Source organism: Chamaea fasciata, unplaced genomic scaffold, assembly GCF_029207755.1.
Source record: "Chamaea fasciata isolate MVZ Bird 193981 ecotype frontalis unplaced genomic scaffold, bChaFas1.0.hap1 SCAF_5, whole genome shotgun sequence".
NCBI lineage: Eukaryota > Metazoa > Chordata > Aves > Passeriformes > Sylviidae > Chamaea > Chamaea fasciata.
Genome location: NW_027094090.1, coordinates 73,289,219 through 73,400,141, shown reverse-complemented (window position 1 = coordinate 73,400,141; position 110,923 = coordinate 73,289,219). Strand labels below are relative to the sequence as shown.

Below are 110,923 nucleotides of genomic sequence, written 5' to 3'. Positions count from 1 at the left end.
AAGTTAATTTTAAGCATAGTCTGTAGTAATAAATTAGTTTTAGTGCCAATAATTTTCTCTTTGTAGCTGAGGAGGAGGGGGAGTTTCCCCATCATGATGTAATCAGAAGTTACTTGAAGCTATATCAAAACGTAGATTCATTAAATTTTTACCCAAGAGGAGATAGAACACACCATGGACACAGCCTAAACTTCTACCAACCTCTTAATTTTTTTTCCTATACTCATGCCCATCAAATCACATTGTTTATGGACAACTATAAAACCACACAGTCTTCGCAGTTCATGCTATCTTTTACCTGGAATCACAAGAGAGTCACAGTATTGAGACATCTGGATGCAGAATTTCAGCCCATCTCATCATTTTCTCAAATGTCCTTTCTAACCTGTGCCTTTACACTCATCCTAGTTACAATCCCTGACTAGATCATCTAGTCCCCTAGGATCAAAGCACTGCACTTTTGGGATGTTTTCCAGTCTCTTCTGATATTGCCCACCAAAGCCAGAAAACCTCTGCTCTGACTCTAAGCAACCCCTTACACAATTCAGCAACTTGGACCTTTTTTCTCTACTCCATCATTGTGTACTGACCACAGACCTTGAACCTGTCATTATTGATCTCCACAAATTAATGGTTTATTACAAGCAATGAGGCACATTAAAACACATGCCAAGTTAAATCTACCTAAAAAGATCAATGCAACTATGAAAAGCAAGGTAATAGCCTTTATTAGTCCAGTAATGCAATTGGGGCGGGGGGGGGGGGGCAAAGAAAAGAGAGCAAAGCTGTTTACAGGCGACCTATCAGGTCTAACAAAAAAAAGTGACATTATTTTGAAAGAAGAATCAAGAACCTAATAGTCTACAACAAGGACAAGGTGGCAGTTTTCTTAGAGTTACCCTGTTCCTTCTGAAGAATCTGCAATGCTCCCAATAGAGCATAACTTGTAATTCCTACTGCAATGAGAATAGATCACATTAAAAGTGTAGTAAAATGGTAGTGATAAGAACTATAAAATGTGGTTTGTTTTTTTCAGTGTGGGTTTTTGGTGGGGGGAGGGTTGGGGATTTTTTGGTTGGTTTTCTTTCCTTTACTTAGATTTTTAAAAATGGGCAATCAGTCTGGAGCCAGGACTGGCAGGACAGAGCTCAGGACAGTCAGAAGTGCAAGGATTTCTGGAGACCTTGGCTTAGTTACTCTCTTCAGATCCTACACGAGATTATCAAACATGACAGTTCCTTTGCTGTAGGACAAATCCCTCCCTCAATTACCTGTAGGTGAGGAAATGTACCAGTGATAGCCAGGTACTCATCAGGAGCCCTGCAAAGGCCAGTTACAAAATTATCTTCCTTTAATCAAGTCTGAACATAGAAATCAGTTTTCTAAAGGTTCCACTTCCTACAAAAACCCCCAGAAGAACCAACACAAAGCACCACTTACCCTCTATAAAGGTTTTGTTGCTAATGTTTCTTTTATTGAAGTCTATTAAAAAGTAATGCTTTCAATAATGTCTTGCAGTAATGCCCTTCTAAAAGTTAAGGGTACATAAAAAGGAAATTCTCATGCTTAAATACCTTCCGACTTTTCTAATTATCTCTCTTCCTCTGTTTTATAATTTTGGAACAAGGGTGTTTGCCCTTGATCTGATCCCAGATTCTCTTTGACTTCCTTGTATCCTCTCATTTATGCTTTTATTTGCCTTTACTAATAAGGAGCTGATTCTGCAACACAGCACATATAAGTACAGAAGTTAATTAATATTCATTGTAGGTCAAGAACAGGATTTACACCACAAACAAAAGAGTCTATCCTCAGTTTTTCTGATCATATAGAAAAACAAACACAAAATGCCTCAACCTCCCTGCAAACTGGAAAAAAACACAAAAAAAACCCCCGTCCCATAGTTATACAGATACTTTTCCTTGGTTCTGTATTGACCATTCTGCTTCTCTCTCTTATTTCCACACTATTTTTGCATGGCAATTATGATCAAAACAGAGTAACTCTAAATCAACATTGCTAGACAACAAAGTGAGCACATTAAAAATCTACACAACCAAAAGGGACTTTTGTGTATCCCATCCAGAAGAAAAAAAAATATATAAAAGCCTTTAAGTTTCCAAGAATGCCTACAATTTTGTCTTGATATCAACAAAGTATTTCAATTGTGTATGGTTTTGTTCACTGCATAGAGTCATTACCAATGCTGAACACACTGAAACATAAAATCCCTCTGAACAAACAATTCCTAATCCAATGTTTCATCATTTTAATCATGCCACCAGAATTTTTCTGGGGAAAATAAATAAAATCAGAAATCTGCTCTAACCATTTTAAACAACATTCATTACGTTGTTATTTTATGTATTCAAAGCTACATTTCAGACTTGCAATTTTGGCCATAAAATATCAATTCATGTGTATGAATGAAAAGATTAAAACCCTCCAATTGGTAAACAAATTCAAGAAAAATGTGAATAAAATGCTGTTCCTTGTAGACTGAGAGAGGCAAAGATTCCACATCTTTGCATGGAGGCATAAACTTGGGGCCAAATCATAAAACTCAAGATACGAGATTATAATGGGAAAAGCAAAATACATTCTCACTTAGTTATTATGAGGCTTAGAAAAAAATGGAGGAAGAAGCATAAGAAACTGGGGACAATCTTTTTAAGCCTGCATGAAGAAAGCAACAGTTCCCAGCCTAAGTGGAAGTTGACCTTTTCCAACTGTTTGCAGGAGATGTGACGAGGTGAGAACTCTAGAAGTGCCTCCAGTCTGTCAGGTACCCACTGCATTATTTACATTGCCCAAGTGGTGTCATTTGTCTTGAACTCCCAAACAATTTGTGCACCCTTATTAGAGTTTAATAATAAATCCAGTTTCCCCTCTGTTTGCTAGGGTGAAATAAAGACTGTTAAAATAAAGAAAGGACATACACAACAGACACATAGGGAAAAGAAGAGGGAGAAAGCTTTTGATGCACCAAAATCATACTCCAGAGGAAATATTTTCACTTCCCAGGAGGCTCAAAACACTGCTGGTAGGTGTCTTGCCATGCAAAAACACCCCCAAACATAAATCAGATACTTAATGTTGCCAACCTAGAAATAAATGTATAAAATATATCAATTGTGTCGGTGGATTACACCAAGAACATCCTGTGCTAAACTTCCTGCAAACTTCTAGGAATTGTTTTTAAAACAAGGTGGATGAAAAACCAGGCCAAAGAAGTGGTAAATGACAGCTCTTAACAAATGTTTCTAGAAGACCAAAGCTGATTTTCACAGCCCAAAAACACTGGAAATGAATATAATGGGGAAAAAAAAAAATCTGGTGATGCCTATTTGTACACAAATTTTGTTATGAGACAAGAAGAGATCAGAAAGAGCACTAAATACACTCTTCAGAATAAGAAATGGAGAGATGTTTTGTTGCTTTACAAGAGGAAATATTAGCCTGATAAAATATTAAAAACCCCTTTTCTTTTGGATTTAAATAAAAAGAAAAAAATCTCCTCTGAAACAAGAAATAACCTCAAGATGCAAAACTGACATCTGTTTTATTAAAATGCAGGACATCCTCAGGAGATTAAGTAATTCTGCATGGTCTCACACATCTAAGGGATTCCTAGAGTGGGTATTGAATGGAAGATTTAAGTCAACTTGAGAATACAAATATAAGTGGCTTCCATCTTTATCACTTTCAGCTTTTTCTCTTTTGAGTACATGTAAATATCCACCATAGAAATTTTGTTTGTAGTATTAATATTACTATTAGAGTAGCAAATCATCATCAAAACAATTTACAGGCCTTAGCACGACATGACGAGCTTTATCAAAAGAGCTTTAACCTATTGGTCTGAAAAACAATCTTCCCGTGAAGACAAAAGCCATTTTACTGAAGGTCTAACTCCAGTCCAAAAATAAGTAAGTTAAAACGTATTACAAGAATCTAATTTAAAAGTGTATTTACATTTTAACCAGCAAAAGTATCAGACTGCTTGTCTAGTGACTCTTTCAAGCTTTAAACTCTACAATGTTATCTTTTTTCCCCCTCCTATCACAGGCTTAAATTTAATTAAGATTAATTTGATCTACTGGTCCTCTAGGAATTGGACAAACATAATTAATACATTAGGCTGAAAATTCAAACTTTTATTAATGGTCTCAGGCAACTCCACAGGGACCTCGAGCCTTTTTAAAAGTTAATCCTCATGTAAGTGTTATGTCTTCAAACACTGGGCTTTTCAGTGAGAACATGCAAAATTCTTTCCCTGCCCAAAGGAAAACAAAGATGTGGTAATTCCCCACAAAGAACTAACAATAATAGCTGGACATATAGTGAAAAGGTTCTTTGTCTTCAAAGGCATAAATGCATCTCCCTGCATAAGAGATGACTGTGTTAACTGGAGCACTGCTTATTCTGTTACACTAAATATTGCCTCAGGACCTCAACAAACCATGACATGGCAAGGTCCTGTGCCAATTTATTAAGTTCCTTCAGAAGAATGACACTCAGGGCAGGATCTCAGAGTTCTAAATCTCCTCGTAGGAAATTCATGTAGACACGGTATGACTTGGAGTACAGCTGCAGAACAAAGGTAAAGAATTCAGTTTGTGCCTGTCACCTTCTGCTCCAGACTGAGGCAGCCCTTCCCTGAGAGAGGAAAAATCCCACTTACACAGCAAAAACTTGTCTGTAGTAGCTCTAAGTTTTATCACCCATAGCATACAGAAATTAACTCAGTAAATGTTTGTTTAGTTGTGATGCCTGGGCCAGTAACTTCACAAGATCCCTGTGAAAGACCCTTGTGAAAGTAAGGAGATTAACACACTCCCCAGTCTGTAAGAACAACAACATTGGAACAAATTCCCTCGGAAAAATTATGGCAGGAAGATGCTGTATTTATAGAAAGGGGAGTTAAGGTCACCTGGTCCTTTTATTTTTCAGTCACTCATTATTTATCCTGACACGAGCAATCATGGATGGCTGCAGAGGGGACAAGAAAAGAAAGTTGTCACCACAGTGCTGGCAACATGAAACTCGGGAATTTAAATACCTCCTCCTGCAGTGAGTTGCAATTCCACGGCAAAGCCCTGTCCCTAGAATGCTACAGATTTCCATGAAACTGCCAGAAATGCTGCAAGCAGTGGCAAAACCCAACAGTGGGCACAGATGGATTAGAAAAAGAAATACCTACTACCAAACTGCAGAAATGCTGCAGTAACAGGAAAATGAGAATATTATGTTTAATGTTCCTGAGAGAAGTAAAAATGTTTTGCATACAAGGCTTACTCAGAGACATAACAATTCACAGAATTAAAAACATGACATTATTTTTCAGCCTAATTCTTTTCTAGGTACTTGAAGTGCATTTTTCTTTGTGCTGCAGCCCCTCAATGCTGATACAACAAAACGCCTTTAAGTCCTGTAAATCATATCTTTAAGTTCCAGTGAGACACGATTATGTGTTATTCAGGTTACATGTGCATTCTTCTTGACAGTACGAAAGCTGGCAGTCCTCTAGCCAAGCAAGGAAATAATTACTTCCCCATATATCAATGCTTAGACAGTTCTTAAAACCCTAACTTCAGCTTGGCATATTGGGTTTTGGTTGTTTGGTTTTGGGGGTTTTTTTCAGAAATCTGCAAATCCTTTGCAATTTCACAGCTTCCAGTGCTATTTCCACAGCGAATTTCCTAGCAAAACCAGTGCTGAAAATAACATTCCTGTCACAGCCTAGAGGAGAACTTCTTGCCCCAGCTGAGCACTTCCCAGGACAAGCACTGAGACACAGAAGCAGATGCAGGAGCTCTCTGGTCAGCTTGTGCCCATCAAGAAAGAACAGATTGATATCAGAGTGTCTGTACTTATTCTTCCACACATTTCACCGCATTATGTTCCAGCTTAAGCAAAATAGTAGGACAAGGAAGGGAGTTTTGGGCAATGCTTCCCACTGTATTTGCAAATATATGTGGCCTTGCACAGTTATCCTCAATCAGTGTCCTGGGGGTATAAAATATACCTGCTCTACCAAGCTGGATGGTTATTTGCATTCCAGTCAGGACTGAGATGCAAAGCATCAACAATAGATTTCTAATTATAACTATGTAAAATGTCACCCCACTCCCAAGTATCAACATCATGAAAGAGAAGAAAAAGAAAAAAGGAATTGCAGGGTAATACATAATAGCTCTCTCCTCCACCTCCAGAACAGGCAGAAAGTTGACTACGAGTTTTGTGTTTTTAAATATTTTACACTTGCCTCCTCTTCAGGGAGACTTATAGAGGAAACAAATTACCTAGGGCTTGCAAGCCGGAAAGAGCTGCTCTGCAAAAATGTCTCAACATAAAGGTTCAGGTCACCACCCAAAATTTCTTTGTATCTCTAGCCTTCAGCAAATACAACTTGTTTACCAAAATTGACTAAAAAAAACCCCACCAAACCCAACCAAACCAAAAATAACCCACAAAATCTATAGAGGAATATTGTCCAAGGGCAAAGAAGAATTGGCAGGATTAGTGAATCCCCACCTCACGGTATCCTGGCAAATGGAAGATACAGAGTTTTCTACCTCCTGAATCAGGAAAATGGACTTCTACTTATCAAAAAGCCAAGGAAACACCACCACGAGCAGGGCCCATAGAAAGATCCATCTGGTCTTTATTTTTTACCCCAAAGGCCCCAGGAGCCATCAATCACTCAGTGCCACAAACCAACTGATGATGGGAAGTAAGCAACAGGAATCCAACTCCTGGAACTGAGTAAGCAGCAAAAAAAAGGTACCAAAAGTACCAAAAAGCCTACAAAAGTTGAGTGTAGCAAGCCAGCAGGATTTGAGAAAGACCCTCTGAAGATTTTTTGGCAGCCAGTCCAGGCACATCTCAACCACACGTGCACACAAAGTACACCAAAACCAGGGGTTGCCACCCCTCCCAGGCCCTCTTCTCTCTCACCCAAAGGTACTCCAGAACATGAGACCCACTGCTGCCTGCAAACAGCTCACAGATGGTGCTAAACCCTTCAGCCAGACTGAAAAGGAACCCAAACATAATTCAAGCCAGCTGCAAGCTCAGGGAGGCACTCAGCCTGTGCTCTGCTCCACTGAGTGCCTGGGAGGCACCAAAAGGGTTGGCTCACTGTCCTACCACAGAATGAATGATGGTAAAACATCACCCAAATTAAGAGAAAATATCTTACACAGAAGGAAAAAGAGAGAAATCATCACATTTTTGGGTGTGGGAGATGCTGGCTTCCTAAAATACCACTTTGGATTAGAGTTTGGCAAAAATAAAAGCATAAAAAAAAAATCAAAGAGGAGGGTATAATTCCCACTATATAATGTAAAAAATATTTACACAATTGTAAGAAAAGAGTAAAAAGTTAACTTGCCTTTTTTTTTAAGTGTAGTTAATTAGCAATTTCTAAGTTTTTATATAAAATTATTTTAGGAATAAAAAGTTCTTTTAACACAACTTAGTTTAAAAGTGAAAAATATATGTGCTTGTAATAATAAAGGATTTGTCTGATGAGAATTAGTAAAGAAAATATGTAAATATATAAATTTAAGAATAGATAGATTTGATAAACAAGTAGAATGTCTTTTATTAATAAAATAATGAAAAAAAGCTATTACCTAACTAAAAGTTGCCCTCAAAGTTTGTAAAAACTATACAAAAGACAGCATGCAACTATAATAAAGAGCGTTCTGAAAACTTAATACTGTGTCACTTTGTGTGTCATGACCATCTCTACAACAACACAATGGTTCCTTACTGTTCCCAAACCAAGACACTTACATTCTTCTCCATGAGGATTTCCTTCTTTCCTTTAAGTCCCTATGGAGTTCCTGCTGTATTCCTAGGAAGGGGGTGATGAAAAGAGATGTTTGAGCTGCCCTGGACAAGGTCCAGCCTCCAGAAGACTAACTCTGAAGGTCAGCCCTTACCTGTGAGGTGCTTCAGAAGGAAACAATGCCCAGGCAGGGCACAGAATGCCAGCTGCTTTATGGGTAAGAGAAAGTGATTTCCAGGAGCCCAAACCCAGCAGCAGCCCCTGCACTGTCTCTGCTGGGTGTCCTTGTGTCATGCTCAGCTCTTTAAGTGTTCCTTTCCCACAGCCAGGGCACTGATGGAGACCAAGAGCTTGGACCATGTGGGAAATGGATTCGCAGAGAATTTTTAAAGCTTAACAGAAGGCTCACATAATATGTATTTGTATGCAAACTTTGAGATAAGAAATGTTGACTTAGAAATGCCATGGAATAGGACGGACATTGTTGAGAGAGAAATGGAACTAGAAACAAGTTTTAAAGGATGGCTTTGCAAATAAGATTAGATATTTTGGAGAAATATAACTATGAAAGGTGCATGGTAATAAGACCCTTGAGGGGTAATTTTAGATGATTGGCTTTAAGGCATTAACAGCATTCTGCAGCAAAAGCTGATAGGCCAAGAAATGCTTTTAATGTATTGTAATTAGGAAATGGTTGGCTTCTGATTGTGATGGCGTGATTTGTAACATCTGTACTGCCTCTCCATTCACATGAGACTGAAAATGGAATAACAGCTTTTAAAATGCCTCTCAGCTGCCCCATCTCTGGGTCAGAAAAGGGTATTATCTGACAAAATTGGTGCCCCTATGTGAGGCAGGTAACTCTGCTAATGTGACCTATCATCAGTGCCCATCAGCATACAGGCAGCTCCAGGTAAGCATCTTCAGCTCCTCACTCAACACAGAGTGATGAGGATATCACAGACAGGCTGCAGCAAAGGAAGGCAGAGACAGAGGGAAGGATTCCTTTTCCTCTGTACATCAGAGATGATGGTTTAATGGAGTTCACAGACCCAACACATTTGCAGAGAAGTGCTAGAAAGTTAAATGAAGTGTACACACCTAACTCAAGTCCCCAGTGGGATGTACAACTTTCAAGGGGCAGGACAACAAGGTTCAAGGAACTTTCAAGGTCCAGGACAATCCAGATTTCTGATGCTCTACTACTGCAGCTGTGGGAACAACATGGACAAAGACCACTATTGATACATTGCTAATTTAAATATCTGGGGGGGGGGGGGGGGGGGGGGGGGAACCAACACCAAAAAAAAACAAAAAAAAAAACAAAAACAAAAACAAAAACAAAAAAAAAAACCAAAAAAAAAAAAAAAACCCAAAACAAAAAAACCCCACCACAAACCAAAAAAAAACACAAAAAAAAAGTAGGTAAAAATGTTTCACTTAGGATCATAAATCCAATATTTTTTCTCTAGGAGGTCAAGAGAAAACCTTGTGCACAACAGACATTCAGAAGCAAGAACACAATGAGATGTGTGGGGAAAAAAGTCATCAAGGAGAACAAGTCCCCATGAGCTTAAAACCAGACATTCAGCACACATTCATTAAATAAAGGCACATCCTCCAGAAATGTTATTTCGCGTAAGAATTGTAAAACTGTAATGCCTAGTGCAATACCTCAAAGGTTGATCAGGTAAGAGCTTTCTTTAAAACTGGGTCATTAGTTCATACAGGAAACGTGACTTTACTGGGAAGAGATCTTTCATTCACTAATTAGCACTAGTTCTTTAGTAAGAGAACATTTCAGTTTTAGTCTGAGGCAGTCTCACCACTGTGCTACAGAAATCAGTTTTGTTAACTGAAGCAGAATTCTCTTGCACAAACACTAAGCTGCAGACTAATTGTTACAATGGGAATGGCTTTCCTTAATAAGCATTTCTGCAAATGTCCAACTTCATTATTTATGTCAAGTCTTTTCGAATTTTTTCGGTTTTTTTATTCAACTGATTCCTCATTTCCTTTTATTCAATGTTCAAACCTGATGTGAAGAGTTTCTATTAATAATTCAGAAGCATCCTCATTTTACTGATGGATGAAATTGGATACTATTCCTTTAAATATGACTGCAATACTGAAGTGTAACACCAGCAAAATAGCTGGCAAAGTATGCCTTTCTTTGGGATAAATAGAAAAAAATACCTTGTTACCATCAAAGAAAACTGATGGTCCTGTAAATTATGACTCATTGAATATTTTGTTGTGCTTTTTTTTTTTTTTCCAAGGAATCTTAGCAGTAACTTTTGTCTTCAGGAAGTTTAAGGGTTGCAAAACTTCCTTTTCCTCACAATATTACACTCTGTCAAGGAAAAGCCTCCAAGCTGTTGCATGGGAGATTGAGAGAACTGTAAGCTTGCTTTAAAAATGCTGGCCTTTAGGCAAAGAGCAACAACTCTTAGTTTGTTTCAGAGAAATAAATGGGATATTCAGAGGCAGTGTGGATGTCACAAATCCATTACTAAAATCTGGTCTGTCCTAACCATTCCCATCACCTTGAAAGTCACCTTTGCACTCTCTGTCAGCTGCAGACTGCTGAATTTCCGCTGCAAACTGAACTCTACTTAAGGAAAAAGAAAAAAGCTTAATCGAGGTTCATTTATAACTACACTGTTTTGATTCTATTTATGAATTTCAGAGTGTATGAATTTCAGTGTTCTATAGTTCTCTGCAGAAATGTTACAGAAATGCTGCAGAAATGTTAACCAGTGACATAACATCGTGACAGATCAGAATCAAGACACATCTACAACTTGCTGAGAAAAGGGGAGATTTGGAAAAAAAAAGGGGGGGGGGAATGAAAATCACACTTTGTCAGGTCAGCTTTACAGTTTCTGAAATGCCAGTTGTACATTTTAGCACACCACTAGTCTCAAATGGTAAAGGCACTGCCAATCAAGGATTCATATCACAAGCAAGCTCTGGGCTTGTGTTTAGGCATGAGAATGGGAGAAGAGATAGGGGAGAATAATCTCTGCACTGGGAATATACTTAGATATAATGAAGTGAGAAAGAAAAAAAAAAAGAATTACAATATACAGGATCACCCACTACAGTCTTGTAAAACCAACAGCATCAATGATGTGTTGAGGACCAGTTACAGCTCAGGGACTCCTTTTGTGTTTCTACTCTTTTGGCTCACAGCCCTTTCAGATGAGAAAAGTGACAATGTGTCAGCAGCACTCGCTGTGTGTGCTGAAGGCTTCAGGTCCCTTTACAGATATGTCATGACCTTCATTCCCCAGGTCCGTATTTTTAAGAATCATTTGGCATCCCTTCAGTGTATGTGTGGACTCTCAGGAGCTGTTACAGAACCTTGGCTTTGAGTCAAACTTTGCACCTGCCCTCTTAAAAGTCTAATTTCTCAAATGCTCAGTCCCCCACCCCAAAAGGAGGATTCCTAACTTTAGTTCCTCTTCAAGAAAAATTTAGTGTCTTCCACAGTATAATCTTCAGCTAAAGCATTGTATGCTCCCATTAAACTTCGATCTTAAAGCACAGCATTCTCTCGAATCATCAAGAAATCCCACAATCTGCTTTCAGCAACCTGTAGGCAAAGCTCCCAAAGCCTCTTTGGGAGCCTCTCACCGCTCACTGTCCAAACTCTCCTCCCTACAGTCACCTCTTCCTTTCCTCATGGGAACCACATTTAAATTCGACTGCTGGTGCCTCATGTTTCATCCCCGGCAGATGAACCAGCATATCCATTTCCAGCACTAATAAGTTTCAATGAGTAGTGACAGCTTCCAGTCATGCAGAAACATAGGCAGACTCAGATGTCATTCTCAAAATGGTAACTGATTTTTTTTGAGAGGGAGTATCACAGTCAAATTGGCAAAAGAGACCTCTGCTTTTAAATGGCTCACTAAAATCCAGTGCAAAACAATGCTCCTGAGAGCACAAAGATTATTAGAAAAAAAAAAAAAAAAAACCCCAAACAAACTCCAAAACCACCATATTTAATGTGTTGGCTAACATGGTGGAATCCTCAAGAAAATGAAGCCATTTTTGTTTCAAGGAAAAGTACTTCTCTTTGTGAGAAATGACAACTTGTTATTAATTGAAGATAAAATCACAAGACTGGAGGCGAGACAGTTTATTGTTTCCACAAGACTTTGCAGACTGAACCAAGATAAAAGAAGAATCCTGGGGCTTTGCAAAAGAGGGATAAAAGCTACAAACTCTAATTTCCTGAGTGGCAGCACTGATATTCCCCATTCCAGACCTCTGTTTGGTACCACTTCCATAGGCTCACCAGGTATCATCACCGGGGATTGAATTATCAGAGATTTTTGGGGTAGTTTTTGCTTTCACTGTTTAGTACCTGGCAATGAGGTCTGCAGTCAGCACAAAAGATCTGGAGACCGTAAAAATATTTATGGAAAAAAGCCCTCCATCGATACAGTGGATGCCATGAAAAACACAGGGGTCATAAGGAAGAAAACTAGAGAGGCTAATTTCATTTCCCATTTAGCTCAGCCTTCACAGGGGTAAATCTAGCTAGAACTGAGTAAAAACAAACCTAAGAGCCTCATGGCCAGGAACCCTGGGATAGCCCTCAACAGTCAGATCCTGAAGATTTTAGTGGAGATGAAGTCAGTCCCCCACAACACCATCCTGCTCATTTCCCAGTCAACAGCCCCCATTTCTCCATCTCCACTTCACTCAGCACTGCTGATACACCCACTTCTACAATCCCAGTACTCAACTGTGTGACAGCTCCTTCAACAGCCTTGCAAGTGACACGACATGTGACAGATTTCTATAAAGAAGAGCCCGGGCAAGTTTACACTAAGCTTGCTTAGCTTTGTTTGAGGCAATACCAAGTAGTAAAACTGAGGATGAGCTGTCAGATTTAATTAATTAGAAAGCCCGAATAGCCAACCTTGCACACAAGAGATCTCAACTCTATGTAAAATTAATATCCCCGAGAGGAAGATGTAAGTCCTCAGGTTTACTTCACTGAGGTGCAGGAAGCATCCAAAAGATGTTATCCATCATTAAACACCCACACCAATTCTGAATTTCCCCCTCTCATCTGAAACCTGCAAACAGAGTAAAATCAGAATCAGTCTAGATCAAACAGCGTACTGCAGCACTTTCTGCCTCTCTTCACTGTACAGTCTAAAGACAGTAGCATTTTGAGATTCCTTTGTAGTACTACCCCAATGACATCCCAATGAGATAATGTAATTCCTGAGGACTGCAGAAGAACATTAAGGAACATAAAGACAGACAAAAGAGACCATTAAGTTGGTTTAGATCCCCTCTCTCTCTCTCCTTTTTCTTGAAAAAGTCCTCTCATCTCAGATAAACAGAGGATTTTTCTTAGTTTATTTGTTTTTATGTCTGGAATTAAGACATTGCCCAGCAAAGTTTTCATGAAAACATAATGCCTGTTTAAAATAGGACACACTTCAAATAAAAGATGTGTCTCACAGTAAGATGAGGGCAGAAAAAAGTAACAAAAATGGTGACAAATTCTTTTAAATTGTTCCCAAATGATCTACATTTCCTTTAACAAAACAAGCACACAAATTATCTTGGGGTTTGCTTTGTTTTTTTGTCCTGGGTATTTTTTTTTTCTTTTATTTGAGATTTTTGAGCCTCGACCTCAAAATCATTAAACAGGCAGACAGACAATTTGTTCTATTAATATCAGTGGAACAAACTACTCAGAGATCAAAGATCTGATGCTGCAGAAACCCTCTCACCCACAGCTGAACCACTCATGATCATCACTACCGATCTTTATCCCTGGGCTGAAAATTGCCTTCCAACTCATAAAGGTAAATTTTAGGCAATTGTTGGCTAGTTTTCCTGCTTTTTTCTTCCTGTCAGCGCAACAACTGAGAGCATTTCTAGAAGCTCTAGGGGGAATATGTGTCCAGAGTAAAGAGTGCACACTTGGATCAAGAATACTAATCTTTTATGGTTTCTAATCAGTGACTGCAGTATCACCATCCCAATGCCTATTAAAAAAAAAAAATAAATCTGCACAACAGAAATGACCCCAAGCTCCAGATAAGCATAATTTTTAAGGTCAGTTGGTCCCTGAAGGCACATGTCTATTACAGGGCAAGAACAGGGGAATAACTGGAAGTCTCTGTTATTTTATGTCATCGTGGCAAGAACACTGCCTCAGAACATTTCCTCATTACTGGAAGCAAGAGTCCCATGCAGGGAAAGCATAAAGAGCAAGGTCATCTGTAAAATTACCACTTTTTTTTTTTACATCCTCAAGAAGTCACTGCATTAAAACTCTACAAGGAAGGTTTGAAAACCAAGGAGGACTTCCATCACGTGTGAAACATTCCCACTGAAACCAAATTTTGGGACTCAATTTACTAAATTGCCTGTAGTGACATCTGTAAATCTTGTTTGATAGAAGCCATGAGGAAGAAATGACAATATTGAAAAAAAATGTTACTGCTGGCATTACTGGAAATACTAGCACAGCATGCGTCTGGACACCCCAGAGTCTGTACACCACCAGTTCCATGCTCTAGGAGGCAGGAAGGGCACAAATCTCCCAAAAATCAAAGTGAACCTACACAAGAACCTCCCCAAAACTCCCATGGATTCCCCACAAAGGGTAAAAAGGCCTTTAACTCTTAAAAGTTGCCGTGCAAACAAGTGCCTCGGTCTGCCACGTGAGCAAAAAAATGATTACACAGACAAGTACACAGTGGTTCAGAGAGTGATGTGAGTTTACACAATTTATCCAGTGAAGCATGAAGGATGGAAGTAGAGACTCCAGGACCACCTGCTTTTAGCCTATAAAGCTTTTGGGGAAAAGGTGTGTATCTAGAGGAAGAAACCTGGATTGCATCTGCTATGTGCCAAAATATAGATATATAGAGAGAGAGAAATATTTTTAAATATATACACACAAACAACAGCATCTAGAGGGTTGCACCACGTCCTGGCACTCACATGATTTACACACAAAGAACCACTAAAAATTCACTAAGGTACTTAGTGAAAAATGCCGGTGTTTGCCAGGGGCAGGGAGTTTAAATTACTGTGTCTATCTTCCTCTGAGAGGAAAGCCAAGGAAACTTGATTAATATTTTTCTACCAGAAATAGAAGGGCAGAAAGTCTCCTCCTTCGTACACTCTGGAGGTCAAACTAGATGATGTAATGATCTCTTGTGGTTTTAAACAGGTTTTATAGATTATCTGACTTAAAAATAGACATAATGTTTAAATAATAACATTCTCCTGAAATTGAGTGCCTGGTACAACAAGCCTCCAGTCACTGGCTAAGATCTGGAGGGACTACGACCATACAAAGATTTGTAATAAACCAAAGGGAAAATCCTGGGTCAATATTCCAAAATGGAATGCTACTGACTCTCTCCACATGAAAAGCAAGTGATACATGCTATCTTCTGTACAGCCTCCTTTAGCTAGATGCAGATTTCCACAAAAGCATGCAGGATATGTCTACAGTGCAGAACCATATCCGGGTTTGGAACATGCCACAGCAGCAATGACCTCCGTGCTCAGCCAAGAGGCACAGAAACCACCATGTCCCATGCAACTAGAGCCTGGTTCTGGCTCCATGGAATTGTTCCTTGTCAGTTACACCCCTGTTTAATTTGCCACAAGCATGAAAACCCAGCTCAGCAAACCTCACCAGCTTGCATAAACTGTCTGGAAGTCCACTGGGTATCACTTAATTCCACGAGCCACTGAGTACACGAACAATGGGAATCAGATTACTTTGCTCATATGTTTTGACAACAGCAATTTCATTCTATTTATTATGATAATTCATAAACCACCACCAAGTGAAGTGCAGAATCCCTTATGAAAATAATTACAACCTAGTAATGCAGGATCTCGTTGGAGCACACCATTAAATCCTTGACGGTTAAGGAACAAGCCAGAGACTTTGTGCAAAGACTTTGTGCAAATGAACGATTAGCAAGGTCTCAACACACACATTTCCTTGCACTTAAAATGTGTAAGGAGCAGACCTTATTAAGTCTTATTAAGCATTTCATGTGATGCTTTAAAATGATAGCCCCAGAGGCAGATTTTTTTTTTTTTTGTACTTCAAAAGATAGTTATAATGCTACTCTATGTTACAGTCTGGAATAAGAGAAAAATAAATTCCTATCTAATTGTTCTACCACTGTATACAGGGAGCACAAAATAGTGGCTCTTTCCCACAGCTGTCAAAAATCCCCAGACTTTTATTCACAGTGAAGTGTCACCAGTCTCACACAAAAAGAGAACAGCTCTAATACAATGCTGTGACTTGTCTTCCACTTGGCTACTGAAAATATTTTGAGCAGTAACCTTTTCTGAACCTAACATTCAGCATTTGGGTTGTCTCCATATGTGCCTTAGGGCTATATTGCCTGCCTCTGTGTGTTTAAAGTGCTTCTATTTCTATGCAGAACTACTTTGTGGTTATACATTTTATGGCAGTTTTTAAAGTAAGATTTGCCTAAAACTGAAAAAAAAATAAAAATAAAAGAAAGGGCTGGGGACTTTTCTCCTTGATGTTTAACAAGGTTCAAAGCTGTCTGAAAATTTGCTTACCTATAATCATAAATGACTAAGTCCCTACTTTGCATCCTCTCTGTTTTCAAAGTCCTTGCAGTACAGCCACTATGAAATCATGACACCCAAGATCCAGAGTTGTGTGCTCTCTCTAAGGCCTTAACTAACTCAGGGCTTCATAAGAGGAACTGATCCAGAAGCTGTTAGGAAACATCCCTTACAACTGAAACCAGCATTTTACTAAATATTAAAATATTATTAGACACAGATTACTTGCTACAGGTAGTTTGACAGTCCAGCTTAATAAATTAAAACCCCTAAAATGCACCAGAAATATCTGCCAATGTTAAAACCAAGATCTCATAACAAAAAACTAAGAATGCTGAAAGAACTCACAGATGTTGCATTCTTCCAAATTTTTCCATCTTATCTTAAATGTTTACAGTAAAAAGAACAGAGATGTTTTCTTCAAACCACAGTTTTTATCAATCCTCTCCAACATTCAAGCAGCACAATATTCTTCTTTTAATGCGACCAAGTAACCCCCTCTGAACCCCAGGAGATGTTTGCAAAATAATTGTTCCTCCTCACTGCTCCGTTGTTATTACTTTACTTTTTCCATACTCTTGTTACTTCAGGCAGAAATAACTTAGAGATATTATCATCAATTTACCAAAACAGAATTCCCCTGAATTCATTTTCTTTTAGGTTAGACTTTTACAATTAAATTGTACATTAGGGCTAAATCTAATGATTTTCAACCTGGCTGAAACTGATTGGCTCACTAAGTCTACAGTTTAATTCTTCCCCCTCTCTCATTTTGCTAACTAGAAGAGAAATGAATCTACCTTCAAGCCTGTTAGAATCAATCTTCTTTTCTCCTTCTCACAATTTATAAGCCAGAGGCTTAAAAAGTGTTCATATCCGCTTTTAACAAGCTGGTTATGTGAGATAAGCACAAGAACGTCAATAAAAATAGCTCAGCTTTAAGTCATGAATGTTTTACAAAAGCAGACCTTAAAAAATATAAATGGTAAAGGCTAGTTGTGATTTATACCATGTTACTTTTCCTATTCTACAAATTATCAATCATCTCTAAAAGCTCCTTCTTTTATATGCCAGAGTCATCAATGCAAATGCTGCCAGCTCATTCCTAACCAGGGAGACACTGCACCGCACTGACAACCCCCCGTTAGTTCTGGGACCTCTAAACACTGGCATACTGCTGAAGAAGGTTTATTCTTTTCCAGTTATGGACTTTTTCTTTTTTATTATCACTGTTTAATTTTTTTAAGGTCTTCACAAAGATTTCATAGCTGTCCCACACACTGTATTTCAGTATGGTCTACACCATCACTTTGCCACCATCCTCAGTCTCCCAAGTTCACAAAAACTCTGTTTAGACAAGGGCAATACAACCACTGGCACTGAAACTTTTATTACTTCAATTACAACAAAGCAGCTGGTGGTAATAATAACACTACTTAGCATTTATATGCTGCTTTATAGCTTCAAAAGCCTGTATATATATTTGTTAATTAAGCCTCACAAAACACCTGAGAGACAGATATATTTTTTGTTTACAAATAGGAAAACCGAGAAAGAGACAAAACAGCTGTTTCCAAAATCGAGTTTTTTAGATTATTTTTTTAAAAGGGACTGGAGATGTCTGGACAATAACTTCCAGCGTTATAAAAGGACAGCTTAAAATACTCAAAGAACCCAATGGGACATAAACTCTCATGCTGCAAGCACCCACCTCCTCCTCCAAAAAAAAAAAAAAAATCAGTGCTGTCCCTGGGAAGACATAGCTCCCTGCTGCCAGCTGCCCCAAGCCACTTGCATGTCAACATTCAGCTTTCATATAAAAAGTGAGAAAAACTGTAAATTCTAAGTAGAAAAGAACTCGTTCCACCACATAGCGAAGGCACTTCTGAGAATACCTTACATTCATATTCAGTAAGACTATTTATTGAAGGGCCTTTTTTGATGTGTATTAGACACCTCACTCACACAGGGAAAACAAATGCCTACACACACTCTAACACCTCCCAGTAAGGTCTCGAGCTCTAGAACAGCATGATGAGAGCTTAAAATTATTGCCTTGAAAAAGTACACAGCATTATAGGGAAGACATTACTTAACCCACAAAGACTTGGCTACCCATATAATTTCTCAGGCAATGTTTCCCACTGAGAACAGTGGATCTGAAATGCTTTAGAGAAGACACTGGAATAAAGGACACAAAAGGATAAAAAGAATTTGGGTCTGAGTATGCAAAAGCTTTACTGCAAGAAGTACCATGAAGCTGAACATGGAGCACTATGTGCAATTAAAGAGTGATGTAAAAAAAAAAAAAAAGAAAAAAAAAAAAAGAAAAAAAAAAAAAGAAAAAAGAAAAAAAAAAGGGGGCTAAGGAAATATGGGTTAAATAAAGAAACAGAAGAGGAAAAAAAAATAACAGGAGACTAAAGTTTTATCAAGACTCAACATCAGGATGGACCAGAATATGGAAGATGGTGGAGAAACACGGCTGAGGCAAGTGGAGAAGGAAGGAAAACATGAAGAGCTCATCCAGAGGCCATGCTGAGCAGGGAGAAGTGAGACCAAAGCTGAGAGCAAGGTTCTCAAGGCAGCAGCACTTTAGCAACCATGAGGAGGGACACTGTGACTGCAGTGGAGAAGCTGTGTCTGTTCCTTGGCAGAGGCAGGACATTTGTCACCCAGGGGTGACTTACCTAAGAGACAGGAAGGCATAAAGTCCAGATTCCTCATGTTCTCCTGCCCTCTCCATGTGAGATTAGCCAAGAGGCTAATTACCAGTTAGCCCAGACTGATTAGCCTTAACAAATTTTGCTGCTAAAACAGAAACAGATCCCATCCTCTACGTCCCAGCCCACTGCCCTGGACAAGACTTTATTCCTGAATACAGGAAGTGAAGGAAACAAAGATGAAACATTAGACTAAGGGTTGAGAGAGCACAGGAAGAATTGCAAACCAATAAATAATACTGGAAGTGGAGCAGAGAATAAATAATTCCACTTTGGGAAAAGCAAGTCTGAGATGAGACTGAAGGGAAAGAAGAAAACACATGTATTTAATATGCAGCCTGCCACCCAATTCTGAATGTGAAACACAGATGTATATTTTTATCTCCAGCTGAAGGCAGAACAATGCGCTCACTGCCTTCCCAAGACATGTTGTGCAAAGTTGAAAATTATTTTGCACAAGTATAAATGGTTGACTTTTCCACGCCATTTTTCAAATGGCACAGAAAATCATCAAGCTAAATTTTAATGCCACATGACATTACAAACTCCTCATGATGTAACTCAATTTCCTTGCATTATCCTTGCCAGATCATTGAGTTCTCCATGTATCTGAGTGCATAAGACAATGTACGAGACAAATGTCTCACTCGTTGTACAAAGGTCTCACATTCACATGCTCAGAGTAATAAAACAGCTCATTCAAAAATATTTTTATGATGTACACTGGGATTCTCACAGGCATTGAACTCTTAAGTGAATCCCTGCATTAGTCAGTTACCTAACACCCAGAAACACCAAGTGTCTTTCTAAACCTTTATGGAGCAGGGGGGGGAAAAAAAAAAAAAAGCTTTCTTCAGGCTAATTACTTCAAATTAGACTTTACACTGGAAACAAAAAGATCTTTGTCTCAGGAAATAGAGAAGACTACACCTCAGACACACTGTGGAAACAAAAAGATCAGTGGCTGCGGAAGAAGGAAGAGTACATTAGAAGGAGGAGCAAAGTCCTCAGTTTTCATGAAAGGAGCTTTCAGAGGGATGAATTAAGCCCTCTCAACCACCCCAGAATGAAAAAACATGCTCATTAACCAAAGTTCACATTTCAGGTGAAAGACAACTCACTAGGACCTTTACCGGAACAAAACACAGCAACGTCACAGTCTGCCTAAAGTCAAAACATTGAGAATATTGGGATAATCTTGTATCTCACCAGGTACCTGCAAGTACTGAAGAGCAAGTGAACTTCTATGTGGTCATGTACTTCTCATGTTTTTTGGAACAAGTTTGATGCAGCTGTTCTGGTGAGGCGGTGTTAAAAACCATTTCCTAATGGGTGTGGGCTTATCTAATGGACAACAAGCAGGTGCTGCTAACACCTCACTTTCAGCTCCTCTTTGCACCTGAGACAATTTTTGGAGGGTGAGGGGGAGGAGAAGGGAGTACTGAAGGGAGAAGCTGCAATCCTAGTGCCTGATTTTCTGCTTGGTCAAATCTTGAAAAATGCTTTTACATGCAGGAGCAAAAAATCAAAGTAATAAATACAAATCCGCCAGGAGTCACTTTATTTTCCAGTTACAAGCATTCCTGAGCTACAGACAATAAGAGAAACTCTTGTAGTACATTTAGTCTGAAGCATCCAGCAGCTACAGCAAACTCCAGCCCCAAGAACCAGCTCTGGCAGTTTCACAATTAACTCAACTGAATACAGTTCCCCTGCACTCATGGAAAGCTTGAAAGGAATCAGGTGTTCCCTTACCTGCAGGGGTAATCTATAAAATCCGCGAACTGTAACATTTGGGATTATTCAAAGACAAATCCTCTCTCTAATGCCAAATCAATGCATTCTTGAAAAGAAAAAGAAAACAAACAAAAAACCCAAAACAAAATCAATAATGAAACATACAACAAAAAGACCAAAACTCCCAAACAATCATGTTTTCTGTATGAAACCTTTTTTAAGTTACTGGACACTCATAACACCTACCTTCAACTCAACAGATACTGTTCTTAAAATTATTAATTTCTATTAAATATTCTGTTGAAATACTCAAAGTTTTGACAGTTTTCCAGGAGAAAGGTTTAATCGTTTTTGTGTTTATACTGGATTTTTTTCGCTATTCTTTTTTCCTTTGTAGCTTTATAGAGAACCTAACAATTTCCATGGTTGGTCAAAGTGACAACTTGAGTGAGGCTTTAAGAACAAAAGCAAGTAGAATCCCCTGTCACCACACCACGGTAATGAAGATGCCTGTCATGCATCAGAAAACTACACAACAGAAAATCCCATAGAAATGGATAACTTCATGGAAAATACTAACTCTGCACCTTTGAGGCTAGAGACATCTGCTGACTTTGTCTATTCAGGATGCACAAGGTCGCTGAAGTCTATTCATCAAAAGACAAAGGTAATAAATGCAAAGAAAGTAATTTGTAATTTGCTATTTCCATGTCAGATCTTAACCCTGTGGAGATTCACAGCATGCCTAACTTTAATTACCGAGACAGTGGCATGGAGAGGGAAGGGAAGAAAGGACTGGAAACCTTCAGCTAGGACCAATTCAAGGCCCTGAGTTGGCTAGTATTTAAAAATGTTACTAAAACTGACATTACAATCAAAGACGTGTTAGTGATTGCAGGCTCACGGCCACAGCTCAATGAAACAGGCCTTAAAAAGCCAATGCTAACATTTCCATTTCTGATTCATTTTTTATCTCTCAGTGTCAATGACACAAAATCAGGAGGGAAAAAAAAATAAAGATGTGAAGGTTGCTTCTCCCTCCCCCTCATCATGGTCTTTCCAAGAAGGCTGTGACACTCCGAGTGTCAATAGCTGTAAAAGACACCTTGTGTTAACATTAGGTTTCAGTGACTGCAGAGCATTGTTTTATAAACACTTCTGCAAATGTTTTCTACACACACCCAAAGCAGTGTCACTGACTTAGATGTAACCTTCAATGACTTTATTTTTTAATTTTTTAATATTTATTATGACCTAAATTCCTCTACAGGCACAGCAGGGAGAAACTGCCAGTGGTCGCTCAGGACTACACTAACGGCTGAAGTTCATGGCAAAACAAAGTGCAGATGCAGTCCATCACCTAAGCTGGAATTCAGGGGAGAAAACTGAAATTCCTAGCTATCAGAGTTAAATCAAAAACTGTACAAAACAATGTCACTGTTCTGGATGAATAAATTGGCCAACGAATCAGAGTCCAGTTCTGGAGTTAAGACAAAATGGCACCAGTTACAGTTCCCTCCCCAAAAGCAGGAATTCTAGTTTCTTCAGGTTTGAATAATGGAAAAACTAGAGAACTAGCACTGAAAACTAGAAATGGACCTCTTATATACTGAATTTTCACACTGAAAAATATACTTTGAATGGAGATACAAAGATCAGGCCACACACGCTGCACTGTAAAGCAACACAGCCCCAAGGTGTTAAACGTCTTTTTGGCCACCAGGCCCCACAGCAGAGAGAGGAGTCTGGAGGGGTCACACACCAAAGGGCTTCCTTTTTGTGTCTGCCATAGCCACAAGCTGTCTTTGAAAAAATCTTGTGCATTGATCAGTCATTCACTGTAGAAGAGATACAGGAATTGTAACCAGGAATAGAAGAGCAACAAGTGGTAGACACTGAAACCAAAGTTAGCAAGCACTTTATTACTGCAATCTTTGTCGTGTGGACTTCAAGACTTCTCCTATCTCCCCACAGTAACTGAAGAGTTCTTATATATTTTATCTATTTTGACCCTTGGGGCTTCAATTATTTGACTTCAGATGTTAGATTTTAATAAGCTGTCACCCACAGGGGAAAAAATGCAGTAGTTAATGTGACTGATTCACCATTTAGAGCTGGACTATGGACAGAGAAAAATCAACTATATTTCAAGAATTTAGTTGTCACCAAGTGGAAAACTTCAGTACTTTTTTCCATCTGTGCATTTCGCAGCAGAAGTAAGTAACTTCAGATTAATCTTGCCCTCTCTGTTACTGCTGTATATAACTAGCACCTAATCATTACTGGTTGTTGTTGCTCTTGGGGCGTTACCTCCCTCCAAATAAATCTAATGGGACGCTTTGTCTGCTTTCAGAATTACAGAATAACTCAGAAACATGCACTGGGAGCCATGAGAAGGCATAACTCAACACCCCAGCCTCCAGGAGTGTGTGACAGCACAAGCCAGCTGGACAACTCAAGCCCAAAGCCACTTCCACTCGCACAGCCTCCCCAGTAAAAGCAAGCAGCAGCCACAGCCTGCTCCCGTGGAGCTTTGAGCACAGTATCTTGTTACCTGAATGCTAATAACGCTACACTCCCCGTGAACTGTGAATCAGAGGAGGTATGGGGCGTCTCCCTTACGCCTTGGAAACTCCACAAGCTCTTTGCAGTTCCCGCTTGCTGAGAGGAAACCACCAACTCACGCAAGCCTGACCCAGGAGAGGTTTCTTCTCCTCAGAGGGCAGCGTTTCCATGGGTATTCCAGGGAAAGGAGACCAGGGCACACAGTGCTGATTAAGTATTTCCAGTTGCTAACAACAAAAATGGTCACTTTTATGTTCTCCCATATAAGCAACTTTTGTAGCTGACGTCTAGGCATTGCACAATCACAAAAGAGAAGAAAGACAGTCAATAGGAAGGGAGGAGGACCACATTTTTGATTATGAAGGAGAGGAGCAATTAAAACATGATCTGTGCTTCAAAGGCATGCGAGATCCATCATTTGGTTAATATTTCAGCAGGCACAATGCAGAGGAGCAATACTTTTACCTTCAGTACTTCACCTCAAGTAAACAAAGCAGACTCCACCAAAGGTCACATCACTCTGGAGGGTACAAGATTCACGAGCCAAGGCAATGCACAATTTCTGAGTGGGAGGATTGGTTCTCAAACATCCTTAAGAAAAACCTGTTCCACCCTTTCTTCTATTGCCTGCTACTCGCTGGTTTGAAATTATGCTTCAGTGAAAGCCGAAACATCTCGCTTTTCTTGGATACAATGCAAGCCCTACTGAGGTCACGGGGGAGGCAGGAGCACCTTAAATGATTCCTCAAAATGCCACGAACCTGTTTTCCAAGGTGTGCCCAGGTCACTCGCACACTGGCAGTGCGTAAGGGAGCGCGTGTCATGGCGATGAGAGGGGCAGAAGAAGCAAAGACGCCAGGGAAAGTTACCGGAGAGAATGAAAGGGCTGAACAGCGGGGAAGATAAAAGACAGCAGGGGAGAGCACCAAACAAACGCGGGCATTCAACAGGATTATCCCACCCCAAAGCTGCTCTTTGCCCGCTACCAGCAACAGAGACGGGAAAGCCAGCTGAACCACTGGAGAAAAAAAAAAATACCCCAGTAACGACTGAAAGACGAGTCATGGAGAAAAAAAAAATACCCCAGTAACGACTGAAAGACGAGTCACCTGGTAGAAGGTGAGGCAGGAGGAGGAGGAAGGCAGCGGCACGGATGGTGCCCTCCGCGGGCTCCGGCGGGGATGCCCAGCCGCGGTGCCAGCCCGGCGGGCAAGGTGCGAGCAGGTGTGGCGGTACCGCAGCGGCAGGAGAGCACAAACACACACACCTATACACACACGGAGGGCTTCGTGGCTGTACAGCCAGGCGGGAGAAAAGCTGCAGCAGCGACCACCGTCGCCGGGGGGGCCGGGAGAGACTTCTCAGCACCCTGTCCGAGCGCAGGGCGGCGGCGGCAGCGCCCACGGGAGAGGGACAGGCCGGGGGCAGCGCCCCGCAATCCGCCGTGTGGCGGCTGCCCGGGTGGCTTTTGGGGTCGCGGAACAACCCGGCGCCTCGACGCCGGGGGGAAATCCCGCCCCGCCAACCCCCTTACCTTGCCCCGAGTCCTCCTCCCGGCCCGTGGCCGGCGGTGGCCGCGGGGCTCCGGGCAGGGGCGGGCGCAGGGGCTCCGCTCCGCGCCGCCAACAAAGTGCGGGAGCGGGGCGGGCAGCGGAGCAGCCGCGGCGAGCGGAGCGGAGCCGAGCTCCCTCTGCCGGGCACCTGCCCCGCCCCGGCCCCAGCCCCAGCCCGCAGCCGGGGCGGGCCCGCGGAGGGGCAGCGCGGAGCTCCCGGGCCGGCGGAGCGGCCGCCCGGAGCTCCCTCCGCGGAACCACCTCCCTCCTCCCGCTCCCTGCACGGCTCATGCCATGCAAAGGTGCTGAGCGCAGCACCCCGGAGCTGGGCTGAACTGTGGGACTTCAGTTATCGTAAGGTTTACAAAAAAAAAAAAAATTAAATACAAGGCCACACACAAAACCTACCACGACTCCAAAGCAAACATCCTTCCCCGAAGAAGTAGGTGTAGCTAAACCACCTTTGGAGCGACTGGTCTACCAGAACAAAAGTCTCCCGTCTTCGCTTGAAATCCCGGATGAAATCTCCCAGCTGCTTATGTTGTTTCCATCTGGCACCACATTCCTCCCCACTCTGACAATTTACACGTGGTTTTCGCTGAGCGCAGGGGAATGGTCCCTATCGGCACGCTTGCAGGTAGCCAAAGTCCTCACGCTACACTGTTAGCACAGTCGGGATTGCTATAATGAGCCACTTCCCCTCCTAAAACTGGGCTGTTCCACGAGAATCTGTTTTCACTGATTTCTCTTTCAAGTAAGTTTTTTATGTGACTCGAGAGGAAAGCTAGAAAGAATAAATCTTTTAACAGCATCAGACGTATGACAAGAACCTCTATTCAGGTCGTGCATAGGAGAGGTAATCTGATTTTTGAGGTTCTGTTCCCGATTTTTGATAGGATTCAATTGCCAATCCAGAAAGATTTACACACCTGCTTAATTACGTTCCCGAGGCTCCTTCCAGGCTTCACCAAGATCCCTTAGGATGATCAGAATCATATTTGGACCAAACAGCTATTTCCACTGAGCCACGGTTATCCAAACGGAGCAACAGGTCCTTTACGCTGCAAAGTTTCTGTGATTCCAGGCCCTCTCCAAGAAACCTGCAGAGGAAAAGTATAAACTAACGAAAGGCAGCTGCTTGCTGAAATTCCCACTCAGTTCCAAGAAACGAAACTTGGCAGGTCCTTGCTTTTTATAACACTCCGTGACTCATTTGCAGAAGCAGGTGAAGTCAGAGCCATCACTGCCAGAGTCCTGCCCCTGACGGCTTCTCCAGGGAGGACATGGATTTTCCCGATTTTGATAAAACGTGGACAGGATGATATTGCTCAGCTAATATTTGCACAATTTGGTTGCTGAATCTCTTCTCAAGTGGTGCTATTCCATCCTTGACCTGGTGTTTGCCAGCAAATCTTCCTGAAATAAGGTGTGAGTTCTACAAAGAGTGTTGTTTGGCCAGGCTCTGGCAGGTTCGGGCTGAAGGCAGGGACAGCAGGCAGGCGTGAAGTTCACTGTGGGCTCCTGAGAACCAGGCAGGAGAGAGTAACCCGAGCCTGCAGATCTGGCTGGGAGAGGTGGGGCCTCACTCCACAATTGCTAGGAGTTCACCTTAACCCTGCTTAAAGGAAACAAAAGAGAGAGAGAGAGAGGGAGGGAAGCAGATGCAGTTCAGCCAACTTCCCCTTCCTGGCTCGGAGCTGGCAGAGCCCCTTGCCGTGCTGTATCTTCTACCAGTTCTGTCTTTGCTATTTTGCTATTTTTTCTGGTCCAGAAAGTCCTCCACAAAACAGGAAAGCATTAAAAAAAAAAAAAAATCCACTTCTACGGACCCAAACAAGCACTGAAATATTGAAATGTACAGATACCAAATGCTTCCCTAGTTTGTTTCCAACAAACCTTCAAATCTTGAAAGAATCTGATTATGGAGAGGCTACCTAGGTAATTGCTGTGAATAAAACTTACAGGAACACTGACATTTCCAAACTATGACAGATGCCATACACATACTCCCTAGGTAAATAATAACAGCAATTGATACTTAAAGTCCTTACCCCATGAGAAGCAGAAAGAAATATGAGAGATTCTCTTAAAGAAAAGTTGGGGACGGCTTCAGTCCTTGGCAGCGATAAACAGTGCCTCTCTTCCCCCTTTTTCCTGGATAGAAGCCCAAGTCCACCCCCTGCTCCAATTCCCCTTGACAAAGGACAGAACACAAATGCAGAAGACCACTGTGGGCTGATAATTTTGTTTGGTTTCACATCGAAAGAAAACATTTTAAAGGAACAGAGACAACAAAGAGGAAAGAAAGTGGGATGTGAGAATGAGAAAAGGGAAACCAGAAGGATAAATGGGAGAAAGATTTACGGGAAGGATAAATTCCATTTCTGTTCTCTATGACTTTTCTTTGAGATGTGTACAGCAGGTATGGACATTTACAGAATTATTTTATTTGTGTATGAAGCTAACATTGCTGCAGAAAGGAAGCCAGAACATCGTAACACAGGGGATGAAGGAGGCGTTTCACCAATATTTGTCTGCTTCGGGGAAAGACAAAACATGCCAAAGGATTTCCTTCTGTTGGAGATCAGCCTGAAGAGACTTTCTGGGCTGGGAACCTGCAGGATGGTTTGCACAAGGGTCTGGCAGGTCCATCAGAGGCTGTTTGCCGCCAGCCCCTTTCCTGCCTGGAATGCGGCCAAGGCTCCGCAATCTCCAGCCGCAATCTCCTCTGCAGGTGCACACGCCATGGAACCAACCTGCAGCTTCCTGGGGAGCACCTTTGTTCAGCCTCTGCTGGAAACACATGGGCAAGGGTTCCGTTTGTGCAGTATTAGCTGCAGCAAGCCCAGAGATTTAAGGTTAGCTGCTGATAGTGGAATTTTCACTCTCGTTGAAAACAGATGCTGCTGTATCCACAGAATTCTCAGAAGAAAAATATACAAAGCAAGCCTGAGTCTTCTATTGACTTTCAGGCACGTGCAGCTCAGTGAGAAATGGCAGAATTGTTCCTGATTTAGGTCATAAAAATTCAAGATAAACCCAGAGGAATCCACAGCAAATAAGCGAAACAAAAGAGACAGGCTTTTGGTCCATGCTACTCCATTCTTTATGCTATGAAAGACAAAACCAAAATATTTATTTGCTGCTTAAGTAAAATTATAGAATATATTTTGCATCATTGCTAAACATGGTACAACCTATAAAAATATGCAGGTAAGATATGAGGAAAAAAATAGAGATTTTTCTGTCCCAAAGTAATTTGTAGTTTGATTGAGGGGTGCTTTTGGGTGGATCTGGCTTTAAAATATTCTTCTTAAATATGTCATCCTTTGTGTCATAAATATACGTGTACATATATTTAGACCATTTTTAGAAGACAGTGATTAATTATTCTAAATTAATGTTTACTATTTGAGTATCAAATCTATGAATAACATAAGGACCTCAAAATTTGTGAGGTCCAAACATGTTCAGGACATTCTATATACTTCTGCATTAATTAAGAAGCTGGCATCTGCTACCCAAAAAATTACCTTTGGACAAATCTTCTAATGTGTTTGGGTTTGATTCCCCTGCCCAGACGAAAAAAAAGGAATATAAAAAGATTATTAAAAGACCTCCTCTCTCCTCATTAGTTGATTCCTTTATAGAAAAGCTTGTGATTAGTTGATTAATATATTATAGAAACTACTTGCAGTTTCTTGAATCACCTTTCTAAGGAAGGTTGGTTCAGCAAACAAAGTAAAGCAGACCAGAGAGCTACCGACAATCCAAATGTGAAAAAGAAGGAGGAACTCAGTGTGTCTGAAATCCTCCCATAAAACTGAACTCCAACTCAGTTCTGAAGCAGAGGGAAAATGTCTGGACTGCTCCTGGCTGACTCATACACTCTGTCCCAGGTACAGAGCCAAAGCAGCACAAAGAATTCCCAGAAGTCTCATTTCCACGCAAGAAATGACTCTTCAGAAGAGCTTGGGGATATGGCAGAGAATAAATCAGGTGAGAGTGAGGTGTGTGTCAGAGTGCATTGTGGCATGGAACTCCACGGAGGCTCCCAGTGACTGTGACAGATAAAACTGCCTCAAAGAGCTGTCGTGGCATTATAACTTTGCCCAAGTTATAATGAGGGACCACTCTGTACAGCAGAAAAGTTTGGTGTTGTTACAGAAAGGAAACACTTAACTGTTTGCTCATGGTCCTGCCATTCCCAAGTCAGGGAACATGGAGTTAACACCTCCTGGGTGTTCTGGTCTCTGTTTAATATTATTCGGAGTTTGCGTCAGTAAATGTGCACCTTCCATATTTGTCCCTTAGAGTCTAGCTGCTAGGGGTTTACAGATTTTTATTCCTTGTTCCTAATTATTGTTACAGCCGTGAGGGAGATTATTTGACTGAGCTGACTGAGATACATGAGCCAACTCTTCATCCTGAGCACAAAACTCTCCAGCCCGAAGCTGCCTCCACCGATGAGTTAAAAACTTGCCATCCAGCTGTTCCGACTACTAATGCATCAATTACAAACCGTGTAATTTATGACTAGGGCTGAAGCTGAATGTGTGATGATAAAAAGCCTTGCAGTAAGACAAGGGCTCCGTGATGTTATGAATTATCTGGCTGTTCTCTCTGCACAATCCTGGGTGGATTGCAATCAGCCGGCGAAGCAATGTAGAGGACCTTTCTCCCTCTGGAGCCATGGGGAGTACTGCCATGAATATCAGAAGGAATAGAATCAGCCCCAAACCCTTAATTTGAGCATTACTTAATCTCTGTACTGAGAGCTGGTTGGCTGACACTTGGATTTGGAAGTCAAAGACTCTCTCCTGAAAGAAACCTGAGGTGCAAGAAACCTTTGCCATAATTTGGGCAAAACTCAGCACGTTTGTGATTGCCAGAGTTTGATCTGTCACCTCTCAAGAGCTACACTGTGTTTGATGAATGAGACTCTAATTGAATTCAAGCAGATAAATTGCAGGTTACAAAGCAAACTGAAGTGTTCTTACACATTTTGATGCTTCCATCTTACAGACACAAAAAAGAAACAAGACATAGACAATCAGTCATTTTATATCCATGCTCTGCTTTTTATAGGGAAGCATGACAAGTGTGTTTTATTACAACTGGATATTTATTGATAGAGAGAGCATTAAACCTCAGATATTTCTTTTCCCTTGTATCATATTCATAAGAAAGAGGGTGGGCACAAAAAATATATGTGTAGCGACTAGAAACAAAATAATTTGTTTTGCCAGAATTTATAGAAGTTTCTGGTTTTTCGTTTCTCTTCTAGGGTTTTGAACTCCACTTCTGCGTTGGAGAGGGAACAGTCTTAACCATGTGGCTCATCCCAAAGCCTTCAGGGTTCTTGAGTCACACATTTAAGACCAATGCATTTCTTTGATAATCATGAGGTGTTGATAAAAAAGATTGTCTTGGTTTAGGAAGACAGGTATCTGCTAGGTAAAATTACAATCAGAGGCTCTTTGGCAAAGATTTGGGAAATAGGAATAGCAGTTCTTTACTAGTATGTAATACAAAGCAAACAAACACAAAAAAAAACTCCCCCCCCCACCAAACAACTACAGCATTAATGACAAACGACAACAGTACCAAGAACCTTGAGGGCTTTGTTTCACAAAACCCAGGGCAGTTTGGTTTCGGTGTCCCTGCAGGATCCTCAGAGCACCAAGCTGGAACAGTGGAAAAGTCCCGGGCTGGTAGCTGGGATGGCAGGGTGTCCCGGCAGGCAGGGGCAGGATGTCCCGGCAGCGCAGGGAGTGCAGGGTCACGCTGCAGCAAGAGGAGCAGCGCCGAAGAAGCTGAAGACGAGGCAGAATAGCGGCCCAGCTTCTGCTCGGCGGGCTTTGCGGCGGCTGAGATCCTCGAGGAGCGGCCGACACGCGTCTCCCGAACGCCGGAAGCAGAAAAGCACGCAGCCGCCTCAAGCTGTGTCTTTTACCTGCGTTATCTCCCCCTTCCACCTTTTGTCCATCTCTTTGTTTCAGCCAAGCACTCTCAAGTATCCAACACCCGGTCCCCTTGGCAACCCGTGGGGAAAAAATTCCCCAGAGAAAGAAGGAACAAACCCAACCCCCAACAAAGATGCTGAGATTTTTATTTGGATTTGGGGTTCATAGATTTCATGCTTCCTGGAAGAAATGTCAGAGGGAGAGGCTTTCTTCTTGTAACAAATAACAAGGATTGGAGGCTTTCACAAGATGAAGTTAAGCTTCTGAGAAACATATCAAATATTATTACCACAATAATAACATCATTAGATTGAACAGAATTACTTTGTAAGCTTTTTTTTTTTAAAATTTACTTTGTAAGCTTTTTTTTTTAAATTGTGCTGAGCTTTTATTTTGAAAATAGTCGTCCTGGTTTCTGTTTTTAAAGACAGAAGGGCCTTGTTCAACTGTCCAAACTGATTAGAGAATGTGCTGGTCACCTGAAATTCTGCATTTGCATATACTTGCTTAGTTCTAATTAAATAATTATTTCATTAGCTGAGGGAGCTAATTAATAATGCTGATATCCATTTTTTGGTTACACAGTTCTTGCCACAGACCTCAGAATTGCCTCACAAACTCAATCAGACTCAAGAAGAGTTTTCTTTCCTACAGAAAGTGCCCATGAGATAAATTAATTTCCATCCAGTTTTCAGATAAAAATATGTAATGTCCAAGTTCATAATTGCTTCAGTCTATGACAGATGTGGCAGGTCTACAGCTGCATTACTTGATTTTGCCTTAAGGCACCCCGGTCCCCATGGTAATATCAGCATTTGAAACACACGTATTACCAAATCAGAGGCTCTTCCCTGAGATTGTTACAAGTAAGAAACAGCTAACAAGAATTAAAAGGGAAATTAAACTCTATGGTTGTTATGATCATTAGCTGGCCAGTGATGGATTTCATATTGAGGGGGTCACAACTATTTGTTCAAATATTCTGAGGCAAGAAGTTGTCTACCACAGCATACCTTCTGCTTTCTTGAACAGAAATGGCTGGGGCATGGATAAAATACTTGGGAAAACTCCTGTCTGGAGGTCACTGCCTTTTACCAGAGCTGGATTGAGAGGTCTTTGAGAGCACTATGCTTTAAGGGCTATCTTACCATCAGCTTGTCTAGCTGAACTTAATTTTCCCTTAGTTCTGGAGCTGAGCAAAATCAAAGGGCAGAATCATATGTTACAGCCATATGGCATAGTAATTTTTATACAGATAGCAGCAACAAGCTGATAGTCTGTGTATTCTGACATCTTTATAGCCCTGATATAATGATGCAGGAGGACAGCAGTAGCCTCCAGAGTGGGGACATGAGATGCAGTCCAGTGAAGTACAGGCACAGAACGATACTAAAGAGTTCAGGGTGATAAACCAGCCAGCCCTGTGAATGAGCCAGGCAGAGTTTATTTTATATTAATTAGATAATTTGGAGGGTGAATATTTGTGTATTGTCACTGTACTACAACTAATTAACTGTGTGTTGTGTATTAGTTAGCATGTTAAGATTTTAATTAGACTAAAAAAATCCTTGGCTTGTGTGTTCCTCCTTCGCCAATAACATGATTTTGCACATTAAACTCTCTCTCCATCAGTCCTTCATGTTCCTCCTTTCCTTTATATTGTGATGCCACAAAATGTTTCCTACTCCTTTGTGAGTAAATGCACTCACTGACACAGTGATGGGCCCAAATAATTTCTGTCCTCTCTGGCGGCAGTAAGAGGCCACCCATTTTACCGCCCCAAATCAGAGGTGTGTCCTTCAAGGCAAAGAGCTCCTGCCTTCCATATGCCCATCACTGGCACACCGTGCATGTGAGACTTGCAGAGCTCAGCTCCCCTGCATTCCCCTATGAATCCAGGGAGCAGCAGCACCTCTCCTTCCCTCCATGACCCCACACACAAGGGGGTGATGAGGGGAAGGGGTACAGGGTGGGGAAAAGCCACCATGCCACATTGCAAGTGACAAGCACATCGGCAGAAAGGGTCCCACGAAGCATCTCCTGTGTCCTGCTCCATCGATGCCCCAAGCGCCACGGAAAACTGGAGAAACCTGAGCTGCCCTCCCCTCCTGACCCCTGCCAGGGGTGCTTTCAATGAGCTGAATGAAGAAATTGAGCTTGCACACAATGATAGCCACCCTGTTTGTTTACAGAAACATTTTCCCACATCTTCCGTGGATTCAGTTTTAAGAAGGGTGAAATTTTCAAGGCTGGGACTTGTCCTCAGATGTATATAGGTATCCAGGGCCTAGCACAGCCAGGGCTCTGTGCTGAGAAAAGTCTCTGTATCCTACCAAATCAGGAAAAACTGTCACAAAAATAATGTCAGTCCTTCCTCTTTACATGGGCCTATGTTAAAAGAATAAGCAAGTACTTGGCCAAGAGAAGAATTTCTTCTTCCTTTGGAGTGGTGTCAGCCAGCAGAATTCACCACTCCAAACAGCACCCGGACTGCTGTTGAATTTAAAAAAGGGGGGTTGAATGGTCTGGATCAGGCGATGCTTGTGGCTGGTGCAGCTGTATGGAGACAAAAGGAAAAACTGAGAAGGACTGAAACCCTTATAGAATGACACGGATGATTTAACCCCTAGAATGAACAAGCTAAGGACTGGGAACACACTTGTGATGCAGATATTTCTGGACTGTAAGAAAAGTAGGAAGAGAAGGAATTGAGTTAATCTCCAAGTAAAATAAACAAACTAACAGTGACTGGAAATAACAGAATAGATAATCCGGAAAATTTCCTGGGAGGACTGAAGAGCTTTCAGATTCCCTACTTTAAGACAGCGATTCATGCCGGGAATGTACACAGCAGGCATTGATAGCCTACCTGATCTAAGAGTAGCTCATTTCAAAGATTTGTAAATCCACAGGATTTGTAGATTTCTGGGATCTGAAGAAAGTGTTGCAGGTTTGCGACTGATTTTTCCTTGCACTTAAAACTTGGGGGATGTATTTCTATTGTTTTGATGGAGGTGAGGAAACTGAACTTCAGATGTCTGGAACATCCCTCTTCCTCCTCCTCAGTCTGAGAACAAAAGCAAAGCAAACAGAAATGAGATTTAGCACATGCACCCACCAGAGAGGACTAGAGCCAGCTTTGCATTCCTCTCTTATTCTCTGCCTCCAAATTCTACCCTTCCCTCTGGAGAAGTGAATTGTTACTTACAGGAGAGTGAGACACAATGAAGATTTATTTAGGTATAATTACAAAACACTCTGAGACCCCAAGATGAGAAGTGTGCTAAAACTGAATCCAAACTCCTCTGAAGCCCAAAAGGATATCTTTAATTTATGGGACAATGGAGCAAGCCCATATATACTGCAAAATTACTACTGAACTTTACAGAGTAAATGGCTGTGGCAAAGGATAAGTCAGGTTGTGCACAGCACTATGAAAACAGAATTAATTATCCTTTCATGTGCCTTTGCATTGTATTATTTCAAAGATATATTCTTGCTATCCCCATCTAAGTTATAGGCTGTTAAATTATCAGCACAAAGACTGCAACAACTGAAAACAAACCAGGAACAATGGTCTGAGCTTCTCTGTCTGTGAGAACAGGGCAAATGGCAAAGGCTGTTTTTCAGCGCTGAGTTGAACATAACATATATAACATGTGACAGCAGCCCCAATCAAATCACTATAGCACAGAGACAATACTCCCCCAGTGTCGGGCTCTCTGTGCTGAGAGCAATTTCCAATTAATTTTCCTCATTTACGAGGTAGATGCTAGAGCAGTTGTGAAGGAGTCCAAAGGCTTAGTGGTAAATGAAAAATCCTCTGGTGTGCTTCATTTAATGTGCTTCTCCCAGGAAGCACAGGCAGAGAGAGTTTGAGAGCTTATTTCTTTAGGGGACAGACAGACAGACATGTTCCGTTCCTCAGTGTTTTCAGCACTCTCCATTTACTCGAAATTGAACACACACAATAGATCAAGTTGTCCTAACGGGGACAGGAGAATTTTCATTTCAAGGATTTTCATTTCAAGAATTTTCATTTCAACTCCATGTGTAGCTCCCCCGAGGAGGTACTGAATAAGAAAGTGAGAAGTTTTAAAGAAAATGTTGTTATGAGCGAATTTTCTCTTTAATGGGGTTAACTCCCATTGGCCACTGATGTGACAAGCACTGGCATATCCTCCATGTACATGAGTGGAGAGGCCAAAGCTGAGATTTGATGGACCTGATTCTTGTTTACTTTGCTATAGATAGCAATGTAATTTAATCTTTGTATTTACTTGTATGGGTATTTTGTTTATTTGTTTACACCTATTTGAAAGCCCTGAAAAACTGCAAGAATTGGAGTAAAAGAGGTTGTACCATAAATGAGAGCTCACAAAATGAAGTTGGCTCAGGTTGCTAAATGACTCCTACAGCTGAGTTTTAAATATCTCCAAGAAATCAAAATTCCACAATCTACCTGTGTCTGTGTCCCTGTGATGACTAACTTCATGGTAGATTTATTTTATCCACTTGGAATTTCCCATGTTCCAACCCGAGTGCCCATCACTTCCCATCCTTTCCTTGTTCACCTCTGAGCTATGCCTGACTCTGTCTCCTCCACACGCTTTTCTTTGGTTGCTACAGACAGCAGTAAGGTCTCCCCCAGACTTTCTCTTTTCAGGCTGAAGAAACCCAGCTTTGGAAGACTCTCTTTGTTCATCACAGCACCCAAATAAATCATCTTAATGACCTTTCACTAGATTCACTTCCGTTTGGCCATACTGCTCTTGTGTTCAGGGGCCCAAAACCAGACACCCTGCTCCAGACACGGTTTCACAAGCACTGCTGGAGAAATGGAATCAACTCCTTCTCCCAGTCAGTCCCCAGCTTTGTCCCAAGCCCTGTAGCCCTATAGCTATTTCATGTTTAGTTGTGTTTTTCAAACCTTTGTACATTAAATTCAGCTAGTGTTTTGCATTTTGCATTTGATTTTAAGGAACCTGAAGTGTGGTCGATGTGTGTCCATTGCCACAGTCTGGCTGCTGCATAAACCTTGGTTTGAGTGAGTTCCAGAAACTCTGTTCCACCAAAGAATAATATGGTACTGTCTACAAAATCTGAGAGTGAATAAAAGAAAAATAATGAGAAAAAGACCATACATGACATATCCTTCTTAATTACATGTTATAATAATGTATCTTAATAATAATATATTTTAATAATGAGATTATTGGTTATGCAGTGTATTATTATTCTAGTAGCTATAATATAGTAGTTCTATATTATAGAACCTATAATCCTAATAAAGAGCCCAGCAGTGTAAGAAATCAGGTCACAGAAATCTGGGGGAAATGAAAGGATTAATATCAATGTAAACTGTTTTGGATTTGACTGACTATTGCATCCACTTAACTGCAGCTATTCCAGCTTCTTTCTCTATGGGAGTGTCACTGTCTTCTTAGGGAATACAAAGGATTAATTGCATAGTTTAGAATGATTCTCTGGGTATGAATAAAATTCTTTTGTTTTCCAACACAGAAATATTGTTCAAAGTGTGTTTATTCTAGTGGGAAAAAACCCCAAACCCCATATTTCTGAATAACAGCTATATCAGAATGATAATTTCCTTTGGTAGAAGACCTGTTCTTCAACAGGAAGGACTTCCTCTTACCAACATCTTTTTATAAAGGTTTATATTCATATTAGGAAGATGTCATTGCTGCTATTAAACAAGGCTTTATGAGCTAACGGGGGGAGTAAAGTAAGACAGAAATTGATTAACTGATGGCAAGATTGAAGTTTTTGATGCAGATTTCACAATACATTGGAAATAAAAAAATCACAGTCCCCTATCATCATTTGTCAGCATGTGATTTCTTATATCTTTCATCCTTATTGATGTATTTCATTGAGTTTACAATGTTATATTGACCTTATCCTGGTTCTAGTCATCAATTTCTATCTTTAGGATATTTAAGGATAGTAAATCTTTAAAGTTATTGCAGTAAACCTTTCTCTTCAGAGGATTTATTATTTGCTACCAGAGGAATGAGATTTTTAATGACTCACATTTTAAATTATTTCTCACTTATAGGCAGTTTTGACCCTATAGGAATAAAAATGAAGTACAGGTCTCCTCCTGGGTCCCACAAGGAGAGCAATAACACCTGACTACTTACAGCATTACTGTTTGCATTAACTTAAACTGTGGGAATATGCCAAAGAAATTGCATTTGATTTCTCATTAAGTTCCATAAATTTTAGTATGCTTTATTTCACCTTGTTGGGACTCATTCTCAGGTTTGGTTTTGGTTTGTTTTATTTGCAGCTCTGTATTGACATTAGGGAATAGAAAAAGTTGGCTGTCAGATATGTTTTTACAGGTCACATCGGGGTAATTTAGAATTACTTTACCAATGATAGAACTTGGGTTCATATGAAGAGCTGCAGATACCATTTTCTTTTACCAACGTTCTACACCTCATTAGCACAAGGGTTGCTCTTGCATTCTGTGGATTCTAGGCCTGTGTTGTCACAGCTGCACTTACTACAAAAAGAAATTTGTCATTAATTTAGAGATATAAAGCAGAAAAGGATTTATTTAGCTTACAGAGTTACAAAGCCGGAAAGTATCAGGCTTCTAAACTGAAATATTGTCTGTACTTTTAGGGCACTATAAGCACAGGGCAGTGAAGTTGAGGAATCTGGACACTGAACAGTCCAGAAGATTCTCTCACAGGAGCTCAGCTGTTTGTATTTTTCAAAGCTACCCTCTTCACTTCCAATACTATATAGATAATGTATAGCTGCCTTTATGGCTGCTATGGTGAGGCTTCTGAGGCTGCCTGTCATATCCATCTACATCAGCATTACAGCTCCTGGACAGGGGATTTCTTTTCCAACCTCTTTAAGTGCTTTTTGGGCATGTTTCAACAGGGAGTTCAGGAGAGCAGCACCTCTGCAGCAGAGTCCTGTCAGTGTCAGAAAGGTTTCCTGGCTGCTTACACACTTTTGTGTGCAGCAGGGAGTCCTGAAAATACCATACAGAAGCAAGAAACACAGGTGCAAATCAAGATTTTTTTTTTTTCATTTTAAAAATGACGGCAAATTTTACTCAAAGTGCTTTTTCCAGTTGGTTCTTCAACTGGAATTTTATGAGCATAAGAGGGACACGTGTATTAGCTATCAGTGGGTGTAAGTATATTGATACTGCTCACTAGATCAGTCTCTCAAAGCTGTGAACACTTAAAGCCAAGCTCACTCAACACCAAACCCCAAACTTCAACTCCCACAGCACTCAGGGTGCAAGAGCCAAAACATGAAAGCTTAACTAGTTTAGAACATTTGTGTTTTGCAATTAAATGGTACAATGCAATTTCCAGGTAATTTTGAACACCCACTAAATAAGTATTTAATATTTGGATCCTACACCTGAGTCAGGGGACAAAACAAAGTACTGTAGCTACAATGGGATGCTCTAAGAGAAGCCACTCAAAGTCCTACCACTCTCCTATAACTGCTACCAACATCTTCTATGCAATTCTGGAACCCCAGCTGTTCAGAGGAACAAATCCTTATGCATCCCTGACCTTACTCATGGCCACTTTGGGCTCTGAAAGATTTCCTCCTTATCAACTTCCTAGCCTAATGTGTCCCGGGCAGACCTTCAGCTCCTGCTGAGACCAGCAGAGGTGGAGAATGGGCAGCTGAGGATGGGTTGGGAGCACCTTCCTAGGGTTTAAACAGACTGAGGGTTAAAAAAGACACAAAGAAATAAACCAAAGACAAGTTGGAGAGGAGCCTATTTGTTTTTCATACACCAGAGAAATAGCTGAAGCATGGAACAGCCACGTGTAAAATATGAAGTTTGTTGGAAAGCTGACCTTGGCAGCAAAGCAAAAAACGCCTGAGAGACGATACCGGTTCTGCATCCAATTGCTGTAAGACTGAAAACAAAAGCAAAACAATGTTACAAGAAAGATGCCCTATTTCTCCTCATTTGCAAGGATTTGAAACAGACTTCCATGGAAATCAATCTGCAAACGTATATTCTTACCCACATTAGAAACCTCACACATTTTTGCAACAGGATTTATCATCTTGGACAGTGCCGAGTGTGAACCAGGCAGTCTCTGAAATAAAATTATGAATTTGATCTAGAGATGCTTTAGATCATATTATTTAAATTGTTCAGTCTACAAATTTCCTGGAAAAGTAAGGGTCTCATAAAGAATATTAAACTTCATGTGGCCACATATTGAAACAATAAAAAATGTTTTGAAACAACCAAAATAGCGTAGATAGGTAAGGTATGGCTCTGTTCTCTTGACTAGACAAAAATCAAATGTATTTGCAACAAATCTAATTTAAAAAAAATAAAACAATTCTATGTTGTCCTCATACAATATACCTTGCAGTGTTTTACAAATACAATTTGATTATATTCAAAACTATCTTCATTGAAGGAAATAGAGAGACAGATAACACACTTCCCTAAGATACTTATTCCTGCTATAAAAAGAAAAGACCATATGTATAATTCCTGTTTGCTTCTGGTGTCTATATTTCAGGTACTTGCTATGACAGATTTTGGGGTTAAATTTCTCTATTAATTTTATAATCTCCCTTGCCAAAACACAGCATGAATATCTATGTATATTGCCACATTTTTCTTATTAATCTTTCAACACAAGCAAGCCATTGAGGAGACACAGTGAGAACTTAACCCCATGTAGCACAAGCTGGTAGCTCCTCAGCACAGAATGTGACCTAGCTGGAACAGGCAGGGCCATTTGATACCAAACTCCAGGGAGATAACACTGACCCAGAAGCCTGAACACAAGAACAATATTTTCAGCTGCAGACCAAGAAGCTGGAGGTTCAGAATGACCTTGCAGTGCTATGTGATGCTGTGGCACAGGCAGCAACTTCATCAGAACATCTTCTTCCAGCAGCTGGACCAAGCACACTGAGCCCAGAGGGGCGACAATACAGGAGAACAGACAATCTCCCAATGTTCAGGCACACTGGTACTGCCTTTGGTGTTCTTTTGAAACGTTATTTATTTTTCTGTATCAGTTTAGTATGAAACGTTCCAAGAAATTGATGTCCTTAATTTAACCACAAAACAGAAACACTCTGGACACAGAGTCTGCCTGAAGTGAGGGAAATGTGTTGGGGGGATAGAGATTTCTCTTTCTGTATGCATTGAGTAGTTGAGAAATCACCAGCTGGTGTGGTAATCAAACTATCCTTCTGTATCAGGAATTTGCACACTGAATAAGCCTCCACATCATTTAAAAGTTTTATCACTTTATTAATAACTTTATTCATTATATGCAGATAAATGAATACATTTACAGCTTCAAAATCAGGCTCCCCTTGTGATAAACACTCAATATTCATTCTCACTCCTATTATTTTCCTCTGCGAAGTGCTCAGCTACAAGGGCAGAGATGACAGAATCTGTCTCACTTTAACAACATAGTCAACATTTATAGGCAGACAGAAGGAAATTGAAAGGATCCCATTTTACAGATACTATATGAAGCAGAGAGAGTATGTCACTTGACTAATTACACAGAAAGCACAAGAAGAAGGTGAAAATAAATGGCAGTTCTGGTTGAGTCTATGCATCTTCCCCAGCTGATAACAGACAGATTTATACTGGTGGCTGGAAACAAAACCTCCGGCCCACTAAGAAATTATCAGGAATCATGAGTGAATTTCTTATCACAAATTCAATATGGATAAATCATTTGTTATTATTAATGTTATTTGTGTCATCATGGCTCCCAGAGAACAAAAATCCCATGACACTGAGATCATGGGAAAGATTCAAAATAACTCCTTTCATAAGTGAATCACAAAACTGGAATTTGCGAAATGTCTTTGAGGAGCAACCATTTCATGTTTAAATTATAAAAAGGTTCTCCCCCCAAAAAATTGATATCCAGAACAGAATCTTCGGCAAAATTGTTAGTTGTAAATATCACAAATTATGTAATCTAGCTGGGAAATGTTAAATGAAGACATTTTTAGTTTCACTGTAACTCTGAGCCCTTAAAGTGCACTTGGATTTCATTTTTTCTCAGTGAGACCTAATAACTCCACAAAAGTGAAGATTGAGATTCTTCAGGGTTTGAAGTATCAAATAAAACCATGAAATGCTGAAAGTTTGAAAATGAAGCTGCAGCAATTAGTAGTGCTGATTTCATTATTTCAATGTTTCTGGCCAAATAGGAGCGTGGCTATGAAAGCAAGCACCACTGACTGGTGCAAAGACAGTCTTTGCTTTCTCTCCTAAACAATCATAGAAATATCAACAGGCAAAGTTCTCCTGTTGGCCTGCTCCAATGCAGAAAAATAACTGCAAAATAAATGCAACAATAGTTGTGGGCTCAGTATTTGGTTGTTTTTGCTTAACATTTCCCATTTATTTCCCCCTCCCCACTAAAAAAATGGAGCAAACTGGAGGCTGCTGCATGGATCAGGTGATCTTCAAGCTAGTACCTGACTCCCAGCATTGCCTCACCAGTTGGAACACTGCTGATTGCTTATAAGGGAAAAATAAATCTATTTTTCTGCAAGAGTCCCTTCACACAATGCAGACACTCTACTGCAAATGTAAATCTTGCATCAAACCCTTGCTTGAGCAATCTCAGCATGAATCACCAGCTGCAGGGGATTATCTCCATCAGAGTATGTGCAAAGGAAGAAGAGGCCATTTCTTAAGGGAGCTGAATATGTAACATAAATCTTTGTCTGTAATGAAAGATTTACTTTATAATTCAAATCAACTCAGTTCTACTGGAAAAGAAGCTTTTCACGAGAAAGGTCTGCAGGTGTATCAAAAATCACTTAAATATGGGAACTAACTGCATTTATTTCCATCATATCAGTTAAAAGTATCTCAAAATAAGCAACATTTTTTTAAATTATTGTGCAAGTATTTTTCAATGACAGCAGGTTTGCTCATTCTAGACTGTAAATAAATCTGAGCAATCTTAGCTTACAGTTCTAAGTTTCTGATATTAAAAAAAAAAAAAAAATGTAGCAGAAAGATGAGTGGAACATTCCACAGGGAAAACAGGTAACTCTGGAAAGGAGACAAGGTTTTATGGTTCAGGACTGCTGAGTGTGTGACCTCCTTGAGGAGATTACCCAGTAGTGAAGCCCCTCTGCCAAAACCGTCTGTCTTCAGCCTTAGTGTACATTGTCCTGGACACTGAGCTGCTTTATGAGAGCATGCAGCTCTTTAGCTATAGTGCAGATAGCGATGCTCTGCCAATATTAGAGATTAAAACTTGCTGATGGCTTTGAAGATTAGGATCTGACCCTCAAACTGGCAGACAGAATAGACCTGAAGCTAAAAAGATCAGACGCATAATATCTGCAGCTCTTAGTCCCGCTGAAAATAAGACATTGCATTTTTCCAGCATAAGCCCTGGTGTTGTCTTTACCTTTGGGCAACTGTGGTAACTGATGGGATGCTGTAGTCAGGGTCTCTTCTGGCAGGATACTGGGAAATGGAATGGAGAGTAAGGATGAGCTTTGACCATGCTGCTTCTGAATTTAATAAATTGGCTGATATTTCTGATCACATCAACATCTGGATGGAAGAAAGAAAATATATTCTAACTGCACAGGGAGCTCTGGGAGGCAGCTACTGTTATTTTGGCACGGCATACCATTAATCTGAATAACTGGTTCTTCATTCAAGCATTTAATACTGTGGAATTTTTGATGCTGAATCTTTCTGTGGAAAATTACATATCCAAACAATGATACTTGATATATAGTTGGTATCATTCCATTTTCCCCAGGTGGTATCATGTAACTACTGAAGCAGGATTTCTGTCCAGGGCAACTTGGCAGAAAAGGAATTCTTGCTCCTTACTGATCTCACCACAATGCTTTAGATAGGGTGTGCTGGTTTTGGCTGGGGTAGAGTTAATTTTCTTCCTGGTAGCTAGTATGGGGCTGTGTTTTGGATTTGTGCTGGAAACAGAGTTGATAATGTAGAGATGTTTTTGTTATTACTGAGCAGGGCTAGCACAGAGCCAAGGACAAGTGAGTGGCTGCATGGTGCTTGGTGCCTGCCTGGCTTTAAACCACGACAGAGGGAATGACTGACTCCTGTGTAGCATTGAGTGGCCAAATTATTCATTAGCCTGCTCCACTTTGTGCTGTAAACGGGTTTTCTGCATTGATGGTTAGAAATTCCATCAAAAGTTGGAATATTCACACACAGTTTCCATCCTGTGCCACAGGAAAGTCTTGCCCTTTCTTTGCATCGTTGCTCTCTGCATCCTAATACTAATATCCAGTAAATCCAGCACCAGAAATATTTGCAAGCCTTACTGTTTCCTGAGAATCATTTTTGTCTAAAAAGAGGAGGATGAAATAGTATGATAAGGGGAGGCTTCCAGTATACACTGTTATCTCTAGGCTCCTATTGCTTCCATGAAATTCATGGTGGACTTATTTCTCTGAAGGAAGCTTGTGACTTCCATTAATAAATATATGTTTCTTTGGCAGTCAGAACCACTTCAGGCTAGTTTTGCAGATCGTCATGTTCTGGAGCCCAAATGTGACAGGTTTATTGTATGTGTAAAAGTAATTCAGAGAGGTGGGAATCTGAAAGGTGCAGCAGGTTTGGTTTCTGCTTTTGTTGCACCATTTTTCTTCAATTAACTGAGTTCTATGGAGTATTTAATCTACCTAATAAAGTTGGTGGAAATAGAAATAATCTACTATGACTAAGATATCACTTTACAAATGCCCAGTGGATTAACTGGAAACAAGTGGTAATTTCAGTTACCACTAGAAATAGGCTTGATTTTTTTAGTCACTGCTCAATAATCACGTCCAAGCTTATTGGGAAAGATTCATATTTCTTTTATAAGTTGTTTAAAAATTCGGAATACCATACATTTTCTAAATTATTTGGAATTATTTTAATTCAGGGGCTAGAAATAACTTAACTGCCAGGGGCAGCTACATGTCTTTTGGGAAGCAGCTAATGCATGTGGAATTTCTATAAAAGGGATAATAGTATAGAAACTTTCTTCAATCCTGGATGAAGTATAGTACAAAAAATTTTATGGCAGAGTAATTCATTTGTGATGAAATTACAGACATTACTGTCAAGACTCCACTCAGAGGAGGTATGAGAGCAGCGAGAGCAGGACTGCAAGACCCCACATTTCCCCGCAGTGCCCCAGCAATGACTTTGGTTCTTTCTTTGCCTTTCTGTCTTAACTCTCGGCTGAGATTGCCCACAAAACACACAGATAAAATTCCTTTTCTTTCTCAGCAGACACCTCAGGGAGGCGAACAAAAAAAAAAAAAAGGCTCACTGAATAAATGTCACCCAGTCAAAGAGGTCAGGCTGTGTAATCACTGCTAATGGTCCATTCTTCTCACTCCATTTGCTTCCTACTTGCGGGTTGATGGAAGATGCTTCTGGCAGGTTGTTGGAAGGTGCTTCAGAACTCTGAGTTTACAGATGCCTTTGGTCATTTCCAATGGTCTAATGCGAGATAACACGGCATCCTTGAAATGCAAAACCAACAAGAAGAGAAGAAAGAACCTGACGGAAGACAAAATTAATTTGCATCCTGACTTTTCAGGTCTCTGCTCTTGGGAGTGTGTCTGTGTTGGTGGTTCAGGTAAAGCTCTTTGATAAGTAAGAGACTAAGCAGGTCACAAACACAGTGCTGGGAAAGCCACTGAGTGACTGGAATGATTTTTTTTTTTTGTATGACAATGCAGAAATTATGAAGAACAGTAGGCAAAGGTCATTTGAGATGACCCTCTATATGAAGATATCACAGGAACATCAGAAATGCCCATGAAGACACACCATTATATTGCATCATTTGTGACACAGAAGCTGACCTCATCATTCAAAGAAAGTGACTTTTTATTGCCCCCTTCTACTGACTATACTCACACTTGGATACCTGGTGGTGATACAAATCAGTCCAAATCTGACCTTGGTCAGAGGGTATGGCAAAACCCAGGAAAAAAAATAGCATTCATATCTTGTCCTTACTCCAGAGCTGTTCTTCTAGCAGAGTACTAAAAAAGAGATCCACAAACTTTTCTTCATCAGTTGTAACAGTGGCTGCCAATGGCAGTGCCAGTTCTCATTCCATTTTGCATTTCTGTGTCACAAATGTAAGTCCTACTCTTCGGAATCTTTCACACTACACTTGCAAAATGTGGGCTGAAAAAATCACTTTTCCCATCCTGCTTCATAATAGTTAGAAAAATCTGCTGTTTAACCCGAGAAAAATTTCCACTGCTGATTGATTCCTAGGTCTGTTTAGCTGATTATAATTCCCCAACCTACCCTTATGTGATTCACACCCATACATCTGCTCTAGCTTCAGCATATAATTGTTATTCCATACAGACAGCCCAGTATTTATTCAAACAAGGGTGCTCTTGTGCGTTTCTTCTATTTTAGCTTCTCTTAAAAGAGTAAATCGGTCACGATACATTACATTGTATGTGTGTGTTTGTGCGTGGGAATAAAAACTAATTTTATCGTCCTCTCAAAGGCAGCAGTTGATTACCAAGACAGAAGAAATAAAAGAAGTATGTTAAATGGAGTACTGTATATTTACATGAGAGACAGCGCATTCCAGCCTTCTCTAAAATACTGTGGCTAGTTAAAAAAAGATGATGGTTTCTGTTATTTTCCAACATTGTTTTCTGTATTATAAAACAAGTATCTGGTCTCTTGCAGATCTGTTCCTTCAGTACAAGAAATCTAGGCCATGACTCTGTGACACTGCAAGTCTTTGAGTCCAATGTTATCATTTTTTCCTGGGAGAAGCAAAGAAGATGCTGGTGGAAAAAGCAAGTTGGTACTGCTTGGATTATCTTCATAAAAGAAGCTGAAATGAGTTTAAAAAACATTTGTGCTCAGCCAGAGTCAGCTGATTTGGCTCTCAGGAGTTTGTATGAACTGTTAGTTCATGGGTTTTTTGGCTTGTGCCTGTGTTAGGACTTGGGAGAGTTCAATGAACCCAGATCTCAAAGCAAAACTATTTAACCTTCATTTTCTAGTGGAAATGGGGTTTTAAAGCTAACTTTAGATTTCTGGAAAACATTTTAGGTGTAATCTTAGACTCATTCAACTTGTTTTGTGAAAACAATCCAAATATAGACTTGGAGAGTTGGAAGTTTGGCTTTTGGTTTAATGCATTACACAAGTAGGGATCGACTTGTAAAACATCTTACAACTACAAGCTTAATGCCAATCATGTGGTATCTGGATGTGGAATCTGAGCTACTTTCAGTAACATCCATTAAGATACAAGTTCAGCGCTGTTTTGGTTTTTTTGGTTGGTGTGGTTTGTTGTTTTTTTGTTTTTTTTTTTTGGTTTTTGGTTTTTGGTGTTTTTTTTTTGTTTGTTTGTTTTTTTTTTTTTGTAGAAGTATGAAGATTCTCAGCAAAGGAATTAATAGATGTTTCATCTTGAAACCTTTGTTCTTCCTAACACTGTCTTCCACGCTACTTGCAGTCAGATCAAGAGCCTATGAAAGCATTATGTTTGTTTTTATCTACTCAATCTCATTATAGCTCTGAACAAACATCCAGTAACTGTGTTTCGATTCAGACTCGCTTCCCTTTGAGTACTGCGCGTTTTACAAATGGAATCAAACCAGCAGCTGCCACTCCTGAGACCAAGAGACTCATAGGCAGTAAAATGAAAGCTCGCACAGAAAGCCAAAACACAGCTTTCATCTGATTCTTCCGCATTGTCATCAACTTCTGCTGGGGGTGGGGGGAAAGGGGCAAAGGGAATACATGAATTTAGTTAGCAAAGCATTTGCAAAGCAATAAGGATAATGTCCAGCAAACCAGCTGTGGCTGTCACGGAGGAGCTGATAAGAGGCAGGAAAGAGAGGTAACATTAAAAGTCAAGAGAGGTATCAAAGTCTGATTAGGACCCCACGACAAAAGCCTGAAGTCCCTCTGGAAGGTAGGGTTACTGCAGTTACTACAGTGACCAAAATATTTCACTTCCAGCAATCCACTCGCACTCAGCTGCATCAGCAGTGCTCCAAGTGCTGGTTGATCCGACAGATAAGGTGGTGATCTGCCAGCTGTTTAATGGAACATGCGGAACAAATCGATTTTTTTCAGAAGAATGAAATGAATGTTCCAACATATAATTTCAAAACTTTCTGCCAATGTATTTAACTCTCTCAAGAAGAAGGAAGGTTGTTCAGAGGATGGGATTCAACTGCGTTTGGCCTCCCCTGTGATGCTGTCAGTAGGAGGGCTTTAACAAAATAACTGATAGCAGGTTTTGGTCTTTCAAACTGGCACATATTTGACCAATGATCTACAGAGGGAAATCACTATAGTTCTTGCCAGATGTAGTAATAGCTCATTCCCAGGTGCTGCGCAGATTTTTAATGGACAGTTTCTTTTTTTACTGTTACACTACAATGTAACATGCAGTTAAATTACTCATATCCCTTCGGTAGGTTACCAGCCATTACTTTCCAGCCTCTTCTCCCATTTACCACTTCACAAATAATTGTTTGTTCAGTGCCTCGAATAAATGAGATACTAGAAGCATATTTTTGATTATAGTGCTATATTCACATTAATTATTTTTAGGCATATTATTTCTATAAAAACACCAGCTGAAAACTCCAGATATGTTACTGTGATAGACAGCTTTGCCTGTAACCTGTTTGCAGCTGTCAACTCTTAAGTGGTCAAAGTGTTCAAGGGATTTGTGGGAGCTGTAGAGTGCTACTAGCTCTGTAAAATGACTTTTTTTCTTTGCCAGAAAAATTCCTGAGCTTGATAAAATTCCCACACAGATCCTCTTTACTTTAGTAAATCAAGGGTGCCCCAACTATCTCAGGGAACGTCTCTGCACTGCTTTCTTTGGATTTACTGTCCCCACAAAGATGTAAATCACGAGGACAAAAATCAAGGTAAAGGATTAGTTGTAAAACCGGTGTGGGGGAGATAGGGATGACAAGGTGACGAGCAGAACTAGACAATGTTATCGCGGCTGACACAGAACTGAATATCTCTGCCCCATTTCTCTCACAATGAATTCCTAGGACATGCTCCGGTGTTCAGAGCCAAGTGCTCAGTTTCCATAGAAATTGAGTACTTTGAGATAAGGCCTAAGATTAACTGCTTAATGATTTTTCCGTACGTGGCCCAATACATATGCCCTCAGAGTCAGGCTTTGTTGTTAAACTTTAAAGGCTCTTGAAGGGTGTGAAGGTCTCTTGGGAACTTGTTGATTTCTCCCTCATTCATGCTCAGCCAGCTGATGAGCCTCTAACTATAAGCAAAGATGGTATTTGCACCTGCAATCAAGCAGTAGGGGTGTCCACAGATTATTTCTTTTGTTTTTACTAGGTCTGAGAGCCAGCCACTTCTAGCCCAAACCTAAACTGCTCTGTCATATGAAGCTATTTATATATTTATATTAAATACTATACAAAACCTGGGTGACACCGACATTCACATGCAAATAAGATTCTTGTTTTTAGCATTCGAAATGGCAGGTGACCCGTTACTAGTACAGACTGGATTGGACGTGGCTGTGACGTGAACTAAAGCCTCCTTCCACCTTGTCAAGCTGTTCCTGTGTCATCGTCAAGAAACAAAAGGAAAGAAACATGAAATACGCTTTTGGGAATCCTAGTCTGTATTTTACATATCATAACGATATGGATGTGCAGCACCAAACGGGAAAGTTTCACAGGAACCCAACTGGCAAATAATTTCATTGCACTAATGATTTTTCCAAGTATTTGTATAAGCATAGTGAGTAAAGTTCTATTCAAGAGTCATGAGGACACTTCCTATCCTTTTGACTCACTCCACCATTAAATATTTTCAGTTCCTTGCAGTTATATAATTGTTATGCAGCTTGGGACAATAATCTCTGTTCCCCAAAATCTCAGTAGTAGTAAAAAAAAACCCTTTGCAAATCTTTGTCTTCTGTCTCCTACGTGCAAAAGCATGGCCATCATCTTCTACCATCAGTGCTATTAATTTCTTTCAAAGTTTGATCATGGCAAAAGACCAAACCCCACAACTGTAGTTACTCCAAGCATAATACTATGAGCCAAATTAATCCATGATCTAATAGTGATGACATTGGTGGATTCAGTCCAGAGACAAATGTAGCGTAAAGCTGTTTTGAAATGGAACATATTCTCAAATCTCAGAAGAGCAACAATATTTCTTTAAAAGTTGAGATTTTTATGGCCGGAGGATGGAGAGAATAGTATGAATTGCTGTTTATGCAAAGAAATTTTATTGAGTCTAGTATTTTTTTCTAAATAACACAAATATAAGCCATATACTAGCAGTCTTTCTTATCTTTTTCTTGCTATCCTCTATTTTCAAGCTCACCTATTTTTCTGGTGTGCCCTAAAAGGGATACACAGTCTAGTACATAGACTACATGTTTTTTCCATCATGAAAAAACAAAATTCTATTTTTTTGAAACTTAATTATTGTGCAAGTAATAGCAGAACAACATTATTGTGTTCCTGTTCTCTGCAGGTGCCAGACTTGCTCTCATAAACCAGCAAATATCACATTGCCTGGTGAAGAGAGGCTCACAGTCATGTTACAAACTAAGTCTTACTTATTAGAAATTAGATTATTTTACACCACTAATATTATTGGTACAAAAACTGCACTTGCAAGTGACTGCTAAAAAACAGAATCAGAAGAAAATCTGCAGGATTGTTCAAAAAATGATTAGAAAAGGCTTATCGACAAGCCTGACTGATGTTAACTGGGTTAGCTTCTGTCTTTTCAGCAGAGCTTTTACCCCTGAAAACAAGGAAAAATCCCAATTTCCTTTCTATGTCAGATCAGTTCAAGTGCTCCTAGGATAGCAAGACTGTCTGCTATGGCTGATTTTCAGAGGCTGATGTTTGAATTAATCTTTTAGAACAGCGAGTATAAACATCTTGCATTGTGAAAAACATCTTCCAAGTGAAAACATCAAAGCAGCCTACAATTGTGAACCAGTTCAGCTAAAGTTCGTTCCTGGAAATTTGTCTTGCTGTTTCTTACTGTACAGTAAGCTCACAGAGAGGTATTACAGTTGTGATGATCCTTAGAGAATAAGAATTTTGCTAAGCTGTTTCCTGGAAAGCAGGTAAACTGACAGGCAACTTTGATTCTCCTTTAGCAGAGCTTTACAATTGGATTTGGTTTTATTATGAATTGAAATTCTTTTTGCAGAGGTAAATGTTTATTTAGCTAGCCTGAGATATCAAGTGGGTCCAATATGAGACTTGAAAAGAAGCAGCAAAATAATATTACATTTATTTTTACTTTGCATTCCTTTATTTGCTGAGGGTTACCTTTAGCAACACTATGTTCTGAAGACATTTGGATAGGAACTGGGAAATCATTTCATCTCTCCTCTCTATCTGGCCAAAACTACCAACTGTTACCTCTCAAAAGACAGAAAGGGACCTGAAGACTGAGGAACAGAGAAGCTATTATGGCAGAGATAAAACAATTTTAAATATCGCTTATTGGTTTTATCATTCTATGATTGGTGCATGCTCTGAATCTGCTGGATCCCTGCCCTCCAGACAGATGGAAAGGTTCTTGACAATGTTAGGAACAATGTTCTTCTCATAAGAGCAAATAATTTTGAGATCCTGGCACTAACATGGTGGCTAAAGAAGTGATCTTATTTGTGACTTCACCAGAAGAGACAGAAAAAAAAGGTACAAATGCAACTGTGAGGTACACAATTGATAAATCTCCCATTTTCCCTCCTATCCAGCTGCCATTTTTCCTAGTAACCACTTCTCCTCCTGGCTGCTGTCTCTAACTCCACACCCTTCCCTACTCCTTTACATCCCATTTCCCTGTCTAATCCCCTTGGCCTCTATCACACATATAAACTGTACTACCAAACTTGCACAATCCAAGAAAAGGAAATGGATTCCCAGTTTCTACTCAAATGTTCTCAGGATACACTGTAGTAGACTATCCAGCTACAGACACCCATCAGAAGAGTGTCTGTGGTCCAGCACTCACATTCCCTACATGAATGTTAAAAGAAACTGCAGGAAAATAGAAAAAATATGGTCACTAGCTGTGAAAAGCTGCTGTAGAAAGGACTCCTTGACTAGAGGCACACTGATGTATTATCTGTGAAATATGATTACATCTGCCTTTTATCTTTCATCTTGTTACTCAGTGATAATTGACTGCTCAAGGCTGGCACTCATTTTTAATTATCCCCCTGGTGGATACCCACCAACACACTCTGCAATTGCTCTCACATATCTGCATGCAGCATCTGTAACACATCATCCTTCAGCAAACAGCAAGTCCTCTTCTTTTTCCTTCTTTTTTTTTTTTTTTTCCCTAAATTAGCTGTACAGATTAGTGCAGGGCATTTGGAAAAAAAAAAAAAAAAAAAAAAAAAAAAAAAAAAAAAATAGAAGTAGAGAACATCAGTGTGACCACAGACTACACTGAATGTTTCGCCATTCATTAAAATAACTCATATTTGAGGTCTACTATCAAAGGGTCTGCCCTGCTGCCGTGTCTTGGAGATTTCCATTTACCTATTTAACTAATTAATTTTAGAGAATGAAGCATTTGGTAACTTCTTGAGTGCTGTGTCTGCACAGCTGCTAGCCACAAGCTGAAATAACCATCACTAGGTCACCTCACAGTAGGAATTCTGTGAGAGCTTTACTGTTCTAATAAATACGTAAGGAGCTCCACTCAGTGGTGAGACAATGTATTTCCAACTGTGATACCTACAAAAGAAAGGAGTCTTTGGAAATGTAAATATGTATAATTAAAACATGTACTTAATTAACTCTCTGCATTATTCATTGTAACCATAGCACTAGAATCACAGTGCTTCACTAGGATAACTTTATTTATTGCAAGCAACATTTCTGAGAGAATTCAATCACTGGAGCGTGATACATAATAGCCCTGTTTAAGACAATAAAACTCAGTATTACATTTTATTACATTTTATTTTATTTTATTTTATTTTATTTTATTTTATTTTATTTTATTTTATTTTATTTTATTTTATTTTAAGCTTGCTAAACTTCCATTTGCAAGTAATAACTTTTTTTAATCTTTCCTTCATTTTCTTGTACCATGTCTAGACTTTCTTGAAAAACCAAAGCCTATTTCACCGTTCCTACCTCCTTTATTAACTTCTGGATTAAGCAAAACAGCTACAGAGGCCTGTGCCCTCTGAGGGCACAGAATTAGTGTATTTTTAAAGCAAACATTTTCAGACAGTGGGGAATAAACTGTTTCGATGGAGGTGCTACCAGGGAGAAAGTCTGAGACTGCTGCCAAAGAAACAGAATCCTGAGTTAGGTCTAGCACCAACTTTGGAGACTTTAAGAAAAATGTAGACAGGTTTATTTGCAAAATTAATTCCATATGTCCTTAGTCATATTTTCCAATACCCTGTAGTTCTGCTTGGCCTAGTGGGATGTCTAGATTTTATAGGTTTCACATCTCCATCATTTTTCTCCTTTTCTGATTTTCAGCTACTTATTGGCAAAATTGAAATATTTTTGCCTTTCTCTGCCCGTTGTGGATTTTATGTCTTCCTAAGTGGATGTCATAAGCTTTGTGTAGGTGGAAAATCATGCTCCATTTAACAGACAACAAAATCCATCAAAGCTATGAAATCATTAAAAGTACACTTCCCCTAACACAATCTTCCCATTCTTTCTGTTTCTCAACCCTGAATTTTAACCAGGTAATTTAAACTTAATACTGAGTTTTTCTTTGTACTGACCCTTAGGATCATTTTTTTTCCCATTGAAAAAGTTGACAAAATCAATTATCAGAAGAGTTTTTAAAAAATGTAAACCCAAACAGCATTTCTAGCAAGGAGACATAGCCCTATGCTTAGATAAGATTTGGAAAAATGTAAATGTAGAAGTAATATTTTTTTCCTTTGAAAAAAATCCAGAAAATCTTAAAGACACATGTGGCAACCTGTGGCTCTGAATGGAAAAACTGTTGATCTATGATACAGTGTCAGTATTCCTGAAAATGGGTCATGAAGTTACAAAATCTTTAGGAGTTACTTCTGAGAACCCTGGGGTGAAAAAAAAAATACCAGAAGAACGTGAAATACAGTGCCTATCTTAAAAAAAAAAAGCAAGCTGTGGAAGTCCGCAGTTAGCTCCAACTTCGATTTTTGGTTAATGATTTAAATACTTTTCCTAGTTGTAAGGCTTAAGAGAAAAAGGAGATGATTAACTGTCAATCATTCTGATTCTTAGTTAAGAGAAATACCACTCCCCTCATCTTTGAGTAAGGGAGGTGACACATTTTCAAGTGCCATCCTCAGACGCTTCTGAGGGCAAGTCCAGACACCACCCTCAGCTTGTCTTTGGCATAAAAATGCCCAAACCGGCGGGTGCTGCTATGTATCCCTGAAATCCCCACACCCTTCAGGGCTTTGCCATCGCCTTCCCGGCTGGAAAGGCTGATCAGGCCCCACAGTGAGCCGCGATGGCAGCTGGCCCTGCAGAAGAAGCGGGCTTGCCTTTTTGCCAGGAGTCACTTGCTGGTTTAGGAGCGAGCAGGACACAGAGGGACCTTGGCTGCGGCTCCAGGAATAACTGTGGATGGATGGATGGATGGATGGATGGATGGATGGATGGATGGATGGATGGATGGATGGATGGATGAATAATTGGATGGATGGATGGACGGACGGACGGACGGACGGATGGATGGATGGAATGGTGAGGAGGTCGCTGTTCCCTGAGCAGGATGAGGGGATAAACTGGATGGCAATGAGGTCGCTATTCCTTTGGGAAGAGGGATGAGGGGACTGAAAGGAAAGAGGAGGTGTCTCTACAAAAAAACTGTGCGCCTGGTGGTAGATAAGGCCAGATACTGAGAGGTGAAAGAAGCAATGGGGGGGAATAATAAATTTCACTAATTGACAGAGACTGTTACTCACTCAAGACTGTGCTAAATCTCTGGATTTAGAGAAAAAGAACACAAGGAAAAAGAAAAGGGAGGGGAGATACACAATAGAAAGGGGTCTATATTAAGCGATTCGGGAACTCTGTACCTCTCAAGTACCTCAGCCAATGGGGGAAGAGAGAAGGAAGCGCGGCCGGGAAATTGGGATAAAAAGGAGGCTGCGTTCTCTAACAATTTGAGAGACCCCCAGAGAAATGCCCGTGACCTCACTCTTTATTCGAATAAAGTTACAGGACTCCTCTGTTTCCTCTTTGGACGTAAAGCTCTGGTGTATGTGGATTAATTTTCCTGAGAGGATGAAGGGGACGGGGATGTGGTCGCTGTTCCCTCAAGGGAGCGGGATGCTGGGTGAACGGGACGACAGAGAGCCCGTTGTTCCATTAGGGAGCGGGATGGGGGAATGAACGGGACGGGAATGTCGTCCATGTTCCCTCAGAGAGCAGGGTGAGAGGATGAAGAGGACGGCGAGGAGCTGTTCCCTTATGGAGCGGGATGATGGCTGAACGGCATGGGGATATCGCTGTTCCCTCACGGAGCTCGATGAGGGATGAAGAGGACGGCGAGGAGCTCGCTGTTCCGTCATGGAGCGGGATGGTGGCTGAGTGGGACGGGGACGTCGCTGTTCCCTCAGGGAGAGGGATGAGGGATGAACAGGACAGCGAGGAGCTCGCTGTTCCCTCAAAGAGCGGCACGGCGGCTGAACGGGATGAGGACAGCGCCACTGTTCCCTCATGGAACGGACGAGGGGGCAGCGCGGGCCCGTCCCCCCGGCGGGGCGGTGCCGCGGCGGCCGCGCCCCCGCGTGTGACGCGCGTCCGCCGGGAAGCGCTTCCTGCCCGTCACTTCCCCCGCTGCCGCCGCCGCTCCCGCCGGGCCGCCGGACTCGTGCCCCTGCCCAGGCCCCTGCTGCCGCCGCCGCTGCCGCCGCCATGGCCATGAGGCAGACCCCGCTCACCTGCTCCGGTCACACGCGGCCCGTGGTGGACCTAGCCTTCAGCGGCGTCACCCCCTACGGATATTTCCTCATCAGCGCCTGCAAGGGTGAGCGGGACGGGCCGCTTTGTTCGGGATCCCCCGCCCCGGGGATGGGCGTGGGGGCGCCTTACCGCTCGTAGGCCGCGCATCGCCGCCCCGAGGGGTGTCGGTAGGGCGGGAGGGGTGTCGGGGAGATGTTCTGGCAACTCAGGGTGGTGACACCGCTTCAGTGTGCTCTGGAATGACGAAGGGAGTGGGCAGCGGGTTTTCTTTCCTGGTGCTTCATTGCCGGGTTAGCCGGGGGGTATCGGAACCCGCATGCGCCCGGCTGGGATCCCGGCTGTTGAGGGAGTGGGAGGTCTCCAGAATGGTTTGTTTGTAAAACTTCCCGTTTCCACCGCCTGTGCACATGGGCTGTAGATTTAAAGCGAGCTCCGGTTTGACCAGGGCAGCCGCCTTGCCTTGGTGGACACGGCATGATGAGAACTTTTTGCTCACTGTGGGAATTTTATATTCGTACATGTCTATTTTAATCTTTTGCATGCATAAGTTTTAAAGGGCATTCCTTTCTGCCTTGAAGTGCTTCCAGTTCAGCTCTACATCTTGTGTGAACAACTCTTTGATAGCTTTCCAGAAAAAAACTGATGATAGAAAAGCTTTCTATTACTACTTCATTTTTGTATCGCTGTATGTTTTAATCATGTCTCACTACAACCATGAGACTTGTTTCTACATACTGATGACCTCATAATATTGTTCCAAAGTAAAAAAAAGAAATGAGCAAGCCAAATCTGCCCTGCCTGAAGAAAACTTCAGTAAAAATAAAACCTAAGTGAAATGTTCCTTTCTAAGGAATATATCTTTTAAGATAGACCTTCCGTCTATCTTAAAACAAAGTCACAGACTCTTACCAGGAAACTTTTATCTCATTTGCAATAGCATGTGAATATCGGTAGAGTTTAGATGCATGCAGCAAGTACAGCTGCACATCTAAACTCTACAGCTAAACGGCTGTGCAAGGGGTGGCTGTGTAAAGTATGGGGTATTTCCACGTGCTGGTGCAAGGGAATATTTTTTTCCCTTTAAAAAACTGCTTCCTCCTGTTACCACGTTACGTGAGTATTGGTTTTGTTTCTGTGAAGATGGCAAACCTATGCTGCGCCAGGGAGACACAGGAGACTGGATTGGCACATTTCTGGGCCATAAAGGTGCTGTTTGGGGTGCCACCCTGAACATGGACGCCACTAAAGCAGCTACAGCAGCAGCAGATTTTACAGCGTAAGTGATGACCTGTCTTTGTGCTCTGTATTTTGATTTTATTCTATAGCTCTTTGGTGACAGCATAGTTGTACTAAATTACTGACTCGTTTGTTTCTCTTTAGTAGCTGTTAGCTTATTTTTGGCTGGCCAAATTAAAACCTAGACTTTTACCTTTTTGGAAGCAGCTACAGTTAATTTTGTCATGGTGAATAACTATGATTGCTTCTTGATGTGCTTAATTATCATACTGGTTTACTTAACTTTTCTGTGCAGCTCTAATCTCTGTCATTGTAGTTATAGCAATGTTGAGAGGCAAATTTTTATTTTTCATCTACCAGTTAGCCTCTTTTTATTTCAAGAAAGTTCTAGTGAATCAGTTCTTTGGTGTTTTTTGTTGTTTGTTTGTGCTGTTTGCAGTATTAATAAATATTTTGCAAGTTGAATCTTGTTAGTAGAGGGTGAATTCTATTAATGAAGTTGCAGAGAAGAGCCACCTTTGTCTTCAAACTAAAAGGTTAATTAGTTTGCATGGTCCTGAAGAACAGTATAAAGAAAAGTGGTGGGGCAGTCCAAAAAAAGCTCTAGTAAAAATATAAAAAAAATTCTTAATGATTAACTGGGGTATGACTTATAAGAATGTAGCACTTAGGATAAAATGTTGTGATGGCATCAGGAAAGATTGCTTACAAATTCATCTGACTGGGTTGATTTGTCCTGGTGCTTCTAAAATATCGATATTTCTTCTTGCTGTTTAGCAAAGTGTGGGATGCTGTGTCAGGCGATGAACTAATCACACTGGCTCACAAACACATTGTCAAAAGTGTGGATTTTACACAGGTATGAGAAACCTTTATACCTTATTCACCAGGGAAATAAGCTCTTGAGTATGTTTTGCCATTAGTTACTTTTTTGCTTTTTTATTGTATATCTTAACAGGTAAATAATCTAAAATACTGCTGCTCGTTTTTAATATTGTAGGGTTAATGTAACAAGTGTGTTAGAGGCTGTCTGAGAGAAAAAGTTGTGATTTTAACTCAAAGATAAAGGCTGTATTTTGATTCAAACTAGAGTTGACTCTCTATAACTTCTGTTTCAGGATAGCAATTATCTGTTAACAGGTGGACAAGATAAGCTCTTGCGTATCTATGACTTGAGCAAGCCTGAAGCAGGTGAGTCTGCTTTTAAAATTGATTCTTGGGGGCTTTTTTGTCTTAAATAAAAGTTCTGAAATTAAGGGGCTACTTTCTGTTATGAATCACAAAGAACAATGTTGAGGATTGTTTTACAAATGTAAGTCTATAACCTTTTGGTATATAAGGGTCCCAGAATTGCTTGGGTTGGAGAGGCCGTTAAAGATCACCTGGTTCCAAACCCTCTTCTATGGGCTTCTGGACCAGATTGATTAAATCCCCATCCAGCCTGGTCTTGAACACTTCAGGAATGAGACATCTAGCAGAGCATGTTTCAGTTCAGTGCAGACGCACTAGAAATTGGTCTAATTAATTAAGATTTAGTCATCTGAAAGAAAAAAAGACTCCACGTATGTAAGAATGTTCAAATTCATGTTGATGCTGAACTATTGATGGTTGATAGGAAGCCAGAGAACCTTGATGTTCACTGAGTGAAGTTCTTGAAAGCTAGGCAATCAGATACCCAGTTTGCGTTTATCCAATTCCTGGAATAAGATCTACAAATCAGATCCTAAGTGCTTGAAGTAATTCTGCAGTCTCTAGTAGATGGAAATCTGTGTAGCTTAAGGAAACCTCCGAACTGCTGCATGCCATTATTTCATTTGATTACATGTATTAAAATATTTGGCTTTATTTTAAGAACCGGATGTTGTCAGTGGACATACTTCTGGCATTAAAAAAGCCTTATGGAGCAGTGATGACAAACAGATTCTTTCAGCTGATGATAAAACTGTCCGGTAAGAAAAAGTAACTTTCAGTTTTCTCTATTTGTCATGCTCTGTGTGAGGATATAGTTATGCTATTTTGGTAAAGGATATGAGTAACACAAGTTACCTGATCCTAGATTATTGTATTTGCATGCCTGATACAGCTCTGTTTTGCTGTCAGAGATCATTTTACAAATAGATCTAATTTACCCCATAAATGTGTTCTCCCTGATAAGAAGAGGTGATCTTTGAGAACTGCATAGAATAAGTTTATGCCTTTTGTAGTCCTAAAGAAGATGAATTTATAGATGAAGTCTCTTGCATACACGCTGTCCTGAGTTATTTGCTGCTTTGTCTTCTTCAGTTTCCTAGTGTTCAAGATAGGCAAGAGCCTGGTCCTGTTTGTTTTTCTCCAAACTGTAGGAGTAGAAATGCAGCAGTCAGCTAGTGAATAAAGGTTTTTGTTTGTCACAGCAGCACAAGTTAATTTCTATTTAGATACCTCTTGCCCTGCTAGATAGAAAACTATATTATGTTTAATGAACCTCTGTAAATTTGGATTAGTACCTCTTTGTCTTTGGAAGTAAAAAAAACAGAATCTTCAAGCCTTGCTTCAATATCTATTGCTTAGGAGACTTAAACCAAGATTTTTAATCTCCAAGAGAAACACTGAGTAGTTAAATGGTGTGTATATACCATTTAATGTTGTGGCACTGAGCTGTATTTTTAAAAAAGGAATGTGTCTTAAGCTTGGCCTAGGTGAGAATTCAGGTAAAGCCACTGAAGATCTGAAGTACCTCTGGAATCAAACCACCTTCCTTGATGGGTGCTTTTTTTGATTCCGGTCTCGCCATGGATGTGAGGTGGAAATTGTTTGATTTGCAGAAGTCTGAGAGTCTTTTCTTCCCCCTTTTTGTTTCCTTTTAAGCCTCTGGGACCGGAGTACCATGACTGAGGTGAAGTCACTAAATGTGGCAATGTCAGTGAGCAGCATGGAGTATGTTCCAGAAGGACAGATACTGGTGATTACCTATGGGAAGACTATTGCTTTTCATAGTGCAGAAACGTGAGTCCACAACTCCAATTTTCACAGGTGGAGTAATGGGCTTCTTGTGGGTAAAAACTGGCTGTGCAAGGCCAGAATCACCAAGTTGTCAAATCTGGCATCTCTATGAAGTTTCAAGAAAGGAAATTACATGCTGAAACATATCAAATAGTTCCATATGCGTGAGCTTTTGTTTTGCTTATTCTAAACTCATTTCTAACTTGCAAAGCATGATTTGCAAGTATCAAAACTTTTTTCAGAAACTCTGTGGGATTGTATTCTATTTCTTGTAAAAGCAGATTGAGATCAGTAGAATCACAGTTTCTTTGATCTCAGGTTGTTTTTTTTTTTAATATGAACTATGTTAACAAACTTTTCTCCCTCAGTCTAGAGCAGATTAAATCATTTGAAGCACCTGCTACAATCAATTCTGCATCACTTCACCCTGCGAAAGAATGTTTGGTTGCAGGTGGTGAAGATTTTAAACTCTATAAATATGACTATAATACAGGAGAAGAATTAGGTATGTTTGTCTCCTCTAATCATAAAGGTGTTCTGAAATAGGTATTAATAAAATAATGACCAGTAAATGAAACTGTTGTAGTCAGATGAGGTTTTAGCATAGCAATGCTGTGCAAGAGGATAATGAAAATGTATACAATCAGTTAAACATTTTTTGCTATCTCAGTATACCTAATATTATTCTAGAACTAAGTAAAACATCCGTTCAACAATTCTGCACCTATTTAAAAAAAAAATTCTCATTCTGTATTGCTGTAATAGCTGTATGTTAAATTGTCATACTATTCATTAGCTATGTCAGTTACAACATTTTATGAAAAATATGATGTGTTGGCCAGATTTGTTTCAAAGAAAGCTTATTTTCTTACTGATGCAGCCCTCATTTAAAATTGTTTGTTTGTGAAAGGGGTGATAGAAGTAACAGAGCATGTGTGTGTACTCCATGATGCTGGCTTGCTTTTCAGTTTTGTCTAGAGTAACTATGCACCTTTTTCCTTGAAGTTAATGAAACATTAATATCTTGCCTAAAGTAACCATTGCTGGCACACCCATTCATGGAAACTCTGTTTTGTATCAGAGACTGATCTGTTTGTACTTAAATTTCAGTTGTTGGCTGAAATCTGAAATTGATGGTCTTGACATATTATTTCTTTCAGAATCTTACAAAGGGCACTTTGGTCCCATTCACTGCGTGAGATTTAGCCCCGATGGAGAGTTATATGCTAGTGGCTCTGAGGATGGTACATTAAGGCTGTGGCAGACAACAGTAGGGAAAACCTATGGCCTTTGGAAGTGTGTAGTTCCCGGTAAGTGTGTGCTTGGTCCTGCTGAAACTTGGCAACTCCATGTGCACTTTTGAAGTAATATCTATCTTTAGTGGTAAACACTGAGTTTCGTGCAGTAACTCCTGTCTTCTGAGGGTTTCTGATCTACTCAGATCTGTTAGATTGAAGAATGTACTTTTGTAGCTATCATGTAACATCACACCCCTAAGCTTTTTGAATATAGACACTTTGTGGATATTCAAGCCAAGAGCCTGCTGTATTTTTATGTTAAAGAGCGAAAAATATGTGATACCACTTTTATAATTCTGAAATAGAGACTCTCTAGAAAGAAATGTGGATGGTAGTTTTATTTTATATTGTACTGTATTTTATATTGTATATAAATAGTTTACTTTTATATTGTATTGTATTTTATATTGGTTCTTTCAGCTTGGGGAGAGAGAAGCAATAACTACTTGTGGATATTCATTAATAGAATTGCTTGCTCAAGTTTTTCTCCTCAACACTGAATTACATGGAAATGACTTTTGTTGTTTTTTTAAAAATTGAGGTCAGTGGGTGAAACTGAAGGTATTGACAGTTTGTTTTTCTACTCTTTCTCTACAGAAGAGGAGAATGCAGAAGCAGCAAAAGCAAGGACTACCCTTCCAGGAACTGCAGAGGAGGAAATAGGTAATGAACTGAACTGTCAGATTCAACTGCCTTAGTATTAAAAGATGGGCAGGGTGATAGCATTCTTTAGTATGGAAGAAGTACTTTCCCTCAAGTGCTTTCTTGTATTTTTCACTCTTTTCAAATGATCTTTGAATGCATTTGCGTGACATTCATTATGTGGTGTCAGACTGGTGACTGGAGCTGTGCAGGCAAAACAGATGGGGTAGAACAGCTGGATCAGGTTGAATGGGAAAATAAACTGAACTGGTCTCTTTAAGCAATCTGTGCAACATTCCTTTGGCTTATATATCTAAAGTGAAGTTAAGTAACACCCTTTTGTATTCAGTTGCAGAAGAGATTGCCTCTGAAAACTCAGATACAATGTACAGCTCAACTCCTGAAGTGAAAGCCTGATTACTGCAGCTGTTACGTGACACATGGACATGCGAGACTAAATCAAGTGAGCAGTGACAGACAGCAGCCTTCCAGAGAGCGCTCCCTCCCAGGGGCAAAGATGGGCAGTAATTGATGAGAATGCAGTGGAACTGGCTAGGTGTTGTCTGTAAGAGAACTGAGCATCCAAATAAAAACCCAAAAGACAAGTAGTAGAGTTCTGCTGGCTTTTTGGCATAACTGCCTACTGTCTTCAAAGAAGTGTGCAAGCCAAGATCCAGTCTTTCCAATCTCAATTAGACTCATTGTAGTGTGTTTTCATTATTACGAAGAAGAGATACAATGGCTTTTACCTTTTTTTTTTTTTTTCTTGAAAGTTGGAAGAATTTGCTCTAGTTGAAAAGAAGGGATTATGTATTCAAAAGTATTTGGTTCGGGTTTTGTTTCATTGTATGCTGCTTCTGAATGTTTAACTGTTTTCAGTTGTCTAAATAAAATGCCTCTCCAAACTCATACATTATTTTTGAGCGTTGGGTTCATGAAATGGAAAAGCCAACCACATTAAACACATAATCCTTGGCATCTTGGGTTTGTACTGTACAGAGGGAAAGCAAAAGAATGTTTTAGTGTTGGTACAGAGGGTGGCAAGTTCTTTGATCTGTAAGCTTTGTATCTTTTTTATTCTTTAAAGTTTGAATGTAAACATGAGCCTCTGAAAAGAAAAACTGAAAATTCCTAAATTAAACGTGCTGCCTGAAGTATTTGGTTGTACATGAAAATATCAGAGGCTGGCTGCAAATCTGTGAAAAGCTTGGGTTTAGTCCTCCAGACTGGATAAAAAAGTTACTCTTTCAAGGTTGCAAATAATATTTTCTTCATTAAAGAAAAAAATTGCCATTCTTCGACTTGTCATTTCCTTTAATGTTATGCTGAAAGCTTTACATGATGCATTCTGTGTGGTAAGAAGAAAGAGCTTTATTTATTCACACACCCTTTCATTTTTTCATATTGATGCTTTTCCTTACTGCCCTGTTTTTGCAGACTATACATATTTGCAATTACCTATTTGAATTTTATTCTAAAAACAAGCAACTCTGATTTACAGCTAAATGGTTCAGTCTGGCTAATTCCAGTAAGGCTTATGAGGGCTCTGTATCTAGTACTTGAGCAGAAAAAAATCTTTATGTTACAAATTGTATGCATTTAAAATTAGGAACTTGGAACACCTTGCCCCATGGTGAAACTTCTTGCGTGCTGTGGGTTTTATTTCATATTTGCAATAGGCTCTATAGCATTTGATAGAGAGGTCTGGAAAAGAATCTCAGAATCATTTAGCTGGTAAAGAAAAGCCTTTACCACCAAGTTGAGCTGTTAACCTAGTTGTTCCCAAGTGCACCAGAAAACCATGTCCCTCATTCTGCATTTACAGCTTGCTCTGGGATGCATAAAAATGAAAGAGCTAATAATCATAAAACCCTAATATTTAGTAATGGCTACTAAAATACTGGAAGAAATGAAAAAAAAAAAAAACCTGACAAAACTAAAGTACTGTTAAGAACAAGTGTTTGAAAAATCCCCAGTAAAGGGTATCAGCAAAACCCAGATTTAATATTAAGCAACAGGACAACAATGTTCATTGGCAAGATTCACTCTACTACTTACAGGACAGTTAAGGCAGGCCAATGGAAAAACAAGGAACAACAAAACCGAACAAAATCATGGCAAGCAGAACAGAAATTAACCGAGAAGTGGCTAGAGGTGAGTGTGTGTGTGTATAGTGAGGGCAAGAATAAAAAAGAGTAAGGCCTAAAAGCTTAACAGCAGTCAACAGTAATGTTAACTTCTACCTTAAACATAACAACTTTACCGAGGGATGACACTTAATTTACACCTAACTTAGAACTTTCCTGTAACAATTTAACGGAGGAAGAGGACTTAACAGCATTTAACCTAATTTAGGACTTAGCCCTACTTAGAAGCCTTAGACATCTAGGGTAACAGTGTTTCATCCCAGACACGGTTAGTGTTGGCACCTAGTTTGAAAGTGTGATAACGGGGACGCTATGTCATTCGGGCCGGAAAAATAATTTCCAAGGCTGTTCATGAAACAAGAGCTTGCTAGACAGCAGCAGTTCCTGGAGGCAGACGGTGTTTCTGATGAGCTCAAGAGGAGCTGAACCCAGTGCTGTTTGTCAAGGCTAAGGCATCACAAGTATTTCTTAGATGACAGCGTAGTCTGGAAAAGGGGGGGAGGAGGATGCACCACCACAAGTACTTGAAATGTTGTGATTTTTGGACTGCTTTGACGGATTCTAAAGTACAGAGTGCAAATGGAATATACTTCTAGAGTGACTGCTGTCTTTCAAACCATTACTTCTCAAAGCACACATGCGGTTTTGGTATGGGAAAAGCAAAAAAGAATAGTGTCCCCAAGTTTCAGAGCTATGGCCCTTTTCTGCTTTACCTGATGTCATTGGGAGTTTGGGGTTTCTTTAAGGTGGAAACTGTTTCATCTAAACAATATTAACAAGGTACAACATATTTTTCCTGAGACTTTGTGGCATTTTTCCAGATCTGGAAAAAAGGCCATGAAATTTTCAGTGGCTTAGTTACCAGAAATTAATTCTGAAGGTACCACTAGAAGCTTTATAGGTTGGTAGCTTTATTGACCACGTGTGTACGCGTGGCACTAGTTCCTCCTTGAGGAGTCAACACGAAGACACCGGACAGTGCCTTGACTCAATCACCAGGTGAACAGCAGGTTCAGCGCTACGCATCGCCAAAGGAATGGAATACCCATGAACGGAATATCCATGTACCTCCAAAGGATCGGAAGATTCATGTACCGCCAGAGGAACGGAATATCCCCACAGCTCCCGCCGCAGCACGGCCTAGGGCTGTGTGCGCCTTGCCCGGCTCGGTCCCCACGTGGCGCGGAGCTCCGTGCCTGGGGCGGCCCCGCCGCTTCCTGCCCGTGCGGGGCGGGGCCGGCGGGGCCGAAGTCTGCCCGCCCCGGCCGGGCCGCGGGGGCGGAGATCGCGGGCCATGGCGGGGCGGAACCCGGGCACCGAACTGGGTAAGCGGCGGCCGGCGGGGCCGGGGCCCGGCGGGCATCCCCGGTGGGCGCTGCGGGTCCCCGGTGCGGGTGGGGCGGTACCGCTGGGGCGGAGCGGGGCGGTGCCGGAGCCCGGCTCCCCGCGCCCGGCCGAGCCTCCTCCCGGCGGCTGCGGAACCGTGTTCCTCTGAAAAGCCGAAACAGGATCAGGAACCTACGGTTCCTGTGGGTGTTCTGACGCACTCCGGGAGGAGGATTTGGGTTAAACACCAGTTTTTGTGTCACATATGGCTTTGGCTTGAGGGGTTCCGAGCAGGGTCAGGGGTTGTAGGGCAGCTCCGCAGTCCTGGTCCTGTCACCAAACTGGACATGGTTCTCTTTTGCACGCCGTTCTTGTTCTCACGGGATAATCCTTCCTCCCCTCTTTCTCACTAAGAGATTAAAAACACTTAATTTGCGCTCTGATTTGCAAGCTCGAGACTCCACCTCTTCTGGTCGTTCTTGTTGCTTGCTCTCTGAGGAGTGGTAGGGATTTTTCAGCTGTTTGCAGGTGGTCTCCGGGCCCTAAAGGTGGCTGTGCCTCAGGTAAGGTAGAGACCAGCCAAGAAAGACTTTCTCTGCCTTTTCCTGGAGTTCTCTTTCTCCTCATTGCTGGGGAAGGGGAAAGTGCTACAGCTTCCTCGGCAAAACCCAGCTGCAGCAGTGGGATGAGTTAAAGTTCCTACAATCTGCCTCTAAGGGGTGAGAATTTGGTCATTGTGAGTAGGTGGGCAATGAAGTGGAGGAGGCACAGGGGTGGCCTCACGGAGGAGGGGGAACAAAGGCCAACTGCTGTGGGGCAGGTGGGTCTCGACGTTGGCACGAGCAGAGTTCAGGAGGTTGTGGCGTCACGTGCCTGTCATGAGAACAAGCACAGGCACCTTTTACAGAGCCAACGTGCAGTTTAAATGATTAGCCTGTGGATGGACAAGTGAGAGCTGTGTTTCCATCCACTGAAATTGTGGAAATGTTGCAGCTTTCGAAAGTGAGCTAATTCCTCTCTGATATCCTTGTTCATGGGACAGGTTAGTTTCAACTGCAGCCATCTGAAGAGCTGAAAAAAAACGTTAATGGCGTAGTGACAAAATATCATTATCTGTTAGGAAAAACAGCTAGCATAGAAGTCTGCAAGTGCACTCCAGTTAGTTTAAAGTAGAGGTGTGTAATGCTTTTTCTTAGTTAATTCAAACTTAAAATTGATGTGTGGGGAATCCAGAAACATGAAAGTGAAGTCGGCTCAGTTCTGATACTTGTTGCCATCCCTTCCCAGAGATCTTTGTTTGAACCAGTTGTGGTCAAAATGAGCTGGGTTAGATGTTCAGGACAGGTATAGGAAAGGGAATGGTGTGGCTGTGAGCATGTTTAAGTGGCAGCTTTAGCATCTGCCTTATGCTGGCTGCTTTAAAGTGAGAATTGCACTTCCCTGCCATTTGCTCTCCCACTGAATACATATCTGAAATACAGTAACATACTTAACACAGCACTTAACATATCTTAGTACTGTACCTTAGCTGGTAGCAGTACTCAGAAATAACAGGGTAAACCCTTACCTTTATCTTTCATGGTTGCTAACAATACTCACTCCTTCTGTGACTCAGGCACTTCAGCTTTTGAAGGTTTTATAAACCTCTGCTTTAACACTAATTCAGCTGATTTGCCCTGTTTCCCACACAACTTTGTGTAGAATTACAGTTTTCTAACAGGGACATCTAGTGGTAAAATATATTTTACTTAAGATCTATTGTGTCCTTTCCTGTGTCTGCTGTTTCCGTGCTTGCTGCATAGTGTCCTTATTGAAGCTGTGGGTCTCTGATGTTGCCATTAGAGAGGACCAGTTTGTTTATCACTGACAAGCCAAACTCTTCACAAATCATGGCATGAAGTGCTTTCCTGTGTGGTTTTTTTAGAAAAATAAATACATTTTTGTAAAATTCCTTGATTCTTCCTTTGTGCCCATCACTGTGTCTTAGTAGAAGGTGGTGTTTCCTTGGAATAAAGACCCAGGTGCATGTTACACAGATGAAAAGACCCTGATGTGCACAGTCAGAGGCTCATACACTGCTACATTTGCCATCTGAGAATCATGTAAATCAGCTGGACAAAGAGTTTCATAAGTTTTTCATTCCACAAAGACTGTTTTCAGAGCTTGTGTGCTCAGGTTCACCACAATGCCTGCAGGGAAGGAAATGAGTCTGCCTCTCCTGCTCTGCTCTCCACTTCACAAAGAAATACTGGGACATATCAGGGGGCATCTGTTTTGGAAGTACAAGCTAGTAGCATGCTGCTTTGGTTTAACTGTGGGGATGCAGACATGTGGAGACACAGGCACCAGCCCCTCTGCCCAGCACTTGGAATGTACAAGTATGTACATTCAAGAATACAAGAATGTATGGAAGATTGGGTATAGTTTCTCTTTCCAGTAGGAAAGAGAGATTGATAAAACTGTCACAGCTTCAGCAGAGGGACAGCACAATGGGGCTGGGGCTGGAGCATTTGCCGTGTGAGGAAAAGCTGAAGGAGTTGGGCTGGTTTAGCCCAGGGAAATGAGGTTCAGGGGTCCTGAGGCAGAGAAGTTCATACTAGATATGAGGGGAAACTTGGGGCAGAACAGTCAGGTGCTGGGCTCAGAGAGGCTGTGCAATCTTGATCCTTGGGGACCCTCAAAACCCACATGAATAAAGCTCTCAGCAGCCTGATCTGACCTCAGAGCTGATGCTGCATTGCACAGGAGGTTGGACAAATGATCTTCAAAGGTCTTCCAACCCGAATTATTCTATGATTATATATTTTGTTTCCTCTGTGTGTCTGTGTCAGAATATATATATATGCACACATATATGTATGTATTTTGAGTAACAAGTAATTAATTGCAGTTGTTTTGCAATATTCCTGGATTCCAAAAGAACCCCATTATCTCTCTGTGTGGCTCAGACCCTCTAGCTGAAGGGCCAAAAATATATTCATTATGTTTCAATTGATATTTTTAATTATAGTTGGTATTTCTGAGCCATCTACATGTGAGAGCTAGCCTGTTGGTAAGTGGCATTTAGATAATGAAGTGTTACATCCCTTTTCAAGACAGTATAATTCTGTTCTAATATATTAATAGCTGGTTTAACCTGTACTGTGGATCTGGTTCTTCACTTTTCTAACGCCTTTTGAATCTGCTGTGTAATTTTAATCAAATTTGAAGGACAAGTAGATGTTCTTGGAAATAAGTAAGGCACTGGGTGGAGTGACCAAATCAGTTCTTTTGTTGAGGGAAAGTCAGGTACGAATCAGAAATTACATGAATTTTCATTGTGACTGTTTTATTTTGGCTTTTGTGCAAGTTAAATGGTTGTAAGTACCACATAAGGACAGCTGGGTTTTTGGGGTGAGGAGATTTCTCAAGCCAGGAAAGAAGAGAAGGAACAACAGCGGATTTAGACTTGCAGGAAACGAGGTTCTGATGTTCAGCATCTCACTTCCTGAGGGAAGGCTTGCCAGTGGTTTTCAAAGTGCTTTGGAGGAGGATGCCATGATCCATTTTGTGTGATTTGGACACATCGACAGCACCATGTGATTTCACTGATGGCACAAGACAGCAGAGCTGATTTCTAGTCCAGGGCTCATGCTTTGATGTCCTGCTTTGGATATCTGGGTACTGATAACTTGGAGACTGAACTTCTGTCGTATAAAGGAAGACCCACACGAAATAAACATCTATTGGTCTGTATCAAGTGTCGCTATGGAAAATTAACTACGGCTTCTGTCTTGACAAAGCTGAATAACCCCCAGTTCTCTAAACAGCTTACATGGTAAGACAACTGTAACAAGACCTGATTCCAAAGCCTTTTCTCTCCCTTCAGTGGCTTTGCTCAGCTCTGCGTGGCCAGCTGGGGTCAGCCTGTGTCCAGCTGAACTCCTCGTTTCTCCACGGAAGGTTCAGGACACAGTTTCTGTCTCTTCTCCCAAAATAACAGCTTTCATCACTTCCCCGTTTTATCGTGTGCTCATGGTAAGAGGAGGAGCACACATGCTGTCTCTGGCACACAAAATGAAATAACCAGTTGAGGGGGGCAGCTCCTTTTGGGAACAGTGCTCCTTAAAATGCTTGTGAAACTACTGCCTCGGGCATTCTTGAGCTTTCTGTTTCACCATCTGAAGGGATGCCATCAACACATTTTTTTTAATGCTTCTGTAAAGCTTAGTCTGCTTTATGAGGAATGTGTTAGGAGGCTTAGATATTTATGTAATTATCCTAATGAAGTGGTTTTATTTATTGTTTTCTGAGGAAATGCTCGGTATTTTTGGATTCGTGTTCTTCAAAGAGAGGAGATGAATTTCCTGTTAAGGAATTGAATATGATTTTTTCAAATGTCTTCAGAGAAAAAAGTAAACTAGAAGAGTGATTACAGAATATTGGCTAATTAGCTGTAGTGTAACTGCTTTAATTACTTTTATCCCTGAAGCCACATGACTGTGCAGATGACTAGCAGATGACTTATTTAAAAAAAAAAAAAAAGACATGTTCACACTGCAAGGTTAATGAGCCTAATTAAATATAGTTTTCCTTAGCCAGATACTAAATCATAAAGCCTGGGGGAGTGAGGGAGGGGGAGAATCCAAAGGCAGTCAGTTCTATTTCAAAAAATGTTTTTATTCTGATATTTAATGAAAAAAAAGAGAAAAGCTGGAATTGTGAGTGATTTTTCTGAATAAAGGCACTTAGATCTAAAGATCTGATGAGACCTCACATGACAAACTTTGAAAGTCTATTTAGAGACAATTATGCTGAGACATATTTGTTTTCACTTACCCATTGCTTTAATTAATGTAGGAATGGGCTTGAATAAAAGGTCTGTGTTACATGGAAGTCTCCATCTGCTGCTGCATATTACCAGAACCTTTGTCCTTCCTTGCCGTGCCATTTTTATTGCACCATTTTATTTCCTGTAGTAAGCTGCCTGATGTCTCGCATTAAGTTGTACAGAAAGGATGGAGTTCCGATTTTTTGTTAAATTATAACTTTTTTTTAAAAATTTTTTTTCTGCCTGTGCTGTGCGCTGTGGTTTTAGTTCCCACACTCAAAAAAATACTTGGAGATACACATTCTCTGGTCTTTCAGGGACTCTTGGATCCCATGCACAAAAATTAGATATTAAACATTACTGAGTTGACATGTGTCAGCTACATCAGTGACTATTCTTGAGTCACTGAAAACAGGGTGAAATGTGTCAGACAGGGAAAAGGGCTTAAACCAGAGGATTTTGTCATATTTGCAAAGAGCATATAGTCAGCTATTGCTGATCAGCTGATATTTGGTGACTTTCACAGGTGACTTTGGGCAAAGCAAAAGTAGTAGCTCATTTCCACTTCCACTCTCCTTCCACACCTTTTCTCCCATTATGAATCGTCTTCTTTTTTATTTTACTTTTCCTTTTTATTTTTTCCCTTTCTCCAAATGGCTTTGTAGTTGATTATTTCCTTTAAGCTTATCTAGTGTGCAGGGCTCTACATCCTAAAAAGATTGCTTAGGCCTGAGTCAGGATGCTCAAGAGTCAGGTGCGGTTAGTTACAACAGCTGAATCCTCTACAAACAATTTCTAATAAAGAATTAACCTACTCATGGGTAAGATTTGTGTCCTTTCATTTAAATTTTAATCTCAAACTTGAATTTTCCCTAAGAGACTGGACACTGTCTTCGTATTCTCCCAAAGAATTGTTTTTATAAATCATTTACTAGTTGGTTTTCTCGGCTGTCTTCAAAAATGTAGAAAGAATAGGTTAGAGCAGAACAACTGAAAGGATCCTTGTTAGAGAGGAAGAAGCCGAGTTCCTCATCTAGACTGCTTCCTTTGGTTTATCACATTTTCCAAAGGGGCTGAAAAGTCACTGTGCACCCCGGAGGCTTCAAAAGTTATTATAATAAATGGGATTATGATTAAATGATGCTACCTCAGCACTTGGCACATAGCAGAAGAATCATAATACAGAATCTGTGTGTCCTTCCTCTATTTATTTATTTATGTGTGTTTTCCTCCCCCATGGACTTTGTCCAACATATCCTATGTGCCTACTGATAGGCAAAAAAGGAGGAAAATTGTAGCCATAGTTTTTGTAGCAATAGCTTTTCTCACCTGCCTTCTACAAGTCAGCTGAGCTGAGCTCCTTGCTTTGGGGACAGAAGGGATAAACCTGTGGCTATGAAACTGGAAAAGAAGTAACAAGGGTTTATTGTTTGACTGGTTTGCAACTTTCCAAGCTCCCCTTTTCCTTGTTGCCATGCAGTGAGCCTGATGCTGAACTCTTAAAGAAAAAAATCCATAAATTCCTTAGGATCCCTTTGAAATTCTTTCACTGATTTATTTTTTTTTCTGCTTTTAGCTAAGACTTTGTGGGTACCGCTCACTAATAGCTTGTATGTGGTAATAGGACAGTGCTAGCACAGTAGGTTACTTATGCTCAGAACAAGATTTTGTTCAGCTGTTTCACGTTGTCCTGCATTTCCACTGAGTCATCTTTACCCTAAATTGGTTTTTGTAAATCTCAGAAAACAAGCTTTTATTCACCCATACTTCGGCTAGCATATTAGTTTTCTACTTTCTTCCTTTTTTTTTTTTTTTTTTTTTTTTTTTTTTTTTTTTTTTTGGCTATTAAAGCTATTCAGTAGGAAGAAAAAAATTAAGTATAAAATTTCTGTACAAAATTAGTGATTTTGTCTACCAGTTTTGGTGGTTTTTTAAAGTTTTAAACCTTTTTTTTAATCAATATGCTCAAGGGAAATGCAATTTAACACCGTAGTAAAGAAGATTCATAGAGTGATGTGTCTTAATAAATTCAGTCACCCAGAATTATTATTTCCTAGTATCTGTGTATGCCCATGTCCGTATTCTGACCTTAACTATTGATCACATTTGATGATTGAAGGTGATGATTTGCTGATGATTGGTGGTTAATGATTGTTGATGTTATTTTCAGAGTGTTTTCATGGAATGCTCATACAATCGGTATTTAGAAGGATTATTTATGTTTTGGGATGTGAGAGATTTTAAAGATATTCCAGTTTCTTTTTCCTGTGTACTCTTATGAGCAGTCTGTGTTTGTTAATATTAAAAATTACACTCTGGATTTACCATACTAAGCAGAAATTTAAAGATTCAAGAGCCTGAGCACTCAGTTCTCCTTTATCAGTCAGTTACTCTTTGTTAAGCAGTGGCCAATATTTGGTTCTTCTGGCTCTAGACAGTTTCATTATTTTAGTACATGTTGAGCATCTGCTGCTCTTTGGGAATTCTGGAATCTAGAAATGAGTCATCAAGCAATGGCAGAAGGCTGTTTTGTTTGTTGGTTTGTTGGTTTGTTGTTTTTTTTTTTTTTTTTCATGCTACATATATAATAAACTTCTCAGTCCAGGGCTGGCAGCACAGTGTCTCTGTCTCATCAGCACTCAGTTAATTCACTTGTAATGGCACAAAAGCATGCTGTGTGAAATACCCAGTTCACAGATCATCCCCTAACAGAAGCTGAGCATATTTTGGGCTGCTGATAAGTACACAAGTCCTTAGAAGGATGTGAAAGAACAACATGCGCCTCAGAGGTTCCAAACTTTGTACAACTTTCTTCTGAAGTACCACACCATATATTAAAAGGACACAGAAATAGATGAGGCTTTTTTGTTTGTTTGTTTCTCCCCCCAGAACTTGGCTGGATCTCAAAAGTGTATGTGAATCGACCTGCAGTGGTGAGGCATGCAGAACAAATTAAAAAATGGAAAACTGTGAAAGGTAATTGGCAAGTAAGTGCACTCCTTATGCATTCTGTTCCTGTATTTTTAAAGCAGTCACTCTCCCTCTCCAGGCTGTAATATTGAATTTTTTTCAAGATACATGTAAACTTAAAAGATGTGCTTGTCCATGTCCTATTTTAGTAATTTGTATTTGATGATGATGGGATGGAATAAGGTGACGCATTTATCCAAACAAGTTAAAAACCTTATAACTCATGACTGGCAAAACCGCAAATGGATTTAAGTCATCTTTATTCATGAGTGGATTAAATTGTATATTACTATCCCTCCACATTTATTCTGTTTCCCAGACAGACTACTCTGCATGCTGCCTTCTTATTTTTTAATTTTAAAGCTGTAAGATATGATCATGGTCCCTGTCAAGTTTGACCTACCTGGATGATTTTTCTTTGCTTAAACATTCTCAGCGTGTGTGATTTCATTGCTTAACTAGTTTTTTAGCAAAAATTCAAAAATCCTGACTGGCTGTGGCATTTGGTGGGGGGGAAGGAGCCCACTAGTATTAGGAAAACTGGCTTTTTAGCTGCTGAGATAAGGTAAATAGTTGATTATTGTCCATCTTAGTATAAAAAGACAAACTGTTTCTTCATTCACCAAGCAGCTGTTCTGCAAACAATGCTTGGGATGCCTCCCCTCTGCACAGTGAACAAGTTGGTTATGTGCAACAGTAGCTGAAAATCTGGAAGCAGGAGGGAAAGAGGTGATGAAGGATCAATCTTAAGAATGGAACGTAACAGAACAAAGCAAGAATCATTTAATTATACTTAATTCTTTAAAAAGCTGTTCAAAGTAGTTGACATTGTGCAACTGTTCTGGAGTAGCTGAAGCTGTGTTCACAATGAGCACAGATTTTGGGATTACGGTTTGGGGATAATTTGATGTAGGTGTAAGATGCTACTGGAAGGTGATAGAAAAAAAGTTTCCTGCCTGGTTTTCCTTCCTGAAAGTTTGTGCTTTGTGTGTTATGATTAGATTTAAAAAATGGAGATGACAGAGGAGATTTAGATACCAGCTCAGCATTTCTTCAGAGTTTCTTAAGCATAAAAAGTTACTTAATAACAAGTTTATCAGTCCAATGGCTCTGAGTTGGGAAATGGCATCAGTGAGAAGGTCTAGATGGTATTCCATAACCATGGCTATCCTCAGATACTGCAGGTGCAGAAATGTAAAACCAGTCTTCTTTTGACTGAGGCTACCATGTAAATAACAAAGAGAAAGAGCCACAGGCTTTAATTACAGAGACTCATTGGGAAGAAAGGGATTTAGTGTCACTCCCACAACACAGCTGGAGGACAGATGTTTATTCCTAACATTTCTCCCCTCTGCTGTGGAGAAACACCAGTACTCAGCAAGGTTTTACTTCGAAGGGTGTCAGAAGCATCTCTCCTCTGTTTGAACATTGTCACTGCAGGGCAGTCATGTGCTGTTTTCTTAACAGCGGTGATTTTGAACGTGTGCATGCTTGAATGCAAGCAGCATCACAGATTCAAATTCTGTAGCCTGCTTCCTAAAATTCTTGATTGAAAAACCCTTTAAAAAACCCTAAAGTTTATACCAGTTCTTGAAACCCTCTGACTACATCTGTCCTGAAGGCTATGATTCATGTCATAAGAGAGGAGACAAAAATTCCCTCAGAGGATAAAAAAAGTCCAAGAAAAAGTAACATAAAACTCTTTCATGGGAAAACCCCTTTCAAAGAATTATAGGATGAAAGGAGAAACCAGAAACAATCAGTTTTTAACAGAGGCCAGTGATGGTTCATTACCCCATTGCCATTGCAAACTTTCCCCCTGTACAAGTGCCCTGTAAGAGAAGTCAGCTTGGAGTGAAGCCATCACTGTAAATGAGCGTTTTCTGGAAGACCTTCAACAGATATTTCAAAATAATGTCCTAAGCTAAATTTTTGTTCAGCAAAAAATGCTCATAAAATTTTTAGCTATGCTTCTGTTCTATTCTTTGATTAATAAGTCATTTAAAATTCTGAAGCATTTCCATCTAAAAAGTATTTTAACCTTGACACTTACCTCTTGGGGTTTTTTTGGTTTTGTTTTTTTTTGTTTTTTTGGTTTTTTTTGGTTAGGTTTTTTTTTCACCAAAGTTAGAGATTTTTTTTATTCCTGATTCACAAAAAAGGAAATGGTCCCTTTCTGTATTATTAGATAATGCTGAAGACGTGGAAAAATAAATATCTGCCAGCGCTGTCTGTCCTAAGCCATTATTTGCTTATCCTCCGCATTACATCCTATACATTTCCCCACTGCCAGAGTGAGAGCTAGGCTTCTGATTCCTGCTTCTTCTAAGGCAGTTTGGCTTTGGAAGTGTAAACAGAAATACTCCATTCCTTGCTTTGTTCCCTTTGCAGGCAGCTTGGCTGCTGAAAGCTGTCACCTGCATAGACCTCACCACCCTCTCAGGCGATGACACTCCTTCAAATGTTCAAAGGCTGTGTTTTAAAGCAAAGCACCCTATCAGAGAGGATCTGCTCAAAGCCTTGGACATGCATGATAAAGGTATGGTAGATTGTGGTGTGTGTATCTTGTGAAGGAAATGTCTGCATTTCCTGGTTGTTTTCTCACTCTTTGGAAAGGATGTTGGTCCACTGATGGAAGTCATGTGGACTAAAGAGGGAATCAGGCCTCTTATTGAAGCCATGCCCATAAAATATCAAAGTCATACTTGGATTTATGGACTCTTCAGATGGTTGAAGTATAAAATATGAGGTCCATCATCTGAGAGTTTGAGAGAAGAGCATTTTAGCTAGAAATGCAGGAGGGCTGCATTAACATAAAGACTGCTCAGTTGCTGCTGGGCTCAGTCTGGCTCCACAAGTAAGAACAGAGCTTGGCTGTGCAGCTTCTCTTGCAGCAGTTCGCTGATCAAGCATGTCTTAAACTGTGTGTGTTGGCATTAAACTGTGAGTCTGTGGATAAAAATGTTGGAGTTTTAACTCCTGCTAATGCAGACTTGCTCCCAGGGTCAGGTGAAGGAACGTGAAGGAGGAAACAGCACAAGAATTACCTGAATTGTTTGAGCAGTATAACAGACATTCTCGGTGTAGTGCTTAAGATCCTTGTGAGAACACAGGAGTGAGAGGTGAGGACAATGCACAGGAGCTCATGGAGAAGGTGGAATTCTCTGTATGAAAAAGAGAACTGTGGCTTTTGCAGGTATCACTGCTGGAGCTGTTTGTGTGTATCCTGCAAGAGTCTCTGATGCTGTGAACACCCTCAAGGCTGCTGGTTGTAACATACCAGTGGCTTCAGGTAAGCTTTATTCATGAATATCCCATTAAATAATTTGAAGCTATAAAATAGAAAGGAAAAATCTAGAAGTTTGGACTTGCTTTTGTGTCAGGGAGTAAGGTGAAAAGATAACAGGTGGAAGGAAGGGAATGGAAGGAGGATTTTCTTCTGGTATAATCTTTTGTTGTCCTTCAACTTCAAGCTTATCAGGAATGCCAAGTCTTTTTGCTGGAAGCTCTTCAAAGAGGCCTTTAAAATATATCAGTGTTTTTCTCACCTGGACAGAAGAAATTGAGATAGAATGCTGGACAAGTATCAGTATACACTGAGTAGATGATGATGATGATGATGATGATGATGGGAGTTCTAATAAAGGTTTATTTTCCCTATCATGTTTGACTTTTAAGTGTAATCCTGTGTCAAGGTTTAGCCCAAGCCAGCAACTGTGTGCCACAGAGCTGCTGGCTCATATACCCATTTCCAGGATGGAGGGGAAAAGAGAATTGGAAGAGTAAAAGTGAAAAAAATTGTGGTTTCACCTAAGAGCTGCTGTTTTGTTCACTCCCAGCCCACTCACCAAGAAAAGGCCTTGACTCTGTGCTGGCGCTACTCTGCAGTCGCCAAAACATCCCTATAGAACCAACACTGCTTCCTGCACAAATCCAAACTACCCCAACTACAAAGAGGATAACTCTCCCAGCCCAAACCAGCGCATCCTACAGGCTGACCATAAGGAAGCTGTGTGCAGAGCCAGGGCTTGTTGCCTGCTGAGCAGCCACAGATTCAGGACTTTCACATCCCAAATCTAACAGGGTCAGCTCTTCTCCAGTCACTGCACATGAGACACGAGTCCTGAAGGTACAGGAAGCAAGAAGTAGAATCAGAGAGTTACTCAGGTTGGAACAGAGCCCTGGATGTGATCTGGTCCAACCCCCTGCTCAAAGCAGGGGCAAACTTTGAAGTTAGATCAGGTGTTTAATGCTAAGATACATGTGAGTATTTTGTTCTTGTTTCATTGCTGTGTAGGGAAAAAATACATACTTAATGCATTTGTATGTCAGAGAGAAAGACAATCTCTGACAAAGCCATTACTTTTCCCATTTACAAAGTTACCTTTGGGTTTCATACTTAAACATCATAAACGTAATCTTAAATAGAACTCACTGAAAGCAATTTTTGCTATTTTGTGATTTAACCGTTAAACAATATTATTATGATTTAATTCAAATAACTCCTTAAGATAATTGGAGAAAATTATATTGCATGTATTGCTTCATATCTGAGCTCACTCCTTGTTTGCTCAGTTCTGCTGGAAGCAATAGATACTGTGCTTTCATGTAGGCTGGTCTGGAAAACATCAAGGCACGTGAAAGATCTTTTCACAAGATGTACTTACCTTGCTGGACATTGGTTTTTTGAGGGTAGATCTAATGTCTCTTGTGGATGAAGAGAGGGTAGGATGAGGTGCCTTTAGATTTTTTGAATCATGGTAAGCATTAAGAAAAAAGAAGAATGTTCAAACTTTTTCATGTATCACTGGTATTTTCAATTTTATGGTCAATTTATAAAACTTCAACACATTTATAAAACATTTCATCCTTCTACCTGCACCCCTTTCATGCTAGTGGCTGCTGGGTTCCCATCTGGACAAACTCCTCTAGAGGCCAAACTGACTGAAATAAGGCTGGCAGTGGAATATGGTGCCCGAGAGATTGATATTGTCATCAGCAGGAGTTTGGTGCTGACTGGCCAGTGGGAAGGTAAGTAATGAAGTTCCTGTGGTGAGGAACCTAAAGCTTTCTACATGCACATGCAAGCTCTGTCTTTGTCTCTTCCCCAAAACTCTCCATCAGTCCTTGAAGAATTTGGTCTCTCACCTCAGACTAACTGATAATCTGGGGCTCTGAGCTAAATAAAAATTGTTTAATTGATTTATGACAAAGGGTTGCATTTTTTTTTTTGTGAGGAATGCTGTTGGAAGTTGTGTCAGGCTGGGCAGTCAGAATGGCTTTGTGGATTGAAAATTCAGGTCTATTCCCTCTGTGTCTTTAGAGGATTTTGTGTACAGCTTTAAAAAAATAGCAAGTAAAAGCCTAATTATTTGAAGAGTTTTGTTAGAAAGCCCAAGGGGCTGCTAATGTAGATGATACCTTTTTAAATATACATGTTTCAATTCTTGATGAAAACACGTATTTGAGTTGTTTTCTTTTTCCTGAAAGTTGAGGGTACAAATTGACTGTTCCTATTATTATTGATGTTCTGGCATCTGCAGACTACTACTAATTAGTAAGAACAATAATGCTGAAGATGGTTTTTGCTCTAATTGCATCCTTAATGTACTGTGAATGGTTTGCCTTAAGTGCTGACAGTGCTTCTATAACTAATCTCCATGTGAAGGTAGACACATCATTGTCTTGGAATGAATTTTCCATTTAGCTGTATAATGCAGTGCCATAATATCCTATTTGCTCGGAAGACTTTATAATGGATCCCTAGTACCTGTCTTTATTTAAGGAAATAACAGAAATCATGGTAATAGATCATGCTTTCTGGTCTTTCAGTTAACAGTTAGAACTGAACCAAAACCCCCACATTCTTCTGCATCTGTGTTTTCAGGATTGGTTTCCTTGCTGTATAATATCTTGGCCTCTTTTGTAGTATTTGCAAGTTCCATACTTTTGGTCTTAGTTATTTAAGGATTATGTGAAGGAGAACACAGAGGAGAAATCCAGGGCTTGGATTCAGAGAGAGAGAGTTTGGATCATGGCTGACATGAGCTGGACATGCATTGTGAGCTTTCTCTGCATGGGAGATGAATTACTCCTTGTGGCCACAAATCACAAGGGAGGAGTACACAGACAGCAATGATGGATGTGATATAAACCTGTCAGTTTACTAAATAAGTAAATTAGGGATGGCTTTTAATTTGGTATGCATATTCTTTTATCCAGAGCTGAAGTCATGACAAGGTTGAAAGCCATCCTTATTGTGGCATGGTATATATATATATATATAAATATATATATATAAATATATATATATATATATATAAAAAATATATATATATATATTTCTACCAATGGCAGAATTCAAATTATTTCCAAATGATTTTCTAAATTTATTAATGAATCTGAATCTGTTTGTGACATGTGTTCACATGATCTTGAATAAAAGCTACTTCAGGAACATAATTTACTTGGCACAGAGATGCCTCAGGGTGAAAAATTACAATATTTAACTTTCCTATTATGAAGAAAGTATTTCATTAGGTGATCTGGATATTTTGGTGAAAATCTAGTGTTCTATCTTCCTGTTTAGCTTTCAATAGATATGTTACCTGTGTCATTAGGGATAATACAGAATAATCTATAAAATACTTTAAAGAAATCTAGAAGAAGGGACAAAGAAGGATGTTTTTGGCTAAATCTACTTATTTTTACATAAAATTAATATTACATAAAATTAAGTAGTGCAGTTCCTGTGCCTGTGTTTAAGGTGCTTCGCTTCATCAACTAAAGCTGCCTTGCAGTTCTATTTTAACTTATGCTAATAGTGGTACGAATATATATTAATGATAATAATAATTATTATTATTAATAATAATAAACTTCCATGGGTATTTTCTTATGCTGACAGGCTTCACAGTTTCAGAAGTTATTGAAAAAAAATCTGTGTGGTAGAGTGCTTTATCTCACTGTTCATTTTTAGCTTTTCTTCTAGCCTGTGCAATAATTGGGGTTACCACAATAGAACAGTGTTGCTTTGTGATTTGCTTCAAAGGCTTGTTTGGTTATTAAATATTTTAGTGCATGTCCAATTATGTCAAGTTATTTTAAAGCAGTTCTTGAATATTGCTGGAGCTCTTTATGACACTCAGAATGTATTTTCCAGATCTTTGTGAAGTAATTGTTAAGATCTTTTAAATAATGCTGAATATGAAAGCAGCTTTATTGGACAGCGAAATTACATCAGAAAATAGCATTAAATGAGATATAAGTTTATGAATTTACATACCTTTTATAACTTTTTAAAGCAATACTGCTTCAAAGTAGTTTACTCAGCTATTGTCTTGTACTACTTGACAAAATATGGATGAAACATAAATTAGCAATCTGGATATTCCTTTTAGACACAGAATGTGGAGTGTTTATGGAAGGAGTGATCAAGTTGGCCATCAAATTGTTGAAATAGACTGGATCTATTTATTATTCTTTTTTTTCCCCCCTGTTATCAATATTTGCTGTACTTCCTGAGGTTGTGTGGGGTGCAGTAATGTTGGTGCTAATTCCAAAGCTGTTAGCAAGCACCTGGACATGCTACACTCTCAGTGGCTTTGGGAGCATTGTTAATCCATCATTTGCTCTGGGGCAGTTGAATTTTCCTGCAGGAAAAGGGGAAAAAAACCCCAGTTATACTCTGAGAAGTTTGAGCATGGCTGCATCCATGGTATAACCTCATTATGGAAAGTGCTTTTCACTTCTGCTGATTTTCCAGATGTGAGTTTAGAGGCTTTGATCAGGAATTGGGACCCTACAAACTTCATAAACAGCTCAGGCAAAACACCTCCCTGCTCCAGAGACTTGGAGTAGACTCCACATCTCCACATGTTGTTCAGGAAGGTTGTGGTTGGATTTACCATTCCTGGATGCTCAGGCTGCCTTGCTGCAGGATTTCTGTCTGTTGCTGTCAGCAGCAGCTCGGGCTGAAGCCAAGCTCTGTTTCCAGCTTCGTGTGAATCCCTGGAGCCTGGAGTTGCACATATGGGAGCAGGGCTGAGGGGGTTGTGATGTGCTGATAGCCTCGTGCTTGTCATTTTGTGAACAAACCTGCCATTAACATGCCAGACAGAAGGAGCTCCAGCTCGTTTTCCAGTTTCCCCATCACAATCACCTTGATCTTTCTGGGCTAACTGAAATCCAAACATCTTCTCATCTCAGTTTCTACCCCTGACATCAGTCATTGTGACTGACTAGATAAAAAACGCCAAATAAATTGATTTATTAAAGTGATTTTGTTACCACATTTTTGAAGAAGAGCTATTCCATAAAAGATTAGGCAGTGTGGGTTTTTTCCCTCTTTTAAAATTTTCATTTCCTTTGTAGGAGATCTGGATTATCCCCTTTATTTTGTGATTTTTAGGACTAATGTATTACACCAAAGTAACACCATCTAGACAATCTAGTGCAGATTACAGCCAGCAGAAGTTATCAGGGATATTTGCTTGGGAAATGTAATAGGGGAAGGAACATTTTCTTTGCTGTATTTAATAGCTGCTGAAATTCAATATAATGTACTGAATATTTACAGGAAAATTACAAGAAAGCTTATAACTATTGTGTTTTTTAACAGTGAAATTAAAACCACAGCTATGAAAACATTTTTTCCCCTAAAAAATCCAAATTTTTTTGACTTCTATAAGTACATCTAGTAAAAGCAGATCTAACGTTCATGAAAATTGTCAGTTATCTCAAGTGGTGCAAGAGTAGAAGAGTTTTTATGTTACATTCATTTTAACAGCTAGATTAGTAGAGCTACTGCAGACTATATTAGTGAGCAGCTGGCTCCAGGTATTTTCCATATAGGTTGGCTTGCTTTGGGTGGTGTTTTGTTGTTGTTGTTGTTTTTGAGTCTTTTTTGTGTTTGTTTTTTTTTTTGGGGGGGGGGGTGGTTTATTGGTTTGGGTTTTCATGGGGGTTTTTTGCCTTTTTGGTTTTTTGGGTTTTTTTCCCTGGCTTAAGATTTAGACTGCTTTTAGAATGGATAATACTGGTGCTTTGTTTAATAGGCTGGAGAGTACTGGCCATTTTTTTGAGAGCTTTTTCTTTTTCTTTGTTTTCAGAAGTCAAAAAGAAAGTCTCTTGCAACCTCTTCGTGGTGCTCATAGTTGAAAATATGCTTGCAGGGTTTCCTGTGATCGAGTTTTTTGACAAAAATCTTTGTGCCACTGCTGCTAACCATAGGTGCTGCGTTTGCTGGGGCAGTTGCTGGTGTTCTGCGCAGGTCACAGTTATTCCTGCATTTGTAGCATCCAGCTTTAATCCTGCTGCTGTTCAGGTTGATGGAACTGAGTCGTTCAGTGCTGGACTCTTTGGCAGCACAGGCTGGCCCACAGGAAGCCCAGCACTCCTTGAAACACTGGGTACATTTTGAAGGATGACTAACCCCACCCATTCTTTAGACATTTACCCAGGATTTTCAGGATAATCCTGTTACTTGTGCCTTGATTTAAATTTGACTGAGTACTGAAAATTTTCCTTTTATTTTTGAAAGTGAGTCCTTAGGAAGGCTGATCTGGAACAGAGACTGGACCGAGCTAAGAAAATAAAGTAGATATTTATTGAAAGGCCTTTAGAGTACACCTTGAGCAGGACAAGAACCTGACTAGGGCTACACCCAAGGTGGACTAAGAATGGTCACAAAATGACTGATTGGTCACGAGGTCTCACACTTTTATAAGTTTTGGTCCATTTGCATATTGGGGTTTAATTGTCCAGTTCAGGTTGTGAGGTCCCATTCTTCTTGTTCCTTCCTCCAGCCCACTGTTGTGTGTGCTTTTGGGCCTGAAAGTTGTCCTTGGTCTTCAGCAGGAAAAGGATTTGTTTTGTCTCCTTACTCTGTGAAGAGAGCTCACCAGCACTTAATATGAGGCTCAGAACTGCACCCCTAGGCAGCACAGAATGTGAAAAACGTGAAAGTTAAAACTTAAGGCATCAAAAGGAGTAGGAGTTTTTACCCTTGTTCTGTATCAAGGCAGAATTTCCAGCTTGCACTGGGACTGGGTTAAATTGCTCTGTCCCAAATGTAGCTGCATTTCTATCTGTACTTCTATTGTGGGGTTGAAAACGCCCTGTGAATGTCAGCTATTGTCTGCAATAATTGGTCTCTGAATAAAGAACAGCCTTTCTTACCTACACACCTGCCCCATTAAAGTGTGCCCACTTCTGCACCTCAGCTAACCTGGCAGACACGGATGATTGAGGATCCTGAGTGTTCCTGTCCGTGGGATGATGTGTGCTGGCAGGCAGCGAGCCTGCTCAAACGAGCCTGACGCTAATTGCATGTAAAAGTACCTTCCAACTACAAGGGAGGGTGTTGGAGCTGCACTGCCAGGGAGCAACAGCTGTGAGGATGTAATTTCTTTTCGTGGAATCCAACCGAAATGTACATTTTGTTGATTTTATTTTGACATTTTTGGTGGTGTACCTCAATGGTAGGGGAAACTTTTTTCCTCTTGTTACCGAAACTAGCAGAAGAGGAAAGCTGATTTCTCTGGGTTTTCAAAAGCTTCAGGAAAGAGTCACCCTACTAAAAGAGATTTCATTTGGATCTAACATGAGCAGGGTTATTAAATGCACAAAAAAAAAAAAAATAACACGGGTCCTTTGTGTTTCCTTTTTGAGCCTCAATTTGATGTAGGTTTCTGGAGCATCACCAATTGATCAATAAAACATGTTAGACTGCATGCTAGTACTGATTAATTCACACCTTTGGTACACAGTAAGAAACAAGGTGAAGCCTGGTGTCTATAAAGGGACTTGCTAAGTGCATCAGCCAGTTGTCTGCTAATGTGTGCAGCATGTCTCAGAAGGCCAGCCCAGCAATTCCAGTCCTGGACACCCTGGTGTGCCCATGGCATCAGTCAGATGAAGGCCCTGCCACAGCTGGCAAACTCTGCTCTTCGCTTCCAGGTCTCACATAAGGGCTGAGGGGAAAAGAAGTCTAGTATTGTGGGAAAAAAAAAAAAAAAAAAGTCTTTATAGACTGGACTCTTTAAGCAAGACCTATTTAAAGCTGTATTTTAGCCTTGTGTCAAAGAACTTTTTGATTATGTGTTTGAAGGTTGAGTAGTTTGTCAAAAGGACCCTCTTGCAAAACATCCTGTTTCTTTATTTTGCATCTTAATTTTTTAAAATTCAAAATCCAGAAATGGTGGCTTTGCACTGTAAGAGCTGCTTTTGTCCTCACACTGGAGCAATCTTAAATATCCACAAACAGCCAGCTTCTGACAGCAATGCTTCATTCATTTTTAGCTCTTTTAGTCTCCCTATGTGTAAACTTTTGTGGGAGCACTGCTGAATTTTACCAGGAAGGGTGAGGGTTTCACTGGCCAGGTGCAGAGGAAAACAAAGCTATCTCTGAGTACTGATTCAATATACTATCATATAAACCAGCTGGAAAAGCTGGTTTAAGATCAGTCTTTACTATCATAGCATCTTTTACTCCTGATGTATTCCTGGGCATTTTGTACATTTGTAGTTTGGAGAGAACAGACATTAATAGCTATTACGTAAATTCTGAAACTGCACGGCCTTATTAATTACCTCCAGTCATGTAATTTATTGAACTTACAAAACTTAAGTTCCTGCGTGCTACGACTAATTATAAGATTGGAAATTAATCCAGAAGTAGAAATTACAGCCATACTTGAAAATACCTCTCAGGCAACTTTGATCATTTCATTTGATCACACGCCTTTGTCCCCAGGTCTGTACGAGGAGATCCGTCTGTGCCGTGCTGCCTGTGGAGAAGCTCACATGAAAACCATCCTGGCTACAGGTGAACTGGGCTCCCTTGCCAATGTCTACAAAGCCAGTATGATAGCTATGATGGCAGGTAAAATGCTCTTGGTTTTCCTTTTAAGCTAAGAATGTCTCTGCTATATTATTTATGAGGCTTTAAAAATTCCAGTCATGGAAGTTTGGTTTTGTTGATCATGGAAAAAAACTTGTGTAGCAATTACTGAAGCTGCAGGTGGATTAATGAAGTGTCACTTGTTTTATGTAACCTACAAAAAAACTGCATGAAATGTTAAGTAAGAAACTGCTGAATGGCAGGGGTTGTAGAAACAAGTAAAATTTGCTGTCAAACATCTGATCTGATCAGAATATTTAATAAAGGCATTTGGGGCAGACACACTTCTAAGAACCACTTGGGTTAGTCTGTCTTCTAAACTTCCCCTTGTTTTTTGTGTTGATTTTTTTCCCTCTTTCGTTCTTCAGACTTGAAATTCTTACTTTAAAGCAAGACAAAATGTAATCAAGTGTCTTGTCAGTATTTAAATAAATATTCAGCTTGCTGCTGACCTCACTGTTACCATACACAGTTCTGTGCTTCTGTGATTCAAGTGGAATGGAGAGCATTTCAGGCTTCTAACATGCCCAGCTACAATGTCAGTTAATATCATTAGACACAGAGGATCAGTATTATGCCACTAAATATTGCCTTTATTTAGAAGAGGTGTAAGAAATACACATATCCTCTTATTTAAACTGATGCACTAATCATTATGATCACTTTTTGTACCACTGAGTAGTGAAGAATTCAGCTTATAAAGCATTTTGCCATTTTCAGAATTTTGCTGGTGTAGTTTTTTTGAAATACAGCAGATGGCTCTATTGTTAATGATTTTCCTTGCCTAGTTATTCACTTTACAAGATACTTATCCGTCTGAATATATCCAGTAATTTCCTTATTTCAATCTCTTGCTTTTTCTTTGTGGGTAGGCATAAAAATAAGAATTTATTTGTGCTCCACATACATGCATTGAGGGCCAGGCTTTCAGACTCCAACTTGTCAGAACTGCTGAGAGAGCCTTGAATTCCTGTTGAATTTTGTTTTATTTGTATATTTGTATCATTTTGGGGAGAAAGTGAATCCACAGTATAGTGGATTCAACTGAAAAACTGGATTTAGAAGTTTTTGCTGCCTCTGACCAGTTCCTGCTGTCCTTTAGAGCAAAATACAGTTCCCTCAGCTGTGCTGTTAGAAGTGCTTCTCATGTGTCATTGTATGCTGAGTTCGCAAAGAATTACAGTTGAAAATTATTCCAGAAAAGGGTTTACTAGTTTGCTGTGGGGTTTTTGATTGGTTGTCAATGTTTTAGGGTTTTTTTTAAATGGTCACAGTCTCAGTAATCTGGTTCACAGCCTTGCTTTGCATGCAGTTGTATCAGTGCAACTGAGGACGTGCAGTCCTTAAACTGTTCTCACTCCACTATCCACGATGCCAGCTTATCACGTGAGGGGCACAAAATCCTGGGGTTACAGGTGTTTGCAGTGCCTTGCTGAGCGTGCACACATTCACCAAAAATCCTGAAGCACAAAGCCACCAGCGGTATAATATATATAACTTAAATATATGAGATATACACTATTAATATAATTATTATCATATTATATATTAGATGTGTATTGCATATATTTAATTAATATAATATAGTCTAGTGTTAATATAATATAATATAATATAATATAATATAATATAATATAATATAATATAATATAATATACCAACTTGACTGACACACCATAAATTCTTCTGGAATATTTAAGAAGCTATTTCTGAGTCAAAGAGGCTGACATCCCTCTAAGGACAATGACTCACCTGGCAAGAATAATCTCTGCAGTGCTGAGGAGGACAGGATGGCAGGGAGCTTTGCACAGCAGTGCCTCTGTCCCACTGCCAAAGGAGCACATTGATTTTTTGGAGACAAATGTCTAGCACTGAATCAAAGAATTTTGGGTCATTGGTTTAGAGCATCCATTGCCATTTCTTGTGCTTCTTCAAGTCCTGGTGGTGGTTTCAGTGCATGAGCTTCTCAAGAAAATTGACTGCATTTTTGACTCTGCTTTGGGGACAGAGAGTAAAGTATTTAGTGGTGTTAAGTGTCTGGTGTATCCTTGTGTAAATCACGTCCATTTCTACTGGAGACACTCAAGTCTGTGCCTCTTGGAATAAACAATCCTAAGGAACACAGATGGGTGCCTGAGTCCCCCATGCTAATTGTAACTATTACATATTTCTTCATTGAGAGTTTTCAAGAAGAAATTTCTCAATTTCTTCTTGACAACGTTCAAGAAAGCATTCTTGTACATTGTGTGAGAGGTGGGCCATTTCTAAACTTCTGTTTCTTGCCAAAAACATCAGAAACCGCCAAGGAAGGGAAAGATGAACTTGCAGTGGGAAAGGAATACTTCAGTAAAGCTGTTTATGACTTAATTGCATATTTCCCTCTTATATGAGATTTTTATTCTGAAAAACTGTATTACCTAATTACAAATCTTTATGTACTGTGTAACAATTCATAATCATTAAGATATGCAGACCAGGAAAGAGGTGGAGGAAGTGATTAAGTAAAGGTACTTTGAAAATGGAAACCTGATCTTTTCAATAGAAAATGACAAAAATTTGTCACTTTGACTGTGAGAACTGCTTTTACAGCACACCTTGAGAAGCTGAGGGAGCACAGCAGTGACACGTGAAGATACTTATTTTCTTTATATATATATCCAAAGAAGTACCTATGTAAAAACCAGAAAATAGTGATGTATGTTCTTCTGCAGCTCTACTGGTGTATGGGTTTTAACCAATTTTTTCATAGGTCATTAAAAATTAGTCAAATAAGTAATATGTGGAGATATTGACTAGTGTAAACATTGAATTTAGGAAGGGAATTAGTGCTAAAACAAACCAACTTCTAAAGTCCCTAGCACAAAAAATCCTGCAAGTAGTAGCAGAAGGTGGCTGAAGCAATAAGATTTCTGTTGTCTAGAAGGGGAAAATTAAAACACATTGAATATGTGAGCAGAAGTGGTTTTAGATCCTTTGATGCTGTTCATTCCAAAGTGAACAGAAATAACGTAGCCAAACAGTGAGGAAAAGCTTTGTGTTACAGTTCACAGGGGAGAGAGATGGTTTGGAACATCACAAAATAATGTCTGGCTACACAAAGCTTTTACCTCAGCTCTAAATAAGATTTTTATCCTGGGGTTAATATTAGGGAAGACAAACTCTAAGATGCCAATAGCTGTTGTTGTTCTGAGCACTTTCTTGCACAGATTTGTTCTGAGCATGTAAACATGCTAGAAGTCATCTGAGTGCAAGGGCTGACTTCCTACTGCTGGATGTGGACCACTATGAACAAAAACTTCTGCCAAGTGACTCTTTCATGAAAAATGGAGACCAAGGAAAAAAAACTAGCAAAACTGACTGAAAAGCAGAGCATGCTTTGCTCAAATGCACCTAACATAAGAAACAACGCTATTGAATAAGTAATAATACTTGGCACTTAATACTTTATGTCTTCAAAGCACATAACTGACATTAGCAGAGTAGATCTTACAATTGCCTTGTGAAATATGAGACAAAGATAATAATAGACAAAGCAAAAATCAAACTGAGATCAGTTGTGAGTTTCTGGCTTTAAATCTCATGCTCAATCCAAAAATCAAGGGTCCCCCCTCAGTAACATGTGAGTTGTATTATGTGTTGGTTTAATTATGTGTCTACAACTTCAGCTGTATTTTGATACCAAGTCAGTCAGTTATTAAACCCCAGAGCATTTGCAAATGAAAGGCAAGCCAAGGGAGGAGGCTTGGAAACACATAAACAAAATCTCACTTTGCGTCTTGTTTCACTTGTCTGAAATAAAACCAACTGTGTTGAGTTTGTGGTGTGTCTGTAAAGGGTACACTCTACCTGTAAAACATCCATCAGAAACCAGGGGCAATATGTGTCTGTCTTCTAGAAGCAGCTCCTTTCTATGGATGTGGTCTGTTTCTGAATGCTCCCCAGGGTGACAGATGATGTTCTGGAGGTCCAGTGTGGGGCTGGGGGCAAGTCAGGGAGTCCTTACTCTTAGGAGTGTGTGGAAAGAGTGCTTAGCACTGACTGGTGACTGAGGGTTTCTTGGCCACTGTGTTGAATGTAGAGGTGGTTGCAGCTGGCTGCTTAAGGGGCTTATCAGGACAGTGATTATTGCTGTGGAATTATACTGGGAGTCAATCACTTCCCTGTCTGCTGCGGCAGATATCCTGAATTCTTGCGTAGTCTGTGGTTGTTCTGCACCTTCAGAGCTCTAGTTAACACCACTTAAAGTTTAGTGCAAGGAACAAGCTCAAAACGTGCTGTGGAAAACCAAGATGCAGCATGACAGTCTGTCTCAAAGTTTTGAATGATATCATGGACTAACAAAGTTATTGAATTAGGAGTCAGATCAAAAGATGGAGTATCTTTAAATACAATCAGTCGAAAAGAGGTTGGAACAGAAACAAGTGACTTCATTTGTTCTGGTACAGAATGGGGAGAAATAAAAAAAGCCAGCAGTATGAAAATGCAGATAACAGCATGTTCAGTGAGGCACTACAAGGATGCTCCCTTAAATGAGGTAATTGCCTACAAGCTTAACAGTGATACTGCAGCTAATCACTAGAAATAATGTAGGTGTGATAGATAAGCTTGGAGTTGAAAAGTTCCAACAATGCAATCACAATATCCTCAGGTCTGAATTGCTGATGAGAGGCCATACAAAGACTAGTAGCAAAAAAAAAGAAAAAGAAAAAAAAAAAAAAAAAAAAAAAAAAAAAAAAAAAAAAAAAAAAAAAGGTGGACCTTGAGTAAAGCAGACCTTGAAGGAATGTGAAATGAGACTTAAAAATCTGTCTGGAGCTCAGTAATATGTGTGTAGGGAATCAGAACTGAAGGAATGGAAAGTGGTTGAGACAGGCTAGGGCAGGCTCTCATGAAAAGTCTTTCCAGTTGAGTCAACAGAACCCTGCATGGGTAAGTAGAGGACAGAAGTAATACTTAAAAGAAACAAAGATGTTGGTGGAAAAATAAAGATACAAAGAGTCTGTGAAGTGAGAACAGAGCTAGCTAGAGTGCATGCAGTGAAGCCTCATTTGTTTGCAGTTTGTTAAAAGCCCAGACGTGCATGCAATGGCACATTTTGTTATGCATTTATTTATGTGCTTCGTGAACTGTGTGCCTGCCTACACAGCCATATCTGAGGGGAGATCTTTATTTGGGGCCATTCATATTTGTCAGAGCAGGATGCTTGGCAACTCTGCTAATTTTGTGCTAGGTCTGTTCTATTAATGGTATTCTCCTGTAGTCAGAAAATAAGAATATATACCCTCCAATGAAATCAAAGAAGAAATACCAGTGTAAAACAGTGTAAAACTTGTCAGATCTGTACCTGTTTGTTTGATTTTGTTTTACCCACACCACCACTTGACTTTCTCCCTCCACCATCTCCACTTACAAATAGAAGCAGTGCTATTTCCAAGCACTTCCCATCAGAAGAACACCAAGTCAGGAAGCCAGGAGATGGGTTTGAGGTTGCAGAATGACTTCCAGCATATCATCACTTTTGACAACTCTTCTTGCCTCTCTGGCTTTCTGTGCGTAAAATTAACATTTGTGCATTTTATAGAACCTCTGCGAGGCTTAGTAAATTAAGATATAAGCCGAAATGTGTTCCCCTTGTTAGAAGGTAGAAAATTTTGTGCCTGTGCCTGAAGATGGAATGCTCTTGGTCATGATTCAAACTGGGAAATGGAGCAAGAGAAGGTCTGGACATTTTCTGGTGGGAGCTGCTGGCTGTGATTTCCTGGTACAACCAACCCTGGGAGTGACAGTGGTGGTGGGAGCCAGCAGAGCTCCAGGTTGATGCTTTGTACACTGTAGCAGACAGGAGCAGCAGGGAGGTCCCCTTGCTGCAGCTGTTCTCACAGCACTCTGCCCAAAATGTGTTTCCAAATGAGAGAGTTCTGCCTGTTCTGTCATGCTTTGGTGCCCTCCCTGCCCTGAGCAAAGTGGAATTGCAGAGGGGGCAGGAGTGTGACAGCTCCTTAGAAATCCCAGGCTTGTCCTTCTCTCTGAGGAGAAAGGTTTGGATGCTGATTTCTGCTTCTTGACCTTTAAGAAAGGGTCTGTTCTTTATTATACTCTTAATGCTTTGGAACTGGTAGTGAAGTAGCAGGTTGAAGTGAGTGGGCAGGTACTGACAGAGTAGCACACTGTTGAGAGGGGTCAACCTTCTATTAGCAAATTATCCTCAGTGCCTGAATAGTACTTTGCTTTTGCTGATACTCAAGATCTTTCCAAAACATGTTAATTAAGGAATATCTAAACGGTATACTTTCAATTTATAACAACTGATGCAGAGAGGTGAGAAAGCACCCCTGTTGGGTTAATTTTCCCCATGAATGAAACCTTGTCTCTATGTTAAATAACTTGTTAGAATTTGAATTAAAACTTCTGAAGTTTCATATCACCTCAGACTCGAAAATTGTTGCACACTGAATAGTTCCAGTCAAACATGCCAGCAAAATAACAGGGCTTGCTGGCAAAAAACTTTGCATCTGTGACGCTCCGGTATTGAAGGTAATGGTTTGAGAGAATGCAATTTTAAAACATGGAAATATTATGTAAAATCAATAGATGTACCGGGTACTATTTATTTCTCTGATATTTCAGGTTGGGTTTTTTTATTCTGTCAGCAGCAGGTGTTAAATTCTACTAAAGCAGTGAAAAATATAAATAAATATTTAATTTACTGTACCTATCAATTATATAAAATTGGCCTATGAAATATTAAAGTATCTTTTAAGAGACTGCAAGTAGGAACACTAGTTAGAAAATCCAGTTCCTTAACAGAAACTTAATATAGATGTGGAAATAAACTAAGCATGATTTTAGGGTTGTAGGTCCTGGATTTTTTTTGCTGTTGTTGTTATTGCTTTTTAAGGTATCAAGGTGTAGTGGTTGTGCCTGTCTAATTTGAAGACATATGCTCATGGCAGCAGCAGTGTGGATTTAGACTTCTGAAAAAAAAGTCTTGAGTGAAAAAAAACATCATTAGGCTATTTTAAAAAACTATGGATACTCACTTGAATATACCTTTTAATCATAAGGACACAGGGAAAAACAAAGAGGCATAACAAGAGATGAGCACAAACATAAGTGAAATACCAGCTGAGCCATGAAAGCAGGACAAAACCCAAGAAGTTTCCCATAAGGAGGGCATTGATTCTTTTCTTTACCCGAATGTTAAAGCTGAATGTTAAAACACACTGATATCAATATGAAGACATCCATGAACCTTTATCAAATCATGTCCTAATGGTGCTGATGCTGCATTTTGAAGAGTTACATCATGAAGTGCAGAGAAACACTGAGTAACCCAGCTGACTGCTGGGTTGCATGAACACATTCCTCACTGAGCTACACAGGACTGGTCAAATGCAAAAGCATTTATCATAGAATATACTCATTTCAATGGTGTTTGAAAGAGACTCTTCCAGCTTGCCTCTGTGGTTTCTTTGCAGTGTTTTTGATGAGTTACACAAGGAACTTGAATTTCCTTGGCAGGTACCTGGGTTACTTGGTGTCTGTCTCCCAGCCTTTCTGTGTACCTCTGGTTCTTGTTGTTACAGCTCAGATTGTGTTGGAGAGATCTTGGAAAGAATGGAAGATATTCCCTTCTTTAATACTATAGTTTGGGATTTCATCCCCTGGGAAATGTTCCTGATTTGGTGTTTTTGTGGGTTTTTTAATTTTTTTTTTTTTTCAGAAATTGTAGTTTTAAAATTCAGCATCTCTCAGATAAAACAATTTAAGACTTCTGCCTGTACTTTATAGTTACTAAAGACAGTAACTTTCCCAGAGGTGTCTGTAGTAGTCCTCCTTCTGAGGGATTTTTTCAAAGACTAAACTGACAGCAAAGGCCATAGTCTTCATGGCAAGTCAACAGGGATCTGTCATCTGTTTGTCTTTTGTACCTTTGATGTTTCTTTCCTGCTAGCATTTGGGCTATAAAGTGATTTCCCTGCAGTGTACAGCTGCAGCTGATTTCTAAAGTTGAGTTTTCCCTAAATCTAAGGTGTAGGAAAGTTTCCTCCTTAGTGATACCAGGAGCTCTCCTTGGGTATAACATCTTTCCATCACCTTTGCAGTCATGTTGCCAGTCCAATGTCCAATTTACCAGCCTATCCCAAACATCACAGGAGTGAAGGAGGGAAATCTTGTAGTTTATCATCAAGATCTGTCAATTCATCTCTAATGGATCAAAAAGGAAACAAGGGATGATGTTCCATATTCCATGCATCACACTGAACTTAAATTATGGAATAGAAAATTGTGAGGCATATATCTCCAAAAGTCTCCTTCCCACTACTCCTGGAAAGTAAACTTGTGGAGAACTCAAAGGAAGCACAAAGCTCAACTCATAAATGAAGCTTTGGAACAGAGCTGACCCCAGGATGTGGAAGCAGCTTGGTAGGGGATGATAGAGAGGGATGAAGAGGAGAGATGGAATTTTTCAGCTTGTTCTCTGCTACCATGACACCACATCCACGCTGTTGATAGATAACTAGTTAGATTTATGTTGTAAGCAGGCACAGTGCTTGCAGCTGCTCTGGATCTCAGCAAATCCAGCTTCTCAATAGCTTGCTTGGTTGCTGCTTGCAGCTTCAAGGCAGAATCCTGCGGGAACTTCAGCTGGGTGGACCCTGTGCTACTGTAACCAGGCCATTTCCAGTGCCTGGGTTAGAATTATAGCTCAGCGTTAAGCTCAGTAGAAATCCTTTTTTTTTTTTTTTTTTTTCCTAGAAGCAAAACAAAAATATCTTAGTAAAACAAACAGAGCTACTCCATGCCCTTGAACAGCTTCTTGGTGAGTTCATTTGCAGGCACTTGCTTGTATTATGAAGTAAGAACTGAAGCTGGGAGAGAAAGTCAAGAAGAAAGTAATATACTTTTCATATAAAATGTTGAAGAGATTGAGTAAAAAAAAAAGTTAGTGAGAGGTAAAGGGAAGCTTTTAGGTTTGAAGTGTTCCTGTGCTTTTTTTACTGTCTTAAGAGAACAGTTTTGCAGTGAAACACAGGAACATGCAGAGCTCTTTGTCATCTATGTATAAAAGTGCTGCAGATAAGAACAAATAATTATTAATTAGTAACACCACTGTATTTTGTTACTCCTTCCTGTCTAATGAATGTCCTGTTCATGAAAGACTGAAGCAGGAGAGATCTGAGATTATTTGAGAGGAATTTTTATACAGTGGAAGGAAAAGGAAAGATAAGAACAGGATCAGTTAATGTCAGAATGGGACAACTAATACGGCTTTTGGGGTATCAGTGATGCATTTTGCATTATTCATGGCAGTGACTCCTTTATGGCTTGTAAGTCTTCTAGGTTTTCATTTGCTAAATTAGGTGGGACATCACATAAAGAGTAAAGTAGTCAGTGAAATGTTGAAAGATTGAGATCATCACAATCATGCATAACTTGCAGATGCCTTTCCACAAAATGTGGTTGGCTACAGCACTGATTTTAATGTTAATTTACTAGTGAATAATTTAAAAAAGACCTGTTTACTTTTTAATAAAAAGGAAAGATATAAATTGGCTGAGTGTTCCTAATGTTACTTACAGCTGCCATTGAGCAGATGTTAGGGATTCTTAGTGGTAGGCTAGACCAAAATAAGTTTTATGAATAAACAAACAATTTCTTTTTACTACCAACTCTTTCAGGCTGATTCTCTCCCAAATTCACTGTGAATGGCTTTTTAAAGTCTCCTCATAAATAATTACCTTTCTTTGGCACTTTTTTCTAGGCACTTGGATTTTAATTACAGTGATGAACTGTTTTAGTAAGTTGTTAAATTATTTTATCTTTTTAGGAGTGAATCCATTTTCTACTTCTCTTTGACTTCATCGGTTCCTGGGACTTTAATCCTTTTAATTCTTGCTAATTCACTTTATAAATTCATGCTGGAGAAGTAAACAGCAGGCAGCAGCATTATTTCCTTTTGAACTCTGTGCACGTACACCCACCTCGGCTTGCTAGTTATCAATGGTCTCCTGTTACTAGTAACCATTTTGTTTAACTCAGTCATTTGGATCACAGTAAGTATGAAAAGAGAGGTAATTAAATGGAGACAATGTGGTTTTGCTTCGGGCTAATGTCTGGGGGCCTTAAAGCCCTCCACGGAGGTGAATACAGTGCTTAGTTCGTAGATAAGGGATATGTAACACTGCTGTACTTCACCCCAGAACAGCATCTTCCAATGTAAATACTTATCAGACACCTTTGCACGTGATTTGATGTTGGGAAATGCTGAACACGGAATTCCTCCTGGCTTTTTCTGCTGTTTTTGCCAGAAGGAAAGGTGCAGACAGGGTGGTCGCGCTTCCCACTGCCTCTGCAGTTTGGCACCTGACAGCTCAGCAAAACACAGGGGATGTTCTGCTTGACCACCTCTGTTCCTGAACATCTGAGTGAAGAAGTCATTGATACCAGAGTGAGGCTCTGAAATATTTTACGTAGATGGATTTTGTTGCTTTTTTTTTTTTCTTCCTGTAAGAAAGATACAAAATGTGCTGTCTCGTTTAACAGTGACATTTAATAATTTGCCACTAAATACCTATGAGGATATATATAGATATAGATATAGAGATAGATATACACATCTAGCACAAAGAGAGTTTGATATTCCATTTCTTTGATTCACAGTATTTCAGTAAAAAGAGTGGAATGCCAAAGCTCAAAATGATAATATGTATTTAGTGTAAGCTTTTAAAAATGTAAAATCTGTCTTTAAAATGTAGATTTGAAGACTGGAGTATCGTCTTTGCTTTGCCAGTGTACTGGTGAAATCAGCATTTCTCTATTGATTTCAATATTTATTATTTTTTTTTTTTTTAACCCAAACCCATGCAGTTGTTTAATCAGATCGTTGGTGCTTTTGGTTTGAGATGCTCACCATAATTGCAGTCTGTGGTAAGATCAGCACACATGCTGTTGACAAAGGGAGGTGGAGGAATAATCTCCTGGCATATTAAATACCTTTTTATGAATTGCTCCCTATTTTTGATGGTGCTTACTGGGTTTTTTTATTTCCTTCATTCAGGTAGTGCTCAGTAGATGTTATGCCAGAAAAGTCTGGCTGAATTTATCAAGCAGCACACCTTCATAAAGCATCCCTTTGAAATAAAATTGTTAGTTTTGCCATGTGAGCATTGTTAATAATGCAATGGGAGGAAAAAAGGATTTCTTAAAAAAACAGAAGAGTCTTTCCCTGGCCACCAGCAGAGAGGTGCCTCCTGCTTGGAGTGGGGCTGCACAGTCAGGGATTTTGGTTGTTTTTTTCATTGAAGGGAGCTGGCAGGTTTTTTGGTATTCAGGCTGCCTGAAGAGTTGGAAACATTGCAAAACAACCCTATTGGCAGAAAACATTTATCTGTACCTGGAAGTTCTCACCTACACTGCAGCCTACACACGTGGCTTTTGCAGTTTTGCTGCATGCTGAATTATCAAGGTGGAGAAAGAAAAAGGAAACACTCTGAGGCCAAAATTTCCTGAAAAGTAGGAGCTTTAGGTAAGATAGATGCCCTTTAAAAACAAGCATTGTGGTGCCTTATATGTATAGGTTAGGCCATCCAGTGTGTTACCATTTGGATATTTGTTGCATCTGGAGAATCCAGGAAGTCCATGATAAAATCTATGTGTTTGCAACTTGTTGGTGTTGAAGATGTTTGAGTGTCATAAAAAATAAGACGAAAGTGCCTCATATTTTCCTGGTAATCACATGGTCAAGTGGAATATTCATCCCTCAAGAAATCTGTTCCACCTGATTTGTAAAAGCCAGGTGGAAACAAACAGGTTGTAGATGAGTCTGGTGAGCTCTGGCCTCCTTTATTTTTTGGTTTTCAGGCAAAGCCAGAAGCTAAAACATTGACCCTTCCAATTGCTCAAGGAAAATGCCTTTGATCCTGGAAATCCCCCTGAAGCCTTCAGCTGTGCTAACTGCCTTTGATTGCAGGGCACAGTGTGGAAGAGGGGCTGATGCTGCTGTTTGCCCTCTGCTTGACAAAGAGGCTGGATGCTGGATGGATTCTGACTATGGCACTATGACACAGACTTTTAAATCTCAAAAATTAATCCTGCCTTTTTCTGGGTTAGCGTAGGAACAGAATCTTAAACTGCTTTTAACATCAAGTGTTGAAAAACACTCAAAATGACATTGAAGTGTCATGATTTTGGCTGTATTATGGATGGTGGGTTTTTAAAAATCTTTAAAATTCATAGCACCTTCTTGATAAAGTAGACTGATTTTTCTGCTTGCTTTATTCAGTGTGGAATATTTCCAATTTGATTTTAAACAGCTATTTCTTCAATTTGAGTAATTTTGTTACAAGCTAATAGACAATACCTAAGTGTACCTGAGCTTTAATGTTAACGTATTTGTTTCAAAGTTGTTATCAACGTTAAAAAGCACAAAGCTAAATGTAGTTGCTAAAACATGGAATGCAATATGCCTTTGCTGTGGTTCTAAGCCATCATGCATATTTATTATTTTCTTCCAATTGCAATTGCTATTACTGGTAGATAAATCAGATTTCAGCCTCAGTCTGTAATATGTCATGTCCAGCACAATATTTTGAGAGGCTGAGATGTATTGATCCAAAACCAAGAATGCCAAGAGGGAAAAAGTCTGACTTAGACCAGTGCTTTTTTAATTATATCATGATTTAAGCTAGTTTATCATTGTTTAGCTTAATTTAAGTGTGAACAAGGAAGTGGTGCAATGCATCTCAGTGTTTGTAAAGCAAGCTTAAAGGGGGAGGTTTTCAAATCAAGTCCGGTTTCTCCCACTGCCTTTCGGTTTTTTTATCCTTCCCATTCTAGCCTGTGACTGTGGCTCAGTGCTGACTGCTTGCATTCAGTCTGAAAGGAGAGGCCAAGTTTTATGTTTCTTCATCAGTAGTTGCTGGAGGAGGCCATGGATTTGGGAATCTGGGGCTGGAGCTGTGCCACCAGCACTGCCTCCTGCCCTGGGTGCACCATGCTGCACTCTCAAGCTGTGCTAGACAGGAGGTTTCTACTGATGTCTCTGGTATTTTGAATCTTGCCCAAAACTGTGTGGCAAAAAATAGCCCACAGAATGGCTTGTAGAGGAAATCAGCACTGCAAGTGGGTAAGCTGAGAGAAAGGTCTGGTTTTTCCCAGTGATAGTAAGGTTAGGATTAGGTGTTGGGATGCCTTGATTTATTTCTTCTTTCTGCCTTTGGCTTGACATGTGTCATTAGGCAAACTTCTTCAGCAGTTCCAGTAGTGCCATCTGCAAAAAGAAATAAGGTTAATGTAGGTCATACACTGTAGCACCCCTGAGTGCAGTATGTGGTACACCCTTTTAAAGAAGAAAAATGGGATTCTGGCAAAGAAACATGAGAAACAAGTGGGTAACAATACAGGAATTCCTCGTTGTCCCACAACGAGCCACTTCTGCTGCTTTCTCCTTGGAGAGGAAGAGGAATGGCTGTTCCAGCAGCACATAAGTGCCTGAACCCCTGCACCCTGGCATCCCCCAGCAGTGCTGCTGCATGGCAATGTGGGGAGGTGACTGGGAGCATGTTTCCTTCTGGGCTTCATTGTGGCTCCAAGCCAGGTGCCACCAGTGACGGGAGTTCCAGCTGTAGTCTCTAGACCCAGAGCACATGTCTGTCACATTTTATCTTCTTTTTTGCCAGGATCAGGATTAAACGCTTGAGATGGTATTTCGCGTTCGGACTCAGATGTTTATTAATGCTTATCTATATTACAGTCTCACAAGCTGTGAGTGCTACAGCACTTCAAGCTAACAAAATAAAAATTTCTCTCTCTCTACAAGGCCTTTTAAGGACAAACTGTCCAGTTAAGAGATGACATCTAAATTATTTTACTTTTAACCCAATAACCAACCACCCGTGGCCTGCAATGCAGACTTTTTTATCCAATTACGAAAACACACCCAGACCCATGAAAAAGAAGGTGAAAAAGGACTTAGCCTATGCCCTAAAACCTCCATCTTGCTTTATATATTACTATATTCTAAGACCTTAAACTCTTAAGTTTTCCACCCTGTGATATTACACACTTCTATTCAAACTATACACTTATAATGCCAGTTCTGTCATTCAATTTTGGAAGCCTTCTCCACGGCCTCAGGTCAAATGCAGTGTTTTCTTGGGGGTCAGTGCCTGTCAGCACAGAAAGTCTAAAATTCTCCGTGCCCAGGGTTCCAACACATGTCAATTATTTTTTCCTCTTTCTCCATGCCATGTAGGGATTGGATTGGAAGGAATGCCCTAAAAATAGCAAGTGGCTATGCTATGTAGCTGAGCAACAGAAGGTGGTGTGGCTCTTCCTGCTGAACCTTCTGAAGAAACATTTTAAATGAACACACAAGAAACTAATACTAATTAAGTAATAGTATTCTGTGGAGACCTGTGGTAGACGCTGCAATAGTGCATTAGCAAACTGTGCAAAATTCAGCAATGCTGAATTCTTTCAGACATCATCTACAGGGAATTTTGCATAAGTATGGACTTGGTAATTTGTCCTTTGTGTGCATGTGTAAGTGTTCCTAAGGGCACCATTTGGCCTGCAGAACCCTTGTTGCTGGAGGTGCTGTTCAAGGAAGGGAGCATCCATTCTCAGTCTTGGAAACCAAGCTGGGATGGTAGGATGGGTTTTCAGAAGGTTTTCCTACTTGTAAACAGACATTAAACGTGGAGCCCTATGAGAGGATTTTTTACCTTTTTTTTTTTTTCCCCCCTCTGTGCAGGTACTTTTTTGAAAAGAGTTGCAAAAAATTCTCAACAGACCGAGTTATAAATCAGCATTTTTCAATGGTAGCTGAGACACAGGCATGTGAAAACACTCATAGGCACCTCACCAAGTGGTCTGGCAGTGTAGCCTCGTGTCACGGAGCTAAAGCTACCTGGTGAGCTACTGCTAAAGTGAGTTGTCACAGCTTTCTATTCTCTTCTCCTGGATAGCAAAATTAAGTAAACCGGGAATGTATTTTATCTTGCTGCTAGAGCGGGATAAGCCCATGTATGTGGGACAATTAAGGATGACTCAACTGACAAGAATTAGCTGCTACATTAGCCTTTTATATCTTGCCCTGCCTCTTATTTTCAGAGGGTTGTTAACCTGGTCACCCCTAGTAAGGCTAATTGTGTGGGAATCTGAAGACCCTTAGTTTGGGTGCTCATAAAATAGAAAGATGACTTGCTAATGGGACTTCATGCACATTTGATACGGTACTGTTTTGTCATTGCTGCCTTGTCAGCAGAAACAGCAGGTGGGTTTGCAGGTCCTCTGAGCAGAATGCGACTTTTTGCCAAAAGTCCTGGTAGTCTTGGAAGAATATGTGTTCTCCTGTGTCATTACATGTTGTTATATCTCAGTTGCAGCAATTAAGATGTATCTATGCTTGTTGTAAATACTTACAAAGTAACACGGCATAATTGTCCCTGTGCAAGCATCTCTCTCTAAACTATTGTTTAAAACTACCAGCCACATCTTTGTTCTTTATTAAGACTAAGGCAGCAACACAGAGTCTGTAGGTATCAGGAGGTAATCATTCCCCAAGGGCATTTGAAACACTTCACAACCAAAAGGTTGTGATTACTCCACGATTGCTCTACTGCTTATTATTCCTTATTGCTTAATTATGGAATCAGGGTGTATTTCCTGGATGCTGATATCTAAATAAGATTCTCCACTTCTCATGCTCTGTTTCAGTGTTACATGGACTGGAAATCTCTGTAGATGTACAGGATAACCTTAGGGCAGGCCGGTTCTGGAAGCTCTTCTGACCTTTTGGGAGACCACAGCATTCATAAATGGGGCTGTGTATCTAGAAGAGAAAAAATATAATGGAATTCCTCTGAAGTAAATGGCCTGTTTGTGTTGAACCCACAACCTTGGTGTTATTGCACCATATTCTAACCAACTGAGCTCATCCCATCACCCTGATTCAGTGTGTGTCACGTGACTTGCTACCTTGAAAGGAAATGTAATGCTATGGCTTCACATTGGAAAATAAAAGTAGAAAGAATGGTCTTTTCCAGGCTCACTGGGCCTAGAAATCTACCCTGGATAACTGATTTTGTAAAATCTTGGATTTAATGCTTCATTGAGTCGAGTCATCTACTCTAAGGAAGGGGAAAGCCATTCAGTGTGTATTTTAGCCTTAGCCTTGATTTTTTGAGTGCATTCATTCACAGGAAAATGAGAAGATGGGTGATGAAACTCAGGTTCTAAATCATCACCTAAATTTCCAGGTGAAGCTCCTTCTGAACTTAATTTGATAAACTTGTTTTTTGGAAACTTGAATAAGGAATAGACTAGGTAAAACCTCCCTTTTTGTCACAAGGTTGGCTTAAGGTTTGCTTAATGAGGTGCCCTTTATGGCAGCACTTGATTTTTAGATCCCCCTTTTCATTGCTGAATTCCCAACATTAATACCACCTTCCATCGTGGCTCTCTGTGCTAGTGTGGGTCCTCTGTCTCCTGGAAGAGGCTGCCTGCAGTCCTGTTAGCAAGCTCAGAACAAAAGAATTTGTTCTGGAAATAAAAATGTATTGTTTTCATTGTTAGAGGATGCTACCAAATTGGCTGTATGTTTGTCTAATAATCACATCTAAAGCTGATTATTCTCGTAATAGCCTTAAGATATTATTTAAAAATAAATATATAAATGCACAACTTTTGTACTAATACTAGTTTTTAATCTCTTCTTGTTTCTGTGAAGTCTGAATGAGATTTTCAAAATTGAATAATAATTTGATCCGTTAATCTTTTGAAGCTAGTAATTTTATTTTCCCCTCTTTGCAGTCTCTGAGGCTCGCAAATGAATAGAGCTTCATTACTGGAGTCTGCATTTAATAACCATTATCCATTATCTTGTAATTAAGACTCCCTGTAACGAATCATGAGGACAATGCAAAAATACATAGTACATTTCTTTAATGAACTGGAAAATGTTCATCTTGTTCTATTTAGTAATGAGTTGCGGAATAGTCGTTAAATCCACTGGAGAATAGAGCTAGATGGATTTTGAAGACTATCTTGAGTTTGTGGATAATCTATTAGAATTAAAATTTCATCTTCTATTTTTATCAACAGCTGATTAGAAGTCATTCTGTTTGACCAAATTGATTAGAAGACCATATACAAGGGCAGCTGTTGTTTAATGAAAGTTTTTAATGAAACTGTACCATAGAGACTTGTAATTATAAGACTTATAAAAGCTTTGACTTACCTTATAGCAGAAGAAATGAGAAGTATTGCACTGAAGGACTTTAAGTGCTACATTTTGAAAGGGAAATTAAAAATATAATTTGGTGATGTTGAAGTTTCACTTCCACTGCTCCTTGTTTTAATGTGACTATCAGATGTCCGTAGTGTCTCTCTGAAATGTGCAACTCAATTGTCTCTCCTGTGTGCTCTGCTCTTTGCAAAGCTCTATCAACTATTAATTGCCTCATTTGCACTTTCTGTGGACTTAGAATCTTTCTTGCAAATAGCTGTTTCTCTCCAGGATGGAAGCTGTCACAGGAGGGTGCAATTGAATCACTACTGGGCTGACATGGTGCCTAGTCACGAAGCCTACAGAGAAAACTGTGGTCTTAGAAACCCCAAAGTTGGTGACACCATCTGATTGTGTTTAAAAGCCACAGAAGCATGCCTGGCTTTGTGCTGCCTTGCCGTCAGGCTGAGACCCAGCTGTGTGCCTGTCAGCTGTGCCAGCAGGAAGACACTCTCTGGAGGGAGCTGCAGCTCACAGAATGCAGTCAAGGCAACTCCTTACTTGGAGCCAGCACTGAAACTTCCCTTCCCTACTCCAGGGGATGTTGTAGAGGCATCATCATTCACATAAGAGACAAAATGGACCCCAAGCCAAATTTGAAGTGGAAGCAGATGCAGTTCCAATTGACTTAAGTGGATGATGCACTACTACATGATGTTTGAATTATCCCTCTTCTTCTCCCAATTACTTTTGATAATTAATGATCCCACAGTACACCTTTTCTAAGAAGTAGGTTCCTAGGGTGAAGTGCGTCCTAATGAAATTAAAGAAGTTTTGTCATTGTGTTGTGTCAATGTACTGCAAGGCACATTGTTTTTTTGTTAGTTTCTTAACTTTTTGTTACACTGTGCTTCAGGTTTTCTTTCAAGCCAAGGTGGAACAGCAAGAACACACAAGAATGTTACACAAGTATTAAGACAAGCAGTGGAGAATATTATTCACTAGTGAGAAAACAGGAAAAAATAAGCCAAGGCTAACTCTTGTCCTTTAAAGAACACAGGTGTTTTGACCTTGTTACTGCATTAAATCAGACTGTGGATTTCAGTATAGTAACTTGCAGTGTTACAATTGCAAAATGCATAAAAGGAGAGTTTTCCCTTGGATTGCAGTATTACACAGCTGGTTTAGTAAACACATACGAGATATCTTCCCCTTCTCCTAAAAACAGCTGCAGCAGATACAATAGCAGACTGTCAGATGTGAGACCAAGATGTGAAGTTAAATTAAAAAAACCTGATGAAAATCATTTGTATTCTCAAAGATCCTTGTGGAAATACTAAAATGTTGATTTATGTACACCACAGGGACATCCATGCAAAGGAATGCTTCAGAATTGCTGTGAAGCAGGAGGGCATCTTTGAGGCTGTGAACCTGTATGTGCAGAGGGACTCGTTCTAAAATTTCTATAAAACATTTTACTTCCTTTCAGGTTCTGATTTTATAAAGACTTCTACAGGAAAGGAGGTGGAAAATGCAACCTTTCCCGTTGGCATAGTCATGATGAGAGCCATTAAGGAGTACTACTGGCAAACTGGCTACAAGGTAGTTCTATTTCCTTTGTAGAAGTTAACCAAACAGGCTCACTCAGAAAGAAATAAGAATGTAATAGGATTGATTTGCTAATATATATATTTTTTTTTTACTTTTGTCTTTTCTCCCTTGAAGAACTGTTACTTCATTCCGTAAAAGCTCATGTCATCAAAGTGTTCCCTGCTGCATCTGGATTTGAATTTTGTTTCACCATTTAAGTGGCCATGTCCATCAATAACAGGGCTGACAGTGGCTGACATGCTCCCATAAACCTCAGCAGAGCTATACAAATATAGAGCCATCCAGTCTGTTCAGTGTATACAACTCTATTCTCTGATTTTGTCCTGGCAACCCAAGGGATCCATTTTGCTCTCTCCTCCCTTGCCAGAGAGGCTTCCCAAAGGGACAAGGAGGCAGATCCAGTTGTATCCCATTGCCTGGGATGGAAGGAAGGAGAGAGGGGACAGGGGTTGGAAGAGCATTATGTGCTGGTACTTAATGTTTAGCCATCAGGTCGCTATCAAGTGAGATCAGTGGACAAAGGGGGGATGTACAGCAAAGCCAGTGATGAGCAAAGCCAGTCTGTGCATTCATTCTCTTGCTGAAACATTGAGAAAGGAGGAGATTCCTGCAAGGGCTTAAAGCCACCTCTCACTTCTTTTTTTTTCACTTTCTTGCCTGTTGGATCTGGTGCTGGTGTTCAGCAGTGGGCTTTGTCCTCACCTTCAGCACCAGGGTGGGAAGCCACATTTCTAGCTAAGAGCCTCTCCCCATTTCTGGCCACCCTTCCCTCCTCTCCAGCTTCTCCTTCTGTCCCTTCTGCAAGTGGCCTTGCAAGGGACAGTGTCAGGACATGGGATGAGCAGTGGGATAGGGTTGTGGGGGCTTCAGGACCTGTGGGAGCTGGAGGAACGTGTGACACCAGCTCAGGGCTGTGTCCATCTGCTCTCTGGAGCCATCTAGATGAGGCCAGCATGGACCCCTGGGCTGTCCCCACTCCTCCTTCCCCCTCCTGCCTCTCTCTCTGCCACACAATAATTTGAGCAGCTCCAATAGTTGTTTCTGTGGGAGCACCATCAGTGCCCCAGAGTGAGGCAGATCCCTGGGGGCAGCGGCTCCCCTGGGCACCAGAGCTGTTGCCACAAGTTGGTCCCTGCTGCATTAGCACAGCTTTGTCCCCATAATTGGATATAAATGTTGAATTCACCTTTTGCTTTCAAAGGAGGCATTCATGGTATGAAATGTGTTGCTAAGAGTAAGTGCTTGTGTCCGTGTGCATGTGCGTATCAGTGAATTAGACGTAAACTGACTTTATGTACTTTTATTAACCCAAGACAATATTATCAGTGACAAGAAATTTCTAAATGGTTTCTTTAGCAAACTAATTTTGCTGCTGTAGGGATGCTTTTTAGCAAGGCGTTGCCTGGGAAAAACAGGTTAATACAGAAATTAAACTTCTTCAAGGAAAGGAACAAGTTGCAGAGTAACATTTATTGACTGATAAGCTGTGGTGGTGATATGAAAAGTGTGCAATATAATGGGAAATAATCTTTTCCTGTCATTATTGAAGGACATACATAAATTGGTTTTTCTGTTGGGAAAACCCCCAATCCAGAAAAACTTATTACTTTTAATAATGTAAGGTGAAGAGAAAATTCTTGAGGAGATGAACTTATTAAGCAAAATAATGAAATGCTGTGAAACAGCAGGAAAGTGGTAGCTGGACTTTGTACTGCTCTTGAATTAAATTCCAACCCCCCTTCCTTTCTACCTTTTTATGGCAGTCAGATGTGCTGTTTGGAAAGCTGGTAAATGGAGGAGAGGACAGGCTTGTCTTTGTCAGCTTTTTTTGCAAAGAAAAGAGCTTTCAGAATCTGCTAAAAGGGTTAGGAATTCTGAATGATGGTTTTAATTCTCTTACTAACTCTGTTTCACTTGTTTTTGGCACAGATTGTCTCAAAGAGACGTAGTATTTCTAGGAAGAGATCTAAATTCAAATTTCATTAGGATTTCTCTTCCTGAGGGAAAACACATTCCAACGTTTTTGTTTATTATCTAGAAGATGCTTTTCCCGTTGCTGGGCTTTAAATTCTTTTTGGAAATCTAATGTTAACAGATGTATGCATACACTCACACATCTATTTGTCCATCCACAAAAACACAGTCTTCGTGGTTTGGATTTATCAAGCTTTTCCTGCTTTTGTTCCTTTTAATCTTATTGGAAATATGCCATCATCACAATGCTCCAGCATGAGAGAAGGATTTATTCTGTGTTTGTTGGTCCTGAAATCACTATATAAAACAGATTACCAAACACATTTAAAAACAGATACTTTCTGATTCCACCGTTATATCCATAAGGCACAAAGAAATCCTCAGTGCACTGAGGTTTAGGGAGCTTACATACAAAAACAAAATGGTAGTTCTTGCAGAATGTAAAGGTTGATGGCAGAAAGAAACATAGGAAGAATCACTGTGTGCCACGTGTTGTTCAGATTAAATTATTTTTTTAATCCAGGAAGAATTTTTCCTGATTCTCCTTGCTTTTCAAGAGTTTAGGTAGCTGCTACAGGCCAACATTTTGGCATTTTTGATGAGGGATTTGATAGCTCAGTGTCACAAGCTCTGTCTCAGGACGAGATGTGTTTAAATGGCACATAACCAAAGGACTGGCATAAGGGGTGTATGCCAAGTGCACAGCAGGTCCGTCGTGGCATTCAAGACATGCTTTACCTCAAAGATAAGTTTCACTTGGTGTTTGTGCCTTTGCAGACAGGGCAGTTCACCTTCAGATGTAACACACATCTCACGCCAAGGGCCTGAAAGCACATCCAGCCTGTGGTGGGGGACAGAAGTTTTGCAGTTCGTATGAAGCACAGACCTTTCAAGTTTTTGATGAAGATAGACATAATTTAATTCCCATTTGGAAAATTTTAGTGAAAATTAAACCTCTGGTAGTTTTGAATGTACAGCCAAATCATGTATAACTGTGCTGCACAGACTTTTTATAAAATACCAGCCAGTTCTGAGTCAGCCACCTCACATGCAGCATCTTTAGTGCTATTTAGTGTTACTGTTGTATATTTGTTGTTCTATATTTGGAATTAGATTGGCAGTAGGTGATGATGACATGGGCATGATATGATTATATGCAGATATGACTGGGATATGCAGATATCCCAGTCCTGCCTAAATCCCTTGTACTAGAGGCAAAGTATTCCCATTAGACCTCAAGCCCAGCTCCTGAGAAAGTGCACAGGAGTCAAAAGTATTGCTCCCTCAGGATGAAAATTTTATCTTTGGCTAATGGCTGAGGCTTGATGGCTTCCAATGCTAGTCCGCACCTTGGCCTGTTTGCAGCCAGGTCTTTACCAGGTAGAGCTGTTACATCACAGGCACTTGGAGACTGCAGCTGTACAAACATTGATTGTTCTTCTGGGGTTGCTGTTGGATTCAAATGTGGATTGCACTTATTTTTGTTTTTGTTTTTTTCTCTCTCTCAAGGTTGGATTTAAACCTGCAGGCGGCATTAGGACAGCCAAAGAAGCTATTACTTGGCTAATGCTGGTGAAGGAAGAACTGGGAGTGGAGTGGCTGACACCAGAGCTCTTCCGCCTGGGTGCCAGTAGTTTACTGGGAGACATTGAGCAACAGGTTGGTTGTTGCAGCTCGTGCAGAACAAAAGTAATCTTTCTAAATGTGCTGGCTCACTGCTTCTGTAGAAATGGAACATCCATCTAATTCATTATTAATGACAGGTTCACTTCCAGCTCAGTATTTCTTTAAGTTTGAGCTGTCCTTACAGACATCTGGGGCAGCTGACCATGGTCTGGGCCATGTTTGCAGTGTAAAATTTTACAAAATCTGGGCAAAAAGGGCTCAGTCTGTGCACATACAGACTCTTTTCAAATGCATGGCAGTGCTCTTCCCTTCAATCCCAGCTGTGGCTGAGCCTGGCAGACCCCTCGTGTCCCTGTGCCGCAACTCCTCAGGGTGTATTTCCATTCTGTGGAGAAAATCACATCTCATCCTACATATGGGTGCTGCTGGTAGAGCATTTTTTACATGTTGGTTGTTCCTGGGGAGGAGGTTCCCAATGGGAGGAAAGATTCTGACCTATCTATCCATGATCTACATCAGTGGCACAGGCTATCAACACTGAAGGATGAGTGTAATTGGGAACATTGTAGGGTCATAAGAACTACCAAAACATGAAGGCTTCTGGTCTTGACTCCCATGTTCTTTAAGCCCAGGAGAGGAGGTGATTTTACCTTTAACCCAGAAAAATATCTTGAAAGTCATTACCCTGTTTGTGCTGCTGGGAAAACATGAGGTATAGGGGAATTGGGGGAGGACAAAAGCACCAATCTTTTCCTTTTCCTCACCTTTCCCAGCAACAGAAATACTGACATGTTTTAAGAAATGTTTTAAGAACAGCTGAGAGGTGTCAGGTTAATATTCATGACTGCTGAAAACACCTGGCTCACTCCTGCAATGAGATTGTCTTGCTCCCTCTGCCTCACTCTTGACCTAGAATTATGTCCGTGGTTATGACAGAGCAGCATGAGCTTTCTCTTTGCCACAGCTATCACTGCTGGGTGTTAGAACACAGCCAGTGATTGTGTTGCACCATTTGTTCTGATTCCTTAAGGGTTCTATCTTTTATCTGCCAGGGATTGCACAAAAGCCCCAGCCATGACCAAAGCTCTGCTGTTCTATGCTGTCTAAAAACATAAAATGTCCCAGTCAATATGCACTAAAACAAACATACTGAAATAGTCAAAGCCAGGTGACACAGGAAAGCATTGACTTCTACCTGGCTCTTTCTGAAATCTTAGTTAAGAGCAACTTGAGTCTTTTGCTTTTTACTTTTTCTTTCAAAACACAGCAGCAAGAGCCTTTAGTTCATATCCTACAAACAAATATTTTAAAGGATATTACATCATATTTTATGCACACGCACAAATAAATATCTATCATCCTCATCTGGCATGCCTTTAATTTGTTGCTTCCTTGACACTTGCAGCTTTATAGTCATATATAATTCCATCATAAATTTTCTTTTTTCCTTGCAGATTTTCTATCATGTGACTGGCTCTTATGCACTTCAGCATGAACTGGCAGTGGCTTAGACACAAAACCAACTCAGGATTACTTTCACAAAAGAGGTCTTTAAGCAAACAGCATTCAGAAGTCTTCTGACAACCAAGTGCACATGATAGAATTAAAGGCCTAATTCTCCCTTCTTCATAGTTTATGGTATTTAAAAATATGCTCAAGTCTGCTGGTTGTACTTGATCCAAAAGCAGAAAAAAGTGGCATTTCTGAAATAGTTAAATAGTTCATACATACAGATTTGCAAAGTTAATCTTGCAAAGTTCCTCAGACCAGCCTGAAAAGCTCATTAATGGCAATGCTGAAATACTATGAAAAAGATTTAGGTGGCCTGGTAACACTTTGCAGTCTCAGAATATGAAATATCTATGAAATGTTTCAGATTGCTAATTAAAAGCTACTGATCTTGGAATAGATTTCCATTGACCTCAGACAAAATCTTCTGGCACAGATGTGTTGCACTATTAATTGTTCTGTTGATTCAGTTTCAACCATTGTAACGGGAAAGAAGAATGAAACTTGGCTATTACTTCTCTTTTATAAAATGTCTTCTGTAACAAAAAAAAAAAAAAAAAAAAGGCAACCAGACCTCTTTTTTATTTTTTGTATTTTCCCCCCCAAACTTGGGCACAGACATCCATATTTAGACCCTTGAATAAAAGTGGCTTGATTTCTAGAACAGCTGAGTATCCACAGTTGCTCCTGAAGTTAATGGGAGCTCTGGGTGATCAGAACAACTGAAAATCAAGCAGTCTCTATATAGGTGCCTGACTATGCATTCAGGGGCCTATTTTTAGGCATTTCGCTCTTAAAATTTTAGTCTAACTTGCTTAGAAGCTTCAATTCCTGTCTCCTGTCATTTTAAAACACATTCATGCAAATCTTTCCATTTTAATGTAAGGGGGTTTTACTGTCAGTTTGCAGGTGTCACTGCTAGGCTGGCTGAACTTCAACTTTGCCATTCCAAAAGAAATACTTTACTTTAAAAGATGATCTGAATTGTGTCCTGTAGAGGGTTTAATGCTTTAATGTAAAAAAAAAAAAAACAAAACCAGAAAAACCCCAAACTTTTTTCAGAGCACATTAAGAACAATACCCAAATCACCAACACCTTTTGAATATCAGCCTGGAGCTAGTAGATTCATTATATCAGAACTGCATTCTGCTCGCTAACCAGAGTTGTACTAAAAACTTAATTATCTTATCATCATGACTAGTCTCACTGACTTAAGTAGGTCTCATCATGGAAGTAAGAGGAGGAGGAGGATTTTGCTGTAAATCAACCTACAAGGTGCATTTATTACAAAGAGATTTATTGTAAAGATAATAACTCTGTTATTTATCTGGCTGTACCACCTGAATCACTAGAGTGCTACAAAACACCTTGGACAGACAGGAAAGCTGATTAGGAAAAAAAAATCAAGAAAAACAACTTATACAGAAAGCAAAATCCTATATGAAGTGCTCAGAATTAAAAATGGGTCTTAATTTCTCAGGAAATAGTTCATCCAAGGCTTTCAGTCTTTTTCTGCTTTAAGTCTCAACACAGAAGGTGAGGCTGAGCTGTGACTCTGTTTTCACGTTTGTTTTCCTGAAAATGGCCCATTTTTACCATGAGTTTTCTTTCTGATTTCATTGCCAATTTCATCAAGGAAAAATCCAAGTGCCTGTCTGCCTATGGAGGGGAAAATTCTGCTGCTGAGCTTTCAGAAATACAGAAATCTCTCTTGCAATAAGTCAGCTCCCACCAGGTTTTTGTCAGTCTGACCCTCAGCCATGCTCTCCCAGCCACCACACACTGGATTTTGCTGCTCAAGCTCTAGAAATGTTATTAAATGTTTTAAATGTCCATACTTTCATAGCAGGAAGTAATGCCACTTACAAACCAAACTTTTTTGTTGTCGGTTGTCTTTCGGACAATTATGGTGAAGATAGAAACTATTTTTTTTGGAGATGCTTTAGTTTCTAGGTGGAGGACTCTGTGTAGTTCCTTAAAATTAATGGAGATCCAACTTTGCCACCTCACTGTGTAAGGTGAGTCTCTGAGAACTGCCTCACTGTCTCCATGGGAATTGTGTTGATGAAAGAAGTTGCCAGGAGGAATCCTGTCGACAGTTTTGATGTGCACATGGGCTGCTGGTGGTGACTTCAGGGGTGAAAGCTCTGTTTGCAGAGGGAGAGGTTCCTGAAGAGTTGAGGATTGCCACTTCTCCATGAATGTTAAAAACGCACCTATGTGAAATACTGTGCAACTCCAAGCCAACCGTTGTTTTCAGAGAAGCTGGACTGGAATGTAGTTTATACATTTTTTTTTTTCTGCTGAAACTATTTGTCAAAAAAGAAAAAAAAAAGTAACAGAGTCTGTAAACACATCCAAATAAAGATGATTCTGGTTTGGGGGTTGTTCTTTTTTGAGGAACAGAAACACTGAACAGAAGGCTCAGTGTTTCAGAGCAGCTGGTTGTCTTTGTTTTACTCCATGGTGATTCAAGTTATATTCACATTGTCTGTGTCTGTGGGCCACCAACACAGCCCAGAGCCTTGTCTCTCACCCCTCCTGCAGAAGCTGCTGGTACCAGCCAAGAATTACTCTGTGGACAGCCCTGGGTGATGTGAGGGGTTGAACCTGGGCCAGGGATGCCATCAGGAGCAGCAAGGGACCGGGCTGGGGACAGGGAATGAAGCTTATCCCAGGGGCCTGTCCAGGAGACTGCTGC

General features: G+C 40.1%; 3 protein-coding genes across 9 annotated transcripts in view; 2 read left to right on the top strand and 1 right to left on the bottom strand.

Moving 5' to 3' along the window:
- EPS8 (EGFR pathway substrate 8, signaling adaptor) overlaps positions 1-26,496 on the bottom strand; it is a 125,939-nt gene extending 99,443 nt beyond the window's left edge. Inside the window, exon 1 of one of the 6 annotated variants that reach the window (XM_066184455.1) lies at positions 25,922-26,496. The gene's annotated coding sequence lies outside the window, so the exon portion shown is untranslated. Of the gene's footprint in view, positions 1-20,353; positions 20,402-24,548; positions 24,716-24,973; positions 25,062-25,400; positions 25,653-25,921 lie in introns of those variants that run through there. The other 5 variants (XM_066184453.1, XM_066184460.1, XM_066184454.1 and 2 more) reach the window with 5 other exon arrangements.
- A 28,332-nt stretch (positions 26,497-54,828) lies between these two features.
- On the top strand, positions 54,829-62,409 carry STRAP (serine/threonine kinase receptor associated protein). Its single transcript, XM_066184452.1, has 10 exons — positions 54,829-55,019; positions 56,096-56,231; positions 56,969-57,050; positions 57,310-57,382; positions 58,044-58,140; positions 59,039-59,176; positions 59,542-59,678; positions 60,334-60,483; positions 61,069-61,134; positions 61,463-62,409. The coding sequence occupies exons 1-10, from the start codon at positions 54,908-54,910 to the stop codon at positions 61,528-61,530; spliced, it is 1,059 nt and encodes a 352-aa protein (XP_066040549.1). The 5' UTR covers positions 54,829-54,907; the 3' UTR covers positions 61,531-62,409.
- A 2,100-nt stretch (positions 62,410-64,509) lies between these two features.
- Positions 64,510-110,602, top strand: DERA (deoxyribose-phosphate aldolase). Of its 2 annotated transcripts, XM_066184450.1 has the most exons (9): positions 64,510-64,585; positions 72,286-72,383; positions 74,758-74,905; positions 75,563-75,658; positions 77,263-77,397; positions 84,122-84,250; positions 102,991-103,103; positions 106,596-106,745; positions 108,167-110,602. In XM_066184450.1, the coding sequence occupies exons 1-9, from the start codon at positions 64,555-64,557 to the stop codon at positions 108,221-108,223; spliced, it is 957 nt and encodes a 318-aa protein (XP_066040547.1). In that variant the 5' UTR covers positions 64,510-64,554; the 3' UTR covers positions 108,224-110,602. The 2 variants fall into 2 exon arrangements, with proteins under 2 accessions (XP_066040547.1, XP_066040548.1); XM_066184451.1 differs by lacking the exons at positions 102,991-103,103; positions 108,167-110,602 and having other exon boundaries at positions 106,596-106,687.
- The last annotated feature ends 321 nt before the right edge of the window (positions 110,603-110,923 follow it).

Bases quoted from the DNA above. Each gene is read 5' to 3' on its own strand.
- DERA (XM_066184450.1), top strand. From the start codon at position 64,555: ATGGCGGGGCGGAACCCGGGCACCGAACTGG. The intron at 74,906-75,562 runs GTATGGTAGATT...TGGCTTTTGCAG, and splicing joins CTTGGACATGCATGATAAAG to GTATCACTGCTGGAGCTGTT. The intron at 103,104-106,595 runs GTAGTTCTATTT...CTCTCTCTCAAG, and splicing joins ACTGGCAAACTGGCTACAAG to GTTGGATTTAAACCTGCAGG.
- STRAP (XM_066184452.1), top strand. From the start codon at position 54,908: ATGGCCATGAGGCAGACCCCGCTCACCTGCTCCGGTCACACGCGGCCC. The intron at 55,020-56,095 runs GTGAGCGGGACG...GTTTCTGTGAAG, and splicing joins CCTCATCAGCGCCTGCAAGG to ATGGCAAACCTATGCTGCGC. The intron at 59,177-59,541 runs GTGAGTCCACAA...TTTCTCCCTCAG, and splicing joins GCTTTTCATAGTGCAGAAAC to TCTAGAGCAGATTAAATCAT.